The sequence below is a fragment of the Pecten maximus genome, unplaced genomic scaffold (genome assembly GCF_902652985.1).
Source record: "Pecten maximus unplaced genomic scaffold, xPecMax1.1, whole genome shotgun sequence".
Taxonomy (NCBI): Eukaryota; Metazoa; Mollusca; class Bivalvia; order Pectinida; family Pectinidae; genus Pecten; species Pecten maximus.
The window spans coordinates 13041-157219 of record NW_022979470.1 but is presented as its reverse complement, the minus strand read 5'-3'; the positions used below and the strand labels follow the sequence as shown (position 1 = coordinate 157219).

At 36.2% G+C, this 144179-nt stretch overlaps 3 protein-coding genes and 2 long non-coding RNA genes across 5 annotated transcripts; 4 read left to right on the top strand and 1 right to left on the bottom strand.

The window, feature by feature from the left end:
* The first annotated feature begins 15486 nt into the window (after positions 1–15486).
* LOC117318686 lies at positions 15487–21912 on the top strand. Its single transcript, XR_004530431.1, has 4 exons — positions 15487–15520; positions 17618–17638; positions 21528–21548; positions 21891–21912. It is a non-coding gene; the product is annotated as an uncharacterized LOC117318686 (long non-coding RNA).
* A 47226-nt stretch (positions 21913–69138) lies between these two features.
* Positions 69139–125225, top strand: LOC117318681 (paramyosin-like). Its single transcript, XM_033873640.1, has 16 exons — positions 69139–69144; positions 69671–69721; positions 73577–73597; positions 73908–73928; positions 74178–74198; positions 74720–74740; positions 75395–75415; positions 75665–75685; positions 76207–76227; positions 76749–76769; positions 77411–77431; positions 77681–77701; positions 79711–79731; positions 123734–123754; positions 124155–124173; positions 124713–125225. Exons 1-16 carry the CDS (start codon positions 69139–69141, stop codon positions 124742–124744), a joined length of 360 nt encoding a protein of 119 aa, XP_033729531.1. The 3' UTR covers positions 124745–125225.
* Positions 93442–95767, top strand: LOC117318683 (P2X purinoceptor 7-like). The gene is made up of 3 exons (XM_033873643.1): positions 93442–93877; positions 94653–94874; positions 95338–95767. The coding sequence occupies exons 1-3, from the start codon at positions 93708–93710 to the stop codon at positions 95495–95497; spliced, it is 552 nt and encodes a 183-aa protein (XP_033729534.1). The 5' UTR covers positions 93442–93707; the 3' UTR covers positions 95498–95767.
* On the bottom strand, positions 95443–101626 carry LOC117318682. The gene is made up of 9 exons (XM_033873642.1): positions 101164–101626; positions 100458–100631; positions 99624–99922; positions 98769–99306; positions 97974–98160; positions 97421–97666; positions 96789–96960; positions 96001–96149; positions 95443–95686 (listed from the first exon to the last, which is right to left on the bottom strand). Exons 1-9 carry the CDS (start codon positions 101539–101541, stop codon positions 95475–95477), a joined length of 2355 nt encoding a protein of 784 aa, XP_033729533.1. The 5' UTR covers positions 101542–101626; the 3' UTR covers positions 95443–95474.
* On the top strand, positions 105400–106577 carry LOC117318684. The gene is made up of 2 exons (XR_004530430.1): positions 105400–105555; positions 106071–106577. It is a non-coding gene; the product is annotated as an uncharacterized LOC117318684 (long non-coding RNA).
* Positions 125226–144179: the final 18954 nt, after the last annotated feature.

The following is a 144179-nucleotide window of genomic DNA, read 5'->3' as shown; positions in this document are numbered from 1 at the left end:
CCGTTCTATTAAAGATATAGAAAAACTAAAGATTCCATTTTCTTTAGAATCCTCTCTTCTTGTTATGTTTTGAGTTTCAGAATTTTTCATTAAAGCGCTGATTTTTAAGGACCGGTTAAACAGAAGCTACCGGTCAAAATGACGATTTTGGCATGTTTGACCCAAAATATATCATAAATACGATTTCCCACAGGGATACCAGATACATCCAGACCTAGATCGAGCCGAGTTTTACAATCGTTCAAAGTATCAACCGAATTGTATGAGCCAATTTTTCTGTCCTCAAATCGCTATTATATCCGGCAAAATAGGCGAATTAGCTCGTAATACATTACGTTCCGTAAGGAACGATAACTCCGTTATCGCCCCTTACTACACTTCATTCTTTACAAGTTTGAATAAATTCAAAAATAAATTTAAAATAAATTTTAAAATTTTAAAATAAATTCAAATAAATCTGTGTTTAACGCTGGCATTGACTGGTGTGCATTTAACACTGGCGTTGACTGGTGTGAATTTAAAATTTATAAAAACATTTAAAATAAATAAAAAAAAAAAAAAAAAAATCAATTCAAAGAAATCTGGATTTAACACTGGCGTTGACTGGTGTGCATTTAACACTGGTGTTGACCGGTGTCCATTTAATACTGGCGTTGACCGGTGTCCATTTAATACTGGCGTTGACCAGTGTCCATTATCATAATACTGGCGTTGACCAGTGTCCGTTTAACACTGGCGTTGACCAGTGTCCATTTAATACTGGCGTTGACCAATGTCCGTTTAACACTGGCGTTGACCAGTGTCCATTTAACATTGGCGTTGACCGGTGTCCATTAAATACTATAGTTATTACAGTGTGCATTTCCATGTTGTGTGACGTCACAGTGAAACAGGGTGTCCCCACCCGCAGTAGGGGTTCGACTCCCGTCGACGGATGTTTTTTAAATAGATTTTTATTGTCTATTTCATTGCTTTGTTTATTATACATTTCTTGAATATAGAATATAGTAAGAAACGAATAAAATATGTATTTAAATTCATTAATGAAACTCAATGACAGAATTAAACCATAAAATTGAATAAATTTGACTGACAATTAAATCAAATAGCCTTTAACATAGAAAACACTATAAAACCTTTCGTGCTTTGATTCCCACCAGGAGTCGAACCTGGGTCTCCTGCAACACAGTAGCAAGTGTGAAACCCCTTCACTATAGGAATGTGTATAGCACTACTTGATTTCAGACTGATTTTGTTGAATTTCTTAATACGGCATTTCGAAATATTTCCCCTCTGCTTTTACAAGGGCTTGGGACCTTCTAGCATTATGCTAGGCAGCATTACAAATATTTCTATAACTTTCCATTTAATACTGGCGTCGACCGGTGTCCATTTAACATTGGCGTTGACCAGTGTCCATTTAGTACTGGCGTTAACCAGTGTGCATTTTACACTGATGTAGACATACCAGTGTCAAATGGACACCGGTCAACGCCAGTATTAAATGGACACCGGTCAACGCCAGTATTAAATGGACACCGGTCAACGCCAGTATTAAATGAAACACTGGTCAACGCCAGTGTTAAATGGACACTGGTCAACGCCAGTGTTCAAGGGACACTGGTCAACGTCAGTGTTAAAGGGACACTGGTCAACACCAGTGTTAAATGGACACTGGTCAACGCCAGTGTTAAATACAATTTTCGTTATCGCCCCTAACTGCACTTAAGCTGGTTCCGGATTTTAAATTTTCAGACTTTGCGAAATGTGTTAGTGCGTTGGATTCTGAGTGTAAAAAGGCGGGAATTCCCCCTGGCGGGAGATCCCCAGTGCAGTGTAAATGTCTGGATTACTGTCTTTCGATCGTCCGTACCCGTGTGTCCTTAGCGGAAACTGTTGCATCACGGACAAGACAGAAAAATGAACTTAATGCACCATATATGATAAAACAAGATTAATCCTGTCTTTTGGATGGAGATATTTGTGAAAAATATGTAAAAAAAAAAAAAAAAAAAAAAATGTGCAGAGAATTGTGACGTTCGTATTTTCTCTGATATCGTAAAATTGTTAGAAATATTGGCAGTGACAGTAAAATACAACCAGCTCATCGAGCGCTATAAGTTCAATCAAACAAGCAGAACAGACTTAGTAACGTCACTCGTGACGTACGTCCGTACATGTAATAGACTCTCCGGAATGTGTGACGTCGCGGTACATAGTACCTATGTTTAAAACCCTATTGTGACCGTTCTGTGATAGATATAGAAAAACTAAAGATACTGTTTTCTTCGGAATTACATGTTCTAGTGATGTGTGGAGTTTCAATAAGATGGCTTTATGCGTGAGTTCTCTAGGCAGAGTTGTGCAGAAACCAGCAGTCAAAGTGTCGATTTTGGCGTGTTAGTACCCAAAATATCTCCATAACTAGATTATTCCCAGATATACGGGATATGCCTGGACATACATGTAGATCACACCGAGTTTTATAAGTGTGGAAAGTTTTATCAAAATGTATAGAGTCGCTTTTCAGTTAGCTCCGGCAAAGTGGTCTGAATTAGCCGCATGTACATTACGTTCCGTCCTTCAATACACTACATTCCACACATACTTGGTTACGTCACTGGTGACGTAACATCCGCCAACTCTCGATAAAATACGACCCTTTTTCAAAACCCTATTGTGGCCGTTCTATTAAAGATATAGAAAAACTAAAGATTCCATTTTCTTTAGAATCCTCTCTTCTTGTTATGTTTTGAGTTTCAGAATTTTTCATTAAAGCGCTGATTTTTAAGGACCGGTTAAACAGAAGCTACCGGTCAAAATGACGATTTTGGCATGTTTGACCCAAAATATATCATAAATACGATTTCCCACAGGGATACCAGATACATCCAGACCTAGATCGAGCCGAGTTTTACAATCGTTCAAAGTATCAACCGAATTGTATGAGCCAATTTTTCTGTCCTCAAATCGCTATTATATCCGGCAAAATAGGCGAATTAGCTCGTAATACATTACGTTCCGTAAGGAACGATAACTCCGTTATCGCCCCTTACTACACTTCATTCTTTATTAAAAATACAGATTTACTAATAGTATATCAAGTATACCAACTAAATTTATATAAACGGGACTTTTGTCCGGGGGTGGGGGGGGGGCTAAAGTCCGGGGTCGGGGGTCGGGGTCGAGTGTTTTGTCCTACACTGCAGCACGGCTTCGGGGTTGATAATAATATTTGAGCAAAGTGAGAATGTTAAGAACTGGCCAATCAGGAAAGGGGGAATATCACAGTCATATCATAGCCTAATACGCGTTAGTTTCGCGTAATAACGCGTAAGTTTCACGTAATTACGCGAAAGTTTTGCGATATAACGCGTTAGTTTCGCGATATAACGCGTTAGTTTCGCGTAATTACGCGAATGTTTCGCGATATAACGCGACAGTTTCGCGTAATAACGCGAAACTTTTTATATTTTCTTCTACGAAAATCGTCCCAACCGGCTTGCGTATCTTTTACTGTGTTTGGTGGACAAAAGAATTTTACAATATACACCATTCCTTGTTATAGGTCTCCCTCTTTATGTATACTCTCTCTATATACACACATCACTCATATTGATACACAAACGAATATATGATGATAAATACGAATGTATGAATAATTTTAGCTAGCTTCAGTTTTTAAGCCCTTTTTATTTTTGTAATGATCAATTAGATGGTAGGAATAATAAAATAAAAGTAGATTCATGTATAATACTGGTTAGTTTATCGGCATCAAAACTTTTCCCCATATATATATGATGTCCGATTGATAGTGATAAAAATACCTGAAACGTCTTTTCTGTGTTAGGTGAAATTCCTTCTTGGTGCCCCTTTTGTGTGCAAACTGTAAGTTAACGCTTTGATTGGTCTATTTCGATCATCAAAACAAGCATTCAGCATTGGATATGTTAATTGTGATTCATCTTACAGTGTTTGCCACGTATTTTGTTAAAACAAAATCAAAAGCTTATTTGTACGTGAAATCAGATTCACAGTGTCTTCACTGTGCTTCAATCCCATGGATTTGTTTACAAACTTTGTTCTTGCAAGAATGCGCAACATTGCACTATTTTGGGATTATCGCTATGTTTGGCGCGGGCTTAACCAACATTTTAACTGACCATACTGGTCATTGGCTACGTAGTAGATAAGTTTATCATCTACTATTAATTACCTACTATTTGTATACATATATTTTGTATAAGTTTACATATATTATCAATGCACGCACGGGCGTACGTAAATTTGTAAGCGTCTTACAAAAGTTGACAAAACAGGAACAACTATGTTGATTTCTACAGCAGCGAAATGTAATCTAGTAGGTCATTTAGAATCCAACATGAGTTTGTTACAATCGTTATGTGATATTTTGATACAATAATTAAAATACAACTAGAAAGTTAATTGTTTGCTGTTTGATATCAAACGCATTTCACGAGTGTAGCAGATTTTAAAAAAAAGTTTGATATTTAAAAATCTACCATACGAGTGGAATACATTTGTTATTAACCGGCAATTCATTGAATTTCCTTTTAATTACATCTTGAATTAGGCCTTACGATGCTTCTATTTTTTTTCCTTTACCTTCCCACTGGAAAGTACCTAGGCCCATCCGTCGAAATGACAACCGATCGGGCCAGCGGATCGGGATAACTGCGCATTTCAAAGTATTATTACGCTAGCATATATAGTCCGCCATTTAAAAACATATTAAAATAGTAAACGACACTTATAAACTCCAGCTTATATTTATTAGTTACTAAAACAAAATAGTTTATCCACTATTTATGTAAGCAGTGTAGATGGATATAGATATATATACATTAGTCCTGATGTAAAAAAAAAATGTACATTTTGCTCGACCATATGTAAGACGAGTTGTTGACTCAATATGTTATCAAGAATAAATAAAGCCTATCATAAGACATTTAATGAAAATTAAACGTAGACCGTCTGGTATTTCTGCGCCCATGCCGAAGCAACAATAGGAAGGTAGTTAACGAAAACCTTATATTTTCACTGCCCACCACAGATGATTCAGTTTGATATGGTTATATATTGCAGAGGCAAAAATGTAATACAACCTTTCCTTTTTTAGGCTACTAATCAGGAGAAAATGGACGATTTGCAGGTAAGTGAATAGTTGAATGTTATGTTTAAGCTACACATGTGTAAGAATATTTTATACTGTTATATGTCCATCTTAAGAAAATACATAAATGACCATAACATCCACACCAAGTCATGTAAAACTACATTGATAACGGAGATTGTTATTGTTCTATAATTCCAATATGAATGTAGACAAATTTAATCAAAGAACTGGACGTACTGGAATGCAAAGACACCTTGCAGAAAACAATGTTGAAGCTTAATGGCCTTTTAATGATAAACAACTATTTTTTATGAAAGATTATGTAAGTGTGAAGCAAATTGTCAAGTTTAAATGTGGTTTATGCTTCTTACGAACCCGAAACGAAAACAAACAAAACAAAACAAAACAAAAACAAAAAAACAAAAAAATAATGAAATCAAAAGGTGTTATTAAGTTTCCACTCCAGGCTAAACATTTCAGGGATTTTTCTCCCAAGTTTGGGATGAGGCCTTTTTTGCCTCATTTTGGGAAGAACATTGGTGAATTATGAAAGATTTCTTTTTTCATGAGTAAACTGCGAATTGTTGGAATTTGACCTAAATAGAAAATAATTTCAATTGGGAATGGGGCCCATTATCGGCCCCAAAAAGCCCTTAGGAAAAGCCTTGAAATCTTCAGATGTAAACAATTCTTGTTATCGCTATTTCTGAAAAAGTACTTAAGGGATCTTTCTCATATGCAGGTTCCCCTTGGTCTGTAGTTATTCATATTGCATTTTTGAACTGATTGGAAGATATCATGGCCGAAAGGCAGCCATCTTGGATTTTGACAATTGAAAATTGTTATCACTGTTTCTTAGAAAGTACCGCAGGAATCTTTATCAGATTTCATATGTAGGTTGCCATGGTCTGTAGTTATGCAAATTGCTTTTTGGGACAGATCGGAAAACAACACGGCCAACAGGCATCCATCTTGGATTTTGACAAATGAAGTTTGTTAACGTTATTTCTCAGAAAATACCAAAGGGATCTTTCTCAAATTTTATATATAGGTTACCCTTGGTCTGTAGTTATGCATATTGCTTTTTCGGACAGATGGAAAACAAAATGGCCGACAAGCAGCCATCTTGGATTTTGACAATTGATGTTTGTTACCGTTATTTTCCAGAAAGTACCCAAGGGATCGTTCTCAAATTTTATGTGTAGGTTACCCTTGGTCTGTAGTTATGCATATTGCATTTTGGGACAGATGGAAAACAATATGGCCGACAAGCAGCCATCTTGGATTTTGACAATTGATGTTTGTTATCGTTATTTTCCAGAAAGTACCCTAGGCATCTTTCTCAAATTTTATGTGTAGGTTACCCTTGGTCTGTAGTTATGCGTATTGCATTTTGGCACAGATGGAAAACAATATGGCCGACAACCAGCCATCTTGGATTTTGACAATTGAAGTTTGTTATCGCTATTTCTCAGAAAGTACTGAAGGGTACTTTCTCAAATTTCATATGTATGTTGCCCTTGTCCCTAGTTATGCAAATTTTATTTTGGGATTGATCATTGATCATTTGACCATTGAAGTTTGTTATCGATATTTCTCAGAAAGTGTTGAGGGGATCTTTTTCAAATTTCATGTGATGTGAGGTCCCCTTGGTCCCTTGTTGTGCATATTGTATTTTGAGATAAATCTGAACATGACATGGCCGATAGGCATCTATCTTGGATGTTGACAATTAGAGATTGTTATCGCTATTTCCCAGAAAGTACTGAAGGAATCCTTCTCAAATTTCATATGTAGGTTACCCTTGGTCCGTCGTATTACATTTTGGGACCAATCTGAAAACAACATGGTCGGCAAACAGCCATGATTGCTAAATCTCAAAAAAATTATATGTCAGTTCCACTTGTTTGAACAGTACTGGATGGATGTTTCTAAATTTACACAGATTAGTAAGAGGAAGGGAAAAATAGAGAGAAGATCAATCTGACATGGAACCTATAAGGATCATTCAATAGTGGGCGCCAAGATCCCTCTGGGATCTCTTGTCTACTATACATATGGCAGTGTATCATCTTCAAAATTGGCCTAGGTTAAATTCATTTTAACAAATTGGAGAACCCCGCGCATCTTAGTATGTTACTGTAAGCGTACAAACTGCATTATGGAAAAGTGGCAACTTGTTCGATCAAATGCTGCTTATATATCTAGATTTCATGGTCCTTTTAAAGCAAAGGCATATAGATATGTGTGTGAAATCAAACACTGAACTAAACAAAAACAAAATTCTTTAAACAAAAATTTGAAATGAAATGTTGCATAGGAAAACATTATCATGTTAAAGCCTACCAAGCTACAAAGAGACCTTAAAGAAGTTAGACAGTTGATGTTACCTATGTTGCGAACATTTTCCCTTAATTGTAAATAATACTAATTATTTAAGCATTGAACTGTCTTGATATGGCATCTCTGTTCGATATAAATGACAGAGCTTTGCAGACAAACTGCATAATGCGCGCTAGCGCATTATGACATGTCTGTCTGCAAAGCTCTGTCATTTATATCGAACAGAGATGCCAAATCAAGACAGTTTAATGCTTATATTTACGTTTGATGAATTGCTTTTATTTAAAAAATATGTTGGTTTCGACTTATAATTTAAATTTCCCGCCTTATCGTCAATCGCGAAATCACCGTTTCAAAACTGGAACAGCCTTTCTTCTCACGTGCAGATTGCCACACAAAATAGTGCATACAAAAACGACAAAAATAATGATATTGGATTTCACAATGTTTTATTTATTATCATATTTTCTTTATTTGATGTGTGTTTGTCGATATTATACCATAGTTTAGTTGTTTCAAATTTCTTGTGTTTGGTCACTCAGGAGTTCAGAGTTCGATTCACATTGGCCGCCATCTTTGTTTACATTGTACATGTATTCTTACGCACTGGATCATGGCATGCTTTGGGTGTCAGTAATACTCTCATAGACAACACTTTGTTTTGGTTAGTTTATTTAGTGGCATTGCCAGGCAAATGTAAATATATCACAATATAGTGCTGTATGGTCCAAATAAAGCATTTTGTTTCTTCAATCAGCGAAAGATAGTCATAATAGTGTTTGTTGTTTAATAAATGAAACTAAAAATTACACGTACATTAAATTTCCACTGTCCTGCTTTGCCGGTATAGTAAATTTTAAGCAAACTCCGAAATTCCCTTATTAAAAAAACAAAACAAAAACTCCATGGAAGCACTCTGTATACTACAGGCATACGTAAATATTCATGCATTGCAAAACAATACCGAATATAGCAAAATCATTAATTCTCGAAATCCCCTAAGTATGACATTTTTACCTCAATAATCACTTTTTCTGAAAATTTAGAGGAAGATACCTCCGACTTATTATAGAATTCACTCCAATATGGCTATAAACTAATTTGTAAACAAATTGGAGAAGCAATAAAAATTCCATATAAATGTCTCAAAATCTAAGGTTTTAACCCAAATATACAGCAAAAAATAAATAAATAAATAAATAAAATCAATGTTATCTGTTTGGCGTGTTAATATGTTCATAGCGCAATGCAACTATATTCCAGGCTTGGTTGAAATAACATGGATACTTTGTGAGAAACTGAATTAAACACAAAACTTCAAAAGTCCCGATTTGGTTGTGATGTCCAATATGTGATCTAACTATATACCAAGTTTGGTTAAAGTTGGGCTTACAAAATGCAACTTTAAAGTGAAATGTTGATGACGCCGTCGCCGGCAAAAAAGTAACAGCATTTGTAAGTTGTCTTGAGACGAGACAAAATATGACAACATCTAATATCCGCCAATTACAATTATAAAGCCATTTTTTACTATGGAACGCCGACAGGGTCAAAATTCGAACTGCTCATTTTCTTAATCTTATTCTTCATTCCTAATGCTTATATTTCAATCCATTTTCTAATTTCTTATTCTTACTTGCTATTCCTAATTCCTAATGCTTATATTTCATTATAATTTATAGTTATTCTAACGTGATGTTTGTTGTAAGAAATACTGCTTCATTGTATGTATCTACTTTGTATTTCCGTTTGTCCTAGTCCATACTTGCTTACGATATAACTCTTCTTTCTGTGTTGCAATCTGAATATTCTTACTTCCAAATGCCATTTGATTGTTGTTCTTTGTCTGTATAATTAGCGTTTAACACTATGTTAAATATTGCATTACTGTTTCCGTTTTAACTGCAGTCGACAAGAAATTGTTGTTGTCAAGACAACATGAATGAGACATAGCACATAACCGAACGAAAGTTACAATATAAAAAAGTTCCGTTTTATGACATCAGGCGTCGCTGTACAGCAAACAGGTGGCGGTGGAAATGTTTATCCCGAGCCGACCCCGAACACGGGTTCCGAGCCCGCGCTTTAGCTATTTTCGTTTTTTTCCTCAACGGCTGAAATGAAGTATTTTTTCAACAACAATACTAGTTCTTATTTGTCACCTATTCGTGCCAGAGAAACAAAAAAAAGTATTTTAACATCGATAGTTTTTAGTTTCCAGGGGGGGGGGGGGGGGGGGGGGGTTGTGTAGCCCGCACTAAAGCATGACTGTTTACGTTTTTGCTAATTATTCGAAATAATTATACACTTATACAAGTAAACTTGTTCCATGGTTGTGGCTATTTTTTCTTTGAAGTTGCATAAATTTCTGAGCCGACTATATAACAACTACCCTGATGCATTGTAACTTCATATTTTTTCAAAGTTAGACTGAGACAATAATATTTATGTTCACACTTATGCTCCGGAGAAAAATAAGTGATAATTGCAAAATAACATCATTCCTGTGATTTCATTTTCAATACTTTTTATGTCCAAAAAAAAAAAAAATAACATTGTATTGATTGGCAAAATTTCCTCTTAATCGCGCGCGTGCACAAGTAATTTCCATTCTATTTATCAGTTTATTAACCCCAACCAGTTGATTCCCAAACGTCGGAGGTATGCCAGGTATGGCTCGCCTATAGAATTTTCCATATATTAGGGCCTACAGGCACTTTTCGTAGAAATCGACTATGCAGCATTCACCTTCAACCAGTAAAGAACACTCCTATTTGTGTCCATTATCTAAACAGTAGAATACTTCATTTAAAGATATTATGTGATAATATTGATGCAACTATTGCAGTAAGCAAAAAAAGTGTTAAATAGCGAAATGGACTATTATCAGTCTGAGCAAATTATACAATTGAGTCAGTGGGAGGGTGAGTTTTAATTTTTATGAAAGCACATTGTCACCAACTCGCCACTAAAACAATAGAATCGAGATCAAAAGTGAGTTGGAGTTGCTTCCCTTGTTTTATGAATGTTGACTGCGGGTTTGATCTTTGTAGCGTGTACAGCCGAATATGACTGATCAGTGAAAAAGGAACTATAATCTGATTGACATAAAGCTGGAGGGGCCATGGTACAAGGCACTTATTGAATACGTTACTCGTGTACCAGAGATTCCTGCCCCTTCAACAATTAGCAGGATACATTTGTAATGCTTTTCAATAACTGCAACCTAGCTGGTTTCAATAATATAAATTTCAGTATAATTTTCAAGTGATTTCATGTCAACTCGTGACATTTTGTAACCACGGCGACGACCAATGGACGCTGGACGTTTATATCATACCAGTGTCTATTGTTATTAGCCACCAAAACATTAGAAAAACTTAAATTAAACCACAACACGAATTATTTATTCACTTTCAATACACAGGTCTAGGGATTGGTCATACACCATTAGCTTGGGATCGATGTACGGTTTGAGTTGTCTGGCCTGAGCACGGGCTCGGTTGAACAATGCGAGACCTAGCTCTGGTTCGTTGATCTGGTATCAGTGGTATCTAGAGCTCAATAACACAAAATCATCCCCTGAAAATTGAAACTCGTCGATTTCTAATGTTAAAATACTTTTCAGAAAATGTTTTTGGTAGGGATAGCTGAAAAATAACAACTAGAGTTGTTGAACAAGAAGGGGCAAGATGACCATAACAACGTCGTGTTGGGTGGATCAGCTTTAATCAAGTAATCAAGTAGTTGACTACTTTCGACACTTAGACATGTCGTCATCAGAACAAATTCGTTACAAACATTCAGGTATAAGGTATAAAATGCGGTGTTTTGCCTTGTAACAATAACAGTGACGAAATGCACAGTACACAATAAAATGACTTTCACCATTTCAGCCGTTGAGGAGAAAAACGAAATTAAGTAAAGCGCGTGCTTGGGATTCAAGCTCGGGCTCGGCTCGGGATACATATTTTCACCCCCACCTGTTTCCTATAAAGCGATGCCTGTTTTCATAATACGGAACTTAATATTGTAATTTCGTTCGGTTTTGTGCTATATCTCATTCATGTTGTCTTGACAACAACAATTTCTTGTCGACTGCAGTTGAAACGGAAACAGTAATCAAATATAGTTAACATTGTGTTAAACGCTAATTATACAGAAAAAGATCAACGATCAAATGGCATAAGTTAGATTTTTCAGAATGCAAACAAGAAAGAAGTGTTATATCATAAGCAAGTATGAACTAAGGCAATCGGGAATACAAAGTAGATACATACAATGAAGCAGTATCGCCAACAACAAACATCACGTTAGAATAACTATAAATTAGAATGAAATATAAGCATGAGGAATTAGGAACAGCAAGTAAGTATAAGAAATTTACTTTCTACGATGATGATCAATTGAAAAACAAAAAGTTCATGCATTTGTACAAAAATATATAGCTGATGTACAGGTTCAGCAGTTGATATTTCCATGTTCTAGTGAATTCTTTAAATATATACCACGTACATTTTAAGACTTGTCCAAAATTCCTGATGAGTATGTTCTGTTGTCCATGAATATAGCTGTTTAGCTACCATATGTTTAAAACATATCTCAGTAATATCAAAGTTGTATTTTCTTTTTTGAAATTAAATCATATATGAAATAGCCATCTGAAATGTACTGCAACTAGTACAATAATAAAGTACATTGAAACAAGTATAGCCCCATTAAAGTCAATACAGGGAATGGAGGGCATTGATAAAGTAATATAGCTCAGGTTCACGGGTTTAGTTGTATATTTTGCTGGCAGGAAAGAAAGAAAATTATTGCGACATGATACGTACGTGTGCTCTTTAATAATTCACAAGGTTCACACCTTCATGTTACATGAAGTACAGGACCTTGCTTCAACAAAATCATACACATTAAATACTAATTGGAGTCTTTTTTTTCTTTCTTTGTGTTTATTGTGATTTGTGGTGCATTTTAGACGAAGGATAAATGTTTAGACCGGCAGAGTCATGACAATCTACTTGAAATGTTTTATAAAATAAAAATAATCACTCCTTAATCTTGTCAATTCATTGTTGCCATAAAAGATGTGTATCTGTAATATCAGAAACATCATATTTATTCAATGTACCTTGTGTAACACTATTTTCATGTAAATTTAATATTTTTTCTAGCGCCTCAGAAACATGGAACGAGTCTAAAATGTGTTTTTCATTATGTTTACTTGTATTGAAAGGTGTAATTAAGTTCCACAATAATCACTTGTAAAATTTGCGAAAATTTGTTATAACCGCTCAATTATGGTGTATTGTTTTGATAACCATATTATATTACTTGATTGACTCAATTTTCCTGCAATATCGAACGTGTCTTGATTATTAAAATGGATATTTCGATATATGACGGGTAACCGGGTATAACTATTTTATGAAATGAAACGTGTTGTGTTTAGTAAGACTACGCTGTGCTATCAAATAATTAAAAAAAGGGTACCTTCCGTAGTCTGTTGTATCCACTACGGTACTCGCTTATTGGATAATACTGAGAACGAATATGCCTGCTCCAGCAAGAGCTCTGATTAGTCGTGATGACGACTAGGCTAGACTGATCTGTCAGAAATCGTCCGTCCATCCTCCAGAGCTACGCTATCGCAGCTCTATTACTCAATGCCCAATGAAAAGAAATATGTTAGCTAGGCCTATCGATCAAAAAACTTCAAGCATGGCTGCCATGCGTTAATGCACACTGTTTTCTCGACCAAAGGGAAGTAACTCCGATAGATCGAGTGGCACATTTGCCTACGATCGGAACCCCTCGTAATTTCCTACGGAATCCATGTAGACAGACGAAGGCAGAGTGTTCGCTTGACACACATAAAAAACAAAATATTGTTTCTGTAAAGCGTATTTTGAGAAAACATGGATTATAAATGTTGTATCTCTACTTCAATATTGTAAACAACGGTTCCCTGGATTAAAACTAGTGAACTTTTCATCATTGTGATAGCGTATTATAGCTATAGTTATATCACTAGCCCTCATATATTAATACAGCTACGTATATTTTTCACACACTGAAACTTCAAACAACGGGCGTCTTTTGAGAAACTATGTATTATGAATGTTGTATGCCAATTTCACTATTGTAAATAACGGGTCTCTGGATTAAAACTAGTTAACATTTCTCCATTATGGTAGCGTAGTTTAGCTTAAGTTATATTATTAGAATATATTAATACAGTTACGTATATTTTTCACACATCCGCCATTTTGACCGCCTCGAAGAATGAAACTTCAAACAACGGTTATCCGTACTTGTTTTGGATGAAGATTTAATTATTTCACGAACAGAAATACATTATCTGCCAATAATTGGTTAGGTTGTTATTTTATATTAATTGATTTGTTGTCGTTTTATACATGAATAAATTCCGACGCTAGATGGGGAAGGAGTAAACTTACATAGGGTCACAATTCCGTTTGACGCATATACTAACAAGTAAGAGGCAGAAATAGAAGAGTCTGGTTGAGAAAGATTGACAGAAAGGTGATGACATAGGGCTACAAACCTCTGAAGAGGTCTTTGCCTAATAATGACAGTGACATGCATGCAGAGAATTATAGAGCAATAACGTTTCAAAAGAAGGCAGTTTAGCAAAATCTTGCGCTGTCAAAGGGCCCAATTTCTTAACAAAAAATAGTTAGTGGAAATATCGGAATTATATACGAATTATGAAAACTTTCTGGTTTTGTTTGATCAGGTTATTTAGTGACAAAGCAGAGCAAATGGAAATATGGCGTATAACATTATATACCATCGTTATGTATTAAAAGTTGAGTGTATATCCGAAATGATATAGTAGTTGATATACATAGCTTAACTATTATCACGGAATATCCATTGTAGGAAAAACAATGCCATTGAATTCATGGTCTCTGTTCTGACTAGTAAATCTGAGGTTAAGATTGCATCCGTATTAAAATGTGCTTTGAAGCAGTTATATTAATAAATTCACAAATATGAAATTGTTTTCTTGCTTAACAGACTATACGTCCATGTATTTGTATATTTATTAGGGTATCTATTTCTATTGCAAAACATAATTCACTGCAAAATCGTTACGTTTTCACTGCTCATCGCTGCAATGAAAATATTAGTTCGTTCAGTTTGATCAGTTTCTACATTCACAGACAAAAATGTAAAACAACCTTTCTTTTTTAGGCTACTTATGAGAAGGCAATAGCCAATTTGCAGGTAAGTGAATGTTTGAATGTTAGGTTCAAGCTACACATGGCTCGTGGAAATAAACACCAAATCATCAATTTAATTTCAACATTATAATCTATTTAGTCCATCGTGAGGATAGTCATCTTTCATACAGCATAATTACATATTTTGTTGAAACTTTTGTTTTTGAACATTCGGGTTTTCTTAATCCGATTGCACGAATTTTACATGACGTGAAAAATACACATATGGCCTTTAACATTAGCAATGTTATGTATTGATAGTTGTGTACATTTCCGATATGATATATTGGTTGTTGATATGAATAGCTTAACATCACGGAATATCCATTGTATGAAAAGCAATGTCATTCCAGTCATGATCTCTGTTCAGAAAAGTAAATCTGACCGTTGTAAAATCTTTTTAAAAGCATTTAGATCTAATAAATTTACAAATATGAAATTTATTTCGTGCTCAACAGAATGTCAAATCATGTATTTGTATATTTATTAAGGGTATCAAAATGTTTGAGTGTTTCTTTCTTTCCTGATTTTTTATTGGCACCATGCTCTCTTTGTTAGATATGTACCTAATTGCAAAACAGAATTCTCCAACATTATTTCAAATTGGAATTCTCAAATTTTATTGTAAAACAGAGTTCACTGAAAAATCTTACATTTTCACTGCCCATCGCTGAAATGAAAACATAAGGTGGTTCAGTTCGATGAGTTTCTATATTTCACAAGCACAAAATGTAATACAACCTTTTCTTTTCAGGCTACTCATGACGAGGCAATGGCCGATTTGCGGGTAAGTGAATAGTTGAATATTATGCTCAAGCTACACATGTGTAGGAATATTCTATGCTTTATGTTTGTCAATATAAAGAAAATATATGAATTACCATTATATCCACAGTAGTTGAGTCCCGTGATACTACATTGCACATGAGGATTGTACCCATATGTTTTGTATAGATGAAGTTCCGTGATTGAACCAAACATCAGAACAACTCATTTATGATATTTATGCATTAAACTGCCTTTTTTGAAAAATTATTGTCTTTTAATTCTGACAAGAACGTAGACAAAATGAATAATGGCGTGAAATTATAACATGCGTACAATTCTGTGAGAATTACAGGACGATAACGTTTCAAAAGAAGGCAGTTTAAGACTTCCATTTCCATTTAAAATCACAATGATTAAGCCACCAACGTCAATAGGTCCTATTCTCCTGACGTCACGAGTGCACTCACATAGCTCGTGGAAATAAACACCAAATCATCAGTTTAATTTCAAAATTTTAATCCATTTATCCCATAGTTAGGATAATCATCTCTCATATAATTTTTTTTTTAATATTCAGGTTTTTGATCCAATTGCACGAATTTTCATGACGTGAAAAATACACTTACGTTAAACAAAGCAGCGCACTTGGAAATTTGGCGTATAACATTACAAATGTTATATAGAGAGAGTTGAGTGTATTTCCAATCTAATTCAAATTAGACTTGTAATTTTCATTCCTCTACGATACTCTACGATACACATCAATACAAGATCTAACAATACCCCGTTGGAGGTAAACTCATGGACATTGCAAGTCTAATTTTAATTAGGTTGAATGTATTTCCGAAATCTTATATTGGTTGTTGATATACATCTGCAAACGCGTAACATTGCATGGCGGACAAGTATCCCACGAACGGTATAGACATTTACCAATAAGCCGGCACATAGCAGAATGCGATGACGTTTGTTTTCTCAAATCTTCCCATTGTTTACTTTTTCATTTGAAACCAATCGGATACAAAAAGAGGCTTAATAATTTAAAATTGTAAACATTATAAACATTTTAAAACCTGATTTAAATATTGATATTTATTATCATTATTGATATTATGGCGTCATCATTAGATAACCTTTTGTGACGTCAAATCATTATGTTTTGTTATTATGCACCTGAAAATCTAATACAGTGAAGGCGCTAGTGAATAATATAACGTTTTGTTTTGTCAATTATAAGTGATATACATATGTCACCTGGTTGTTTATTACTAAAAACATTGTGCGCATAATGAATGTGCGTATAGGGTTCGTGTCGTGAATATATATATATGATCCAGGTATTCATATCATCTAATAGACGACTTCCACAATGATCATGTCAGGGTATCGGGCCGACCATCACTGCGCCATTGAAACGTTCTGTTTTTTAAGAACGCCGATGTGGCGAGGCGATTGGGTGCCGTAGATCGTGAGTTCGAGGCCCGGTCAGGCCAGGAGTCAAAAAGTTGTCTTCCTGCGTCATTTGTGTTTCTAAGCTATATATCTATAAACATTATGTATATATGTACTTGGTTACAGTTACATGTGATACATATGGACCCAGGTAGAATTGGAGCCTGATAGAACTCCAGGTAAACTTGGAGTGCACTCGGAGTGCCCTCCCAGTTTACCTGGAGTCCAAACGGAGTGCACTCCAAGGCCGAACGGAGTGCACTCGGAGTGCACTTTGTGTAACCTTTAGTCTACACTCAACTGTATATGCTTCGGTGAAGAAATTCAATCACATCAAAATTATTTTGTGTATAGGAGTTGCCTCCCATGGACTTCATTATCATATGTCATGTTATGTTATTTTTTTAATTCAAATTGCTTTTGATTTCAAATGTATTTGTGTAATATGGTTTTATATTTCATCAATACAATAAGAAAGGTCTTTGTTTCGCCATATAAGCATGAAAAAGTTTCGGAAAATTTCAAGATCTTGGAAAATTGCCATTAACAATTCATATAATTTAATGCATTCAGACATGAACAAATGAAGATTTTACACTGATTGAATTGAATATTCAGCGAATTAAAGAAGTATTGTAAATTCCACTTTTTTGTTTTTTTGCAGAATGCAAATGCCGTACTTGAGGTAAGATAATATTTGAATTGTAGTGTAGCAGGCAAGGTTTTAAGTGTAAATACTGTACATAATTGTATGGTCGCCTTCTAGCTTTCGGCTAGGGGGAATTTCCCATAGATCAGTCGGTAGAGCGGCGGACCAGTAAGCCGGCTGGCTACACACTACTACTCCTTGAACTGTTACAGTAGTATCAAAGCCAGCAGGAGGTAAGATAATACTGAACAAGTGTTGTCACATACGAGAATGAGGTGACATAATGTCTGAATAGTTGAATTACGCCGTGGTGGAGGTAAAGTTATATTTGAATAATTGTTTCATATAAGAGCATAATATTGTATTAGTTTTATCATTACATATACGAGCAGGAGGTACAATGTATGATGATATTGTAATAGCTTTCCAACATATTCGAGCAGGAAGTAAGATCATATTTGATTAACTGTAACACATTAAAGATTTTGGAAAGTAGTTTCCGTATACTCATGAAAAATATGCCAATTTTACAGTTCTCTATTAATTAATTATCATGCCACTATTAAAATCCAATTACCTTTTGTTTTCTCTGTTACCGCACGCATATGCTTTAGATACAGAAAGTTAACGTAATATAGAATTTTACTATATCACTTCATACTTAAGATTCCACTCACGTTTTAATAAAGCTGTAACAAATTAGGTTTGATAATTAGTTAATGGTAATAATAATAGATTTAAAATAGGTTCATAAAAGAGTAAGTATCGAAGAGAGCAGTATTTAGGTCAAAAGTTAACTTGGAGAAACAACACCAGTTGATAGACAGGTTGGTGTATAAGGTTTGATGATAGGGGATCATAGTCCATTGTCGTATGTGACGTCCGAACATTTTCAAAAAAATTGGAGTGCGTTCCCAAATATTCGGAGTGCGCTCCCAAAAATCTTTCAGAACGCGCGAAAATGTCATATTCAGAGACCGGTCAAAGCGTCTCACCGATGTAGACTTTGAAGTATTTATCTTTTTCCAACTTTTGTTATCGTTTAAAGTTTTTTTATGTTTATCCCGCCACCATCGAACAGTCAATTCAATTCGCCGTACACCATTTGCCCGTTGTTCCGTCCGGCCGTCCGTAAACAATCTTTATTATCATATTTGCTTTTGAACTATTGGACGGAGATTTGTTAAACATCGCATGTAAGTTTCACATCTATTCATGTCCATTTCATCAAGAGTTTGATCAGGAAAACAAAATGACCGACAAGCAGCCATCTGGATTCTGATAGTTGACGTTTGCAATGGCTAGTTCCCGAAGGATACTTCAAAGGTTTTCTTTGTCCCTTCAATCTAAAATCTGATTTAAAAACTAAACGGTCAAAAGGTGGTCATATTCGATTTTAACAGGTGAAGTTAGCCATTTTTTTCAGAATTACTGAGTGTATATTTCTAAAATTTTACACATAGGTTCCCCTTGGGACCTAGTTGTTTTCATCGAATTTCGTGTTTGAACCGGAAAACAAAAATTGATGATTTTGATAGTAACAGTTTGTTATCGATATTTCTTGAGAGGCATTGGAGGGATGTTTTTGAAACTTCACATAAAGGCTTTCCTTGGTCCATCAATTATGGGTTTGATCTGAAAAACAAACTGGACGACAGACCATCTTGGATTTTGCAATTTAATGTTTGACATCGCTATTACATGAAAATAAATGAAGGGATATTTCTTCTATTTAACATGTAGGATTATATTGGTTTCCTGGTGTGTGAAAATTTGTTATAATATATTTCAAAAAGTTCTTCTCCGATCTTCATAGACGTCATAAATTATGTAGGTTTGCAATGTTTTCAAAGGATTAACATAAAGAGAAAAAAGAAGGGGAAAGAAGAGAAAAGATCAGTTTTTCATGGGACTGATGAAGACCATTCAATAATAGGCGCCAAGATCCGTCTGACAATGTTTTATTTATTGTCTGCATTTTCATTTTCAATCGGATTGTTTTAAATGTAATTGAATATAACAGCTTTGATATTTTGTTGTTCGTGAGAGCTTCGAATGTTATACTTGGGAGCGCGCTTGGCTATTTTGGGTGCTCGCTTCAACGTTTTCAGACTGTTTGCGACCTATGATTGAAAGAGCCGGGCAAGATTAAGGAGTGAGTATAGCTGATATGTATTGAGAGTAATATCCTAATCAACCGTCAACCAAATACACATAGGTTGCGTTGTGATACAATACCCGGAATTATATTCGTGTGAATTTCTTCAACTAAGCTCACCTAACGTGTATACATCACATGAAAAGGAAATCGCTTCCGGAAAACTGACAATAATCTAACCACTCTTTTCAACAATCTACATCTAGATCAATGTTTTTTCATATTTTGTCCTTATTTATCGATTTTGAAACATGTTTGATGTTTTGGGTTTATAAGTACGCTTCCTGAAGAACGTTCGTGTTATGTTTGTTTCATTCAAATTTCGCATGGGGGTTAATGTTGCGCCCTCTTCTGCTGCCCATTAGTATATTCATGTAAATTATACATTGTTGTCCATTGTTGCAACTTAACAATTTCGATGACGTCACATTGTTTACTGGTCCCACGTTATGTCTGCACTGCCTGACACAAAGAATTAATTCCGTCTTTTTAATTTTAGTTTTTATATGTTAAAATCGATCAGACATGGTTAAACAACATCAATCAATACGAGTTATGAATGTAGTAAAGACTTCAACTTTCACGTTGTCAGTGCATTCGTGATCGCTTATTGGATTGGCTGCCATGACAACGACGTGGATGGTGGTTTTACCACAGTGTTGAATCTACAAACCTTTATGCATAACCGCAAACGTTTAACTATACTTTATGTCTTTCTAAATCATCTGTAAATAACGATCAATTGCATTCGTCTATCAACCTTTGTTCGTTTCTTATTGGAAATTTATATACTTCAGCCACTGAAGAGTTCCAATGCCGAAGCATGAGCATTACCGCTTGCTCTATAGATCGTCCTAGAGTAACCCATTGCCCAAAATCAATCCTTTCGAAACAGATAAGAGCGTAAAGTATTTGTACGTGAACAGCGAAAAGTACTGTACATTCTTACAAAATAACAAATACCTTCAAATTATTTAAAAAGTAGTCAATTAATTGGCACTTCTACAAGCAATGAAAAAAACATTCTACGGTTTCTGAGTACGATGAATAAGTGTATTACGTTTATTTGTACGAATAAATACGTTATCGGTTGCTCTAGCGACCTTTATCGACCAAGTGTAAATGTAGTCATTCGTGCCGATCACGTGATCATACGAGAACACAAGGACCGAACAAACATCCAGATAGGGAGGGTAGACACTTAACATAGAAATTCGATTGCAAAAACACACAGAATTGACAAGGAAATTATAAAATAATGTATTTATTTAAAAACATAATGATTTTTGTTCTGTTCAATTATAAATGCAACATTGGAACCCACATGCGTAATTGATCTAACGAGTATCATACAGAAGAAGCAGCACTGAATACTTGATAAAGCTGTATACACCACTGGTATGTTTAACGAATCAAAATGTACAACACAGGTCGTCAAGGGCGAGATAATGACGCGAACCTACATGGATGTAGTTAGTATCAATGCTTAACTATTCCGAACTTGACATTTTTGAACCAACCCATCTTGACAACAAAGGATTTATGCTTTGAGTGAGATTTTTTTTTTTCTTTTTTTTTACCTTAATTCATTCAGGGGTATAATATATTAAGACGCTTACTTTTTTGGAACACTTAGCTCTTATACTTGTACTTACTCAGTGGTCTAACTCTAAATCCATGTTTTGTGTTTTTCTTCACCCATTTTATCGATTTTGGTTTTTAGGTAGAACTATATTTCTTTTTCTTTTTTTGTTTGTTTCCTTGTAGAGACAGCTGCAAGAATTAATGGTAAGCATTTTTGAAATTAACTTTTCATCTCATCATTAATTTAAGAAATGGTCATTTATTTGTAGTTTCAAATGCATAAATAATGTCAAACATAGTAAAGATAGATAGATATTTCCGCTGATATGATTTAAAAATCAATTCGATAACTTATTCCTCTACATTGCTTCGCAATTTTAAGCAATCGTTAAAAACTTTACCTTGATAATACCCTGAACCTTTTGAAGCATATTTTTAATCAATCCTTCTTTTATTCATATCTTTTTGAAAATTCATTATTTGTTTAACTCATTGTGATTCTCTGGTTGTTAAGTAAAACTATCTTTTTTATTTGTTTCTTTGTAGAGAGAGATGCAAGACTTAAAGGTAAGCAATTTTGAAAACAACTTTTGATATCGCCAGTACATATGTAATATCAATAAGAAATATCAAGTGTCAAATATACACTTCCCAGTCTTCGAATTTCTCTTGAGTGGAAATTTGACTTGAATAAAAAATCAATAGAATATTATTTTTGTTTACACTTTTCAAACCATTGTTCCTCTACCACTTTATTTCATTTATTATAAAAAGAAAATGCCGAACTGAAGGTAAGGTTATATTTTAATAGCTGTATCACATACAACAATGCATTCAATTAAGTTCGTTCAAGACATCAAAATGACGATTGCGCAAGCTCCAGAAAAGACAATCTTCGAATATGATATTAACAATTCAGTGTTGTTTGGTTTTACCTGTAACCACCAATACTTGTCAAACCTGCACTGCCTGAGTTACGGTTGTTAACGTTAATACAGTTTTGAAATGTATTCATAACAGAATCAGTTTAAAATGAATTCGAAAAGTTGGTGAAATATGACAATGAAACATAAGCATGTAAAGCTAAGCAATTTTGAAATCAACTTCTAATATCACCATATCATATTATATAGAAATATCAACAAATGTCAAACATATACTTCCTAGTTCTCAAATGACGGCTGGCGTAATTTCCTATTACGATTCGAATTCGTCATGAGTGGATACTTGACTTAAATGAAACAATCAATGGAATATAAACATTCTTACAATCTTTTACACTTTTCAAACAATTATTTCTCAATCGCTTTACTTTATTTATTACAGGAAGAGAATGCCGAGCTGAAGGTAAGTTTAGATTTGAATAGCTGTATCGCATTCATTTTATGTTCGTGCAAGGCGTCAAAATGACGATAATCACAAGAAAAGAAATCCAACACAGTTTTAAATTGATGTACAAAAGAATTACTTTCAAATAAATTGAAATATGGTGAAATCTGTCATTGAAACATAAATAAAGAATGAAGTGTAGTAAGGGGTGATAGATCCGTTATCATTCCTTAAGGAACGTAATGAAAGCACGAGCTAATTTGCCGGATATTGTTGCGATTTGAGGTAGAAAAAATGGTACCTTCAGTTTGGCTGATATTTTGCACCATGATGTTAAGCTGAACTTAGGTGGGATTTTTTCTGTGTTTATCACATCATACAAATTAACAATGAAGAGCATTTTGTGTAGAATTAGGAGAAGTATTTCACTAACCCCAAAACCTTTAATTTCTTTGAGCCGGAATCAATCTTAAAATGTAAGTCAGGGTTATTAAGTGCATGTAGAAATTTAATGCTAAGGTACGAATATCAAATGTAACGTTAGAAAATTAAAGGTTTTGGGGTTAACAGTGTTATAAGATAACCAATACATGATTAAGTTCTTCACTAAGGAATTTGACACAATGTTCATCAAGGTCATTGGGTGTTCAACTGACCCTTTATTTTCCGATGGCTCAACCTGATGATCGCCACAGGCTAAATTTTCTCTGATTGGTGAATATTTAGACATTATTTGATAACGATTAAAGTTGGTATATCAACCATACGGAGGCTTCTGATTGGTTGAAGTTTATATATTTGATTTCGATGAAAAGTGGTAAATAGTGGTATTACGGGAATTCGAATTAAACCACATGGGTTTCAGTGTCATAGCAGTCACACGGAGGCATCAAATCTGTCAAATTCTATATGAGAGTTCAGCCGCATGGGTTTTATTGCCATATAACCACGCTGAGGCTTTTTATTGACCGAAATTGAGACATAGAGTGATTTTGATGAAAACCAGGACTCGAACATGGAGTATTTTGTTTTAGCAGTGTTTCATGATCAAACAGAATCCACCCCCCCCCCCCCCCCCCCCCCCCCCCCCCCCCCCCCCCCCCCTAGATACACTTCTTTCTTTATGAGACATCCCTTTAAGTGTCACCTCACTAGTAAAAATGTATCTGAAATGTTGTATTACACTTTCCATTTGTTTTAGCTCACCTGCCCGAAGCTTATGCCGTGGTGCGGCGTCCGTCGTTAGTCCGTCTGTACTAATTCAACATCCTTGTGGGGGTGCATCACAGATTCATTGCGTCAAAATTTCTAAGTCGCCTATAGGAGACGAATTTTAAAGTAATTTTCTTTTTTTCCCATAAATCAACATTAAATGTCATTGCGCATGTGCGCTTTTAACGACGGAATGGACAGAAATGAAAAAAAACAGATTTTGAAATTCTGATCGACTTGCGCCGTGCACTCAACAAGTTAACAGACAAAACACTGTCGACCTTGGCGTCAACGTTTTCCTTTAAACAACTTCTCAAAATCCGAGACCTGATACTGGTCATGTCTCGTGCAACGATGAAGGGCTACATAACTTGTTCAAATGAATGACCTTGACCTTGATCTTCATGCAAGGTCAAAGGGGTCAATATCTACTTTTTAAACTTCTTACTAACCAAGAGGCCCAGGGACTAGATATTGCACCTGTAGCATGTTGGGGTTGAAGGGCTACCTGGGTCACATGAGTCAAATAGGCTTCAACTCTCAAACGACTTCTTCTCAATAACCAAGACGCCCAGGGATTTGATGTTAGGCGTGTAATGGATAAAACGGCTGCCGCGTAGGATGCTTAGGTGAAGGGCTAACATATTTGATCAAATGAATGACCTTGACCTTTATTCAAAGTCACATTAGTCAAAATGGCTAAAATATTTCAAACAACTTCTTCTCAATAACCAAAACGCCCAGGGACTTGATATATGAGGCAAGTAGGATGATTGGGTGAAGGGCTACCATATTTGTTCAAATGAATGACATTGACCTTTATTCAAAGTCACATTAGTCAAAATGGCTAAAATACTTCAAACAACATCTACTCAATAATCAAGAGGCCCAGGGACTTGATATTGGCCTGTAGGCATGCTTGGGTAAAGGTCTACCAAGTGTGTTCAAATGAATGAAATTGACCTATATTCAAGGTCACATTGGTCAAATATGCTGAAATATTGATAACAAAGAGGCCTTTGGACTTCATATTGTGTATGTAGCATGCTAGGTTAAAAGGCTATCAATTTGTTCAAATGAATGACCTTGAGGTTCATTCACAGTCACATTGGTCAAATAGGCTAAATTCTTTAAACGACTTCTTCTTAACCAAAACGCCCAGGGACTTGGTATATGAGGAAGGTAGCATGCTGGGGTGGAAGGCCTACCATATTTGTTCAAATGAATTACATTGACCTTTATTCAAAGTCACATTGGTCAAAATGGCTCAAATATTTCAAACAAGATCTACTCAATAACCAAGAGACCAAGAAATTTGATATCGATCTGTAGCATGCTTGGATGAAGGTCTACCAAGTTTGTTCAAATGAATGATCTTGACCTATATTTAAGGTCACAGAACTCCGATAGGATAAAAGCTTCAAAACACTAACTTAATAACTTAGAGGCCCAGGGTCTTTATATTAGGCATGTTTCACTCTGGGGCGAAGGACTACCATATTTGTTCAAATGAATGACCTTGACCTTCATTCAAACTCACATTGGTCAAAATGGCTAAAACATTTCAAATAACTTCTCAATAACAAGGAGGCCAGGGGACTTGATATTGGCCTTTAGCATGCTTGGGTGAAGGGCTCCCAAGTTTGTTCAAATGAATAACCTTGAACTATATTCAAGGTCAAAGGGGTCAAATATACTGAAATCCTGATAACAAAGAGGCCCAGGGACTTCATATTGTGTATGTAGCATGCTAGGTTAAAGGGCTATTAATTTGTTCAAATGAATTACCTTGACGTTCATTCACGTTCACATTGGTCAAATAGGCTTAACTGTTCAAACGATTTCTTCTCAATAAACAAGAGGCCCAGGGACTTGATATTGGTCTGTAGCATGCTTGGTTGAAGGTTTACCGAATTTGTTCAAATGAATAATCTGTTTTTTTTTTATAATTTACTTTTTATTCAGTTTTGAAGCAATACAATGTACATACATTATATATACTCATCAGGTCAGTTACTGCAAAATCAATCACACACTGCATCACATATATGCACCCACCCACCCTCAAACACTTTGCTAGAAAAAACATTCATGTTTCCAATATCTGTAATACATGTCATTTTATCATCCATTATAACTATACACGTCACTCCATACATGCATACAAATATGCTAGGAAGCATATCACTGTTTTCCACATCATTCAATATACACATGCACAATATATGCTAGAAATCATGTCAATCTTATACACATCACTCCATACATACATACAAAGTTTGCTAGAAATCATAACAATCCTGTACACATCACTCCATATACACATAAAAAATATGCAGGAAAACATATCAATGTTTCGCACTCCATACAAACATACACTAAGCTGAAAAACCTAGCAATGTAACACTTCACTCCATACATACAAAATATGATGGAAGACATATCAATGTAACATCTCACTCCATACATCAATGTAACACCTCACTTCATACATACAAAATATGCTGGAAGACATATCAATGTAACACCTCACTCCATACATACAAAATATGTTAGAATAACTACATATACACACATACACTGTATATATATATATACACACACATATGCTAGGAAACATATCAAATGTTACACATAATTCCATACATACATATAAAATATGCTGGAAGACATATCAATGTTGTAGAGTAACTACATATATACATACACAATATATTAGGAAATATATTAATGTTTTATAATTAATGTATACAAACAATATATCCATCAAATCTAACATAAAATATACTAGAAACATCGGTATTTTAGTATCCACATAACTTATAAAAGGACATTATAGACATTATACAAGAGGAAAGGAGACAAAAAGAAAAAGAAAATAATAATAATAATAACAGGGAAAAAGGGTTCTTTTTTTAGAAATTTAATTTCAGCAACATTTTTGATTGATCTTTAACTGTTTAATTAATCATCAGTACATTGTATTGACTATGAAAGGGAGAGAAATAAAGACAGGGAAAGAAAGAATGAATAGAGAGGAGAAGAAAGTTTAGATACTTATATATGTTTAGATGAGTTGAGATGGTGGAACACAGGATGACTGTATGCATGTATAATATAAAAAAATTTCTTTTGTACAAATAAGGTAAATCGGCTATGAGAAGGGCGATCAGATTACTAATTCACTGAAGGAAGCTAGCAACTTAACCTGCAAGTAATGGAGATGCTAAAGTTCAACTAAAAGAATAATGACAATAATAATAGTGTAACGAAACAACATAACTTTAATATAATAAGTCTGTCCCATTTCTTCCATTCATTTTTAGATTTATGTTTAGCATTTTCACCCTTACCAATACAATGTATTTTTGAATCGTGTAGTTGTCCTTTATTATATTGATGAGGGAGTTTATATTTAGTGAGTTATGTAGACATCTCATTCTGTAAATGTGTTGCTCTATAATGATGATAATTTCATTATCTTCTCGATTACTCCGACGGAAATTATGATAAAGGAGGCCAAAAAGATTGTTTTTTTATTTAGAGAGCGGGATTATCAAAGCTTCCATTAATAAATCTAGAATATCCAGAATTTTTTGCACTTCTCGACAGTCCCATAAAAGATGGGTTATAGTTTCTTGTTCAGAATTACATAGTACACAAAGAGGGGAGGTAACTAATCCAATTTTAAATAAGAATGGGTTAGTGGTTAGAACATGATGAATTACTCTAAACTGGAACCACTGAAGTTTTGTGTTTGATGTTACATGAAATGGCTTTTTGTAGATTTTGCACCAAGTCAGTTTATCCATGTTCTCAAATACAGAGTTCCACTTTTTGGTGCCAGATGGTATCACATCAGATTTGATTATAATATTGTAAAAAACTTTGGTCCCTTTTCTATTTCTGAGAAAGTAGTGTAAATTAATAGGTACATATGGATAAAATATCCTATGATTATGTATATCATATGATGAGATAAAATCTTTAACTGCAGAAATTAGGCCCTGATATTGTAAGAAATTTGTGTTTACTTGGTACTTATTAATAAATTCAACAAATGTGTAAAATATACCTGTGTTAGCCTCTTTTATCAAATCATTTATTATACAAACGTTTTTCATGTAGTATGTCTTATAAAAGATAGCTTTCCCTGCTATTTTGATTTTACTGTTATACCAAATAGGAAATTTCAGCAAGTTTTCCTGGATAAATTTATTATGATATTTTGAATTTAAAATGTACCATGATTTTAAAACATCTTTCCAAAATTTATTTTTACACTTGTTAATACACACCTGAATATATTCTGAACCACAGTTTGAAAGGCAATCTATATTGATGTAAGTTTTTAATATGACCTGCCATTTCTCATTGCTCTGATAGAGTCTTCTAATCCAAGTAAGCTTAAGTGAGTTTATAAAAGCAATAATATTGATCATTTTCAATCCACCATTAACATAATTTTGAATAATTACCTCCCTCTTAATTTTGGCTGGTTTTCCATTCCATAAATAATCAAATAAAATCAGATTGAGCTTGTTAATAAACTTATCATCAGGATTAGGCAATGATATAAATAGGTGATTAAATTGTGAAATGAGCAAAGATTTGATAATGTTAATTTTTCCAATTGGTGTGAATGACCTCCTGTTCCATATCTTTATAAGTGATTTAAGTTTGGTAAGCTTTTTGTCGAAATTAAGTTTAGGTATTTCATGAAGATTCACACTGAATTCAATTCCTAACAAAGTAAATTTCTCTTATCCCCACTGCAAATTAAACTCAGGTAAAACACTATCAGCACTAAACTTATTGCTACCAATCCATATAACCTGATTTTTATAGACATTCATTTTTTAACTTTAAATTTTAAGATTTTAGCAAATTCCTTTAATTCTCCTACTGCTTCCTTCAGTGATTTCTCATATCCATCAAGTATAAGTGAAATATTATCTACATATTGTGATAATAAAATAGGGCAATTTTCTTTATCAATACCTTTTATATATATTTCTATTGTTTCTTAATGTTGTAGCCAAAACTTCTGCACATAGAATAAATAGATATGGTTCAATCGGAACCCCCTTTCGGGAGACCCTCCTGATATCAAAGAAAGAAGACAGATCCACTCTCCCTCTGATTTATCGCTAAATGAACATTGTTGTGTAAAGTTTTAAACCAGTTTATAATACTATTACCAAAGTCCAAAGAGACCTAGAACTTTTACAATAAATAACCAAGAAACGGAATCGAAAGCTTTTTCAAAATCAATCATCAATAACATACCAGGTATATCCTTTTCTTCCGTATATTGCATAATACCATATATCAGTCTTGTATTCGTTCCAATATAACGACCAGAAATAAAACCAGTTTGATCATCATTGATCAATTTATGGAAACAGTTTTAATCCTATTAGCTATAGTTCCAGATGCAATTTTGTACACAATATTCAAAAGTGAAATAGGTCTCCAATTTTTAATGAAATGTCTAGGTTTGTCTGCTTTAGGTATACAGGTTATTATTCCCTGTCTCTGTGTTATAGATAATTGTCCTGATTGATAACCAAAATTGATTGACCTAACTATAAATTCCCCCAATTTTCCCCAAAAGCATTTAAACAATTATGTTGTGAACCCATCTGACCCTGGACTTTTATTATTTTTCATTAGTTTTAAAGTGTTTCCTGCCTCTTTACAAGTTATTTCCCCTTCTAAATTTTCAGACTCTTCATGAGATAGTTTTAGTATGTCATCATAATACAGATAGTGTATCAAGTTAACATTCTGTATATCTGTTGTGTCTGAGACACTGTATAGATTTTTATAAAAGAAACAAACTTCTTTAAGTATTACTTCCTGTTTTGTTATAATATCATTATTATCAGCTTGTAATTTGGTATTATTTTAGAAGTATAATTTCTATTTTCTAAATTAAAAAAAGTAACTTGTAGGTTTTTCCCCCTCGTCCACCCATTTTGCCCGTGATCTAATAATACTTCCTTTAATTTTATGTGATCTTATCTTCTCCAAATCATTCTTTTTTTCATTTAATACCTCAATATTAGCATTTTCCTGTGCCTCAAGTTCTTGTATTGTTTTTCTAAGAGTATCTTCCTGAAAGTTCTGCTGTTTTTTCTTATGTGCTGAATATGATATGGTTTTACCTCGAATTTCCATAAGTAATGTTTCTAAAAATAATTGATCATTAATAGTAAATTGTATCTTAGAATCAGGGATGGTTTCAATATTATTCAAATTATAAACTGGTATACAATATTGTTTCTGTATCACATTGATGCAATTATCAACTATTTTCAAATATTCTAGATCATGAAGAAGTGAATTGTTAAGCTTCCATGTCCCTTTACCTCTTTTGAATTCATTCAATTTTATTAATATCTTGGGAAATGAATGGTCTGATCTATAACTGGGATCTATATCTGAGTGATCAATGCTAGACAGTAAACTCTCTGAGACAATAAAAAAATCTAGTCGTGCCCTGTTTAACTGGGTTCGTTTTCCTCCATGTGTATCTCCTAACTTTTTCATGTTGCTCTCTAAATACATCTATTAAACCAAAATTATTAATTATATCCAGAACTTTCTCTCTAGCTTTAGGATTATTGACATTTTCATATGTGTTGTCATAGTCAAGGTCAGGGTTTAAAACAAGATTAAAATCACCGCAAATAATAACATGACTACAATGGAAATCCTCAATCGTATCATAAATTTTAGTATAAAAGTCTGGATTATCCTGGTTAGGGCCATAAACATTTATAAGCGTAATATGCGAGCCTTCAATTTCTAACTCTAATGCTATAAAATTTCCTGATATGTCTTTCTTTTCCTTGTGTATTTTAAACTCAAAGTTATTGCTAAATAAAATGGCTACACCACGAGAATTTCCACGAAAAGATGAAAAATATGCACTATACCCCCATTCATTTCTGATGAACTCTTCCTTTTCTCCGGTAAAATGTGTATCTTGCAGACAGAAAATATTATAATTAGTATTTCTCAGATACGAAAAAACATCCTTACGTTTTTCTCTATTCGACAGCCCTTGTACATTAGCCGATATTAGCATTACACCCTCCACTTTATGACTATTAGTATTAAGTTTAACACAATTAATAACACCTTTAGTTCCACCATCTCGAACCCACGACGAAAGATAAGCGAGATAATTCGGAGACAAGAAAAGTCAAGAAAAAGGGAGAAAGAAATTGAAAAGAGAGTAAATAAGAACATTCAATAAGGTAAGGTCTCGGACTACTACCTAACTGCATACAAAATTACTAATACTTCTTCAACGCCAGGATCACACCCGCCATAGAACCGGAAAGAGTTTTCTAATAAAGGATACAGCATCATATTCGGACTTTCTCGGGCTTGCTCTACACCTTCGGTTAGGACACCTCCGAGTTATTCCGAACGAACGAATTCCGGATTTTGGTGGTTTATAAAACAATTAGACTAGATTACCTGCCTTAGTATTATTTCTCTCCGCCAGACTGCGCTCATGAATATGTATTTTCTAAGCGAAGTCTAGCGGAGAAAAGAAAAACCACGGCATGCAATCCAGTCTAATAAGCCATTATAATAAAATAAAAATGAACATAGAATAGATACCAGTATTTCCGCATTGAATGATCTTGACCTATATGTAAGGTCAAAGGAGTCCAATAGGATAAAATTTTCAAACCACTTCCTCGATAACGTAAAGGCCCAAGGACTTTATATTCGGCATGTAGCATGCTGTTGTGAAGGGATACCATATTTGTTACAATGAATAGCATTGACCTTCATTCAAAGTCACATTGGTCAAAATGGCTAAATTATTTCAAACAACTTCTCAATAACCAAGAGGCCCAGGGACTTGATATTGACCTGTAGCATGCTTGGGTGAAGGGCTACCAATTTTGTTCAAATGAATGACCTTGACATACATTCAAGGTCGCACGGGTCAAAATGACTAAAATATTTAAACAACTTCTTCTCAATTACCAAGAGGCCCATGGACTTAACATTGTGCATGTAGGATGCTGGAATAATCGGCTACCATATTTGTTACATATTAATGACCTTGACCTTCATTCAAAGTCACTTTAGTCAAAATGGCTAAAATCTTCAAACACCTTCTTCTCAATAACACGGATGCCCAGGAACTTGATATTGGGCCTGAAGCATGCTAGGTTGAAGGGCTATCAATTTGTTCAAATGAATGACATTGGCCTTTACTCAAGGTCACATTGGTCAAATAGGCTTAAATCTTTCAAACAACTTCTTCTCAATAACAAAGATGTCCTGGAACTTAATATTGTGTCTGTAGCATACTAGGTTGAAGGGCTATCAATTTGTTCAAATGAATTACCTTGACCTTCATTCAATGTCACATCCGTCACATATGCTAAAACATTCAAACCACTACTTCTTCTTAATAACCAAGAGGCCAGGGGACTAGATATATGAGGCAGGTAGCATGCTTGGGTAAAGGGCTACCAATTTTGTTCAAATGAATTATCTTGACATATACTTAAGGTCACAGTAGTCCAATAGGCTAAAATCTTCAAACCACTTCCTCAATAACTTAGAGGATCAGGGACTTAATATTTGGCATGCAGCATGCTGGGGTGAAGGGCTACCAAGTTTGTTCAAATGAATGACGTTGGCCTACATTCAAGGTCACAGTAGTCAAATTTGCTGAACTCTTTAAAAACTTTTTTCTCAATAAGTAAGGGACCTTTGTAGTTGATATTGTGTCTGTCGCATGCTAGGTTGAAGGGTTATCAAATGTGTTCTAGTCTATTACATTAACCTTCATTCAAGGTCGCATTGGTCAAAAAGGTTAAATTCTCCAATCGCCTTCTCAAAGACGCCCAGAGACTTGATATATGAAGCAGGTAGCATGCTAGGTTGAAGGGCTAACCTATTTATTCAAATGAACGACATTGACCTTCATTTAAAGTCACATTGGTCATTGGTCAAAATGGTTAAATATTTCAAACAACTTCTTCTCAATAACCAAGAGGCCCAAGGAATTCGTATTGGCCTGTAACATGCTTGCGTGAAAGGATATCCCGTTTGTTCAAATGAATGATCTTGAAATATATTTAAGGTCACAGTGGTCCAATATACTATAATCTTCAAACCACCTTCTCAATAGCTTAGAGGCCCAGTGACTTTATATTACGCATATAGCATGCTGGTTTGAAGGGCTACAAAGTTAGTTCAAATGAATGACCTTTACCTACATTCAAGATCACAGGGGTCAAATATGCTGGAATCTTAAAACACTTTATTCTTGATAACCAAGAGGCCTTTAGAGTTGATATTGTGTCTGTAGCATGCTATGTTGAAGAGCTATCACAGTAGTTCAAATGAATGACATTGATCTTCATTCAAAGTCACATCGGTCAAAATGGCTAGAACATTTCAAACAACTTCTTCTCAGTAACCGAGAGGCCCAGGGACTTCATATTGTGTCTGTAGCATGCTAGGTTGAGGAGCTATCAAATTTGTTCAAATGAATGACATTGACCTTCATTCAAAGTCACATTGGTCAAAATGGCTGAAATATTTCAATCAACCTTTTCTCAATAACCAAGAGGCACAGGGACGCGATATTAGCCTGTAGCATGCTTGGTTGACAGGCATCCAAGTCTTCCAAATCTTCAAACCACTTCCTCAATAACTTACAGGCCCAGGGATTTTATTGTAGGCATGTAGAATGCTGAGGTAAAGAACTTCCAAGTTTGCTCAAATGGATTACCTTGACCTTTATTTAAGGTCACAGGAGTCGAAATTGATAAAATCCTCAAAAACTATTACAAATTCTCTATAACCAAGAGGCCCAGGAACTTCATATTTGGCCTGTAGAATGCTGGGGCAAAGCGCTTCCAAGTTTGTTCAAATGAATTACTTTGACCTACATTCAAGGTCAACGCGGCAATGCTTTCTTGATAGCCAAGATTCCTGATTTAAGGCCATTGTTATGCTGGAATGAAGGGCTAGAAAATTTACTGTAATGAATAAACCTAGCAAACTTAACTTTAAAACTGCTCTAAAGCCAGTTGAGCGATACAGGCTCATATGACATCTTGCATATCTTGTCGTTTTCAAGTATGAGGTCTTTGCGCTTGATAAAAAGTATCGCCTTTGAAAAATCATGAAAAGTCATTTTGGCGACTCAATTGATGGTATTCCCTAATTTTGCACATAAGCGAAGTTCTTTCACTTTCTAATATATACATATAATGTCATAATCGATATCTTACTGAAGACACCGTTGCGCATATATAAAGTATATCTGTGTACACCATTAGTATGATTAATACTAACCAACTATAAATCAATGTTTTGTTCATATCGTCACCCATTTTACCGATTTTTAAAATGCATGGACTGTTTTACACATCGTTTTTATCTGGTTGTGAAAGTAGAATTATCTTATTTCATTTTTATCCATCCAGGAGGATATGAAGGAAATAAAGCTAAGCAATTTTGAAAACAACTTTTGATATCGCCAATATATATGGTATATGAATATTAATAAGTGTCAAACATACACTTTCTTGTTCTCAAATGACGGCTGGCGTAGGCCTAATTTTCTATTATGATTCGAATCTGTCCTGAGTGGATAATTGAGTAAAATGAAACATCAATGGAATATAAACAATTCTACAATATGTTACGCTTTTCAAACCATTATTTCTCAATCACTTTATACTATTTATTACAGAAAGAAAATGCTGAGCTGAAGGTGAGGTGTTATTTAAATAGCTGTATCACATACAATAATTCATTCATTTAACGTTCGTTCAAGATATCAAAATGACGTTTGCATCAGCTTCAGATAAAAAAAATCACTGAAGACACCGTTGCGCATATATAAAGTATATCTGTGTACACCACTAGTATGATAATACTAACCAACTATAAATCAATGTTTTGTTCATATCGTCACCCATTTTACCGATTTTTAAAATGCATGGACTGTTTTACACATCGTTTTTATCTGGTTGTGAAAGTAGAATCATCTTATTTCATTTTTATCCATCCAGGAGGATATGAAGGAAATAAAGCTAAGCAATTTTGAAAACAACTTTTGATAACGCCAATATATATGGTATATGAATATTAATAAGTGTCAAACATACACTTTCTTGTTCTCAAATGACGGCTGGCGTAGGCCTAATTTTCTATTATGATTCGAATCTGTCCTGAGTGGATAATTGAGTTAAATGAAACATCAATGGAATATAAACAATTCTACAATATGTTACGCTTTTCAAACCATTATTTCTCAATCACTTTATACTATTTATTACAGAAAGAAAATGCTGAGCTGAAGGTGAGGTGTTATTTAAATAGCTGTATCACATACAATAATTCATTCATTTAACGTTCGTTCAAGATATCAAAATGACGTTTGCATCAGCTTCAGATAAAAAAAAATCGAGTGTGATATTAACCACTCAATGTCCTTTGGTTCTACGTTTAACCACTAGTTCCTGTCAAACGTGCACTGCTTGAGATATAAAAGTTAACGTTAATGCAGTTTTAAGGTTCAACTATAACGGAATTAGTTTCAAATTCATTCAAAATGTTGGTAAGATCTGAAATTGAAACATAACCATATTTAGCACACTGATTATTTCGGAAAATTCTTCATCAATACTCTTGATGTCTCCACGATCACAACTCCTTACTTTCCGGATATATATTCCTGATTCTATCTAACATTTCAGTAAAAGGGTATCAGACATGTAATTTAACGATGTAAATGTTTATTTATAACAATGAATAGTCTCGTGATATCGTTGTGAGTACACATCAAGAGAAGTGTGTAAGAGATTTCACCAGTGTGTAAGGTCGGATAATTCCACTCAAGTTAACGCCATCATTTGTGAACCGCTTTGAAACGGCTGTATTGCTGTGATAAGGCGGTTTATAAAACACTGAATTCTTCTCGTTACTATTCAATAAACAATAACGCTAACAGTCTTCCCTGAAACACGCCGCCCGCGGCGATGACCTGATTTTTACTGCTGCACACGTAACCCTATACACACGTGTGTATCATTTCGGGAAGACTGGCCTACCCGACACTATACTCTTGGATCTGGTTGCTCATCATCACATCTCTCCATCACATTACTGTCCATTGTATAAGCAAATCTGCCGAGTCCAACCACTACCCCTTCCATCTCGTCTATGCCAAACTCAAATTCCCTCTGAAATCCTCTTGCATTATCGAAAACGAAACTACAAAGGGCGGTAACTGCGCCTGCACTTATGTGCAGGTCCCGCACCATAATCTAATAAAACTATATTCTAATGTATTTCAGTGGTGTAAAGTTCGACTGTTCGACACACTAAGTAACATATACTACATCTACCTTTTAACAATAATACACGAATATTTATTCTGAAAACCCCTATTTCTGAAAATACTTAACTGATGAAATTTTACAACATCAAGTATAAATTCAAACATAAATTCTGCAAACATGTTATACATCAATTAATCATTACAACTATGCGTTGTAGGGAAAAGATCAACCAATGTAATACTGCCTACTTAGATAATCTGCAGCTACATTTTCTAATCCCTTAATCATTTTGATGCGGAATTTGTTATTCTGCAAGAACGATGCGAACCGCATAATCCTAATACTCTCTATCTTCTATCTTGCTCTTTTGGATATACACCAATGGCCTATGATCTGTGTACATTTGGAATTTCTTGACAGCAACGACAGTAGGTAAACATTCTTTTTCGATAACAGAATAATTCCTTTCTCTGTCAGGTAACGTCTTACTTGCATAGGCGACTGGAAATATACCTTCAGCGTTTTCGTGTAGTACAACAAAACCTAAACCAGTATCTGAGGCGTCAGACTAAACAATAAACGTTTTTGAAAGGTATGGCAGCCCTAAACAGGGGCTTTGATAAAGAAGTCCTTTAGATATCTGAATGCGTTGCCCTCTTCTGGTCCCCAATCCACCTGATTTGGTATTCATCTCTTGTTGAGGTCCGAGAATGGTTTTGCGATATCTGCAAAGTTTGGGACGAATTTCCGGTAGTACCCCGCGAGTCCAAGGAATTCTCTGACCTGTTTTTTCGTCTTTGGTCGTGGTGCGTCTTGAATCTTCCCAAACTTATCATTCTCCAGGGTAATTATTCCTTCGCCCACATTATGTCCTACGATCCTAGTGTCCTGTAACCTATCATACACTTGGATGGCCTAACTGTTATGTCATCATCTCTAATTCTCGAAAATAGCTCTCTAATAGCTCTATAATGGTCCGTATTATTTGCTACCATCCAGCATCTTCCTCGTCATTCTGTTGATTGTGGTCCCTGAGTTAACGGGACAGAATGCAAGCTTCCGAAACTGGTAACAACCTGTTGGTGTTGAAAAAGCAGTCATCTGTCGCGATTTCTCCTCCACAGGTATTTGCCAGTAGCCCTTACTTAGGTCGAACTTTGAGAAATATTTATCCTCGAGGAGCATTTTCGTTATATCCTCAATATCTCCCATTGGCTCCGGATCAAAATGAGTCACTGCGTCTAGCGAAAGTCAACACACACCCTGCTGGTTTGGTCCTTTTTCTAACATGACAATCGGAACATTGTATGCAGACTTGAAGGGTTCCACTATTCCCATATCCACCATTTTCTTAACTTCCTCCTGCACTTCTTGTCTTTTGGCATACGGTATTGTGTATGGTTTAACTCAGATAGGACCATTACTGGTGTTGTCAATACGTTCATTCTGTAGATGTGTCGTTCGGGGACATCCGTGAAAATATCTTGAAATTCCTATAGAAGCACCTTAACCTCTGATTGTTGATCTTTCGACAATTCATCACTAATTTGAATATCTTTGAAGGTCTCCTTTCCATAGAGGTTACCTAACTCTAGCAGGTTTTCATCGTCCACAGCTCTACAGTCTTCCTCATTTTCAGCCTCGATAACAGTGATTCCAGCTACTGTCTCTTTTTCTCACAATTATGGTTGCTATGGCAACTGGTCACTATAAACAGGGTTTCTGATAAGAACCATAACTTTAAGTTTGTCCGGACAACTCCTCCTAAACCGAAGGGCCGATTTCAATGAAACTTTACACAAATATAGAGGACCATGTGTAGATGTGCATGCCACTTTCTTTTTCTCAAAATTATGGTTGCTATGGCAACTGATCACTATAAAAATGTTTTCCGATAAGAACCATAACTTTAAGTTTGTCCGGACAACTCCTAAACCGAAGGCCGATTTCAATGAAACTTTACACAAATATAGAGGACCATGTGTAGATGTGCATGCCACTTTCTTTGTCCCAAAATTATGGTTGCTATGGCAACTGGTCACTATAAACAGGTTTTCCGATAAGAACCATAACTTTATGTTTGTCCGGACAACTCCTCCTAAACTAAATGGCCAATTCAATGAAACTTCACACAAATATAGAGGACCATATGCAGATGTGCATCTCACTTTCTTTTCCTCAAAATTATGGTTGCTATGGCAACTGGTCACTATATTACTGGGTTATCTTAGTTAGCCTCTAATTAAGAGTTCCAATTAACCATTGACTCGTTCAGATAACGGGGGTATTAGTCAGCCATCCTGACGACAGTTCTAGTTCGTCCAACATCAACTTTGTAATCCATGCTTACGACCTCGACATCAAATGGTCCTTTCGGCTGTACAAAATTTTGTTGTTGTCTGTTGGTAATAACACCAGCACCTTTTATCCGACCTCGAACCGACGGTTCTTTGTTCTCTTATCATAGTGGTGTTTGTGGCTTAAGTAGACTTTCTCTGTCCTCCCGTACAGTAGTTCAAATGGCGAGAACCCAGTACTTGCTTGCGGGACTCCCCTGTATGGTAATTATAAACCGGGAATATATCGGTCTTAATATTATGGTCGTTCATGGCACATCTTCTTTAACATGCTCTTCAGAAACCCCCATCATCCTCTCACACCAACCATTATACTTCAGGTTTTACGTTGTTTGACCGACACAAGTCTGCACACCTCCTCCATGAGTCCTGAGGTGAACTGTGCCCCCCTGCCACTTAGTATTTCCTTCGGGAAACCAACTCTACAAAATATTTTCACGAGTGTCTTTGTTATTCTCTCTGTCTCAATCTTGGGTAATGCTATGGCCTTAGGGTATCTTTTCGCGTAATCCACAACTGTCAGTATGTAACGATATTTACTTCCAAACAAAGGGTATATTGGACCAATCAAGTCTACTGCTAACCTCTTGAAAGGCTCCTCAATAAACGGCATCTCTCACAAAGGCACCTTTGTTGCTCTTTCCTTTGGTGTTGTTCTTTGGCATGTATCACAAGACCTACAGTAGCGTGTCACATCACTAGTCATTCCAGGCCAGTAGAAACTTGTCGAAACCCTGCCGATAGTTTTCTGTATTCCTAAGTTCCCTCCAACTATTGATTCATGTGCAAGTGATATTACTTTCTCCCTATATGTCTCTTGAACAGCGATCCGCCGTATATCCTCATCCAACTTCCCCCTTTCCTGTCTGTAGATACGGTAAAAGATACTGTTCTTCATCTCCATTCGGTTCTTATCACCTTGGTTACCTCTCTTAGTTTTTGCAATCTCACGCCACCTGTTAAGTGAGTTGTCCTCCTGTTGGGTTTTCTGTAGTCCTTCCAGTCCAACAAATTCCGCCTCCTTCGCTTGAACATTCAATGGCTTTATAGGTGTTTGCTCTATCTTTGCTTCAGCTCTAGTCATCACTGCAGCTGACTTATTCTCTTCTGAAAGCGGCCTTCGATCAACATCAGCCGTAAGTCGTCATCAAATCATAAATTGGATCCTTCATGCGCATTGCTTATAGCTTCCCTTTGGTGTCCTCTCTTTGAGGAAAAGAGCCATATTTGATCAACAAGTCTGGATAAATTGCTCCCTGATAAGCAGGGCCAAGTTTTACTAAGCATCTTAAGTTATGCCAAAAAAATCAAACTTACGATTTTCTTAACTGCAATCTTAAGTTACGATTTCCCTGTGTTACTTAGGCGTTCGTAAGTTTTCGTCGGAAACTTAGCTAAGGAGGATTCGGAAGTTGCGATTTAGGAACTCTTGTGTGCTGGGGGTAAAATTCTTCTTAGTAACGACGCCACGCAAGCGCAATCGTTAGTTTCACTTTAGCCTACGTCGATTTTTGCCTGCCAGTCGAGCCATGGACGTGAAACGGTGAAAACCGTCAGAGCTCCTCGTCCTTGCAGAAGCCGTAGCTTCCCAAAACTTTATTTTGAGGGCCAAATTTTCGCCATCTGTTACGTCGGAACGAAAGTAAGCACTGTGGTTCGCCATTGCAATTTGTACTGTCCAGTACTGGCAGTAGAAATAAAATCATGTTCATCGTATGGTAGGCCTATGAACAGTTGCACTAGAACATGTGCAATTATAGATTTTCATCCAGCTATCAATAATAGGGTCAGTACCTTACAGTATTTATCTGTTTTCTTTTTCTTTTCAATTATTGAAATTATGTTGCTAGTTTATAAAACTGCTGGGTGGATCTGTATCATCAAATTAAAGTGGACACAGGAACCCCCTCGGGTATATGAAGCACCGTTTTATTATTTGTGAACAAATCATGGAAAAAAAGTGTTTGATATCTACTGTAACAATCATTTACTAATATAACAAAATTTCATATCACAAATTGATTTTTTTTATAAATACTGTTCGTTTGTTTGTTTTGTTTTGTTTTGATATCAAGAGTTTGAAAACTTGATATAAAAAGGAAGGTTTTTTGTTTTTAAATAAAAAAAAAATATTTTTTAGATAAAAATTAATCTCTTGATACCAAAAGTTTGAATTCTTGATGATTGTTTTAATACATAGAAAATAGTGAATAAATTTAATACCCAATAATGCTGAATTGAGACACGTTTTAAAGGAAAATTGTAATATTTCCTTTTAAATCATCTCAAATTGGGAGGGGGTCAAGTTATATGCTGAGATATGTTGCGATTTTATACATCTAACTTGTATTTCTATAACAACACAGATTAGTGAACTAAGGGTTCTTAGGTAGAAATCTTTAATTTTTGCACCGTCAATTTTTCCAAACAGAGTAAATTCATCATCTTGGTATACTGATGGGATAAACAAAACGGACAGCCATGCAATCACTGACAAAGAAGAAAAATGACCCGCCTTGGAATCCTAATACCGCTGTATCAATTCAGAGTCGTTCACAGTGTCGCTCGCGTCTTAAGTTTTCTCTCTCTTACTGTGTTAAAAATACATAAAAATGCACGTAACGTGAGTATTTTCATGTTTTGTGTAAGGTAAGATGCATTAATTAAGAAAAATTCGTAACTTAAGAGGGGCCCGAAGCTGTCGTAAGTTACGACGTCATTTTATGCGTAACTTGAGATACGAAGTTTAGTAGGACGGAGATTTAATGTAACTTAAGTTTACGATACAAATCATAACTTAAGATGCTTAGTAAAACTCAGCCCAGGTCTGTTAATCCCTCAAATGAATGTTCAATCTCTGACATCTGAACCCATCTCATCAAATATCGTGTTGACCTCGCCACAAACTGGACGGCAGTTTCACCCTTCTCTGGCTTACTCTCCCTAAACTTCGAACGAAATCCATCCTCGGTTAGCTCATATCTTCTGAGCAGTGCCTTCTTCAACTTAATCATAATAATAACTAATCTGTGTCGATGGCATGCTTGAATAGACTCGTAGTCCTTTACCAGTGAGCAGTTGACTGAGACTCATATCCCAGATATTTGTATTCCATTTCTTTGCTATGGCAAAGGAGTAGGTGCATTTAGGATCATTTTTGGCCCCATCTTTGATTTAATTGAATTACATACCAGACTAACAATGACATATGAAATTTATAAAATATGGAGTTTCAAACAATTCTGACATAAGGTTGCCTAGCAACAGGCCTGGTAACCCACCTATTACATTTGCTCATTTTAATGGTGAAATTCTACAGTTTTTCTTTAATTTTATATCTTAAAATTTGTCAATCAATGATTAAACTTGAAAATATGGTTATATTATATTCTCGTGTAAACTTTAATGTAATAATGTCTAGGTTACCTACATGTAGATCTAGTTTTTACCCTTGTAATACATAGCAACCAATTTTTCTCCATAGCAACAGCAAGACAATTTCAATGAAATGGGGAGATAAATGATTGAATGTTAGAAGAATCTTAATTTGACTAAGATCTCTTTGTTAATACCCTTGTTATCCTTATCCATAATTATATCTTAATTAAAAGTATCGCTCCTACCAGAGAAACCTGGGAGACTAGTTTTTCTGTCTGCCTATCTTGTACAGACATCATATATGTATTCAATTGTGTATGTCATAATGCCAAAGTCAGTCAGCACTCAAGTGACTTCACTCCTTTAGGGATTTTGATCAAACTCCACACAGTGATATGGGACCATGATATATCATCCAGTTTTCAATTTCAGAGCTTTTGTATCAAGGTCACAGTTTCTGTTTTTAGAAGAGCCTGTAGGGGACATGTGTTTCTTAAGCAATACGCAGTGTGCTTATTTTAGGATAACTGTGGATTTATCATTCTTTTAGAACTGACTGGCAGATATGTAACCGCCAAATACAGAAATCAGGTTCAATTTATGACCCATGTTTGGAATATCAATTGCTGTAATTAACTCTCTTTTCTTTAATTATGCTACTAGTTTATCTGTGACTGCAGAAATACATTTACTGTTTCAATACATAACCAGATCAGTTCCATGTTAATTAAAATGCAAAGTTTGTTCAACCTGCTGAACACCAACAATGTTGGATGAATAATATCTTTATGTATACATTTAATTTAATGTATTTTACCATTACCTGTTGCATGCACAACTGAGCTTGAATGAACTTTGCATTATGAAAGAGAAAAGAAATATTACAAACAAGTTATACAACATTCCACAAACATTTTAATTTGAGATCATAACTGTCCATTTCATTCTATCCAATACCACAGAAACATCACTTTAATAAACTGGGATCACATTCACTCATACTATAACAATAGAGTCATTCACATTCACTCATACTATAACAAGAGGCCCAGAGGGCCTGTATCGCTCACCTGGTTTCATGAGATATGAAACAAGAATGATACTTAAGTATATTTGTCGCTGGTATTGCTATGTCAATATATATCATAAGCATTTTATATGGGTACATGTACATTGGTTTTATTTTAATACTAAAAATGTCAAAAGGTGCATCAATCCATGAAATGAAATTGACTTTTGGCGCGACCCCATAGGGATGCTACCACACAAATATGAGTGATATCCATTGCTTAGTTTCAGAGAAGATCTTGTTCAGACCAATTGACCCCTTTTGACCCTGCCCTCTGCCCCCTGGGGGGTCAGCTCCTTCCTTTATACAATTTTGAATCCCTACCCCAATAGGATGCGTATAGTCAAATATGAGCTGTTTCAGAGAAGTTGTTCATATCAATTCAGCCAAATTGACCCCTTTTGGCCCAGCCCCTCAGCCTCCAAGGGGTCTGCCCCATCATTTGTACAATTTTGAATCCTTAACCCAAGGGAATGCTACCAGTCACATATTAAAGATATCCATTGCTTAGTTTCAGAGAAAAAGTTGATTATATCAATTCTGCCAAAATAATCCCTTTTGGCCCCGCCTCTTAGGTCCCCTGGGGTCAGCCCTGTCATTTGTACAATTTTGAATCCCTACCCTAGGGGGTTGCTACCAGGTAAATATGAGTGATATCCATTGCTTAGTTTCAGGGAAGAACTTGTTTATATCAATTTAGCCGAATTGACCCCTTTTGGTCCCGCCCCTCAGCCCCCAGGGAGGTAGACCCACCATTTGTACAATTTTTATTCCCTACCCCAAAGGGATTCTCACAGTCAAAATTGAGCAATATATATTGCTTAGTTTCAGAGAAGTTGTTCATATCAATTTAGCCAAATTGACCCCTCTTGGCCCCGCCCCTCAGCCCCTCCCCCAGGGGGCAGCCACACCATTTGCACAATTTTGAATCCCCGACCCATATTGTTGCTACCAGGCAAATATGAGCAATATCCTTTGCTCGGTTTCAGAGAAGAAGTTGTTTATACAGACCCATGTACGTTCGCTGTTCCGTCTTAAACGCTACGGAAATGCTACGGTAATGCTACGAAAGTGCTACGGAAATGGTACGGTAATGCTACGGAAATGGTACGGAAATGGTACGGTAATGCTACGGAAATGGTACGGAAATGGTACTGTAATGCTACGGAAGTGCTACGGTAATGCTACGGTAATGCTACGGAAATGCTACGGTTGTCGCTCTTGTTATACTTTATCAGAGACATATATATATATCACACATCACGGATCCGAAGATATAGATTTGAATTTCCTGCCGTAGTTGTACCGAGAGAAATATATATCACATTTTATACGTCTCTTATTTTATCAATTTGTTATCAATTCTGTGATTAGACCTTTGGGTTTTAAAACTGAAATAAATAATGAATAACTCCGTAGATCACGATGACATTCTCATTAATGTTGGACGTTTTATGAAGCAGTCTATAGCCTTACCTGTAGGTCATACTTATCTCTTATCGTTCTACCTTTCACACCTAGTAATACTTGGTCCACAAAATACCGTACCTTTAATTGACCAGTGTATAACATGCAGTGTTGTTTGTATCATTGCTGACAATTAAGTCTAACTACCCTAGTTTACCTGTGTGATACTGTCTGGACCATTTGTACCCTATACATGTAGCCTGACCAGTGCATATTACATGTAACTGTTTTAAAGGTTAGACTATAGCACAGTAAAGAAAATATTGTTTATTTGACACGATCTTCATCTTGGTTTCCATCGTAATGCGTCGACTACTACTAGGATCCGCCATTTTTTATCACACTAAGATCGATGGACCATGTGACCTGACTTGTTTTTTGTGAGAGTGTTATTTTTTCTAAACAAAGATACAGACAGATTTATAGCCATATTTATTTAATTCTCACCTCCTTATTAAATCATTTGCTGTCGCTACTATTCTTTAGTGACGTTCGGTAAGTATATTTAACTAAATTTCGTTTCGATAAAAAGTACACTCCGCAAAATTTTCTACCGAACGGTTATGAGAAGGTCAGCGAGTGAAAATAGGTAAACGCAAATGCTACGGTAATGCTACGGTAAGTGGACGCAAACGCTACGGAAATGCTACGGAAATGTTACAATAATGCTACGGAAGTGATACGGAAATGGTACGGTAATGCTACGGAAGTGATACGGAAATGGTACGGAGGTGATATGGTAATGCTACGGAAATGGTACGGAAGTGCTACGGAAACGCTACGCTTAAATCGGAACAGCGAATGTACACGGGTCTGTATCAATATAGCCCAATTGAACACATTTGGCCCCGCCCTTCAGGCCCCTGGGGGTCAGCCCCATCATTCGTACAATTTTGAATCCCCACCCCAAAGTGATGCTACCAGGCAAATATGAGTGATATCCATTGCTCGGTTCCAGAGAAGAAGTTGTTTATATCAATATAGCCCAATTGAACACATTTGGCCCCGCCCTTCAGGCCCCTGGGGGTCAGCCCCGTCATTCGTACAATTTTGAATCCCCACCCCAAAGTAATGCTACCAGGCAAATATGAGCGATATCCATTGCTCGGTTTCAAGGAAGAAGTCGGTATTATCAATATAGCTATATTGACCCATTTTGGCCCCGCCCCTCAGGCCCCTAGGGGGTCAGTCCCATCATTTGTACAATTTTGAATCCCCAACCCAAAGTGATGCTACCAGGCAAATATGAGTGATAGCCATTGCTCGGTTCCAGAGAAGAAGTCGTTAATATCAATATAGCTATATTGACCCATTTTGGCCCCGCCCCTCAGGCCCCTAGGGGGTCAGCACCACCATTTGTACAATTTTGAATCCCCACCCCATAGTGATGCTTACAGGCAAATAGGAGCAATATCCTTTGCTCGGTTTCAGAGAAGAAGTTGTTTATATCAATATAGCCCAATTGAACACATTTGGCCCCGCCCTTCAGGCCCCTGGGGGTCAGCCCCATCATTCGTACAATTTTGAATCCCCACCCCAAAGTAATGCTACCAGGCAAATATGAGCGATATCCATTGCTCGGTTTCAGAGAAGAAGTCGGTATTATCAATATAGCTATATTGACCATTTTGGCCCCGCCCCTCAGGCCCCTAGGGGGTCAGTCCCATCATTTGTACAATTTTGAATCCCCAACCCAAAGTGATGCTACCAGGCAAATATGAGTGATAGCCATTGCTCGGTTCCAGAGAAGAAGTCGTTAATATCAATATAGCTATATTGACCCATTTTGGCCCCGCCCCTCAGGCCCCTAGGGGGTCAGCACCACCATTTGTACAATTTTGAATCCCCACCCCATAGTGATGCTTACAGGCAAATAGGAGCAATATCCTTTGCTCGGTTTCAGAGAAGAAGTTGTTTATATCAATATAGCCCAATTGAACACATTTGGCCCCGCCCTTCAGGCCCCTGGGGGTCAGCCCCATCATTTGTACAATTTTGAATCCCCACCCCAAAGTGATGCTACCAGGCAAATATGAGTGATAGCCATTGCTCGGTTCCAGAGAAGAAGTCGTTAATATCAATATAGCTATATTGACCCATTTTGGCCCCGCCCTTCAGGCCCCTAGGGGGTCAGCACCACCATTTGTACAATTTTGAATCCCCACCCCATAGTGATGCTTCCAGGCAAATAGGAGCAATATCCTTTAGTCGGTTTCAGAGAATAAGTTGTTTATATCAATATAGCCCAATTGAACACATTTGGCCCCGCCCTTCAGGCCCCTGGGGGTCAGCCCCATCATTTTTACAATTTGGAATCCCCACCCCAAAGTAATGCTACCAGGCAAATATGAGTGATATCCATTGCTCGGTTTCAGAGAAGTCGGTATTATCAATATAGCTATATTGATCCATTTTGGCCCCGCCCCTCAGGCCCCTAGGGGGTCAGTCCCATCATTTGTACAGTTTTGAATCCCCACCCCATAGTGATGCTTCCAGGCAAATAGGAGCAATATCCTTGGCTCGGTTTCAGAGAAGAAATTGTTTATATCAATATAGCCAAATTGACCCCTTTTGGCCCCGCCCTTCAGGCCCCTGGGGGGTCAGCCCCGTCATTTGTACAATTTTGAGTCCCCTACCCATAGGGATGCTTCTGACCAAATTTGGTCAAATTCTGATCAGTGGTTATGAAGAAGAAGTCAATTGTTGACGGACGGACGGACGGACGACGACGGACGGACGACGGACGCCACGGTATGGCATAAGCTCACCTTGGTCCTTCGGACCAGGTGAGCTTATAATAGAGTCCTTCACATTCACCCATACTATAATAATAGAGTCCTTCACATTCACCCATACTATAATAACAGAGTCCTTCACATTCACCCATACTATAATAATAGAGTCCTTCACATTCACCCATACTATAATAATAGAGTCATTCACATTCACCCATACTATAATAATAGAGTCATTCACATTCACCCATACTATAACAATAGAGTCCTTCACATTCACTCATACTATAACAATAGAGTCCTTTACATTCACCCGTACTATAACAATAGAGTCCTTCACATTCACCCATACTATAATAATAGAGTCATTCACATTCACCCATACTATAATAGAGTCCTTCACATTCACTCATACTATAATAATAGAGTCCTTCACATTCACCCATACTATAACAATAGAGTCCTTCACATTCACCCATACTATAACAATAGTCCTTTACATTCACCCATACTATAACAATAGAGTCCTTCACATTCATCCATACTATAATAATAGAGTCCTTCTCATTCACCCATACTATAACAATAGAGTCCTTCACATTCATCCATACTATAACAATAGAGTCCTTCACATTCATCCATTATATAACAATAAATCCTTCACATTCACCCATACTATAACAATAGAGTCCTTCACATTCATCCATACTATAACAATAGAGTCATTCACATTCACTCATACTATAATAATAGAGTCCTTCACATTCACCCATACTATAATGATAGAGTCATTCACATTCACCCATACTATAATAATAGAGTCCTTCACATTCACTCATACTATCACAATAGAGTCCTTCACATTCACCCATACTATAATAATAGAGTCCTTCACATTCACCCATACTATAACAATAGAGTCCTTCACATTTACTCATACTAACAAAAGACTCCTTCACATTCACCCATACTATAACAATAGAGTCCTTCACATTTACTCATACTAACAATAGACTCCTTCACATTCACCCATACTATAACAATAGAGTCCTTCACATTAATCCATACTATAACAATAGAGTCATTTACATTCACCCATGCTATAATAATAGAGTCCTTCACATTCACCCATACTATAATAATAGAGTCTTTCACATTCACCCATACTATAACAATAGAGTCCTTCACATTCACTCATACTATAACAATAGAGTCCTTCACATTCACCCATACTATAATAATAGAGTCCTTCACATTCACTCATACTATCACAATAGAGTCCTTCAAATTCACCCATACTATAATAATAGAGTCCTTCACATTCACCCATACTATAACAATAGAGTCCTTCACATTTACTCATACTAACAAAAGACTCCTTCACATTCACCCATACTATAACAATAGAGTCCTTCACATTAAACCATACTATAACAATAGAGTCATTTACATTCACCCATGCTATAATAATAGAGTCCTTCACATTCACCCATACTATAATAATAGAGTCCTTCACATTCACCCATACTATAACAATAGAGTCCTTCACATTCACTCATACTATAACAATAGAGTCTTTCACATTCACTCATACTATTATAATAGAGTCCTTCACATTCACTCATACTATAATAATAGTCATTCACATTCACTCATACTATAACAATAGAGTCCTTCACATTCACCCATACTATAACAATAGAGTCCTTCACATTCACTCATACTATAACAATTGATTCCTTCACATTCACTCATACTATAAAAAATATTTTCCTTCATATTCACCCATACTATTATAATAGAGTCATTCACATTCACCCATACTATAACAATAGATTCCTTCACATTCAATCATACTATAACAATAGAGTCTTTCACATTCACTCGTACTATTATAATAGAGTCCTTCACATTCACTCATACTATAATAATAGAGTCCTTCACATTCATCCATACTATAACAATAGAGTCCTTTACATTCATCCATACTATAACAAAAGAGTCCTTCACATTCACCTATACTATAACAACAGAGTCCTTCACATTCATCCATACTATAACAATAGAGTCCTTCACATTCACCCATACTATAACAATAGAGTCCTTCACATTCATCCATACTATAACAATAGAGTCCTTCACATTCACCCATTCTATAACAATAAATCCTTCACATTCACCCATACTATAACAATAGAGTCCTTCACATTCATCCATACTATAACAATAGAGTCATTCACATTCACCCATACTATAATAATAGAGTCCTTCACATTCACCCATACTATAATAATAGAGTCATTCACATTCACCCATACTATAATAATAGAGTCCTTCACATTCACTCATACTATCACAATAGAGTCCTTCACATTCACCCATACTATAATAATAGAGTCCTTCACATTCACCCATACTATAACAATAGAGTCCTTCACATTTACTCATACTAACAAAAGACTCCTTCACATTCACCCATACTTTAACAATAGAGTCCTTCACATTTACTCATACTAACAATAGACTCCTTCACATTCACCCATACTATAACAATAGAGTCCTTCACATTAACCCATACTATAACAATAGAGTCATTTACATTCACCCATGCTATAATAATAGAGTCCTTCACATTCACCCATACTATAATAATAGAGTCCTTCACATTCACCCATACTATAACAATAGAGTCCTTCACATTCACTCATACTATAACAATAGAGTCCTTCACATTCACCCATACTATAACAATAGAGTCCTTCACATTCACCCATACTATAACAATAGATTCATTCACATTCACTCATACTATAATAATAGAGTCCTTTGTATTCACTCATACTATAATAATAGTCATTCACATTCACTCATACTATAACAATAGAGTCCTTCACATTCACCCATACTATAACAATAGAGTCCTTCACATTCACTCATCTATAACAATTGATTCCTTCACATTCACTCATACTATAACAAATATTTTCCTTCATATTCACCCATACTATAATAATAGAGTCATTCACATTCACTCATACTATAATAATAGAGTCCTTCACATTCACCCATACTATAACAATAGAGTCCTTCACATTCACCCATACTATAACAATAGATTCCTTCACATTCACTCATACTATAACAATAGAGTCCTTCACATTCACCCATACTATTATAATAGAGTCCTTCACATTCACTCATACTATAATAATAGAGTCCTTCACACTCACCCATACTATAACAATAGAGTCCTTTATATTCACCCATACTATAACAATAGAGTCCTTTACATTTACCCATACTATAACAATAGAGTACGTCACATTCACTCATACTATAACAATAGAGTCCTTCACATTCACCCATACTATAACAATGGAGTCCTTCACATTCACCCATACTATAACAATAGAGTCCTTCACATTCACCCATACTATAACAATAGAATCCTTCACATTCACTCATACTATAACAATAGAGTCCTTTACATTCACCCGTACTATAACAATAGAGTCCTTCACATTCACCCATACTATAATAATAGAGTCATTCACATTCACCCATACTATAATAGAGTCCTTCACATTCACTCATACTATAATAATAGAGTCCTTCACATTCACCCATACTATAACAATAGAGTCCTTCACATTCACCCATACTATAACAATAGAGTCCTTCACATTCACCCATACTATAACAATAGAGTCCTTCACATTCACCCATACTATAACAATAGTCCTTTACATTCACCCATACTATAACAATAGAGTCCTTCACATTCATCCATACTATAACAATAGAGTCCTTCTCATTCACCCATACTATAACAATAGAGTCCTTCACATTCATCCATACTATAACAATAGAGTCCTTCACATTCATCCATTATATAACAATAAATCCTTCACATTCACCCATACTATAACAATAGAGTCCTTCACATTCATCCATACTATAACAATAGAGTCATTCACATTCACTCATACTATAATAATAGAGTCCTTCACATTCACCCATACTATAATGATAGAGTCATTCACATTCACCCATACTATAATAATAGAGTCCTTCACATTCACTCATACTATCACAATAGAGTCCTTCACATTCACCCATACTATAATAATAGAGTCCTTCACATTCACCCATACTATAACAATAGAGTCCTTCACATTTACTCATACTAACAAAAGACTCCTTCACATTCACCCATACTATAACAATAGAGTCCTTCACATTTACTCATACTAACAATAGACTCCTTCACATTCACCCATACTATAACAATAGAGTCCTTCACATTAACCCATACTATAACAATAGAGTCATTTACATTCACCCATGCTATAATAATAGAGTCCTTCACATTCACCCATACTATAATAATAGAGTCTTTCACATTCACCCATACTATAACAATAGAGCCCTTCACATTCACTCATACTATAACAATAGAGTCCTTCACATTCACCCATACTATAATAATAGAGTCCTTCACATTCACTCATACTATCACAATAGAGTCCTTCAAATTCACCCATACTATAATAATAGAGTCCTTCACATTCACCCATACTATAACAATAGAGTCCTTCACATTTACTCATACTAACAAAAGACTCCTTCACATTCACCCATACTATAATAGAGTCCTTCACATTAAACCATACTATAACAATAGAGTCATTTACATTCACCCATGCTATAATAATAGAGTCCTTCACATTCACCCATACTATAATAATAGAGTCCTTCACATTCACCCATACTATAACAATAGAGTCCTTCACATTCACTCATACTATAACAATAGAGTCTTTCACATTCACTCATACTATTATAATAGAGTCCTTCACATTCACTCATACTATAATAATAGTCATTCACATTCACTCATACTATAACAATAGAGTCCTTCACATTCACCCATACTATAACAATAGAGTCCTTCACATTCACTCATACTATAACAATTGATTCCTTCACATTCACTCATACTATAAAAAATATTTTCCTTCATATTCACCCATACTATTATAATAGAGTCATTCACATTCACCCATACTATAACAATAGATTCCTTCACATTCACTCATACTATAACAATAGAGTCTTTCACATTCACTCATACTATTATAATAGAGTCCTTCACATTCACTCATACTATAATAATAGAGTCCTTCACATTCATCCATACTATAACAATAGAGTCCTTTACATTCATCCATACTATAACAAAAGAGTCCTTCACATTCACCCATACTATAACAACAGAGTCCTTCACATTCATCCATACTATAACAATAGAGTCCTTCACATTCACCCATACTATAACAATAGAGTCCTTCACATTCATCCATACTATAACAATAGAGTCCTTCACATTCACCCATTCTATAACAATAAATCCTTCACATTCACCCATACTATAACAATAGAGTCCTTCACATTCATCCATACTATAACAATAGAGTCATTCACATTCACCCATACTATAATAATAGAGTCCTTCACATTCACCCATACTATAATAATAGAGTCATTCACATTCACCCATACTATAATAATAGAGTCCTTCACATTCACTCATACTATCACAATAGAGTCCTTCACATTCACCCATACTATAATAATAGAGTCCTTCACATTCACCCATACTATAACAATAGAGTCCTTCACATTTACTCATACTAACAAAAGACTCCTTCACATTCACCCATACTTTAACAATAGAGTCCTTCACATTTACTCATACTAACAATAGACTCCTTCACATTCACCCATACTATAACAATAGAGTCCTTCACATTAACCCATACTATAACAATAGAGTCATTTACATTCACCCATGCTATAATAATAGAGTCCTTCACATTCACCCATACTATAATAATAGAGTCCTTCACATTCACCCATACTATAACAATAGAGTCCTTCACATTCACTCATACTATAACAATAGAGTCCTTCACATTCACCCATACTATAACAATAGAGTCCTTCACATTCACCCATACTATAACAATAGATTCATTCACATTCACTCATACTATAATAATAGAGTCCTTTGTATTCACTCATACTATAATAATAGTCATTCACATTCACTCATACTATAACAATAGAGTCCTTCACATTCACCCATACTATAACAATAGAGTCCTTCACATTCACTCATCTATAACAATTGATTCCTTCACATTCACTCATACTATAACAAATATTTTCCTTCATATTCACCCATACTATAATAATAGAGTCATTCACTTTCACTCATACTATAATAATAGAGTCCTTCACATTCACCCATACTATAACAATAGAGTCCTTCACATTCACCCATACTATAACAATAGATTCCTTCACATTCACTCATACTATAACAATAGAGTCCTTCACATTCACCCATACTATTATAATAGAGTCCTTCACATTCACTCATACTATAATAATAGAGTCTTTCACACTCACCCATACTATAACAATAGAGTCCTTTACATTCACCCATACTATAACAATAGAGTCCTTTACATTTACCCATACTATAACAATAGAGTACGTCACATTCACTCATACTATAACAATAGAGTCCTTCACATTCACCCATACTATAACAATGGAGTCCTTCACATTCACCCATACTATAACAATAGAGTCCTTCACATTCACCCATACTATAACAATAGAATCCTTCACATTCACTCATACTATAACAATAGATTCCTTCACATTCACCCATACTATAACAATAGAGTCTTTCACATTCACTCATACTATTATAATAGAGTCCTTCACATTCACTCATACTATAATAATAGAGTCCTTCACATTCATCCATACTATAACAATAGAGTCCTTCACATTCATCCATACTATAACAATAGAGTCCTTTACATTCACCCATACTATAACAATAGAGTCCTTCACCTTCATCCATACTATAACAATAGAGTCCTTCACATTCACCCATACTATAACAATAGAGTCCTTCAGATTCATCCATACTATAACTATAGAGTCCTTCACATTCACCCATTCTATAACAATAAATCCTTCACATTCACCCATACTATAACAATAGAGTCCTTCACATTCATCCATACTATAACAATAGAGTCATTCACATTCACCCATACTATAACAATAGAGTCCTTTACATTCACCCATACTATAACAATAGAGTCCTTCACATTCATCCATACTATAACAATAGAGTCCTTCACATTCACCCATACTATAACAATAGAGTCCTTCAGATTCATCCATACTATAACAATAGAGTCCTTCACATTCACCCATTCTATAACAATAAATCCTTCACATTCACCCATACTATAACAATAGAGTCCTTCACATTCATCCATACTATAACAATAGAGTCATTCACATTCACCCATACTATAATAATAGAGTCCTTCACATTCACCCATACTATAACAATAGAGTCCTTCACATTTACTCATACTAACAAAAGACTCCTTCACATTCACCCATACTATAACAATAGAGTCCTTCACATTTACTCATACTAACAATAGACTCCTTCACATTCACCCATACTATAACAATAGAGTCCTTCACATTAACCCATACTATAACAATAGAGTCATTTACATTCACCCATGCTATATTAATAGAGTCCTTCACATTCACCCATACTATAACAATAGAGTCCTTCACATTCACCCATACTATAACAATAGAGTCCTTCAGATTCATCCATACTATAACTATAGAGTCCTTCACATTCACCCATTCTATAACAATAAATCCTTCACATTCACCCATACTATAACAATGGAGTCCTTCACATTCATCCATACTATAACAATAGAGTCATTCACATTCACCCATACTATAACAATAGAGTCCTTTACATTCACCCATACTATAACAATAGAGTCCTTCACATTCATCCATACTATAACAATAGAGTCCTTCACATTCACCCATACTATAACAATAGAGTCCTTCAGATTCATCCATACTATAACAATAGAGTCCTTCACATTCACCCATTCTATAACAATAAATCCTTCACATTCACCCATACTATAACAATAGAGTCCTTCACATTCATCCATACTATAACAATAGAGTCATTCACATTCACCCATACTATAATAATAGAGTCCTTCACATTCACCCATACTATAACAATAGAGTCCTTCACATTTACTCATACTAACAAAAGACTCCTTCACATTCACCCATACTATAACAATAGAGTCCTTCACATTTACTCATACTAACAATAGACTCCTTCACATTCACCCATACTATAACAATAGAGTCCTTCACATTAACCCATACTATAACAATAGAGTCATTTACATTCACCCATGCTATATTAATAGAGTCCTTCACATTCACCCATACTATAATAATAGAGTCCTTCACATTCACCCATACTATAACAATAGAGTCCTTCACATTCACTCATACTATAACAATAGAGTCCTTCACATTCACCCATACTATAACAATAGAGTCCTTCACATTCACCCATACTATAACAATAGATTCATTCACATTCACTCATACTATAATAATAGAGTCCTTTGTATTCACTCATACTATAATAATAATCATTCACATTCACTCATACTATAACAATAGAGTCCTTCACATTCACCCATACTATAACAATAGAGTCCTTCACATTCACTCATACTATAACAATTGATTCCTTCACATTCACTCATACTATAACAAATATTTCCCTTCATATTCACCCATACTATAATAATAGAGTCATTCACATTCACTCATACTATAATAATAGAGTCCTTCACATTCACCCATACTATAACAATAGAGTCCTTCACATTCACCCATACTATAACAATAGATTCCTTCACATTCACTCATACTATAACAATAGAGTCCTTCACATTCACCCATACTATAATAATAGAGTCCTTCACACTCACCCATACTATAACAATAGAGTCCTTTACATTCACCCATACTATAACAATAGAGTCCTTCACATTCACCCATACTTTAACAATAGAGTCCTTTACATTCACTCATACTATAACAATAGAGTCCTTCACATTCACCCATACTATAACAATGGAGTCCTTCACATTCACCCATACTATAACAATAGAGTCCTTCACATTCACCCATACTATAACAATAGAATCCTTCACATTCACTCATACTATAACAATAGATTCCTTCACATTCACCCATACTATAACAATAGAGTCTTTCACATTCACTCATACTATTATAATTGAGTCCTTCACATTCACTCATACTATAATAATAGAGTCCTTCACATTCACTCATACTATGATAATATAGTCCTTCACATTCACCCATACTATAACAATAGAGTCCTTCACATTCACCCATACTATAACAATAGAGTCCTTCACATTCATCCATACTATAACAATAGAGTCCTTCACATTCATCCATACTATAACAATAGAGTCCTTTACATTCACCCATACTATAACAATAGTCCTTCACATTCACTCATACTATAACAATAGACTCATTCACAAATACTTTGATAGGTAGTGACAGTATCAAGCTTTAGTGTTATAATAAAAAGATATTAGAATCCCTGTCATCTTTACGGTACTCATTCTCAATTGTTAGACTCTCCAATAACTACTTACACATCTGGCTTGTATACGAAGTTAAAACCAGTTTTACATAGTGTTTGTTGTTTTAATTAAACAAATACACTGTATCAAATTGATTTACTCTTGTGCACCAAGCACTAATGTAACCCTGGTAAATACTAGCCGCAATATACCGCTCGGCTAGAGAGATCTTCTCTTTAGCTCGATCTGTTGAGCGTAAGACTAGTAAGCCAGAGGTCCCGGGTTCGATCCCTAGCGGAGGCAGTGTTTTAAATTTAATTGATCATGCGCTCTGTTACATTGGCGCCCATGTAGGGACTCGGGAATGATTCTCATCGCTGCTTGCGAAAGCATCGCTGTTACCCCTGGAAACTCGAGGACGAGTTCTTTCCTGGAGGGGGAGTATGTAACCCTGGTAAATACTAGCCACAATATACCGCTCGGCTAGAGAGATCTTCTCTTTAGCTCGATCGGTTGAGCGTAAGACTAGTAAGCTAGAGGTCCCGGGTTCGATCCCTAGCGGAGGCAGTGATTTAAATTTAATTGATCATGCGCTCTGTTACACTTACATATATGAACACACACACACTGCTCCATAATCTTGTGTTTAAACCATATTTAAACTATCTGGCACATGCATTTTAAGCTAACATTAGCAATATCATGACAAGGAAACCTGTGGAAATTACATTATTTAATACATAATGTCTAATTTAACTATTTATCATATCACTTGCACATAGTATACATCATTATTTGTATACAGCTGTACTTCCTATTTTAAGAAACAGGTTGCCGATCCCCAAGCTTGGTCCTTTTATTGCACAAAATGCAATTGTAACTCTTGGGACCAGCCCCAGGCATTTCTGAAATAAACAAGTTTGTAATTTAGTTTACTCAACTTCATCAAATATTTGTACAATTATATGTTAATGAAATAGATACAGTGAAACCTCACCTTACAACCACCTCAAAATTACCCTGCTATTACGGGCACCTTTTTCAGTCCCGATTTTTTTCTCTCTATATCTTTGTATTGGTCGCTTCACTATTACGACCAGCCCGCTATTCCGTATTACAACCACCTTGGGCAGTCCCAACGACCACTAATTAACGTTAATTACCCCCACAATTACGACCAGTTGGTTGTGTCTAAAAATGTACCTGGTGTGTAGCGAGCCGTGAAAAGCTTACGGTAATGCGCGTCAAACTGGCCATGGGCGTGTGTATACGTAATTATCGACCTTTTGTTTGATTACTGACCAGTGTATCGACAGGTAAGAAGAATGGCTACTGTTATACATATATACATAAGTCTGCCTTTTCTTTTCAGTACAACACCAGATGATAAGATATCTGTATCTTAATTAAAGATCTGTTTATTTGAAATAACATATCAATATGATTTGAAGAGGTATCAGTATTTAGAAGAAAACAGAGAAATCTTTATCTTCATTAGAATAGAGATTTCAGTAGTTTGATTAGTTATCAGCATTTAAATACAAAATGAATAACAGATATCTGTGTTTACAAACAAAGATATTTATAGTTATTAAGGAAATAAAGATATCTATATATGAAATGCAGAAACATCTACTTAAATAGATGATTTTGATACATTTATTTGGATAGAGATATCTCTGGTATTTTCCATTCACATATATATTTAATGCATATTTTATTATCATATTTAATATCTGAATACAAATCTACGCATCAATTAAGTAAAAATTACAACAAAATTCTTGTCATTAACATACTTGATGAGTGATTACTTGTTTGTTTTTTTACATCATGTCTGCTTGTCAAAATGCCTAATGTCTGGTGTTGGGGGTAATCAAACTATAAGAGACTAAAATTGAACATGTAATCTTGTTTCATGGATATTCTAATAAGGTCAAATGACAAATTGTAGGAAATGATCCCTCTAAATACATGTTGTATGAAACATTTACCTAAATAATGCAATAGAAACCTGTGCACAATAATTTGATGTTTGTTCAACAAAGGTGTTTTTTTTTTTTTAAACTAGATTCTCTACGTTTTTTTTTCAATTTTCCATGAGAGAATAATTGAAAATTTTAATAAAAAAATTGAAGATAAAAACAAATAATAATAAAAGAATGCATCCAACCGGCATCGAACTTCAGACCTTTGCTATAGCGAGCCGACTGTGCTACACACTAACTAACTTCCGGTTTGTACGAAACGTTTTATTTTGGACGGTTTCCTTTTTCACAAATGGTAGATTCTACCTAGTAAATAATTAGAAAATATTCAGTGTGTTTTCTTCATAGTAAAGGGTATGGGAATACATATATTTCAGTAACTTGGAGATGTTTTACAAAGTCGGGATCGAGGGAGAAGTTTTCCGTTTGGTAGTGATTGAAATGATCTGACCGCGGGCAGACGACATTTTCGTTAACTTATCAAACATGTCGACCTGAAAAAATAACGCAATTTACAGTCAAATGTATTTATAAGTATTATTTCTTTACGGCATATTGTTCGTTTGTATATGTGATGATAGGATATATAAGCTACTACAATCTGAACAGGCCGGCCCCTGACGTATTCCAACAATGTTAGAGGTTTTACACGGCGAGATACTTTTGACAGGCGCCGTGTAACATCTAACTGCCCATAGCTGATTTTCCCGATGCTGACGATGAACTTTTCAAAGTTCGTATATTGAAAAAATATAGCGTGTCAACTTACATTTAAATGATCAACAGGGTCCAATATATATTTCTTTCCATAATCCAATGATTAAATGAGAATAATTTCGTAAAAAACACAAATTATGAAGTTTTCTTCTTCCGGAGCGGAGCAGAGCTCAAGCAGACAATACTGCCGGTAGTGATAGTAGAAATACCACGTGATTTGCCGGTAAATACAAAAATGGATTACTACCTATGTCCTACAAGCGGAATACAACAAAGTCCGTATCATTTCGTTCCGTTTGAAATAACCAAAACTATTTTGTATCAACCTTTAGGCAGCCGTTTTTAAAAACGACTAGAAAAGTGCTACAACGACATGGGCATGTATTGTGTGTGTTCTACACCGTATTATACTATATATTTATGTCTGTGACATACATATGGGATAAATATTGCATACATGATACATAGACATCGTTGTAATGACCTGTCAACCATTTAAGTGTTTTTTTTTCAAGCATATTTCGTTGCGCCCGGATTTCAGGCGGAAACTGCATCAAAGAATTAGTGCTTCGGAAATAAGAGGTCGCAGTCGGCAAAATAATATCCGATAGAAAAAGAGCCGACCAGCGGCCTCTTATGTTATAGGAGTAGCCCCTGACGGTGAGCCTTCCCTGTTCAGTCGTACAGTACGAGACTACTACATACGTCCTTCGTACAAAAACTGGTTGCATAAAAACACAACATAAAAACATACCTGAACCCTGCTTCACATCTGCTAAATCAGCTCATTTTTCATTGTTGGTATATATACATAAAACGTGGAGAAGATCGTAGACAGACAAGCGAAAGCACACGTCAAAACGTCTTCGTAAACAAACGACAAGTTCTGTCTAATAATTTGAAGCTGGAATGATTTCAGAATATCCGGACTGGCCACGGAATTTATACAATTCATTTAATTAACTACATGCGTTATATAGTTTATTTGTGCGTGCAAATTGGTATGTATGATTGTGAAAACAATATTTTAAATAATTTTTATGTCTGACATGTAGCCAAATAATTAAAAATTATTTTCTGTTTAACAGTCCGGATTTCTAGTAAACCGATCATGGTATTATAATTACCCCGAGTACCGATCGCATCGTATTTTGGACACAAAAAGTGAAAAAAGATGTGGCCGCAGGCGTGCCCTTCTACCAAACTGATACCATGAATTAATTACAGCATGATAATTTTTTTCTCAAAGTTTGATAAAAGGGCACACCTGCGGCCAACAATAAAACAGCAGTTAAAGGTCTGCAAAACAGCAGATTTTCAGAAAAACGCTGGTTCCTATGGAAACTAAGGACGAGAAAATTCCTCTTTTGGCGAATAATAATCACAAAAGAATTAATTACGAAAAATATTGCGTACTTTTGAAGGTAAAACACATGGTTAAGATACTAGATTTTTTTTTTTTATCAAATCTGGGGCCGATTTCAACCCCGAACGGACTTTATCCTTTCTCAAATCTCTCTAAAAAGGCATCCATATCATCCTTTTGTTCATCAAAATTAGGTAGTTTGGGTCGCAGTGACCTTGACCTAGCCTCTTCAGAGTTTGACCTTGACATCTTACTTCTCGCTTGCTCCATCTTTAGTCTAGCCATTTCAATGTCAGCCTGCATTCTGAGCTTTTCCAACTCGAACTGTCAGCTTTTCTCGGCCTCTTCGATGTCACGCTTGCGTATCTCCTCCTCTCTGTCCTACTTTTTAGGTCCCGAAGGGTCAGGATGACCTACAGCCATCGTGCTCCGTCCGTCTTCGTCCGCCGTGCGCCGTCCGCCGTCCGTAAACATTTCACATTTCAATCTTCTTCTCAAGTTCCACCAGTGGGATTAAGATGAAATTTGCCAGAAATGATCATGAGATGGTCCTGACCAAGTGTTGTTATTTTTTGGGCTGGTCCGAAATCCAAGATGGCCGTCATAGCCGCCATTTTGAAAACACATTTTAAACTTCTTCTCAAGTTCCACCAGTGCTGTTGGGCTGAAACTTGCCAGAAATGATCCTGAGATGATCCCAACCAAGTGTTGTTATTTTTCGGGTCGGTCCGAAATCCAAGATGGCCGCCATAGCCGACATCTTGAAAAACACATTTAAAAACTTCTTCTCAAGTTTCACCAGTGCTATTGAGCTGAAACCTGCCAGAAATGTTCCTGAGATGATCCCGACCAAGTGTTGTTATTTTTTAGATTGGTCTGAACTCCAAGATGGCCGTCATAGCCGCCATTTTGAAAACACATTTTAAACTTCTTCTCAAGTTCCACCAGTGCTGTTGGGCTGAAACTTGCCAGAAATGATCCTGAGATGATCCCAACCAAGTGTTGTTATTTTTCGGGGCGGTCCGAAATCCAAGATGGCCGCCATAGCCGACATCTTGAAAAACACATTTAAAAACTTCTTCTCAAGTTTCACCAGTGCTATTGAGCTGAAACTTGCGTGAAATGATCCTGGTAAGATCCCGACCAAGTTTTTCGTTATTTTTCGTTATTTTTCGGGTCGGTCCGAAATACAAGATGGCCGCCATAACCGCCATCTTGAAAAACACATTCAAAACTTCTTCTCAAGTTCCACCAGTGCTGTTGGGCTGAAACCTGCCAGAAATGTTCCTGAGATGATCCCGACCAAGTGTTGTTATTTTTTAGATTGGTCTGAACTCCAAGATGGCCGCCATATCCACCATCTTGAAAAACACATTTTAAACTTCTTCTCCAGTTTCTTTGGTGCCATTGAGCTGGAAATGGGTGAGGATGTCGAGGAAGGGGAGCCAACATAGTGTTGTTGTTTTTTTGGCCTCGTAAAAACTTTGACATGGCAGCAATATGGCGGCCATTTTGTAACATGATTGCGCAATAATGGTTTTCCTGAACAACACCTATTTCAAACTTCTTCTCAAATTCCACCAGTGGAATTCAGCTCTAACTTGCCAGAAATGGTCCTGAGATGGTCCTTACCAAGTGTTGTTATTTATCGGGTCGGCCAGAAATCCAAGATGGCCGCCATGGCAGCCATCTTGAAAAACACATTTTAAACTTCTTCTCCAGTTCCACTGGTGCCATTGAGCTGGAAATTGGTGAGGATATTAAGGAAGGAGGACCAACAAAGTGTTGTTATTTTTTCGGCCTCGTAAAAACTTTGATATGGCAGCAATGGCGGCCATTTTGTAACATGATTGCGCGATCATGGTTTTCCTGAACAACACCTATTTCAAACTTCTTCTCAAATTCCACCAGTGGAATTCAGCTCTAACTTACCAAAATTATCCTTAGATGGTCCAGACCAAGTGTTGTTATTTATTGGGTCGGTCAGAAATCCAAGATGGCCACCATGGCCAACAGTGCCACTATATACTTGCTACAGAGAATTCATACTACAATAATATAAGGGTTTTAATTTAGAGTCAGATGACCGTTAAGGCCCCTGGGCCTCTTGTCTTGGTCACGCTTCCTTTCCCTCTCCTCTCTGTCCAAGTACTCCTGGTCCGTGGCGGTGACAGACTGTTGTAACTCAGCTTCTTTAAAACACAGTGTCTCCTAACCATTTTTCGTCCTTCATGGTATATTTCCAGTCGCTTATATACACGTATAAGTATGGAAATAAAAGCCAGGAGTAACTACGGTTATGAGGATTCTACTCTGAATTAACCAAATTTCCAAAGTTCTAGTTTTTAAATCTAGTGAAAGTGTTGTGCACCGAGTCTATTTACATAATATTCTACCAATTTCAACATGCACACAGAACTATGGTACTGATGTAACTTTACCTAATAGCGAATAGCCAACACCCTAGTATACCATCTATGTACCCGAACAATAATTGTCTATCAGATTTTACTTATTTCAAATCTCAAATAAGAATAACAATGCAATCTGTCTAAAAACACATGTGCATATTTCCCGACTTATTCTCATCTGTGTAGAATAACAGTAAGTCCTTTTCTCTTCGTTTTCTCTACGCTTCTCTTCTCTAACCGGTCATTGCCTTTGAACCTTGACCGTAACCTTGATCAACGAAGTCAAGGTCAACAATTTGCATGCCTTTGTTGCTAGCTATTCATGTTATAAATGTGCTAATTATAAAGTCTGTATGGGTTAGAGAATTGGAGGAAAAGATCTAAAGTGCAATTTGATGACAGTTTTGAATTTTGGCGGGAGACGGGTTTTTTAAAGTGCTGTTTCTGCAGTATTGCTTACGACTCAACCTTGAAACGTTGCAAATATCTTTAAAAGATTATATTCTTCTATATATGATCAAAATAAACATTTTTAGAAAGAGTTTGAAATTTTCGACTTTTGATCATTTGACCTCCGTGACCTTGAACGATGGTCAAGGTCAATGAAAAGCTTTTTCATAAAACTTGCATATTTCAGCTGAGTAAATCTTGCTCTTTGGCATGAAATATATTGAATTGACCTCGTTCTGGTACCTTGCGCTTGACATATTTTTCTTATGACATGGTTTGGGGGAACGTTAGCCCGACCATAACTACGCAATGTACTGAGTATCTAAGGAATAAAACGCAAGGAAAAAGAACCTGACTTGAAAGAGTAGTTTTGAATTTTTTTATCTATTTGATTATTAGACCTTGAATGAAGGTCAAGGTCAATGAAAAATAGTGTCTTTTGTAGCATCTTAGATGAGAAAATAAGTCTGTAGAATTTTAGGTCAGAAGGGGGGGGGGGGGGGGGGGTATGCTTAAATTTTTAACAACTTCTTTTTGATAAATAAAAGACCCAGAGACCAAGTATTAGGTCTGTAGTATGGTTCTCAAAGTTTGTTCAAATGGATGACCCTGACCTCCATTCAAGGTCACAGGGGTCAAATATGCTAAATTTTCAACCACTTCTTTTTGATAACCAAAAGAACCAGATAACTAATCTTATGTCTGTAGCATGCGGGGATTTAGGGTTACAAAGTTTGTTTAAATGGATGACCTTGGCCTCCATTCAAGGTCACCGGGTTTACATTTGCTGAAATCTTATTCTTGATAACCAAAAGGAAGGGCTACAAAGTTTGTTCAATTGTGGATAACCATGACCATCATTTAAGGTCAGAGGGGGGGGGGGGGGGGGGGGTAAATATGTTTAAATCTTTTAACAACTTCTTTTTGATAAATAAAAGACCCAGTATGCTTGGATGAATGGTTCTCAAAGTTTGTTCAAATGGATGACTCTGACCTTCATTCAAGGTCACAGGGTTCAAATATGCTAACATTTTTAAAAAGACTTCTTCTTGATAACCAAAAAGTCTAGAGATGAAATGTTTACAAAGATTGTTCAAAAGGATGACCTTGACCTTCATTCAAAGCCGCATAGGTCAATTAGGCTAAATAATGTAAATAGCTTATTTTTGATAACTAAAAGACCCAGAGACAGAATATTAAATATATAGCATGCTTGGATAAAGGGCTACCAAGTTTGTTCAAACGGATGACCTTGACCTCCATTCAAGGTCACAGGGGTCAAATATGCTAAATTTTTAACCAACTTCGTTTTGATAACCAAAAGAACTAGATACCTAATCTTATGTCTGTAGCATGCGGAGATTAAGGATTACAAAGTTTGTTCAAATATATGACTCTGACCTTCATTCAAGGTCACAGGGTTCAAATATGCTAACATTTTTTAAAAGACTTCTTCTTGATTACCAAAAAGTCTAGAGATGAAATGTTTACAAAGTTTGTTCAAAAGGATGCCCTTGACCTTCATTCAAAGCCACAGAGGTCAATTAGGCTAAACAATGTAAATAGCTTATTTTTGATAACTAAAAGACCCAGAGACAGAATATTAAATATATAGCATGCTGGGATAAAGGGCTACCAAGTTTGTTCAAACGGATGACCTTGACCTCCATTCAAGGTCACAGGGGTCAAATATGCTAAATTTTTAACCAACTTCGTTTTGATAACCAAAAGAACTAGATACCTAATCTTATGTCTGTAGCATGCGGATATTAAGGATTACAAAGTTTGTTCAAATGTATGACCTTGGCCTCCATTCAAGGTCACAGGGTTCACATTTGCTAAAATCTTTAAACAACTTATTCTTGATAACCAAAAGGCCCAGAGACCTAATAGGTCTTTAGAATACAGGGAGGAAGGGCTACAAAGTTTGTTCAATTGGATGACCATGACCATCATTCAAGGTCAGAGGGGGGGGGGGGGGGGGGGGGGGTAATTATGTTTAAATCTTTTAACAACTTCTTTTTGATAAATAAAAGACCCAGAGACCAAGTATTACGTCTGTAGTATGCTTGGATGAATGGTTCTCAAAAGTTTGTTCAAATGGATGACTCTGACCTTCATTCGAGGTCACAGGGTTCAAGGGTTCAAATATGCCAATATTTTTTAAATGACTTCTTCTTGATAACCAAAAAGCCTAGAGATGAAATGTTTACCAAGTTTGTTCAAAAGGATGACCTTGACCTTCATTCAAAGCCACAGAGGTCAATTATGCTAAAATCTTCAAACATTTCTTTTTTGATAACCAGAGACCCAGTATTAGGTCTGTAGCATGCTAGGATAAAGGGCTATCAAGATTGTTCAAATGGATGACCTTCACCTTCATTCGATGTCACAGGTGTCAAATATGCTAAAATCTGTAAATGACTTATTCTTGATAACCAAAAGGCACCAGAGGCCAATGTTAGGTCTGAAGCATGCTGGGATAACACGGTAGGACATCACGTGACATCAGTTGGTGAATCCACGATAATCCAAGACGGAGTCACCGGTCGACTCGATGAAAAAAAGCAGAGAAAACGCAGGTAAAATATAACATCTCAAATCCAGACATAGTCCATGTCTTCTGGACACTACTTCTGTATCTTCTTATGTTTAAATTACTGTACAATTTTCGGTCGTTTTCACAAACACTTCTACAAACCGTCGGCTACTGCCGATATTTCCATGCGATTTGTTGTGGTATTTCCCACGGCAAAAAAATGTTTTAGCGTCAAGACCCATTCTACCGCAACTACTACCTGAACAAGTTGGTATATGTTCATATTTGATTAATAGTCACCAAATACTAAAACAAAATTCCCCCACAAAATCATAGCAGATACTAACCAATACTATTTGATATCTTTTGAAATCAAATTTTAAGTCAAAGTTCAAAAAACATGTAGCAGTAATCTATTGTGCAGGAGAAACTCAGCTACCTCATGGTCTGTGGTCGAAGTCTTGACGTTTCCTTAGTGAACCCTGCGAACATACAATGGAAAAAACCACAGCAGACCCAGATTTCCATCTTAATTGGGAGGGTGGGAGGGCATTTGTATCTCACACGCTAGCAATGGCTACCAAATATCAGGAACTGCCAAGGGCGATAACTCTAATTGCAAATATGGAAATAAACTACCAAACCAAGGGAAGTAACCGTACAGGACAAATCAAACTATATTGCTACCTAACAACAACTTACCAATAAAGAAATTAACCAGCAGTCTTCATTATGATAAATTAAATTATATTCTAGGAATAATTTTTATTATCAAATAGAAGACAACTAAAACAAATAACAAAAAAAAAAATTACACATTTATGTTGGATTTATTTTTTGCTAACTGTTATGATTTATGTGGCAAATGATGGCCAATGACTTCAACCACGCTAGCTAATGAAGTTGGGGAGGAAACAGGGAGCAGAAAATTCCCCCACAAAATCATAGCAGATACTAACCAATACTATTTGATATCTTTTGAAATCAAATTTTAAGTCAAAGTTCAAAAAACATGTAGCAGCAATCTGTTGTGCAGGAGAAACTCAGCCAAATGGCAACACAAGCAGAATGTGAGTGCTTGCCACCGCCACAACAGAGTGCGAGAGAAAAGCCTGGTTTGTTAAATTTTGATGTTTTAAACAATCAAAAATTTGGTGTTAAAAGGCGACCAATTTTCAAAAACAAAATATTCAGCAGCAACTGAATAGCAAGTAAACAAAGGACACCACAAAATCGGTGCAACCGTGACGCAAAAATCAAATTCAAAAATATATTCAGCAAAAACTGAAAGCAATGGTGGGGGGCCCAAGTGCCCGGCTGAAAAAATGTACGCCAATGTACAAAAATAATGCATTCCAATTGCAGTATATCAAGATTAAGGAGCCGACCCAAACAAGATTATGGGCGATTTGGCATCCTCCAAGACTTCATCAAATACACCACACCAAAGTAAAAAGCAGTCACGTAAAAGCAAGACAATTAAATAAAGATCCAAAACAAATTTTAAGATACTATATCAAATGACCAGGCAATGCTCTCACACATCTTAAAAAGTTAAATGTTTGCTGAACAAAATAGCACGCAAAATTAGCACCATAACCATGGCCCCCTTTCCCCCAAAACAGGGGTCATACTAGTATTAGTGCCCAATAACGCCTGAAGATCCTGCTGTAACCTTTGTAGGAAAATATCGTTTCCCAAGTTACTTAGATGAACCCCCATCCAGGAATAGACCTGTGTTCTCATCTGTAATATCTGGGTATCTGATATACCCGCCCCCATTCCTAATTAGGTAAGAACTTATTTGACTGTTAATACGTACAGGTATCTTACGAACTGACTGATGTTGTAAACCCCCCACTGTAAACGCGGTAAAATTGCTGACCACACAATTCTCGTGTTTGGGAACATAGTTTGTAAGGTTTCCAGATCTGACAGCATTTTATACCTCAATGATCCTGAATTAACTTGACCCACCTCATTGCCTCCACAATGGATGACTAAAATGTCTGGAGGATTCCCAATTCGGAGTAGAAGTTTTAATGACGGATAACACTGTTCCACCTTAAACCTCCTTTGGCATGCCATAAGATGGAGGCACCATAACGACCCAGGTCAAGGCGTGATCCTTCCTTGGAGGCCCGTGCATGACAGAAAGCTCTTCTTATAATGGATGAACCAACTATCCAAATTCTTTTGTGGTGCTCTTCTGGCTGAGTGGCGGTAACTGGCTCTATTGCTGAATGAACTGCCTCAACCAGGCGAGGGGTAACTCTGGCAGATACTGCCTCCACGACCTCCTCCATCTGGGATGCTGAAAGAGGGCCTGCACTTGAATCGTGTCGCTCAGGCCCTGATGACGCAGCCTGTGACTGCGCGTGACCTGAACCCCCATACTGCCTCCCTGTCCTAGTGTAGGGGCTGCTTGACTGCCTGGCTGAGCGCCTCTGGCCTCTTCCTCTCATACTTGATGATAAATTAATCTACGACTCAAAACCTTACATGAGAAAACAATTTCTTTTCACTTAAATAATTTTTTTCACTAAAAATCATCAAAATTAAGGAACTCGCCCTACATTTAAATATGAAACAAACACGAAAATTGAGTCTATACATGTAATTTAAGAAAATTAATAATACATATAAACTTTAATAACGAACCACGTGCGTATATATGCGAGATATTTCCGTATAACATGCTACAATCCTTTGATCCAGATTGTAACCACAAAATTGATTATTTTTAATCCCTTTTAAAGGCTGTTACAATGAGGTAATTAATTTACAGAGGTAACTAGCATGTCCTGAGAAGGGACGATGCACTCACTGACTTAAAAACCTATATTGAACGTAATGGCGTGCCATGCCGGTGAGAGAAGGGGGGGGGGGGGGGTGTCCCACGCGTATAACCATTTAAAAATACTCTGAAACACGATACCGATTAAATTTTGAAAATAACAATACAAGATATGAAATGCTGAACAGGTACACTTATCGGTAAAACAATCTTTAAATATCTGAGTCCGATTATACCATCGAAGGGCAACAGGCCCATACAAACCCTCAATCAATGTCAATGATACAGCAGCGTTCCAGGTTGAATGATAATAATGGTTGGTAGCTGTCCCGAAGGAAATAAATCGGACATTTGTATCTCACACGCTAGCAATGGCTACCAAATATCAGGAACTGCCAAGGGCGATAACTCTAATTGCAAATATGGAAATAAACTACCAAACCAAGGGAAGTAACCGTACAGGACAAATCAAACTATATTGCTACCTAACAACAACTTACCAATAAAGAAATTAACCAGCAGTCTTCATTATGATAAATTAAATTATATTCTAGGAATAATTTTTAGTATATTGATTTAACTTTTAATTCAATTCCAGTGCCGAAGAGATGACGAAACTAAAAACAAGATCGTCAAGGAATTCTGCCAGGCAAAGGGGTCATAGGGAAATCAAAAAAGGAACTCGACTTTTATTCTTTCGATTCCCCATCAGAACTTTTTTCAAAATCTCTCACTCCACCTCACAGCCCCGCGCCGAAACGATACATACTTTCCAAAGCATACACCAATAAAATCGTCACAGTGGCAAAACAGAAAAAAATACACATACTCACCATCGCCTAATGTCAAACGCTTTAAGCCAGAGACATATATATGTCTCTGCTTTAAGCATACCACTCCAAAAATGAAAAGAAGTCCTACTTCCGTGCGTGTCCTATTTACATCACAAGATGAAAAGATGAAGAATTTGAAGACATTAAACTTTTACATGATGATATCAACGAAGATAAATCCACAGAAGACGCACCAGAAGATGGGAAAATGCCCCAACAAACGTATCAAAAGTAAATATATTACCTAAAGGCGTTGAAGGTTAGCCCTACTAAAATACAGCTTGCCGCAAAATTTGTAAGCTGTCGTATTTCTGTGGGCAGCTTCATAGCTGTACAGTCCAAGATACAACAAGATAAAGAGCTTTTATGTAACGTCGCACATTTAAAACAGTAAACATTAGCGCTGTAGTGCTATTCTTGCGACAAACATAAGATAAAATAAAAGCATAAACATAGTACTAAGAAATACAATATTATCTAGTTAAAATATACATGCAGCATACAGGAATCACAGAAGAAACGATATTGAATTACAAACAGCTAAATTAATAATATAGCAATACACAAATTACAGATTGGCTTTTGAAACCCTTCCCACATATCGCACACATTCGTAAATCTGAAATCAAAGGTAATCAGCAACTGTTTAATCAGCCAAACGCTAAAACATTGAAACAGAAACGTCACTTTAAAGTATCATGATTTATTGGGAAAATAGGCATTTCTCCGTTCATTTTCACGTCATGTAAACTAGATATGTACTCAGTGATTCTTTTGTGGTCACTCATCACTTTTGTGCTTCGCAAAAGTACGCGTGGGAACTGATCATAAAGAAAAAATCAACATAAATCGTTTTTCTATTCTACTTTTGTAATGTTTTTTTAATTCATCAAGTGATCAATGATTGAAATAAATACATACCTATCCGTTAAAGCAGTACGATGGCAGGAATATAGGTCTTAACGCTAAATCAATTTTTTGTCGTGGGAAATACCACAACAAATCACATGGAAATATCGACAATAACCGTCGGTTTGTAGAAGTGTTTGGGAAAACTACGGGGAGTTTTATAATCATTTATGCATCAGAATAACCAGAAATAGTGACCGGAAGACATGGGCTATGTCTAGTTTTGAGAGGTTATTTTCTTTTCTTGTTTTACCTGCATCTCCTGTGCTTTTCCGCCTTGAAGCGTTCGGCGACTCCATCTTGAAATATCGTGGATTCACCACTTATATCACGTGATGTCCTGCCGTGGATAAAGGGCTTCCAAGTTTTTTTCAAATGGATGACCTCAACCTTCATTCAAGGTCACTTGGGTCAAATGAGCTAAAATCTTTAAACAACTTCTTGATAACCAAAAGGCCCACATTTAATAGGTATGTAACATACTGGCATGAAGGGCCACCAAATTTGTTAAAAGGGATGACCTTGACCTTCATTTAAGGTCAGTGGGGTCAAATATGCTAAAATCTTTTAACAACTTCTTTTTGATAAATAAAAGACCCAGAAATACTAGGTCCCTAGCATGCCGGGATAAAGTTCAAATGGATGACATTGATCTTCATTCAAGGTCACATTGGTTAAAAATGCTTAAATCTTTAAACAACTTCTTGATAACCAAAAGGCCAAGAGACCCAATATTAGGTCTGTAGTGTCGGCGAAAACTGAATACGACGGAAATACCTACATGTACTTTTAGAACAAAAACTTGTACCATCCCTAGGTGTAGCTTCATTCCATATTTGGTAACTATGTTGTAACCCTACAAGAGCTCTCATTTCCCCGGTAATCTTGTATATATATATATGTCGTCTCAAGAATAGGAAACACTTTGTTATATCCATGCAGTACCGTAATACAAAGAGATATAAACATGCAAAAACCAATCTTACATCATAAGACATTATATGTATTGTAGTAAATTGTACGTACGAATTAGTAATTTGTACGTACGAATTAGTAGAGTGTACGTACGCATTAGTAAATCGTACATACGAATTAGTACTATGTACGTACGAATTAGTAAATCGTACGTACGAATTCAAGGGTAGAAATAAGCGGAGGCCCTTCGGCCCGGGGCTATTAAATTTAGGAAGGGCTTGGATGGTCTTACAACAGGCTGGCCCGTTGGGCTTGTTAAAATTTTAGAACTCATGATCGTAAGCTGCCCATAATAACAACGTTAACAAAAGAATAACATGTTTGATCTGTGTAGCTTTGACACAAATTTATTTGCACCCACCAGAGTAACATCAAACATCAATGATGATAATATATATACTTGTATATATAAATTTGAAAGGGCATATTTTCTTTTTAAAAGTCCATATATATAAATAAATATCAGCAAAGTCTAAAAGTCAAAACACACCAGAAGAAAACGCCCCTTTCTGCCCGCCATGCAAGCATGAGTTACAAGGGCCGGCTATAAATTTGAAGGGCTTGCCACTTATAGGACCTACCGACCCTTTGGGCTGGTTACCTAAAACTTCTTATTGTTTTAGTAAACCGTACGTACGAATTAGTAATCCGTACGTACGAATTAGTAAATCGTACGTACGAATTAGTAGTCTGTACGTAAGAATTAGTAATCCGTACGTACGAATTAGCTAACACATTTGTACATAAATTTAAGGTGATTTTTCAATTGTCAGGAACGGCGCGGCTTTAAGGGATATCAATTTGGTTTTATTCTTCTCTACCAGAAGATTCCTCCTTTTCAAAGTAGTTCTTGCCATAGTTTTGTCAGAGAAGGCGGTAGATCTGGTACCAAATCCCGATCCCGGTTTAAGAGTTTGGAAATGGCTCGTTTTAAGACGTAGTCCCTGTCCCTGAGGACTTCATTTCCCCCGGAACTCAGGAATAACATTACTTCTTCATTCTGTAATACGGTTTTATTATCGCCGACTCTGTCCTTGAAGGACTTTAATTCAACGTTCAATTGATTAATTTCAGTTTTAGTGTTGCTATTTCTCCAGACAGATATTTATATTCTTTTATCGAGCTGTTGGAAGCGCTCACTAAAGTCAGACATTTCACTACATTTACATATCAGAAGGAACGTGGCAAGTACATGTATATAGGTATACCTCTAAAAATTAAAAAAAAAAAAATAGTTCTTTCTCGATAAAAAAAGTCTTCAGTTCCACAGAAATCTTCTGTTCACAATGATACTCTTTCTCTCTTGACGACTTAAAGTTCGATAAAATATAATTATATACAACGTAGTTTTTTTTATTGAGACACCTGTAACAACGTCCACTCACTTACTACGTCATACTGGAAATTGTCGAGCGCAAACTAATGACGTGAACCTATACTTAACCATTATCTATATCGCTGTTAAATTATTCAGAACTCGATTTTTTATTTCAATATATCTAATGCTTTATTATATCTGAAATGTGCATTGTTTAATGTATCGGGACAACGAGGAAGATTTATGCTTTGATAAATATTATTTTGATTGTTTGACCTAAATTCATTGAAGAGTACCGTAAATGAAGTACAAAGGCGCTTACTGTTTCGGAATATCTGGCCCGTATACCCTTGTACTTACTCAGAGGTCTAACTCTAAAACCATGTTTTGTTTATATCTAAACTCATTTTATCGATTTGGAAAATAAGTGGATTTTTTTACTCATCTGTTTGTATTTGTTTCCTTATAGGTAGAGCTGCAAGACGTAAAGGTAAGCAATTCGAAGTCATCATTTCATATCGTCCTTACAAAATTAATATGGCTAAATTCTGTAGTATAAAATGCCTCAATAAGTGTCAAACATGTATTTCCTGGATTTACATTTTACGATCTTAATTTACCCTTGAATTTTCAATGTAATCCAGTATAGGCAAGTGAATATTTCCCTCTGACTTGATTAAAGCGCAAATTAAATTCTAAAATGACAACAAGGTGTAACAACAAAAATAGCTAGTCTTCCTAAAGGAAAATTTTCTGGTTGTTATGTAGAATTATCTTCCTTTTTATCTGTTTCCTTGCAGGGGGAGCCACAAAACTTAAAGGTAAGCAAATTTAGAAACAGCTTTTAATATTGCCTATACATATATATCAATAATATCAATAAGTGTCAAACATACACTTCCTAGTTCTCAAATGACGCCTGGCGTAGGCCCAAGTTTCCTATTACGATTCGAATCTGAACTGAGTGGATAATTGAGTTAAATGAAACATGAATGGAATATAAACATTCCTACTATTCGTTACACTTTTCGAACCTTTATTTATTCATCACTTTATTTTATTTGTTACAGAAAGAAAATGCCGAGCTGAAGGTAAGGTTATATTTGAAAAGCTGTATAACATACATCAATGCATTCAGTTAACGTTCGTTCAAGACGTCAAAATGACGATAACATTAACTTCAAATAAAAATCTTCGTGTATGACATTAACCACTCAACGTCCTTTGGTTGTACGTGTAACCACTCATGCTTGTCAAACTTGCACTGCTTGAGGTACAGTAGTTAACGTTAATACATATTTAAGGGTTAACTGTAATGGACTCGGTTTCAAATGAATTCAAAATGTTGGTGAAATCTTACATTGAAACATAAGCATATTCATCACACTGATTTTTCGGAAAATTCTTCATCAATGCACTTGATGTCTCCCCCATCGCACCTCCTACTATGCTCTCTGATTCTATGTCAGTAAAAGGGTATCTGAAATGTTATATAACACTATCAATTATATATATATTTCCGGTCCCGGGTCTCTGGAATATAAACATGTCTACAATCTGTTACACTTTTCAAAGCATTATTTCTCCATCACTTTATTTGATTTTATTACAGAGAGAAAATGCCGAGCTGAAGGTGAGCTTATATTTAGATACTTATATCACATACATCAATGCATTTATCTAATATTCGTTCAAGACGTCCAGAACACGACAACGTAAGCTCCAAAAACAATATATTCGAGTATAATATTAACTACTCAGTGTCCTTGGGTTTCTCGTGTAACCACTAATGTGTGTCCAACTAACACTTGAGATACAGTAGTTAACGTGTATACATATCTGAAATTGATGTATGTAACCCTGGTAAATACTAGCCGCAATATACCGCTCGGCTAGAGAGATCTATTTAGCTCGATCGGTTGAGCGTAAGACTAATAAGTCAGAGGTCCCGGGTTCGATCCCTAGCGTAAGCAGTGATTTAAATTTAATTTATCATGCGCTCTGTTACATTGGCGCCCATGTAGGGACTCGGTAATGATACTCATCGCTGCCTCAATAAGTGTCAAACATATATTTCCTGGATTTACATTTTACGATCTTAATTTACCCTTGAATTTTCAATGTTATCCAGTATAGGCAAGTGAATATTTCCCTCTGACTTGATTAAAGCGCAAATTAAATTCTAAAATGACAACAAGGTGTAACAACAAAAATAGCTAGTCTTCCTAAAGGAAAATTTTCTGGTTGTTATGTAGAATTATCTTCCTTTTTATCTGTTTCCTTGCAGGGGGAGCCGCAAGACTTAAAGGTAAGCAATTTTAGAAACAGCTTTTAATATTGCCTATACATATATATCAATAATATCAATAAGTGTCAAACATACACTTCCTAGTTCTCAAATGACGCCTGGCGTAGGCTAAAGTTTCCTATTACGATTCGAATCTGAACTGAGTGGATAATTGAGTTAAATGAAACATGAATGGAATATAAACATTCCTACTATCCGTTACACTTTTCGAACCTTTATTTATTCATCACTTTATTTTATTTGTTACAGAAAGAAAATGCCGAGCTGAAGGTAAGGTTATATTTGAAAAGCTGTATAACATACATCAATGCATTCAGTTAACGTTCGTTCAAGACGTCAAATGACGATAACATCAGCTTCAAATAAAAATCTTCGAGTATGACATTAACCACTCAACGTCCTTTGGTTGTACGTGTAACCACTCATGCTTGTCAAACTTGCACTGCTTGAGATACAGTAGTTAACGTTAATACATATTTAAGGGTTAACTGTAATGGACTCGGTTTCAAATGAATTCAAAATGTTGGTGAAATCTTACATTGAAACATAAGCATATTCATCACACTGATTATTTCGGAAAATTCTTCATCAATGCACTTGATGTCTCCCCCATCGCACCTCCTACTATGCTCTCTGATTCTATGTCAGTAAAAGGGTATCTGAAATGTTATATAACACTATAAATTATATATATATTTCCGGTCCCGGGTCTCTGGAATATAAACATTTCTACAATCTGTTTCACTTTTCAAAGCATTATTTCTCCATCACTTTATTTAATTTTATTACAGAGAGAAAATGCCAAGCTGAAGGTAAGGTTATATTTGAAAAGCTGTATAACATACATCAATGCATTCAGTTAACGTTCGTTCAAGACGTCAAAATGACGATAACATTAACTTCAAATAAAAATCTTCGTGTATGACATTAACCACTCAACGTCCTTTGGTTGTACGTGTAACCACTCATGCTTGTCAAACTTGCACTGCTTGAGGTACAGTAGTTAACGTTAATACATATTTAAGGGTTAACTGTAATGAACTCGGTTTCAAATGAATTCAAAATGTTGGTGAAATCTTACATTGAAACATAAGCATATTCATCACACTGATTTTTCGGAAAATTCTTCATCAATGCACTTGATGTCTCCCCCATCGCACCTCCTACTATGCTCTCTGATTCTATGTCAGTAAAAGGGTATCTGAAATGTTATATAACACTATCAATTATATATATATTTCCGGTCCCGGGTCTCTGGAATATAAACATGTCTACAATCTGTTACACTTTTCAAAGCATTATTTCTCCATCACTTTATTTGATTTTATTACAGAGAGAAAATGCCGAGCTGAAGGTGAGCTTATATTTAGATACTTATATCACATACATCAATGCATTTATCTAATATTCGTTCAAGACGTCCAGAACACGACAACGTAAGCTCCAAAAACAATATATTCGAGTATAATATTAACTACTCAGTATCCTTTGGTTTCTCGTGTAACCACTAATGTTTGTCCAACTAACACTTGAGATACAGTAGTTAACGTGTATACATATCTGAAATTGATGTATGTAACCCTGGTAAATACTAGCCGCAATATACCGCTCGGCTAGAGATATCTATTTAGCTCGATTGGTTGAGCGTAAGACTAATAAGTCAGAGGTCCCGGGTTCGATCCCTAGCGTAAGCAGTGATTTAAATTTAATTTATCATGCGCTCTGTTACATTGGCGCCCATGTAGGGACTCGGTAATGATACTCATCGCTGCCTCAATAAGTGTCAAACATGTATTTCCTGGATTTACATTTTACGATCTTAATTTACCCTTGAATTTTCAATGTTATCCAGTATAGGCAAGTGAATATTTCCCTCTGACTTGATTAAAGCGCAAATTAAATTCTAAAATGACAACAAAAATAGCTAGTCTTCCTAAAGGAAAATTTTGTGGTTGTTATGTAGAATTATCTTCCTTTTTATCTGTTTCCTTGCAGGGGGAGCCGCAAGACTTAAAGGTAAGCAATTTTAGAAACAGCTTTTAATATTGCCTATACATATATATCAATAATATCAAAAAGTGTCAAACATACACTTCCTAGTTCTCAAATGACGCCTGGCGTAGGCTCAAGTTTCCTATTACGATTCGAATCTGAACTGAGTGGATAATTGAGTTAAATGAAACATGAATGGAATATAAACATTCCTACTATCCGTTACACTTTTCGAACCTTTATTTATTCATCACTTTATTTTATTTGTTACAGAAAGAAAATTCCGAGCTGAAGGTAAGGTTATATTTGAAAAGCTGTATAACATACATCAATGCATTCAGTTAACGTTCGTTCAAGACGTCAAAATGACGATAACATCAGCTTCAAATAAAAATCTTCGAGTATGACATTAACCACTCAACGTCCTTTGGTTGTACGTGTAACCACTCATGCTTGTCAAACTTGCACTGCTTGAGATACAGTAGTTAACGTTAATACATATTTAAGGGTTAACTGTAATGGACTCGGTTTCAAATGAATTCAAAATGTTGGTGAAATCTTACATTGAAACATAAGCATATTCATCACACTGATTTTTCGGAAAATTCTTCATCAATGCACTTGATGTCTCCCCCATCGCACCTCCTACTATGCTCTCTGATTCTATGTCAGTAAAAGGGTATCTGAAATGTTATATAACACTATCAATTATATATATATTTCCGGTCCCGGGTCTCTGGAATATAAACATGTCTACAATCTGTTACACTTTTCAAAGCATTATTTCTCCATCACTTTATTTGATTTTATTACAGAGAGAAAATGCCGAGCTGAAGGTGAGCTTATATTTAGATACTTATATCACATACATCAATGCATTTATCTAATATTCGTTCAAGACGTCCAGAACACGACAACGTAAGCTCCAAAAACAATATATTCGAGTATAATATTAACTACTCAGTGTCCTTGGGTTTCTCGTGTAACCACTAATGTGTGTCCAACTAACACTTGAGATACAGTAGTTAACGTGTATACATATCTGAAATTGATGTATGTAACCCTGGTAAATACTAGCCGCAATATACCGCTCGGCTAGAGAGATCTATTTAGCTCGATCGGTTGAGCGTAAGACTAATAAGTCAGAGGTCCCGGGTTCGATCCCTAGCGTAAGCAGTGATTTAAATTTAATTTATCATGCGCTCTGTTACATTGGCGCCCATGTAGGGACTCGGTAATGATACTCATCGCTGCCTCAATAAGTGTCAAACATATATTTCCTGGATTTACATTTTACGATCTTAATTTACCCTTGAATTTTCAATGTTATCCAGTATAGGCAAGTGAATATTTCCCTCTGACTTGATTAAAGCGCAAATTAAATTCTAAAATGACAACAAGGTGTAACAACAAAAATAGCTAGTCTTCCTAAAGGAAAATTTTCTGGTTGTTATGTAGAATTATCTTCCTTTTTATCTGTTTCCTTGCAGGGGGAGCCGCAAGACTTAAAGGTAAGCAATTTTAGAAACAGCTTTTAATATTGCCTATACATATATATCAATAATATCAATAAGTGTCAAACATACACTTCCTAGTTCTCAAATGACGCCTGGCGTAGGCTAAAGTTTCCTATTACGATTCGAATCTGAACTGAGTGGATAATTGAGTTAAATGAAACATGAATGGAATATAAACATTCCTACTATCCGTTACACTTTTCGAACCTTTATTTATTCATCACTTTATTTTATTTGTTACAGAAAGAAAATGCCGAGCTGAAGGTAAGGTTATATTTGAAAAGCTGTATAACATACATCAATGCATTCAGTTAACGTTCGTTCAAGACGTCAAAATGACGATAACATCAGCTTCAAATAAAAATCTTCGAGTATGACATTAACCACTCAACGTCCTTTGGTTGTACGTGTAACCACTCATGCTTGTCAAACTTGCACTGCTTGAGATACAGTAGTTAACGTTAATACATATTTAAGGGTTAACTGTAATGGACTCGGTTTCAAATGAATTCAAAATGTTGGTGAAATCTTACATTGAAACATAAGCATATTCATCACACTGATTATTTCGGAAAATTCTTCATCAATGCACTTGATGTCTCCCCCATCGCACCTCCTACTATGCTCTCTGATTCTATGTCAGTAAAAGGGTATCTGAAATGTTATATAACACTATAAATTATATATATATTTCCGGTCCCGGGTCTCTGGAATATAAACATTTCTACAATCTGTTTCACTTTTCAAAGCATTATTTCTCCATCACTTTATTTAATTTTATTACAGAGAGAAAATGCCAAGCTGAAGGTAAGGTTATATTTGAAAAGCTGTATAACATACATCAATGCATTCAGTTAACGTTCGTTCAAGACGTCAAAATGACGATAACATTAACTTCAAATAAAAATCTTCGTGTATGACATTAACCACTCAACGTCCTTTGGTTGTACGTGTAACCACTCATGCTTGTCAAACTTGCACTGCTTGAGGTACAGTAGTTAACGTTAATACATATTTAAGGGTTAACTGTAATGAACTCGGTTTCAAATGAATTCAAAATGTTGGTGAAATCTTACATTGAAACATAAGCATATTCATCACACTGATTTTTCGGAAAATTCTTCATCAATGCACTTGATGTCTCCCCCATCGCACCTCCTACTATGCTCTCTGATTCTATGTCAGTAAAAGGGTATCTGAAATGTTATATAACACTATCAATTATATATATATTTCCGGTCCCGGGTCTCTGGAATATAAACATGTCTACAATCTGTTACACTTTCAAAGCATTATTTCTCCATCACTTTATTTGATTTATTACAGAGAGAAAATGCCGAGCTGAAGGTGAGCTTATATTTAGATACTTATATCACATACATCAATGCATTTATCTAATATTCGTTCAAGACGTCCAGAACACGACAACGTAAGCTCCAAAAACAATATATTCGAGTATAATATTAACTACTCAGTATCCTTTGGTTTCTCGTGTAACCACTAATGTTTGTCCAACTAACACTTGAGATACAGTAGTTAACGTGTATACATATCTGAAATTGATGTATGTAACCCTGGTAAATACTAGCCGCAATATACCGCTCGGCTAGAGATATCTATTTAGCTCGATTGGTTGAGCGTAAGACTAATAAGTCAGAGGTCCCGGGTTCGATCCCTAGCGTAAGCAGTGATTTAAATTTAATTTATCATGCGCTCTGTTACATTGGCGCCCATGTAGGGACTCGGTAATGATACTCATCGCTGCCTCAATAAGTGTCAAACATGTATTTCCTGGATTTACATTTTACGATCTTAATTTACCCTTGAATTTTCAATGTTATCCAGTATAGGCAAGTGAATATTTCCCTCTGACTTGATTAAAGCGCAAATTAAATTCTAAAATGACAACAAAAATAGCTAGTCTTCCTAAAGGAAAATTTTGTGGTTGTTATGTAGAATTATCTTCCTTTTTATCTGTTTCCTTGCAGGGGGAGCCGCAAGACTTAAAGGTAAGCAATTTTAGAAACAGCTTTTAATATTGCCTATACATATATATCAATAATATCAAAAAGTGTCAAACATACACTTCCTAGTTCTCAAATGACGCCTGGCGTAGGCTCAAGTTTCCTATTACGATTCGAATCTGAACTGAGTGGATAATTGAGTTAAATGAAACATGAATGGAATATAAACATTCCTACTATCCGTTACACTTTTCGAACCTTTATTTATTCATCACTTTATTTTATTTGTTACAGAAAGAAAATTCCGAGCTGAAGGTAAGGTTATATTTGAAAAGCTGTATAACATACATCAATGCATTCAGTTAACGTTCGTTCAAGACGTCAAAATGACGATAACATCAGCTTCAAATAAAAATCTTCGAGTATGACATTAACCACTCAACGTCCTTTGGTTGTACGTGTAACCACTCATGCTTGTCAAACTTGCACTGCTTGAGATACAGTAGTTAACGTTAATACATATTTAAGGGTTAACTGTAATGGACTCGGTTTCAAATGAATTCAAAATGTTGGTAAAATCTTACATTGAAACATAAGCATATTCATCACACTGATTATTTCGGAAAATTCTTCATCAATGCACTTGATGTCTCCCCCATCGCACCTCCTACTATGCTCTCTGATTCTATGTCAGTAAAAGGGTATCTGAGATGTTATATAACACTATCAATTATATATATATTTCCGGTCCCGGGTCTCTGGAATATAAACATTTTTACAATCTGTTACACTTTTCAAAGCATTATTTCTCCATCACTTTATTTAATTTTATTACAGAGAGAAAATGCCGAGCTGAAGGTGAGCTTATATTTAGATACTTATATCACATACATCAATGCATTTATCTAATATTCGTTCAAGACGTCCAGAACACGACAACGTAAGCTCCAAAAACAATATATTCGAGTATAATATTAACTACTCAGTATCCTTTGGTTTCTCGTGTAACCACTAATGTTTGTCCAACTAACACTGTTTGAGATACAGTAGTTAACGTTTATACATATCTGAAATTGATGTATGTAACCCTGGTAAATACTAGCCGCAATATACCGCTCGGCTAGAGAGATCTTCTATTTAGCTCGATCGGTTGAGCGTAAGACTAGTAAGTCAGAGGTCCCGGGTTCCGATCCCTAGCGGAAGCAGTGATTTAAATTTAATTTATCATGCGCTCTGTTACATTGGCGCCCATATAGGGACTCGGGAATGATACTCATCGCTGCCCGTCGCTCGTCGTCCGTCGTCCGTCGTCCGTCCGTCAACTTTTCCCTTTAAATCGCTTCTAGTCCTAAACTACTCCGTGGATTTTGACCAAATTTGATCTGAAGCATCCTTGAGTGAAGGGGAACCAATTTTGTATAAACGGTAGTTCTGGCCCGCCAGGGGCCTTAGGGGCGGGGCCCAGTAGGGGAAATATAGCAAATTATTTAAAATCCTTCTTCTTCTGTAGAAATAAAGGGATTTGATTCATATTAAGTCTGAATCATCCTTGTGTGAAGGGGAACCAATTTTGTATAAACGGTGGGTCTGGCCCCTCCAGGGGCCTTAGGAGCGGGGCCCAAAGGGGGAAATATAGCAAATTCTTTAAAACCCTTCTTCTTCTGTAGAATTGAAGGGATTTGATTTACATTTGGTCTGAAGCATCCTTGGGTGAAGGGGAACCAATTTTGTATAAACGGTGGGTCTGGCCCCCCAGGGGCCTTGGGGGTGTGCCCAATAGGGGAATATAGCATATTCTTTAAAATCCTTCTTCTTTTGCAGGAATAAAGGGATTTGATCCATGTTTGGTCTGAAGCATCCTTGAGTGAAGGGGAACCAATTTTGTAGAAACGGTGGGTCTGGTCTCCTAGGGGCCTGAGTTGCGGGGCCCAATAGGGGAAATATAGCAAATTCTTTGAAATCCTTCTTCTTCTGTAGGAATGAAGGGATTTGATCCATATTTGGTCTGAAACATCCTTCGGTGAAGGGGAACCAATTTTGTAGAAACGGTTGGTCTCGTCTCCTAGGGGCCTGAGTTGCGGGGCCCAATAGGGGAAATATAGCAAATTCTTTGAAATCCTTCTTCTTCTGTAGGAATGAAGGGATTTGATCCATATTTGGTCTGAATCTTACTTGGGTGAAGGGGAACCAATTTTGTATAAACGGTGAGTCTGGCCCTCCCAGGGGCCTTGGGGGTGGAGCCCAATAGGAGAATATAGCATATTCTTTAAAATCCTTCTTCTTTTACAGGAATAATGGGATTTGATTCATGTTTGGTCAGAAGCATCTTTTGGTGAAAGGGAACCAATTTTGTATAAACGGTGGGTCTGGCCTCCCAGGGGCCAGAGGGGCGGGGCCCAATAGGGGAAATATAGCAAATTCTTTGAAATCCTTCTTCTTCTTCTGTAGGATTAAAGGGATTTGATTCATATTTGGTCTGAAAAATCCTTTGGTGAAGGGAAACCAATTTTGTATAAACGGTTGGTCTGGCCCCCCAGGGGCCTGAGGGGCGGGGCCCAATAGGGGAAATAGGGTTAATCCTTTAAATAGCTACTAGTCATACAGTTATAAATGAATTTGAACCAAATTTGGTCAGGAACATTCTTGGGAGAAGGGGAACAGAGTTTGTATACATTTTTACTCTGAACCTCCAGGGGCCTGAGGGACGGGGCCAAATAGGGCAAATAGATATTAGTCTTTAGATCGCTACTAGTCATACTGTTTTTAATGAATTTTAACTAGATTTGGTCAGGAACGTCCTTCGGGGAAGGGGAACCAATTTTGTAGAAACGGTTGGTCTCGTCTCCTAGGGGCCTGAGTTGCGGGGCCCAATAGGGGAAATATAGCAAATTCTTTGAAATCCTTCTTCTTCTGTAGGAATGAAGGGATTTGATCCATATTTGGTCTGAATCTTACTTGGGTGAAGGGGAACCAATTTTGTATAAACGGTGAGTCTGGCCCTCCCAGGGGCCTTGGGGTGGAGCCCATTAGGAGAATATAGCATATTCTTTAAAATCTTTCTTCTTTTACAGGAATAATGGGATTTGATTCATATTTGGTCTGAAGCATCCTTTGGTGAAAGGGAACCAATTTTATATAAACGGTGGGTCTGGCCTCCCAGGGGCCAGAGGGGCGGGCCAAATAGGGGAAATATAGCAAATTCTTTGAAATCCTTCTTCTTCTTCTGTAGGAATAAAGGGATTTGATTCATATTTGGTCTGAAAAATCCTTGGGTGAAGGGAAATAATTCTTTTATAATTTGTACTCTGAACCCCCAGGGGCCTGAGGGGCGGGGACCAAATAGGGGAAATAGGGTTAATTCTTTAAATCGCTACAAGTCATCAAATTATGAATGAATTTAAACCAAATTTGGTCAGTAACATCCTTGGGAGAAGGGGGAACAGAGTTTGTATAATTTGTTACTCTGAACCCCCAGGGGCCTGAGGGGCGGGGCCAAATAGGGGAAATAGGGTTAATCCTTTAAATCGCTAGTAGTCGTAAAGTTATGAATGAATTTGAACCAAATTTGGTCAGGAACATTCTTGGGAGAAGGGGAACCGTGTTTGTATATTTTTTTACTCTGAACCCCCAGGGGCATTAGGGGCGGGGCCAAATAGCGAAAATAGGGGTTTATCCTATGAATCGCTATTTATCATAAAGTTATGTATAGATTTGAACCAAATTTGGTCTGGAATATCCTTGGGGAAAAGGGGAAAGAAAGTTTATGTAAATATTGACTCTGACCCCCAAGGGGCCTGACGGGTGGGACCAAATATGGGAAATAGCTATCTGTCTTTATATCGCTCCTAGTCATAAAGTTTTAAATGGATTTGAACCCAATTTGGTCAGAAACATCCTTAGTGAAAGGGGAACTGATTTTGCATAAATGGTTACTGTGACCCTTCATCCCATAACTATGTATAACATCGCTGGACATTAAGGGATAAACACAATTCTGATGTAAAAATAGGCCCAAGGGTCTTTCCCCACCCTAGGGGACTTGGTTTCTTCAAACACAATTAGTTTGTAAAAATAATCCATAGGGTCCTTCAGTCCCTTAGAGAGTATGTGTATTAACAAATTGAACATGAACATTATTTTGACATTTGGTGAAATCCAACCAGGTGAGCGATACAGGCCCCGTGGGCCTCTTGTTATGAGTTTAGATGAGTGCTTCGTATGCTATGTTTAATTATATATACAATGCAAACTTCCCCTTCATATTTTCATATTTAAAAACAATTGGAGGAGGTGTGGAAGTGATGTTAGTTGTACTGATTGTAAAAGTATAGAATTCCATCAATCATTGATTATTTCATTGATTTAATTGGTGAGCTGTAAAATTCAATTTGATATCGAAGAACTGAACAACTTGATCATGCCGCCAAGTAGATGACCATAGGTAAATTTGTTTTCTAATTGATTTGCATACATGCACCCACAATTATTGTATAGTTTCAGAAATTTAATCATTTAATCATTGATTATTTCATTGATTTAATTGGTGAGCTGTAAAATTCAATTTGATATCGAAGAACTGAACAACTGGATCATGCCGCCAAGTAGTTGACCATAGGCAAATTTGTTTTCTAATTGATTTGCATACATGCACCCACACTTATTTATTAAATGCTGTCTTTAACTGAGGGGCTTGATAACTATATTGTGTAATACATCAAGTATTTCACCTACTTTCAGAGCAATTACACGTTCTTTGTGCGAAATTAAGGGTTTTATTTATGATATCACTGTGTAACATAGTAACAATGATAATGTAAATCACATCATCATCATTTATGGATGCATACAAATGTATAGAAAAAAGAATATATGAGTATATTACAAAAACTATATGTACTTCATGGATATATCCTTAGTAAGCCAAGACATAGGGCGGTTGTACACATTGTGGGAGTTTAAAGGTGTGTTTGAAAGGATATTATTGAATATGTATTTTGTGGGGGTAGGTTAGTATTTTATGGGAGGTCAGTAATTTATGGTAGTAGATATTACTTAATTGGTGATGATATGTATATTATAGGGGTTAGGTCAGTATTTTCCGGCAGTAGATATTGCTTAATTGGCGATGATATGTATATTATAGGGGAAGGTCAGTATTTTATAGGGGTAAGTCAGTATTTTATGGGGGTACGTCAGTATTTTATGGATGTAGGTCAGTATTTGATATAGGTAGGTCAGTTATTTTTGAGAGGTCAGTATTTTAAGGGAGTAGATATTACTTAAACAGTGATGATACTTATACTATCGGGGTAGTTCAGTATTTTATGGGGATATATCAGTATTTTATAGCAGTATATATTACTAAAGTGTTGATGATATGTTTATTATTATGATTGTGGTATAATTGTTACGGTAGGAGACTGTATGATAAAGGTTGTTTCTGTAGCAGGAAGCAGGCTGTAGGATATTATACCATCGTATTTTGCACGTTGGAAAATACATTAATCCCACAACTACTCTGCTATGTTTTTTGGCAATAAAACAAACACTTTGGTTGTCGAAAAATGAGCATTTATTAAAATGCCAGTTATTTGTTTACAAACCAAAAAAGATGGGGGTTTCTTACTAATAAAACGCCACAAAGGGGTTTCTTACTAATAAAACGCCACAAACTTGAAATGAAACTTAATTTCAAGTGCCCCAGCCAGAGTAAGTTGTGTGGACTAAATTTCTACTACTTAATAAGTACATGTACAACAAATAGCAAGACAATACAAAGTCTTATGCAATGCCTCAGACAGTCTTTCAAATAAAGTTGGATTATTAATATACTTATCTGTTGTAGTAGACAATCTATGTCTGGGCCTCAGAATTAACTAATGCTAAACATGTATTGAAAACCGCCTCAGACAGTCTTTCAAATATATTGGATACCTTGTATGGTAATCTTTTTTAGCATTGTACATGTATGCCTGTGCACCAGACTAGATATAAGACTAAGGTAACCTCTACTACTGTGCCACCTAATATGGTTGCATTAAAAGTTCATAGTAATGTAAATCCAGTCTGTATGATGACTAGATAAATTGTGAAACACAGCTGCGCTCAGTAAATCTGACATATACACTTTTATACATTTATACCAGATATCTTTGACTGACTAGATCCATATTGCTATTACAATCACAAACTAATATGTAAACTATTTACAAAACAACATTGCTGCCTCAGACAGTCAACTTCTTATAAAAATATAAATTCAGCAAAAATGTAACAAATATGTTGAGTAACTGAGTAATGGTATGGTGTACAACATATCCATACCAGTAAAGCTGCCAATAACAGTCTTGATTAACTGAAATATGGTCCCAATATCACATAGAAAACATACCTGAGCTGAGTCCCCCAAAAAATATCAATATCAGACAGTCTGACATAACAGAGATGAAAACCAAAAATGAATCTTCAACTGTGGAGTTGCATGCCATCAAACACTGAAATTATAAAATAGCGTTTGACTGCATCTGATTTCCATCGCCCCATAAGCCGAATGTGATCTTCAGGTATATTACATTGAAAAGCTGTAGTAGCTGCCCCTATGCGAAAGCTGTGTGACTTATAATGTGCAGTGTTTAAGCCAACAAAAGAAAGAGCCGGGTTTAATTTGGTTATGTAGAAAGCCTGAGATACCGGAAAGCAACCATCTATTGTAAATAGTGGGCCAATAACGCTACCGCCTCTGAGCTTTAGGTACTTTGCCATAGCCCGTACAGGACAAATGTGTTTACATGTTTGCGCTGTGATTTGCAATTCCACAGGCCTGTGCGAATTATAGTGTTTAAAATACATTAGCGTTAAAGACATGTGTGTCGGTTTCTTGTGAGTCATGTCCATGCACACATTAGAAACGTGTACCACATTCCTATTGTCACCTTGTGGAGACCGGGATGTTATTTCTCCAACCCTTAAGAATGCAAAGAAACTTAAGGTAAACATAGCCCTAAGCATGGTCTGGTCAAACTTGCTTGGCGCTGTATGGCTGAGAGCGAGTATTAGCCTTTTAAGGATAGCTGGGGTAATAGGAAGCCGTACATCATGACCACCTGACAAATTGTGAACACCTTTCAACACCTTTTTAACAAGGAAACACTGCAAGGGATCCATAAACCCTTGTAGTTTTTTAGCATACGCTAATCCCGCTATGTAAGTGGAAATGGTATTAGGTGATTTCTTTTGATCATACAACCAAGCGATGTAGTTTATCACATTTGAAACCAGTAATGGGAAAGTGTGATCTCTCCCAAACATTTGGAAATGAAATTTGGTGTATGAGTTCATAGCAGTGGTATATGCTGTACGTGTATTAGTTGACACAGATGCATCAATGAGCTGTCTGGCTGTTGCCGTCAAAGACGTAGCAACTGCTGTGGCACCCTGGTTGGAAATGGATCCATTGCTGTCGCTAACTTCTTGAATCGTTTTATCTGCAAACGTGAGAGTAAATCAGGTAAAACGTTCAGCCTTCCTGGAATGTGTTCGGCTTGGAACATAACATTGTGATGCATACACACTACGACTAATCTTCTAACCAGGGTCATCACGTAAGCATGTTTTGAGGACATTTTGTTGATAATACTAACAACAGGTTGGTTATCAGAATGGAACAAAATGCACTTATTAGCAAATTTGTGTCCCAACACTTCCATTGCTAATGTAATTGGAAAAAATTCTTTGAGTGTTATATCATGACTTTCCATACCACTCTCATCCCATTGACCGTAAAACCACTCTGTCCCACATACTGCTCCAAAACCCAATGCACCTGATGCATCGGTGTACAAATGAAGTTTAGCAGAATTCTGCCACACATCGTCTAAAAAAATGGATTTTCCATTGAATGAATCAATGAATAAACTCCATGCCTGAAGGTCTAAACGAGCTTCCTTGTTAAGCCGAATATGATGATGAGGTTTGGACTTTCCCTTAGTAAGATCTATAAGCCTGCGTAAATATGCACGACCAGGCACTACTACACAGCATGCATGGTTAAGAAGACCTATCAATGACTGAAGGTCCCTCAACGTCACTTTCTTTCTTTTCTTTGTTTTTCCAAGGGCTACTCTAATTTTTTCAATTTTCTCTCTTGGTAATCTAGCTTGCATTTTGATAGTGTCTAGCTCAATCCCCAGAAAACTCAAAACTGATGCAGGACCCTCAGTTTTCTCCGATTTTATAGGGATACCCAAGACATTGCACATCTTTATAAACTGTGCCAAGCTTAGTGCACATATACCTGAATTTGGAGGACCCAAGAACAAAAAATCATCCAGTACATGTAACATGTTTCGAATACCAAACTTTGTGCAAGCGATCCACTGCAATGCTGTACTGACTTTCTCAAAAATTGAACAGGAAATTGAGCATCCCATGGGTAAACACCTATCATAATAGTAATGACCTTGAAAAAATATACCCAGTAACTTATGGTCAGATGGGTGTATTGGGACAATGCGAAATGCTGAAGCTACATCTGTTTTTGCAAGCAGACATCCTTGACCAAGTCTTTTAATGATACCTATTGCATCATCCACTGTATTGTATGATACAGAGCAAAATTTATCTGGAATACAATCATTGATTGATTTTCCCTCGGGATATGACAAATGGTGAATCATTCTGAATACACCTGCCTCTTTTTTGGGAACCAAACCAATAGGAGAACATTGTAAAAATTGGAAAGGAGGTTTGTCAAATGGACCTGCAATTCTCCTAGCTAAAATTCCTTGTTTAGCTTCTCCTGTAATATTTCCTTATTTTGAAAGGCTGATAATAGATTGCGGCTCACTCTAAACTGATGAGTACCTTCAGAATGTATTCGGAAACCTTTTGAAAATCCATTTACCAAAAAATCTTTCAAGAAATTATCGTAGTTTCGCAAAAACTCGGTCAAGATGTCTGCTTTGACTGGTGTAACAATATCACTAAGGACTGTGTCATTTGGCAAGAAATTGGTTTCTGTTGGGAGCCTTTTGGGTGTTTGGTCTCTTGTTGGAACAACTGAGCACCGAATGGAACATGTAGCAGTGGCCATTTGGTATTCGAGATTTGTGTCTGGCACGAAACCCCTTTGAGTTATCCCGAAAGGGCTGGTCACTGTTGGAAAATGACACTTGTCTAGGTGTATTTGCCATTACCCAGTACTCTATATGGAACTCTCCCCAGTGAATGGACCTCACCTCAATATCCCTTCTTACTTGTTGGTCATATTCCAACCAAGCCATACCCGTTCGCCTGCTCGCCAAATCTCTAACCAACTCACCGTGCTTGATGACCTGTGGGATTTCCTTAGGAAATCTTTCTGAATAAATGGCAACAAAACTCAAAAATACTGTTGTCCACTGCTCAATATTATTGAGCACCATTTTTTGTTTAGATTTTGTCACTTTGAATTGTGACCGACCCGTACTCTGAAAACTAATCGAGTCAGAGGTGAACGGCTTAGTTTGTGGAAGCAGTTTGGCCAAATCAATATGCTTGTTTTGCCATATTTTGTTTTTCAGTTTACCATCAATTTGACTAGCGATGGGGCAAGATAGACGAGCAGAAGAAGGGGTATCTAACTCATTATCTGAACTAGTATCAGAGTCACTATCACTACTGCTGCTGCTGCTACTACTGTCATCAGAGTCAGTACCTGATACAACTGGTGTTGGTGATATGCGTCGCCTTTTTTTACTTTTTTTCCGGCCTTTAGGCTTGTCTCTAGCCTCCAAAGTGGACAGAACTTGTGCCGTGATGGCCTGCACCATTGCAGCCTGACGTTGGTCATCAGCCCCAGCTAGGTCAGGCTGTTCCACCTCATCGCTTCCATCAGACAAATTGACATTTTGTTGGGCTGATCCAGCTGCTGCTGAAGGTCGTTTCCGTTTAGCCACAGCATTAAGGTTTCTCCTTGATTCTCGAGTTGTCTCAACTGCTGCTGGGTTTCTTTTTTCTGTTTCATTGTTGTTAAGGGTTAGGCTCATCTCCTGACCCCCTTTGTCACTGCATGTCTTCTTCCTGACCATGCTATTACTGTAATGACAATAACAAACATTTAAGAGAAGTTTAATACCAACTATATCTAGTGGTCACAACATATCGTTTAACTGACCACACTCATGTCCAAAGTGACACATTGCTCTACTGGTCATATTCTTTTCAATGACATTAAATTATGTTCAATGACTATTTGGACTAGCAGGTTATCATTGAAATACTGTAACAGTGTGATATTGTTACTGTTAACAAACTTGGCCAGGCTATCCTGGTTCACCATACATGTATGTAATAGTGTGTTGTAATGTTTGTTCTTATGGAGTTAACAAGCCACCACTAATAATCTTAGTGGCTCTGTACTCATTATAAAAATTATGGCCTGAAATACTTCACCAAGTATATAATCATACTGCAAAACTGTTACAAGCACATGACCATACACTGGCCTTGACTGAGGTTATCAATAAACTCTCATAAATACAAAAGTGTTTTTAAATTGTGCATATACTACCTGCACTTCTAATATGGTATGGCCTGAAAATGCATATCTGGTGAACTATTAGGTGTATCATCATAACCCATAATTAACCTGTAAAGGTTAACATGTACACCTGTTTTATATCCAACCAGAGCATTTTACAGAATGTAACATTGTTACTATTACTCGACCATACAACTGACCATTCGGTCATCATATAAACAAAACAAACCTAAGTATGTATGTGCCATGTAATAACAACATGTACAATATGGCCTGACAAAAACTGTGGTAAATACTGTAACACTGTTAACATTGAGCAACCTTGAACCGGCTGACACATTGATGATTTATCTCCCACAGGATTTTACAGAATGTAACACAGTTACAATTACTCGACCATACAACTGACCATCGCAATCGGTCATCAAGTGAACAAAACATAATTAATTATGTGTGGGTAATACGTTTACCCAATTCAAAATAAATATGGCCTGAAAATACTGGGGGATATCTCCCACAGCATTTAACAGAATGTAACACAGTACCATTACTCGACCATATAACTGACCTTAAGGTCACCAAGTACATGTATCCTATATATAGACATAGGCATGTACACATAAGCTGAAGAAAGGATATACCCAAAGTGGGCATACATTGATATCATGCTTGAACTTATGCAATGATATATAGAATCAAAAATACAGCTTAACATAAAATATTGTACAATAAATTCACTCTGCCCCCTGTCCCCGGGAGGTCATATATCAATTCACACAGAGTAATCATATTTGAACTGTTATTTGCACAATATTTATATACTTTGTACATGTAGGAGGTGGAATCCCTAAGGGAAATGATAAAAACCAACCTTACAAATCCAACTGCTTCAATGCTGATATCAAGGCACCTCTCAAATTATTATAATATTTTTTATTGCCTTCTGTGTTGAGGTGGACACCATCAGAGTCATAAACCTTCTGCTGGCTTGCTGCTGACCAAAATCCAGTCAGTCTAAAAAAATTTACCCCATCCATGCCTTTGATGTATCTGTCTAGCCGACGATTAAGATCATCTGCCTTTACATTAAACAACACCGTATCCACTGCATAGCGAATGGGCCTGGAAGGGGGGAGTCGGTGCAACACTTGCATCACTATCACCTGTTTGACTGCATACTTGTAACGTAATGTCACAATCAGGTCTACCAGTTGACGAAACACATCCTCTACTGATTTTGTCTGATCACACAAATCATTTGATGCTGTCTGTAATAATACAATATCCGGTTGATAAGCCTCCTAGTGGTAAGGCCCCCCCCCCCCCCCCCCCCCCCCCCCCCCCCCCCCCCTTAACCATTAACCCGAACATCTGTTGAGGCGTGTACAAAATCACGTATCCGTCGTACAAACGAATGTCCTAACAACATTGCTGTAAGAATCATGATAGCGCCCTATTGATTCAAGTCTGTTTATAAACAAAGGCTACAAATATTGGCGGGCTACTCGTGACCCACTTCGCACGAAGATGTAAACATTCTGTACTTACTCAAATTAATTCAGGGGAAATATTCCCTTACTCACACTCTTCGTACACAAATGCTGCCTACGGTTCCGTTTCAATTCTTTTGGAACGTCAGTTGGCTGTATATATTAGCAAAATACTAGGATGAACCAATTTTCCTGGCAGTGAAAATTTTCTGTAGTAGTCACGTGATCATCCAAATCAAAACATCACGTGACTATCCATTCTGGGAGATACTAAAAGCCGGAATGGAAAATCTTAACAATCCGGAAACTATACACTTAACTAATAACAAAACCGGACTACTATATCAGTCCGGAAACTCACTAATTACATATCAAATAGATGATATAAATTACTTTATGTTTTACATAAATCCAATTGTTATTTTGGGAGACTGTATGATAGAGGTTGTTAATGTGGGGAATGTATGATAAAGGTTGTTATTGTGGAGGGCGGTATGATACAGGTTGTTAAAGGTCACCGGAAAATAATTTTCAATGTTGATTTGTCGTTCTCAATTGGTTTATGGGTGTAAAAAAATGATATTTACGCAATACCGACCGTTCAATTATCAACACGTGATTTGTTATTTACCTGTAATCTAACAGTCAAAAGAGTTACTTCCCTTACTCTAGTGCCGTTGCGTGATTGGTCAATTGTGGATGACGTCACGTTAGGTCATACAACCCGGCGGAAGACAAGCCGAAACTATACGCATAGTGCATCAGACAGTAATATCTGTTACTTTGTAAAAGGATCGCTTTGAAAGAGCAATGGAGACTGACCCTAGTGAAAACGATATCGAATTCACGGTTGCTCCATATCAGTTTGAGCCGATTTCAGTGTCTACCGGCGCAGAAAGCGAGGACATAACCAGCGAAGAAGAAAACGAGAGCGACAGTGCCGACAGTAACGAGGTCCAGGATCTGCATGTTGATCAATGGTAGGGATATTTTCACATTTCTGTGATTTTACCACAAAAATATGAGGATCAGAACAACTCTGTGGCGGGCGATTATAGATCTACCAATATATGTCATAACACGATCTGCCAAACGATATATCTAATATCTGCTAGATCTATAAGCTATTTTCCAATTGCAGCTAACATGAACTAGAATTCATTTTTGTCATTCTATTTTCTACTTATTTAATTGTGACTGAATGAACAATTTTTGCCAAGGAGTGTCGACTTTATGGGCTGTACAACCATGTGATATGGCGATAACAATAAGACATTTTTTTATTTATATTTTTCTTTTTATTCAGCTTTCATTTATACAACGTACAAAAAATAATTTAAACGTACATATTATTCACACATACATACCACATATATCGTACACGTACACATTCTCAGAATTGAAAAACACTTGTTCACACTAACATAATGGGTATATCTTATTATTGGAATGCATATACCCACTAATTACACCACACACACTAAAACTTTCATTTCAACAAAACACATATATATATATGACCATTATATAAGCACAGCACTTTACCACTTACATACCCATTTGTATTGTTCGTATACATGCTCAATACAGAATATAACAAGTCAGATGTCTGGACTCTCTAATTTTTGTTTTAATTTTCTCAAACCCTGAAATACAGCAAAAACATTTCTTTTTTTTATGTACACGTAACTGTTACATCTTCATATGATTCATTTCAAGTGAAAATATATGAATATACGATCTGAAATTTTACAGGTGTGACTGCGGTCATTGTGGTCAAATGCCAACCAACTTGGAATGCAGATGTTGCTGCAGTTTCAACCTGTGTCAGGAAAAGATGGAGCAGGGTAACCTTACATGCATCACCGAGCATGAAGCATTCCAGGTGAATTGCCTGAATAGGCATGTTCTGGAACTGGCATTCTATGAACACCTAGACAACAATGGACCTATTGGAGATGAGGAGCCAGTTCATGAGTAAGAATTTATTTCACATAGTGTTACTTTACATTACAAGCAGAGGTTAATCTAGTGCAATTTTACAACCATAATAAGGTTGTATTCTGGTGTTTTACCCTCTGAACAAAAACAAATTCCCTGTCAAGAAAAAAATCACATCAAACAGGGGAAAAGTCTCCAAAACAGCGGAAACCCCCAAATTTTCATGAAATATGTGAAGAATAACAGCAAAGAATAGTCGTAAAATGTAAAAATTTAAAGAATAATTCAAGACTCTGCGGCCATTCATTTCCTGTATATTTCATAATGGGGAGTATTTCCCAAACCCTGGACTAACCCCCGACAAGCTTATATACTGTATAATAAAAGTTAATCAGCATTTTACAAGCAACATCAATGCTTTTAAATTATATATCAGCATAGCAATTTTCCCTCTAACATGGCATTTAATGTCGCTAAATCTTTCATTTATTTATTTCAGGCTGTATCGCTACATTGCGTATCGCCGTTTTGTTCGATGGGTGTGGCACAGACTTGGTAGGAAGCAAAGAAAAGTTCTCCCATCATGTGTGGTACTAAAGATCCGGAAGACCTTTCCATCAGAGGATTACACAGGTTTCAAGTATCCAAGGGACTACTAGTATGTGAAGGTGTTAATCTTTTGTTGAACCGTGACTTGTGTGATCTCACTGCTTCTGTGACATCAACGCGATTGGCAAGAGTCGCTGGTAAAGGAGGACAGTTTTCTCTCTTCATTTTTCTTGCCTGCTCATATGTTGGAAAAGCTTCCCTCAGACTGAATGCTTCATCAACGAGTTCTGTGACGTAGTCTGAAAAACACAGATGTAATAAAACTGTAAAGCAATTCCTTAACATGTAGTGAAATTAAAATGTTTTGATTTTTGAGCAAACATGACTTCTTTCTTTTATAATTGTTGACTAACTGGAATAATTCATAATTTAAAAAAATAATTTGTTGGTTTTCCTCTGTATATCTGACCTGTTTGTGCCTACCATTAATTCTCAAAAGCAGTTTTTAAATAAGCCTTTAGAACAATCATTTCTACACACAAATTAGAATATATATATCTTTTTTTTTTAACCTTTTGTACTTCATTATTTCAAAAACCTTGCATGTACTTACCATAAGTACACTGTTCTTTAACTGCTTTAACACAGTGGCCTCCTTTCTTTGCTTTCGGGTATGACACTTTCCACTTCAGAGTACCGTCACTTCTCTGTGCCTGACCACGATTTACATTGTTGTTGTTGTGAAGAGCAGCAATCAAGAGTCTGTAAGAGGAAATAATTTGAAAATGTATTTCTTATAAAAAAAATATTACAATTACCCATAGAGCAGCTGCATTGTTATGTCCTTGGTAGCTGCAACTTAACTTATTTTTATAACCCATTTTTTTTCTTCTACTTTAAATTACATGCATCCCTGTATCATACTGTATGTGATGCATCTGACCATTTAATTAAACACTTGTACAAAATGTAAAATAACAAAGGCAAATTCATGAAATTCTGCCATCATTCAGGGATTTGGGATTTAGTTCAGTGACAAAATTTAATAAATTCAATGTTGAAATATTAAACATCATCACAGTCCCCATACTCTAATCCAACCCAAAGTAGCCTAAATGAAACTAATTTAAATGAATGTGCATTGTCCAAAAGTTGTATGCACATCTACACATGGTCCTTTTGTATCTGTGTGAAGATTTGTTGACATTGTTCAAGCGGTTTAAGAGGAGTGGTCTTGACAAAATTTTTCTACAAATAGACGGACTGACAAACAGGGCGATTCCAGTATATACCACCCCACCCCCCCACCCCCCCCCCCCTTCTAAACTTCCTTGCAGGGGGTAAAACAAGTGTCAACAATTATTTTGATGGATGCTGAAAAATATGGATAATGTATATTACCTTGCTTTCATGGCATCATAAAAGTAGTGCAGTGACTTAGGGGCGAACTGGCACACAAGGCTGTGGAATGACTCGAGCTGAGATGTTTGCTCTCTTGGAGACAGAAGTTTGATGTCTTTTGTGATGTATTTGTTGGATACAATCATCTTCAGCTCCTTGTGCACTTTAGAGCCTATAAAAGAATATAATAATGCAATTTCTAAAATATTCTATAAAATTCGTTCAGTTGACAACTTTACAAACATTAATCAAATGATATAAAATCAAAGTAAATGAAATTGACACATACTTATTTGGTAAATTATGTGGAAACATTTCTCCATTATGAACCTTTGATGTACCAATGGTCGTGTAATGTTCAAGATTGTACAAAGTTGTTTAACACAATCTTGAACAAATCAAATGTTTTCAAAGTAGATTTGCAAAATATTTATTCTGGTATCAGGATTTAGATTTTGATATTGCAAAAAACAGAAATATCAGGTCATTAACTCAAAACCTTTACTTGGACTATGTTTTAGCGAGTAAAAATTGAGGAAATCTGATCGTATTTGATATTATATTATATGTACAAATAGATCCTCGATTGATGATTTACTGAAAACAAAACAAAAATTAAAACTAATCCTCACCCGATAGAATCCAATTTCTAGATTTGTCCAATGCAGCGTGCTGACATGTTGGAAAACGGTCTCCATGCCCTTCATGTTTATCACAAACATGGTTTGTGATTGACTCCCATTTCTGAACCACCAGGTCACCATCCCCATCACTTGTTGAAGCTGCCCAGTACAAATGATTCGAAATAGAATGGGCCCAGTCTCCAATCTGTTCACACCCTTTCTTCTTTGCCAAAGAAACAAGTTTCTTGTAGACACCTGAAATAAATCCACAACATATCAATAATGCTCATATATACAGAGCTGTCTTAGCATCTATTAATTAACTGGTTAAAGAAATCACACCAACTTTATGCAAATCGGATATGGGACATGTTCTGAAATAAGATATTGGTAAGGAAGACAATAGCTTTACTATTAAAGTATAGCTTGAACAAGAGTATCATTATTGTTTGTGATGATAATTGAAACACATTTCACACACCTATGCAAACTGGAGTAACGTTTCCGAATATTAAAGGTTCACATATTTATGTTCTTGATCTAAATCATGTAACTAATGTACCTTTAGCAACATGCCACACATCAAACCAGTGGTTTATGTCAGGTTCTTCCTTCTTCATGTGGCTCTTTACCATGATATGACGATCTGTTGTCAAGTCTGTAATATCTACATTGGAATCCCGTAACGAGTGCAGACACCTCTTTAAGCCTTCAAGCTCCATATGGCAAGAATTCTTCACTTCTGTTACCTAAAAAAAAATGTTAAAAAATCAATAAGAATTTCAATAATAATGTACTCGTCTAAACTTACCTGTCCACTCAAGATTCATAAGTATGTGAAAGTATTGCTAGGTAAGATTATTTTAGAAAACTTAAAAAAATAATTTGTGTCAAGAATGATTATTGTTGAAAAAGATCTATTTAAAAACAGAGCCCTGTCCACAGATAACCCAATGATTATCAAAATGAAATGTATTTCAAAATGAAGGTATGTAATACACATGTATCAAGATACTTATCTACAATTTGTCTTAGCTTTCAAGCAAAAGAACAGATTTGAAAATATGTTCATCATGTAATGTATATATTATATGCACATGTTTTCTTTAGATGTTTAAATTCATTAGTCTTAGTAAGAAGAACAAAAGCAATATAATATTTTTTACGTATATATATAGAGTTAACTCAAAGTATCACACACAATATGTTATTGATTTATATTTGAATTTCGAATACCTTAGTACTGTAATTGTACTAAACTACTATGTTAAGTATGTTATATATGTGCTATTTTTTTTGTATTGACGATCTACTGATCATTTGAAATGATAACAGTCACAATATATTGACATTATACCTGTACAAGTTCAGTCGCCAAAATCTTGCCAGTATCCAAGTCCATCAGTGAGTAGCTGGAATATTTTGCGGTGTGTCCTGGAGAGCAGTAGCGAGCATCACCACCGACTTTCACATTTTTCCCTTGCAAAGACTGTAGCTCTTGTTCTAAAGAGTCCTCCCAGACGTTGTGCACAGCAGGGATAAGGTAACTGGACTGCAAATTTCTATATGTCCTGTCTGTCATACATGCAATGTTACACCTATCCAAAACGTTCAAAACAGTCTGGGCACTTCCACCACTGAATAGTATTCCTGCAGCCAGCACAAAGTTCCCTAGTGGTAGCTTTCTATGAGAAGGCTGACTGTCCCACTTAAATACATGTCCGGAATCACATTCACAATGAAAAGAAGCTAAAGAACCAAGATGGTGCTTCAGAAACACTCGACAAAAATGTCCACATGTCCTACACACAGAAAGCAAGTCCTTCAAATTAGTTTCAAATACTATGTATTTTCTTTCTAACATTGGATTTCCAGCTTCAGTGTCTGTGATGTCTCTGGAAAAGATAATGAAAATACTGATATCAAAAATGCACATTCAATTTTGAAATATTTCAATTAGGGTTTATATGAAAAAGCATAGTAATTATAATATAAATAGCATTCAATTTCAACTCTGCAGTGCTAAGAAGAGTAAATGTCTAAGTTATTTTTCCTCAATATCCTATTTTTTTTAAACAAGGGAAATTACTGTATCAGTATATCCGAATACATTGTACTATATAATCTATGGAAGTGTAATTTAATCACTCGGTACTGTAAACAACATTGTATCAGCCTCACAGAAACAATATAAATGGTGAATAATACTCACAGGTCATCGAGTGTAACATTGAGGTCATCATCTGAGTCATCAAAATCAGCATCAGCACGGTCTGGTGTCCACTCATCATCTGTATCATCATCACTTCCATCAGCACTAATGTCATCAATACATCCTTCTATATCGCATTTTGTCATTGGAGAACAGGGTGAAGTCCATTGTTTGGAGTGATAGGATAAAGATGAGGTACCAACATCATCAGTCATGGTGCCCACTGAAACCATAGACGGCATTGTCTGGGTTCCCTGTGTTACTGTAGTCCTCGTTGTCTGACAACCTTTAACATATTGCTGAAATTTAAAAACCAATATTTAGTACAAGACAATTAAAAAGTTTTGGTAACAAGCTATAGAATAATAAAGTAATGCATCTAAACTGTCTGAAGATTCTTTATTAATAGCACTATAATTGCCAAAAGCAAATGCCAGTTATATACAGCTTCCACAATCCTGAGTATTTGAGCATAACAGTCTTTTCGCTGTAGCCTATATGAAAATTCCAAAGCAGATTTTGAATTTCACATCTTTTCACCTTTGAATTTGACATTCACTTTTCTATATTGTGCAAAATACAAATTGTATGCTGATGGGAATATCATACACAGATATTATATTTCAATTATATAAAATGACAAATCATTTGATCAAGTTTTTTAGTAATTTCCTTTAAAATCTATTATTTTACTCAATAATTTGACTCAAATTATTTTACATTCAATAATCATAAGATATATGACCACGATGTAATTAGTAATGATGTCCATAAAAATACAAAGTTATTCAGTGACTACGGCTTATTCGAACAATAATTGGACCTGAAAATTACCTTTGTTTTCACTGTCTGTGTTGTTGAATCACAAAACTGGTGAACATGTTCCTCCTCTGATGCATATGGTTCATCACCTGCTGCAATGTTTTCCTGATCCTCGGTGTTGCTGCCTTCGACTGTCTGGTTGCTGGCAGTTTTATTGTCATGTTCAGCAAATGCTTCAGCTAATACCTGCAATGATATATTTATAAGATGTTATTTTTTCTTTCAAAATGTAAGAAGAAAGACCGTCATATTACATTTATATATACATGTACACTCATGATACTGACAGGTCCAAAGTATTTCACAGATCCTAATTTCTAATGTAATAATCTTGTACACTTTCAGGTTAAAAGATGCAAAATTACACTTTACTTTTTTTTTTTTATACTCAACTTGACTTAATTCATGGTTGTATATTACTGATGTTTGGTGTGTTGATAAGTATATATATATATAGAAACTCCACATGGAAAATACTGATGAACAATATACCATATCTCGGAAGATATTACAATTAGCATCAAAATTAATTACCCCTGTCACCATCATGATTCATAGTCATACACAAGTTATTGATATCAAAATGATGTTGCAAAAATTCATGTAGTATGCCTAAATATACATGATTTTTTTCGAGGGGTGTTCGGTTACGGAGATGATTTTCCTCTTGTGTAAGTCCGATTTTTAAGGATTTTAATGAAAAATTACTAAAACCTACCCTCCTCCTTTCCCGTTTCATGAACGCAGGTCTTGGCTCTGGTGTGGTGAACGGCGATGTATTTCCGTCTTTTTCCTTCGTTGGAAATAGCGTAGGTATTGCCGTCTTCTCTAACCTCAGTTTCTTGAAGTCCGTGAAACCACAAGATAACTGTGCCCTAGGATCTCTTGTAAAACATGCATAAGTGAAATGGTCAGAACATATAACAGACGTAGGGTAGGGAACCCACATGTTGTCGGAAGCTGGTCCAGATCGTTCGTCGACCCTGTTGATTTTTTTTATCCATACCTTCAAGAATTCTGCTTTCTTCGGGAAACGAAAAAAACTACAATTATCACCAGTTCTGTTGGTACACCCTGCAACCACACAGTTCACCATTGTCTCTAAATAAAAGCTTCATGCAGAAATATCTGTGCAGGTATCGTCAATGTTTTACAGTAGTATGGCTTCGTAATGGCGTCTCATGACCTAACGTGACGTCACGCAAAAAATTCTCCGGAAATTACCGATCATTACCGAAGAAGCCGTAGGACACAGGTAAGTTAAAACACCTGTGTCTCGTTCACCTGACCGACTTTGCAAAATGCGTTTTCGGATATTAGTTGTATTTACCTCACGTTATATACACAATACATTATTTTTAATTAAAGAAATACATCTTTCCGGTGACCTTTAATGTAGGAGGCTGTATAATAGAGGTTGTTACTGTAGGAGGCTGTATGATAGAGGTTGTTATTGTGGTAGAAAGTATGATAAAGGTTGTTATTGTAGGAGGCGGTTTGATAGAGGTTGTACATGTAGGAGGATGTATGATAGAAGTTGTTACTGTAGGAGGCTGTATGATAGCGGGTGTTACTGTAGGAGGCTGTATGATACAGGTTGCCACTGTTAGAGGCTGTATGATAGAGGTTGTCACTGTAGGAGGCTGTATAAGAGAGGTTGCCACTGTTAGAGGCTGTATGATAGAGGTTGTTACTGAAGGAGGATGTATGCTAGAGGTTGTCACTGTAGGAGACTATGAGAGAAGATTTTTATTGTGGGAGGCTGTATGATAAAGACTGTTGCTGTGGAAAGCTGAATGACAGAAATTGTCACTGTAGGAGGCTGTATGATAGAGGATGTCACTGTAGGAGGCTATATGATAGAGGTTGTTACTGAAGGAGGATGTATGCTAGAGGTTGTCACTGTAGGAGACTGTATGAGAGAAGATTTTTATTGTGAGGGACTGTATGATACAGGTTGCTTCTGTAAGAGGATTATGATAGTGGTATAATTGTTACTTACTGTAGGAGGCTGTATGATAGAGGTTGTCACTGTAGAAAGATGTATGATAGAGGTTGCCACTGTAGGAGGCTGTATGATAGAGGTTATTACTGTTGGAGGCTGAAGGATAGAGGTTGTTATTGTGGGAGTCTGTATGATAGAGGTTGTTACTTTAGAAAATGTATGATATAGGTTGTTAGTGTAGCAGGCTGTAGGATAGCGGTTGCTACTGTAGGAGGCTGTAGGGAACAACCAACCAATTGAAAAAATATATTTTTGAAACAGCCCCTGTGTATAGAACGTTGAGCCAAGGATAAAATGTCTGGCAGCCACTGATTGGCCAGTATGTTATGAAGTGAGAAAATAAATATGTAGCCTGATAGGTAACTATCAATAAGAAATGTTGATATAAATTTCTTAAGTTCACGTAATAATAGTAAACAGGTAAACATTTAAGATGTTTGAGAATTTTTACTGCGAAATTCACCTATTTTCAAAATGGCTACCCTGGAGACAATTTGAGCTGAAGGACCCAACTTTTTTTTTTGATTAGGTGTTATATCAGACCCTAAACTTTTGTTATAAACCATAATCGTCATATTCAATTCAAGAATTTGAATGAAATAATCCAAAACGTTAACACTAAGGTCTATGGGAAAACAATTGGTTGGTTGGTCTCTGTAGGATAGAAGTTGATATTGTGGGAGGATGTATAATATATGTTGTTACTATGACAGGATGCAAGATATGGGTTGTTACTGTGGTAGGATGTATGATAGAGGTTGTTACTGTGGTAGGATGTATAATAGAGGTTGTTATTGTAGGAGGCTGTATGATAGAGGTTGTAACTGAAAGAGGCTGTATGATAGAGGTTGTCACTGTTTGACTTTATGATAGAGGTTGTTACTGTAGGAGGCTGTAGAATAGAGATTGTTATTGTGCGAGGATGTATAATAGAGGCTGATTCTGTAAGAGGATGTATGATAGAGGTTGTTACTGTGGTAGGATGTATGATAGAGGTTGTTATTGTAGGAGACGGTTTGATTGATTTTGTACATGTAGGAGGATGTATGATAGATGCTGTTACTGCAGGAGGCTGTATGATAGAGGTTGTCACTGTAGGAAGCTGTATGATAGAGGTTGTCACTGTAGGAAACTATATGATAGAGGTTGTCGCTGAAGGAGGCTGTATGAAAGAGGTTGTTATTGTAGGAGGCTGTATGATAGTGGTTGTCACTGTAAGAGGATGTATGATAGAAGTTGTTATTGTGTGAGGCTGTATGATAAAGACTTACTGTGGAAAGCTGAATGACAGAAGCTGTTACTGTAGGAGGCTGTATGATAGAGGCTGCTTTTCTAAGAGGCTGTATGATAGAAATTGTTACTGTATGGGGCTGTATAATAGAGGTTATCACTGTAGGAGGCTGTATGATAGAGGAAGTCACTGCATAAGGCTGTATGATAGAGGCTGCTTCTCTAAGAGGCTGTATGATAGAGGTTGTTACTGTTTTAGGATATATGATAGAGGTTATTACAGGAAACGGTTTGATAGAGGTTGTAATGTAGGAGAATGTATAATAAAGGTTGTTTCTGTAGGAGGGTGTATGATAGAGGTTGTTACTGTAGGAGGCTGTATGATATAGGTTGTTACTATGAGAGGATGCATGATAGGGGTTGTTATTGTAGGAGGCTGGATGATAGGGGTTGTTACTGAAAGACGCTGTATGATAGAGGTTGTTACTGTAGGAGGATGTATGATAGAGGTTGTTACTGAAGGAGGCTGTATGATAGAGGTTGTTACTGTAGGAGGATGTATGATAGAGGTTGTTACTGTAGGAAGCTGTATGATTGAGGTTGTCACTGTAGGAAGCTGTCAGATGGAGGTTGTTACTTTATGAGGCTGTATGATAGAGGTTGTTACTGTAGGAGGCTGTATGATAGAGGTTGTTATTGTGGGAGACTGTATGATACAGGTTGCTTCTGTAAGAGGATTATGATGGTGGTATAATTGTTACTGTAGGAGGTTGTATGATAGAGGTCTTATTGTGGGAGGCTTTATGAAAGAGGTTGCTACTTTGGAAAAATGTATGATATAGGTAGTTAGTGTAGCAGGCTGTAGGAAAGCGGTTGTTACTGTAGGAGGATGTATGATACAGATAACTTCTGTAAGAGTATTATGATAGTGGAATAATTGTTACCGTAGGCGGCTGTATGATAGAGGTTATTACTGTTGGAGGCTGAAGGATAGAGGTTGTTATTGTGGGAGGCTGTATGATAGAGATTGCTACTTTATAAAAATGTATGATATAGGTTGTTAGTGTAGCAGGCTGTAGGATAGCAGTTGTTACTGTATGGAGGATGTATGATACAGATTACTTCTGTAAGAGGATTATGATAGTGGTATAATTGTTACTGTAGGAGGCTGTATGACAGAGGTTGTTACTGTAGGAGGCTTGTGATAAACGTTGTTACTGTAGGAGGCTGTATGATAGAGGTTGTCACAGTAGGAGGATGTATGATAGAGGTTGTTACTGTATGAGAATGTATGACAGAGATTGTTACTGTATGACGATATATGATAGAGGCCGTTACTGTAGCAGCCTGTATGATAGAGGTTGTTACTGTAGGAGGCTGTATGATAGAGGTTGTTACTGTAGGAGGCTGTATGATAGAGGTTTCTGCTGTAAGAGGATGTATCATAGAGGTTGGTAATTCTTTATTGAGGACTATCCGGAGCATATACTAGTAAAGATGATGATGGTATAAATTCATTCATATTACAGACATAAGCTCTTATGTAATATATCACTTGGAAAAAAAAAAAAGTTAATTAAATATATCGTCCTATTATTCATCCTATTTATCAAACCATTTTGAAGTATTTTTTCTTCGCAAATCATTATGTACATGTATGTATAACTGTTACGTCGTATGTATATTCATGTTATATGTGTTCGTGCGATGTTGTCTTTGTTCTATACGGGCCACCGTACTACGAGGGGTGACCAGGTAGGTGCGTGAAAATGTCGGCCGTGTGTTTTCCCGGACCGGTACGCACGAGGTGTGTTCCCGAGTTTTACTGTGTTAGTAGTGGGACACTAATTATTCAGGCACAGATAACAGGCTGTGGTAAGTGTGTCTTTGTATTTTGTTTCTATTTTACTATTCTCTAGCCCTTTTTAGGTTAAATATCTATGGTTAACGTTGGTTACATTGCTATTGTAATGTGTTAGGAGTATTTAAAGTACATATGTTGGAATACGTTGTTGTAATTTGCTATGTATATCGATACTTAAGTAAGGTATATGTATATTTTAGGATATTGGATGTTTAATATGCATATTATATATTTGAATATCACTCAGGTGAGAATGTACGCGTGGTTGAAAAAGTATGGAAGCCGTGAGCGACCGTATATTAGAGTTTATTATTTGCAGGATAGTACTTAGGTTTCTGAGCTTGCACATGCTAGTATAGTATCGTATTACTTTTGATATGGTAGTTTGTTGTATCTAATATTAATTAATCTAGTTTCTGTTAATTATGTGATTTATGGTGATAAATATTATTATGAAATATATTGATCTAATTAAGAAAGTCTATTTGAGTGAAAGTGTTAGATATATTGTATTCTTATATTTAAGCTCCCAATACCGGTCACAACAACGACATGTGAGAGACCTCTGCCAGGGCCTATCATAGAGCAAGGGAATACCAGCGCCTGGACCTTCAGACAGGAAGGTCAGCTAGATTACCCAAAGCTTCGGGATAGGTCATGAGGCGACCTTGGTGGTAACGTTGATTGAGCCGTGTGACACCATCTTGTGAATTGGTTGTGAGGGTCTGTTGTACCCATCTCTACGGTGTCAGGAGTTGTGCTGAGGCACACTTTTATTTGTGTAACCTGAAGTTCTTGTGTGGTGATCCTGTGTGGACACTATTTCCGGTGGTCCGACTGCTGTCGGGAACCTTTAGTATGAAGAGGATGCAGCTGACGTGGTACCCAGCTAGGCGGGTGACCGTTTTGGAGGTTGTGAACCAATATTATGATTGGTAGAGCAGACATTAGTGACTTAATTACAATTTTGGTGTGAAACTTGGTTGAGAGTGCGTGTGATTGTTTACATGTTGTAAATAAATTGTTAACTGTTGCTAACACGACTTGTTGTGTCATTTCCCTTATAACTGCTCGACGCTCGTCCTACGTAACAAATTGGTGGCAGCGGTGGGATGACTGACGTGTTGTTATTTGGGATTTGAATTCATGTTTGATCGTGTATATAGGTTAGGTTAGGTAGCTTACCAGATATTTATTCTAATCGTGGGCATTTCTGTTTACTACTGTGCTATCATTTCCTTTCCAAATGGTTCCTGTTGTCTTCCTGATGAGAACATTTCAGATGGACCACATGGGTAAGTAACAGGGAGCGACCAGATGAATAGAATCACGTGGATTGCTTAAGTCTTCAATGTTGGTGAGTATATATCCATGTTTGTTTCCTGTTTCGTTTCGTGTATTGTCTTTTGTGGTGTTTTGTTAGGTGGACCTTGTTTTCTTGGTACTTCTGGTGTTCTTTTATATTCCAATATGTCTACGACACAGGAACTGATTGCTATTGGTAAGGAGATGAAATATGAAGGGACAGCACTGCAGGACTTTGTGACCGAACAGCAGGCATTGGCTAGAGAGGAGCGTGAGAAGGAACGTTCTTTCCGGCTTGAGATGGAAGAGAAGAACCTTGTTCTGGAACAGGCAAAGATTGAGGCTGAACGGGAGGCAAGAGCACATGCACGGTTGGAACAGGAGCACAAGTGGAAATTGGAGCTTCTACAAGCTGGAGGAGGTGAGCAGAGGGCTGATGTCCAAAGACCGAGAGAAGCCATGATTCAGCGTGGACCTAAGCTGCCAGCATTTGATGAGGCTCGCGATAATATGGATGCTTACCTCCAGAGATTTGAGCGCTACGCTGAAGCACAGAACTGGGATCATAGCAATTGGGGAGCTCATCTAAGTGCATTGTTAAAAGGTAAGGCCTTAGATGTTTTTTCTCGTCTGCCTGTGGATAAGGCTTTGGATTTTGGCGAGCTGAGGAAGGCACTGTTGCTTAGATTTGAGATGACTGAAGAAGGCTTTAGGAAGACGTTCCGAACAGCCAGGCCTGAAGGTGGTGAAACGTTTTTACAGTTTGCTTCACGTTTGGAGAATTATATAGAGAGATGGGTGGAGCTGAGTAAGACTACTAAGTCATATGAGAAGCTGAAAGACCTAATGTTGAGGGACCAGTTCATTCATAGTTGCGGACAGGATTTATCCCTTTTTCTGAAGGAACGTTCTCCGACATCGTTCGTGGACATGGCGAACTTAGCAGACAAGTATGTGGAAGCAAGAGGAACGAAGGCCTGTCAGGTTGTATCCAAGGGACAGAAGTCAAATGTCAGTAAACCACAGGGTCCTTCAACACATGATGGACAAGTATCAAAGTCGTCAGCAAAGGACAAGAAGTGTTACAACTGTGGTAAGTTAGGTCATTTGTCTTATGACTGTCGTTTAAAGAAGAACGCGTCTGGAAACAAGGTAGCCAGCGTAAGGAATGGAGAGCATTGTAACGAGAAGGCTAGGGGCTCTAGGAAGGGAACTCGTAAGAAGAGTGATACTCCAGTGACGGACAAGTCTCACTTGAGGGATACTACGACACTGAGCGTATCTTGTGATGTTGGGAATTCAGAGTCTACAGGTATGCCAGTAATGAGAGGTTGTGTTGGAAACCATTATGTTTCAGTACTTAGAGATACCGGTTGCAGTGGAGTTGTTGTTAGACGATGCCTAGTTAGCGAGGAATGCTTCACAGACAGAGTTCAGATATGTACATTTGCCGATGGTTCAAAGTTGGAGGCGCCTATAGCAGTGGTAGATATTGATTCGCCGTATTTCGTCGGGACTACCGAGGCTTGGGTTTTGGAGACTCCGTTGTACGATCTGATCATAGGCAATATTTCTGGAGCATTGCCGCCTCATCAACTGGACAAAGAATGGAAGAAGAAGGATCGCAGTGTCCAAGCGGTAGAAACGCGTGCACAAGCGAAGGAAAAAGGGTACAAGTCGCTGAAAGTTCCAGATTTTATGACAGACTTATGCAGTGTTGACGATTTGAAAGCTGAACAGGAGAATGACCCAACGCTTATAATAAATCTATCTCTTTCAGATATTCAAAGATACGATCTACGCTTACAATATCAAAGAGTGTTTCATGTCGGCGGGAACATCGAAATGTTTATCCCGGACATGTTTAAAGTCTGCGCAATTAATTAAAAAATGCTCCACTGTGAAAGGGGAGTCGCATGCGTGGCATATAGGCGGATCTCCCCTTTTCAGTAGATGCACTTGTGTGATGAAGGTATGTCCAGTTCGGAGGCGAGAGAGGACAACTCTCTGCGATCTCTCCGACTGGGCAGACTTGGCTTAAGTTTCGGTTGCAGTTTAAATAGTTTAAATAGTTTATTTGTTGTCTCTGTGCACCATCGTTATTGCCATTGGTGTCGAACGGCTGACTGAATGATTGGCTTTATATCTGAATACGGCAGCTTGATGTTTGTTTGATCTAGGTTTAATGCCATTTTGGCAGCTTTATCAACTTTTTCATTTCCCTTGATGCCAACATGGCTCGGGATCCACAGAAAAACAAGTTTACATTTATCGGAAGTTCGAGATACCCGGGAGGAAAGGTTTTGCATTAAGGTGTTCTTGGGTTCACGTGATCGTAAACTTTGAAGGACTGATACGATAGAGATGACGGAGGTTCATCTACGATATTTTATCAGAAGGGTTTGATGTACAGGAAGTTCCACAGTCCAAAGGTGAGAAACGGGATGACTTTTCGGCAGTTGATTGTCCCTGAGAAGTATCGTGATATGGTGATGAAGTTGGCGCATGAATCGGTCATGTCGGGACATTTAGCCGCTAAACGGACCAACAACCGGGTTTTATCGGAATTCTTCTGGCCAGGTGTCCAAGCCGACGTCACCAGGTTCTGCAGGTCATGCGACATCTGTCAGAGGACATTTCCGAAGGGAAGAGTTCCGAAGGCTCCACTAGGGGACATGCCCTTGATCGACACACCATTCAAGAGGGTTGCAGTTGATTTGATTGGACCATTCGATCCCAGGACAGATCGAGGGAATCGTTTCATCTTGACTCTCGTAGATTATGCCACTCGATACCCGGAGGCGGTTGCTTTGAAGAGCATAGAGACAGAAAGAGTTGCGGAGGCGCTCGTCGATATCTTCAGTAGAGTGGGAATACCTTCTGAAATGCTCAGCGACCAGGGTTCTCAGTTCACATCAGAGATGATGAAAGAGGTTAGCCGGCTATTGTCCATCAGACAACTGACTACTACGCCATATCATCCGATGTGCAACGGTCTTGTGGAAAGGTTCAATGGTACTTTGAAGCAGATGCTGCGCAAGATGAGTGCGGAAAGGCCTAAAGATTGGGACAGATTTATAAACCCCCTGTTGTTTGCTTATCGTGAGGTTCCTCAAGAGTCACTGGGATTCTCTCCATTCGAGTTGCTCTACGGGAGAGCAGTCAGAGGACCTATGATGATTCTCAGGGAGCTGATGACGAAAGAGATACCAGACGAGGATGTGAAATCAACGTATCAGTATGTGATGGACTTGCGTGAGCGGATGGAGGAGACATGTCTACTTGCATCAGAACGTCTCAAGGATGCGAAAGTCAAACAGAAAAGACACTTCAACAGAAGAGCGAAACAACGTAATCTCAAGGCGGGAGATAAAGTTCTAGTACTCTTACCTACGAAGGCCAACAAACTGTTGATGCAATGGAAAGGACCGTACAGTGTTGTTGAGAAAGTTGGACCATTAGATTACCGTGTGGATCGAGATGGAAAGGTCAAGGTACTGCATATAAATCTGCTGAAAAAGTACGAAGAACAGAAGAAAACCGAAGAGGACGTAGGGACTACTCTAGGAGTGATGGCTTGCGTCATGTCAATGGTAATTGATGAAGAAGATGACGATACGGGAGAAGATTTTAGTCAAGTGTTGGAAACTCTTCCAGGTGACAAAGGTAAAGAAGGAGTTCAAGATGTGGAAGTTTCACATGACTTATCCAGTGAGCAGAGAAGTGATGTTAGGACATTACTTGAGGGATATGCGGATGTGCTTACGGATCAGCCTGGGAAGACAGTTTTAATTGAGCACGACATTGTGACTACAACTGCAGAACCAGTAAGAGTGAAACCATACCCGTTGCCATTTAATACCAAGGCAGTTATTAAAGAGGAGGTGGACAAAATGCTGGAAATGGAAGTGATTGAGCCCTCATTGTCGCCGTATTCAGCGCCAGTAGTGATGGTCAAAAAGAAAGACGGCTCCAACAGGTTTTGTATTGACTTCAGGAGGTTAAACCGAGTTACTGTCTTTGACGCTGAGCCGATGCCGAACACGGACGAGATATTTTCCAGGCTGGCTGGTGCTCGTTATTTCTCTAAACTCGATCTCAGCAAGGGATACTGGCAGGTGCCATTAACGGAAAGAGCGAAACCGATGACAGCGTTTACAACACCTCAGGGATTGTTTCAGTTCCGAGTGATGCCATTTGGACTGGTAAACGCTCCAGCAACTTTCAGTCGGATGATGCGGAAGTTGTTAGCGGGGATGGATCATCTGGAGAATTTCATAGATGATATTCTCATCTACACATCGACATGGGAGGAACACTTAGAAGTGTTGGTGGAGTTATTTTCACGGCTGCGTAAGGCAGGTTTGACGGCTAGACCAAGCAAGTGTGCTTTAGGGTTTTCAAGCTTACCTTGTCTTGGACATGTGGTTGGATCAGGACGATTGGAACTAGAGGAGGCAAAAGTGAAGGCAATTGCAGAGGCTCCGCGACCGATCACCAAGAAGCAAGTTCGTTCGTTTCTGGGATTGGCGGGTTTTTACCGGAAGTTTATACCGAATTTCGCCGCCGTCAGTGTACCACTCACAGATTTGACGAAGAAGGGTAGCCCGAACAAAGTCGTCTGGGAGGATATTCATGACATTGCCTTCAATACTCTGAAGAAGATGTTGACCGCAGGGCCAGTATTAAAACTTTCAAATCTGGATCAAGATTTTATCCTTCGCACGGATGCATCCGATACGGGATTAGGTGCGGTGATATTGCAAGAGGACGAGGGACGAAAGTTGCCAGTTGCTTACGCAAGTAGGAAACTTTTACCTAGGGAACAGCACTATGCAATAGTGGAAAAGGAGTGTCTTGCGATTGTCTGGGGAATCCAAAAGTTTGAGCCATACTTGTATGGAAGAGAGTTCATCCTGGAAACTGACCATCAACCACTAACTTATCTACACCGATCGAGGACTGCAAATGCTAGGCTGATGCGGTGGGCGTTGATATTACAGCCGTATAGATTCCGGATCAGAGCAATCAAGGGTGTGGACAATGTTGGTGCTGATTACCTGAGCAGGATCTGAGCTATACATACTCCGTGCAGTTGAGAAAAGTGTAACACTTTTTTCGGAAAGGGGGGATATTTGTTACGTCGTATGTATATTCATGTTATATGTGTTCGTGCGGTGTTGTCTTTGTTCTATACGGGCCACCGTACTACGAGGTGTGACCAGGTAGGTGCGTGAAAATGTCGGCCGTGTGTTTTCTCGGACCGGTACGCACGAGGTGTGTTCCCCGAGTTTTACTGTGGTAGTAGTGGGACACTAATTATTCAGGCACAGATAACAGACTGTGGTAAGTGTGTCTTTGTAATTTGTTTCTATTTTACTATTCTCTAGCCCTTTTTAGGTTAAATATCTATGGTGAACGTCCGTTAGAACGTGCAGCTCATTGTTATGTAACATTGTTATTGTAATGTGTTAGAAGTATTTAAAGTACATATGTTGGAATACGTTGTTGTAATTTGCTATGTATATCGATACTTCAGTTAGGTATATGTATATTTTAGGATATTGGATGTTTAATATGCATATTATATATTTGAATGTTACTCAGGTGAGAATGTACGCGTGGTTGAAAAAGTATGGAAGCCGTGAGCGACCGTATCTTAGAGTTTATTATTTGCAGGATAGTACTTAGGTTTCTGAGCTTGCACATGCTAGTATATTATCGTATTACTTTTGATATGGTAGTTTGTTGTATCTAATATTAATTAATCTAGTTTCTGTTAATTATGTGATTTATGGTGATAAATATTATTATGAAATATATTGATCTAATTAAGAAAGTCTATTTGAGTGAAAGTGTTAGATATATTGTATTCTTATATTTAAGCTCCCAATACCGGTCACAACAACGACATGTGAGAGACCTCTGCCAGGGCCTATCATAGAGCAAGGGAATACCAGCGCCTGGACCTTCAGACAGGAAGGTCAGCTAGATTACCCAAAGCTTCGGGATAGGTCATGAGGCGACCTTGGTGGTAACGTTGATTGAGCCGTGTGACACAATCTTGTGAATTGGTTGTGAGGGTCTGTTGTACCCATCTCTACGGTGTCAGGAGTTGTGCTGAGGCACACTTTTATTTGTGTAACTTAAAGTTATTGTGTGGTGATCCTGTGTGGACACTATTTCCGGTGGTCCGACTGCTGTCGGGAACCTTTAGTATGAAGAGGATGCAGCTGACGTTATACCCAGCTAGGCGGGTGACCGTTTTGGAGGTTGTGAACCAATATTATGATTGGTAGAGCAGACTTTAGTGACTTAATTACAATTTTGGTGTGAAACTTGGTTGAGAGTGCGTGTGATTGTTTACATGTTGTAAATAAATTGTTAACTGTTGCTAACACGACTTGTTGTGTCATTTCCCTTATAACTGCTCGACGCTCGTCCTACGTAACAATAACAGTTAGTCATATGTATCTTAAATAACAGTAAAATAAATACAAATTAATTTTAAATATGAATTAAGGAAGATATAACTTGATGATGTAAGGTATAAATAGAGTTTATCAGTAATATATCAGAGATTTATATAAATATTTGTTTTATATAGATCTTTGTTGATGTAATTTTCTGTACAATTAACATGAACCTTAATTTACCTGTTCTGGTACAGGTTACAGATAATTACTCAATTGTTAAAACAAACATTGTACCTAGAATGTTTACAGAAGTTTTTGTGCAAATAGGATGACACCTTTATTATAACTGAATTTTATTTGAGGCATTTATCTCATTTGTTAAGGCATATATCAAAGTAATATTATGTATACATCGTCATATAAGCAATGAAAGTATACTTGTATATACAGTCAAACTTCGTTAACTCGAAAACCCCGTTCGACTTCAAGTATTACTCCGGTCCCGGCAAAAATCCTTCTTTTTCTTAGTAATAAAAACTCGGATAATTCGAAAAACTCGGTTATTCCTTAGTAAAATATTGGTCGCGATATTATAAAACCTATGTAAAATATACCGGTTATCCCGAAGTTGAAAACATCATTTTCATTTTTAAACAAAATGTGTCAACAAAATACTCTTGGTCTACGTCTTGGTTAAATTGTTTACAATTTCGTGCACGGGAAATATCCAGTTTTTGTTTCGTTTTGTTATTAAATTACCTTAAACATATCTGACTATTTTTACTGTAAAATCCGTCTTTATTAACATCCAACAGTATTATGTTGACAAACAGAACGTACATAATCCCTTTGATGATTAAAGCAGTGCGATAATTATACCCAAGTTACATCCAAGCTGGCGCCTCTGTACAGCTGTCTAGGTCACCATGTGCGTTCAGGCGGAACTATCCGACACACCTGAAATCACAACTATTGCCGGGTAACGTGTGAATTAATTCCAGGGCTTCGTTTCTGATCGAACTATGATAAACTGTGCATTTCCTGCTGCTACTGCACTTGAAAACACGTGATCTGTGCCGATACATTTGTGTATGTATTATTTGCCGCAGACTTCTTATATTGGTTTTTTATGATTTTTAACGATAATATAATTTTTGTACCACGATAGAAATTATTTAAATAGATTTTAAAGTGATGAAATTTTGTGTTAATCTTCTCGTCTTTCACTCCCTTAGAAATGGCATGTCGGACACGACTCCCAATCACAAATATACTGGCTTACTTGATTTCAAAACGATATGATAGTATTGTATCATATATAATTTACTTTTTAGAAATGTCGTGTCTAGCATAAATAATAATTACGATTTTGTTATAATTAGTATTTGAAATCAAATAGGCGTGTTTCTGTTAAGGATGCGTGTTTATGCAGAGACCTATAGGTCTCTGTTTATGTAAATGATTTTTATAGATATAATATACCAACACGTCTACCTTGAATCTCGGTTAACTGGAAGACTCGGATAACTCGAAGTTTTTTCACGATCCCGACGACTTCGAGTTAACGAGGTTTGACTGTATATAATTACAAAACAAAAGGTTATAAGAAGGATTTAAAACATCTTCACTTAAAGCACCATATAACTTATATATTTTTAAGCTCTTTAAGCTTTTAAACTCTCATAAAATCTTCTGCCATATTGATTTTAGATACATGTGTGTTTGACATTATATTTCTTGTATTGAGATACAAGTTTAAGAATCAATTAATATATATACATGTACATGTAATCAGAAATATATGTCAAGTGGTAATAACGACAGTACAGACTAGTAAATTTTCGAGGCAATCTGCCCCTTTATCAAGACACAGGTAGATTACATACGATCACATATAGACATAGAACATGGAACAGTTACTCAAATATAGTAGGTGTAAACAACAAAAAATATCGTAATGTTGTAAAAACGATCCCCCTCCGCCGATACTTAATTCGCCGAGGGCCTATTATGATTAATTTGGAAACATTTTAGGTGGTGTACAGATGCTAAAAGTAAATGAATAAATAAATAGATAAATAAATAATATAAATTAAAGGTTTAACAAAATAACATCGAGGGTTGATTCGATGTGATGGCAGCGCGTGCTATGTCGTGAATGTTTTTGTTATTGTATTTTACGCGGTATGTACATTTCGTCCCGCAAGTCTCGGCCCAAACAACGGGTAGCAGTGACAATATCAGGTGGCAAATCCCACATTAAAATTAGTTCGTTTTAACGAAATTGAACAAATATTAAAATCATATCCATGTAATTGTGTAGAAAGGTATAAGTTAGGCATTAAAAACCAAACAGAAAGGTGGTCGAAAGGTCCTATCAGCGTAACGAAAACCGGGTGGCAGGTATCAGGACGACACGTCACAAACTCGCAACATGTACTCACACAACTTATTCAGCAAATCAGCTGCTGTTTCAAGTGAACCAAGTCCCTAAGGAAAGTGTGTTTGTGGGGCCTGTAGGTGTTGGTAATAAACATATGGAGTGGGTATTTACTATAAGCGAGAATAGAGATTAGTGGTATAAGGTTTGAAGAACAAAAATATACATCCCGACTAAAAATAGAATGGCGTAGGACTACAGGTGGGAAAAAGGCGGGAATTCCCCAGATGGGGGTTTCCCCCGTCCATTGTAAACTCATGTGCTCCTATATGCTATGAACCTGTGCACAATATCTGCTGTGTGTGGCGAGAACATTAAACTATAATGTGGAATAGATATCTATTCCATCATTTGAACTCCAAATGAATGATAGAGGCGACTAAATCTCCAGTTTTGACATATACAGTTGAGTGTAGACTAAAGGTTACACAAAGTGCACTCCGAGTTTACCTGGAGTTCTATCAGGCTCCAATTCTACCTGGGTCCACATGTATCACATCAGAGACATATATACAGAGAGATTAGTAACATCGCTATTTCCCCGTACACATAGTGGCTCCCTTTATTCGTGACCACTCAAGCATATCCCTTATCGAGAGCGTCCTGTCTCCTATCAAACACACGCGAGCGCAGGTAAATCGGGCTATGCGCATGTGTGTATCGTAGTATTGGAACTTATTCGACATGTTCTGGTTAATCCGCCATTACGTCAGACCAAAACATCGTCATTTTAAATACACACAGAAAGCACATCGTTTTATTTTGGCCACTACAAAAGTTACCACATCAACCAAAAACTATCAAACTTATGGGATATAGTCTTATTGATCATGCATATTGTTGTCATTTATCCGTATTTTCGAAAATCCATTGGGTCCTATTCGACATGTCCAAGTTTGCAATTAAGCCGCCATTACGTAAGACCAAAACATCGTCAATTTTAAACGCACACAAAAAGCACATCGTTTTATTTAGGCCACTACAAAAGTTACCACATTAACCAAAAACTATCATACTTATGGGATATAGTCTTATTGATCATGCACATTGTTGCCATTTATCCGTATTTTCTAAAATCCATTGGGTCCTATTCGACATGTCCAAGTTTGTAAATAGCCGCCATTACGTAAGACCAAAACATCGTCAATTTTAAACGCACACAAAAAGCACATCGTTTTATTTTGGCCACTACAAAAGTTTCCACATTAACCAAAAACTATCAAACTTATGGGATATAGTCTTATTGATCATGCATATTGTTGTCATTTATCCGTATTTTCGAAAATCCATTGGGTCCTATTCGACATGTCCAAGTTTTGTAATTAAGCAGCCATTACGTCCGACCAAAACATCGTCAATTTTAAACGCACACAAAAAAACACATCGTTTTATTTAGGCCACTACAAAAGTTACCACATTAACCAAAAACTATCATACTTATGGGATATAGTCTTATTGATCATGCACATTGTTGCCATTTATCCGTATTTTCTAAAATCCATTGGGTCCTATTCGACATGTCCAAGTTTGTAAATAGCCGCCATTACGTAAGACCAAAACATCGTCAATTTTAAACGCACACAAAAAGCACATCGTTTTATTTTGGCCACTACAAAAGTTACCACATTAACCAAAAACTATCAAACTTATGGGATATAGTCTTATTGATCATGCATATTGTTGTCATTTATCCGTATTTTCGAAAATCCATTGGGTCCTATTCGACATGTCCAAGTTTTGTAATTAAGCAGCCATTACGTCCGACCAAAACATCGTCAATTTTAAACGCACACAAAAAAACACATCGTTTTATTTAGGCCACTACAAAAGTTACCACATTAACCAAAAACTATCATACTTATGGGATATAGTCTTATTGATCATGCACATTGTTGCCATTTATCCGTATTTTCTAAAATCCATTGGGTCCTATTCGACATGTCCAAGTTTGTAATTAAGCCGCCATTACGTCAGACTAAAACACCGTCAATTTTAAACGCACACAAAACGCACATCGTTTTATTTAGGCCACTACAAAAGTTACCACATTAACCAAAAGCTATCAAACTTATGGGATATAGTCTTATTGATCATGCATATTGTTGTCATTTATCCGTATTTTCGAAAATCCATTGGGTCCTATTCGACATGTCCAAGTTTTGTAATTAAGCAGCCATTACGTCCGACCAAAACATCGTCAATTTTAAACGCACACAAAAAGCACATTGTTTTATCTAGGCCACTACAAAAGTTACCACATTAACCAAAAACTATCATACTTATGGAATGTGGTCTTGATTATCATGCACATTGTTGTCATTTATCCGTATTCTCGAAAACCCCATAGGGACTTTTCGAAAATTGGAGATTCCCGCCGATCTTTCCTGCGTTGTGCTTGACTTTCATACTCAAAATACAAACACTTGGACAGCAAATTGTGATATATTTCATATTGATGACACTTCTGCACTTTGATATTAATAAAATTAAAGCACATAATTGGATCTTGGTGATGATTTCAAATAGAAATTATCGATAATTATGTGTCTGGTTTTCAAGTTTTCTCCAATATGGCGTCTAGTGAAGACTGAACCGAGCGACCGCAAAGGATTGTGGGAAGGTCAGGGGCCACTATGTAAACACAAGGGCAAATAGAGAGCTGCCAATCTCTCTGTATATATGTCTCTGATCACATGTACCTGTAATCAAGTACATATATACTCATATACATTTAGACTCATAAAACATGTAACAATAAGATATGTGTTACTGTTTTATCTTTGTATATATCATTTTGTTGGTTCATTTTTAGTTGGTTAACTAACAGCATGTAATATAATTGATTTTTTTTATTAGTAAACCCTATATAAAATGACTGAATAGATCTGGCACATCGTTGAAAAATGTATGAAAGCATTCCTTTGATTTGAAGAGTTTTAACAAGCCACGTAAATGAATAGAAATTTGGAATAAACAAAAATGTATTTGACAAGTTGTTTGTGGTCTCTCAAAATGTAGGGTCTGAGTGTGTACTGGAACTATCTTGTACTCGAAGTTCTACTGTTTTTAGTATTTCAAACACTTTACTTCCAACAGTTTATATTTTTCTTAACATACAATACAAAAGAAAGTGGGTTTTTTAACACCCTGAGAGCATATACCGGATCCAATGTCTAGTTTTGATTTACATTTAACATGCATTTCCATTTTTTTTGTTATACCTGCCTCATTCAATCCAGGTCATATACGATACATTCCCCCCCCCCCCCCCCCACCCCCCCCCCCCCACCCCCACCCCACCCCCCACCCCCCCCCACCCCCCAGGTGTCAGGGCCAGAGGAAACTCTGGCTAACCTTGCCAGGGTAATATAGAATATAGGTGCAGACTTTGTCACTGTCTATATCTGACACTTTTGAAATGATATGATTGTTCATTCCTATCACAGTACTATTACAACAACAGTTATTTAAAAAGTCATTTAAAACAAATTGACAAAAGACAAAAGATTTTTTTTTCAACCTGGTACTATTACTTTATGTCTTTGATATTATAATGTAAGTATGTATAGAGTATTCGAAGTCAATAAGTTAATCACCATAGATTAATATAATTTTCATGTTTGAGTTAAGTAAATACTTATCAAACATTCCATACGCTAACTGCAGCTTGTCATTTTTTTTGTATGTTTGAACATTTAACTTTTATGATTTTATAATTGGCTTGAAAAAACATCGTACATTCATGACCTGTATATGTTATATAAAATGTATGAGTGACACCTACTATGACAGATATTGACTGAATGGGAATAGAAAACGATGCAGTTCCAACAGGTCAGTTTCACAGGTAAATGGTACATAGGTTGCCGGTGTCCAACTGCCCAGAGGCAAATTGTACCTCAGGCTATTTCCTGGATGAGAACAATGTGTACTCATTACGGGATAAGGCTATAGGTTTGTTTTTGGGAAATGGTGAATTTACACTGAAATTATTTTTTTTCTTTAATCTCTTTCTTTACAATTATTTTTTTAAAGCAATGTCTTTGTATTTTTTTAATATAACAAGATAAGAACTGCATCATTTCTTAATTTGATTTGCATTATTTTTTTCTGAACTTATATCATTCAACATTGTACCTCTACATACCGGACACCTGCATAAACCGGTCAGTACGTTTAGTCTAAATGACTTACGGTTTAGACAGGTTACAATGTAATAAGCAACAGTTTATTTTTACTTTCTAATTCCAGTATAGAATGACTTCATTTCAAAAGAGTTGGTCTTCTTAAACATGTTAACCAATTTGTTAATGGTTTTACAGCTTATTTTCACATTTCCACCTTAATTACATCGGTATTTCGTTGATCATTTTGGTCTGATTAAGGCCTCTCAGATGGAGTGCTACAATCCTTTCCTTCAAGTCAGGAGATAATCTTATTGTTCTGTTGGCCTGAGGTTATAACACCCTGCTTTGCACAGCTTCATCATTTGAAGCCATACAACGACAAATATTGACATGGATATTTCTATGAACCAAGGACAGTACCTGTAGCTGGCTCCTAAAGCTCACCTGGCACAGTTCTCAGGTGTGTCAGGCCAGAGTCAGTCATGCATAGCCAATGATAATAGCAATTATATCAGATACTGTCATTCATTATGGGTAGTCCAGAACTACATACTTGTGTGTATATTATGTCAGAACATTAATTTAACCAGGTAATGCTCGTAAATATGTGAAGTTGTAAATATATATTTTTTTCTAATGATACATTTAAATATATAACCTATATAAACTAAATTGATTATTTTTATTTTATAATTACTTACCTGAACTGAGTACACATATGTAGCTATATTTTCCTTTCATCTAGAGAATGTCTTGTTAAAAACACACATAATTCATCAAAACCTGTAAATTTATGAATATTTTGAATAATCAATAACATAATGTAGATACATTATCTAAACTTCCTGTACAGTCATGATATATGTACAGTAATACATATTCTAATTGAAATAATTTTCAATTCCTTAATAAAATGAAATACAATTTAATTACATTTTAATAAAATATGAAATAATAAGCAATAAACTTTCATAGAAACCTGATTATAGCATAAATAGTATAACTGTCTTTTATAGATCTTAATAAATATAAATTTAACCTGTAGGTATTATTACCATGTATTAACAATGAAACAAATATTCCCAGTAGACTAAACAAATGTTAATAGTAATATTAGCAGAACAAAAGTCATTTGTAAAAATCTATTCATTTATATATAGATTATATTAAAGGCATCAAAGTATTAATATATATATATGATATAGTCTGATTATAGACCCAGGACAAGTTTACCTGGAGTCCAAACGGAGTGCACTCCAAGTCCAAATGGAGTGCACTCGGAGTGCACTTGGGTGTAACCTTTAGTCTACACTCAACTGTAGTGAGGAGTTTCTATTGTGAGAGTCCCTCAACTACGTAACATGTGGAGGATTATCTCTCATTCAGTTGGTTGATCCAATGTCTTCCCTATTCAGGCGTTGTTGGTCACTCCAACCCCTGCAGTGGTCAATGGGGGTAACCTGCATGTCATGGCATGTGTGGTTGGTATGTTGAAATGTCTCGCTACTGGCAAGTCCTGGCGTTTCTGTTTGATGTAACAACGGTGGTTGTTTATCCTCAGATTCAGAGGTGTTTTGGTCTCCCCTACATACTGTAACCAGATATATGTATATATATATATATATGTATATAGTAATAATAATAAAAAAACACAAACCAGAAATTCACACTAACGCTTTCAACATGCTTTGAGAGCAAGCTCTTCAGGTGTAGTGAAAGGATTTATTTGTGACGTCATCACTGTGTGTCATGGTTACGTCAAAACAACATAGATTGATGACGTCATAAAAGACAATGATCAAAAGTACACATAAATACAAAATTGATGACGTCAAAATAAAAAGATACACAATTAGAAATTATTAATCTATTAAAACCAAGTCTTAATTCATGTAGTTCTGTGTGATTCCAAATCAATGTTACTGTAAAAACAGTTGTTTTCCATTACATAATTTCTAATTGTGTATCTTTTTATTTTGACGTCATCAATTTTGTATTTATGTGTACTTTTGATCATTGTCTTTTATGACGTCATCAATCTATGTTGTTTTGACGTAACCATGACACACAGTGATGACGTCACAAATAAATCCTTTCACTACACCTGAAGAGCTTGCTCTCAAAGCATGTTGAAAGCGCTAGTGTGAATTTCTGGTTTGTGTTTTTTATTATTATTACTATGTATACCCATCACAAGGACATTATATATTTTTAATTATATATATATATATATACATAAGGGTCAAAGAAGTAATATGAACAGTATAATCCAGATAACACTGGATCCTCACATAAATGTATGGAGGATACGAATTACTTGTAATGATTATATGGGGCAAAGAAGTAATTCAAACAGTGTAAACAATAAGGTTTGTTAAATTTTCGAGGCAATCCGCCCCTTTATCAAAACACAAAAAATCACAAATACAATCACATAATATATATAAGAAGTACTGGAAATACAATATAATACAATGAGAATAATGTTTTAGTAACTGGAGAAACCACAATGAACCCTTCGGCAAACGTGGGCCGAAGGCGGATACTACATTTGTGTGTATATATATATATGATTATATGGAATTCTCTGATATAATATACTTGTTTATTTAAATCAGAACAATTAATGGTATATACATGTGTATCATCTTTAAATGTACTAATTAATTGATACCAAATTATTAACATTATAAGCTTTCATTAACCATATATATTATATATTGTATGGGCCTGAAGGTCACACCTGTGTGCTGGTCACCTATAGCAACAGGCCATGATCTCACCTTTGTAGCTGATTATAATTAGCCTCCTGGCCCCATCATTAGCTGTGAGAATGACTCCCTATGTACTGACATGTAGGAATTATGTATAAGAGCTCAGATGATTTAATAATGCTGTTAAGTTTGCTTTTATATAAACTGTTTCATCACAAGTTAGGGGGGTCGATATTTCATGGGGAAGGTCATTATGTTATGCATGAAATACTGACCCGGGTCGGTATTTTATGGTGGGGGGGGGGGGGGGGGCAATATTTTATATGACACCGGTATATACAACTCTTGATTCTTCTCGTGATTATGTCATCATTATCATTTGATTTTAAAATAGCACCCAGGTATAATAACATCAAAACTGTCTAGTCCGACGAAAGGAAAATTGCCAATATATGATGTCTCTGACCTTCATGTTAAATAACTAGACAACTGGAATATTATGGTTTTGATATTTTACATCCTGGTGTTGTTTTTTGTATGCGAGATCTTAACGCTTGATAAAAGCTGTCGCCGTTGAAAAATCTTGTAGGTGAAATTTGGGCGACACATTGATCAATGGTATTACCTTATTCTGCACATTACTGAAGTTTCTTAACTCACTACTACATAGAATGTCTTAATCGATCTTAGACTAAAGACACCTTTGTGCGTGTGATATAGCTATGTAACCACTGATATGATTGATGTGTTAACCAAACCAAATGTACCTGAAAGTTGCCCCAATTACAAATATTGTCGAAGGCGAACTAATGAAGTGAACCTACTTGAATAAAATATCGCGGTAAGTATTCAGAACTCGATATTTTGAAATAATAAGATTAATGTTTTATTGTATCTTTAACTTAAATATACTTTGTTGAATGTATCAGGACAACCAGAAGGATTTATGTTTTAAGACTATTTTGTGTTTTACCTATTAAAATTAATTGACGGGAATTATGGTGAGGAGTTTATTTTTCAGAACACCTGGCCCGTATATCATTGTACTAACTCAGAGGTCTATCTCTACATCCAACTTTTGTTCATATCTTCACCTACTTTATCGAATTTGAAAATGCATAGATTTTTTAAAAATTGTTCTTTTCTGGTTGTAAAGTAAAAACATCTTTTTATTTGTTTCCTTGTAGAATGTGCTGCAAATCATAAAGGTAAGCAATTTTAAAATCATCTTTTCATCTCGTCATTACAAAACAAAAGTATAAAAAAAAAACATCAATATGTGTCAAGCATTTACTTCCCTGGTCTACATTTCTCAATCGAAATTTACTCTAAGATTTTCAATGCATGCACGTGTAGATTAATAAATAGTTTCTACTGAGATAATTAAAAGATCAATTCCCAAATTCTAAAATGACAACAAGGTATAAGATCAAAAATGATTAAAGGAAATTCTTCAACTTGAGAAGTCTCATACTTACTTGTAAAATAACTACTTATGTAGTTTGGATAAGTTGAACGCCACTAAAGTCTTCTGTCTCGATCTTTTTTGTACCTAAATTCATTGACGAATATCATTGATAAAGCGCAAAAAACGCTTACATTATTCAGGCACAGATACCAGACAGTGGTAAGTGTGTCTTTGTATTTTGTTTCTATTTTACTATTATCTAGCCCTTTTTAGGTTAAATATCTATGGTGAACGTCCGTTAGAACGTGCAGCTCATTGTTATGTAACATTGCTATTGTAATGTGTTAGGAGTATTTAAAGTACATATGTTGGAATACGTTGTTGTAATTTGCCATGTATATCGATACTTAAGTTAGGTATATGTATATTTTAGGATATTGGATGTTTAATTTGCATATTATATATTTGAATATTACTCGGGTGAGAATGTACGCGTGGTTGAAAAAGTATGGAAGCCGTGAGCGACCGTATATTAGAGTTTATTATTTGCAGGATAGTACTTAGGTTTCTGAGCTTGCACACGCTAGTATATTATCGTATTACTTTTGATATGGTAGGTTGTTGTATCTAATATTAATTAATCTAGTTTCTGTTGGTAATTATATGATTTATGGTGATAAATATTATTATGAAAAATATTGATCTAATCAAGTCTATTTGAGTGAAAGTGTTAGATCAATTGTATTCTTATATTTAAGCTTCCAATACCGGTCACAACAACGACATGTGAGAGACCTCTGCCAGGGCCTATCATAGAGCAAGGGAATACCAGCTCCTGGACCTTTAGACAGGAAGGTCAGCTAGATTACCCAAGCTTCGAAATAGGTCATAAGGCGACCTTGGTGGTAACTTTGATTGAGCCGTGACACACAATCTTGTGAATTGGTTGTGAGGGTCTGTTGCACCCATTTCTACGTGTTAGGAATTGTGCTGAGGCACACTTTTATTTTTGTAACTCTTTGAAGTTGTTGTGTGGTGATCCTGTGTGGACACTATTGCCGGTGGTCTGACTGCTGTCGGGAACCTTTGGTATGACGAGGATGCAGCTGACGTTGTACCCAGCTACGCGGTTGACCGTTGTGGAGGTTGTGAACCAATATTGTGATTGGTAGAGCAGACTTTAGTGACTTTAATACTATTTTGGTGTGAAACTTGGTTGAGAGTGCGTGTGATTGTTTACATGTTGTAAATAAATTGTTAACTGTTGCAAACACGACTTGTTGTGTCATTTCCCTTATAACTGCTCGACGCTCGTCCTACGTAACAATAACAGTTAGTCTTATGTATCTTAAATAACAGTAAAATAAATACAAATTAATTTTAAATATGAATTAAGGAAGATATGACTTCATGATGTAAGGTATAAATAGAGTTTATCAGTAATATATCAGAGATTTATATAAATATTTGTTTTATATAGATCTTTGTTGATGTAATTTTCTGTACAATTAACATGAACCTTAATTTACCTGTTCTGGTACAGGTTACAGGTAATTACTCAATTGTTAAAACAAACATTGTACCTAGAATGTTTACAGAAGTTTTTGTGCAAATAGGATGACACCTTTATTATAACTGAATTTTATTTGAGGCATTTATCTCATTTGTTAAGGCATATATCAAAGTAATATTATGTATACATCGTCATATAAGCAATGAAAGTATACTTGTATATACAGTCAAACTTCGTTAACTCGAAAACCCCGTTCGACTTCAAGTATTACTCCGGTCCCGGCAAAAATCCTTCTTTTTCTTAGTAATAAAAACTCGGATAATTCGAAAAACTCGGTTATTCCTTAGTAAAATATTGGTCGCGATATTATAAAACCTATGTAAAATATACCGGTTATCCCGAAGTTGAAAACATCATTTTCATTTTTAAACAAAATGTGTCAACAAAATACTCTTGGTCTACGTCTTGGTTAAATTGTTAACAATTTCGTGCACGGGAAATATCCAGTTTTTGTTTCGTTTTGTTATTAAATTACCTTAAACATATCTGACTATTTTTACTGTAAGATCCGTCTTTATTAAGATCCAACAGTATTATGTTGACAAACAGAACGTACATAATCCCTTTGATGATTAAAGCAGTGCGATAATTATACCTAAGTTAATCCAAGCTGGCCCCTCTGTACAGCTGTCTAGGTCACCATGTGCGTTCAGGCGGAACTATCCGACACACCTGAAATCACAACTATGGCCGGTAACGTGTGAATTAATTCCAGGACTTCGTTTCTGATCGAACTATGATAAACTGTGCATTTCCTGCTGCTACTGCACTTGTCAACACGTGATCTGTGCCGATACATTTGTGTATGTATTATTTGCCGCAGACTTCGTATATTGGTTTTTTTTATGATTTTTAACGATAATATAATTTCTGTACCACGATAGAAATTATTTAAATAGATTTTAAAGTGATGAAATTTTGTGTTAATCTTCTCGTCTTTCACTCCCTTAGAAATGGCATGTCGGACACGACTCCCAATCACAAATATACTGGCTTACTTGATTTCAAAACGATATGATAGTATTGTATCATATATAATTTACTTTTTAGAAATGTCGTGTCTAGCATAAATAATAATTACGATTTTGTTATAATTAGTATTTGAAATCAAATAGGCGTGTTTCTGTTAAGGATGCGTGTTTATGCAGAGACCTATAGGTCTCTGTTTATGTAAATGATTTTTATAGATATAATATACCAACACGTCTACCTTGAATCTCGGTTAACTGGAAGACTCGGATAACTCGAAGTTTTTTCACGATCCCGACGACTTCGAGTTAACGAGGTTTGACTGTATATAATTACAAAACAAAAGGTTATAAGTAGGATTTAAAACATCTTCACTTAAAGCATCATATAACTTATATATTTTTAAGCTCTTTAAGCTTTTAAACTCTCATAAAATCTTCTGCCATATTGATTTTAGATACATGTGTGTTTGACATTATATTTCTTGTATTGAGATACAAGTTTAAGAATCAATTAATATATATACATGTACATGTAATCAGAAATATATGTCAAGTGGTAATAACGACAGTACAGACTAGTAAATTTTCGAGGCAATCTGCCCCTTTATCAAGACACAGGTAAATTACATACGATCACATATAGACATAGAACATGGAACAGTTACACAAATATAGTAGGTATAAACAACAAAAAATATCGTAATGTTGTAAAAACGATCCCCCCTCCGCCGATACTTAATTCGCCGAGGGCCTATAATGATTAATTTGGAAACATTTTAGGTGGTGTACAGATGCTAAAAGTAAATGAATAAATGAATAGATAAATAAATAATATAAATTAAAGGTTTAACAAAATTACATCGCGGGTTGATTCGATGTGATGGCAGCGCGTGCTTTGTCGTGAATGTTTTTGTTATTGTTTTTTACGCGGTATGTACATTTCGTCCCGCAAGTCTCGGCCCAAACAACGGGTAGCAGTGACAATATCAGGTGGCAAATCCCACATTAAAATTAGTTCGTTTTAACGATATTGAACAAATATTAAAATCATATCCTTGTAATTGTGTAGAAAGGTATAAGTTAGGTATTAAAAACCAAACAGAAAGGTGGTCGAAAGGTCCTATCAGCGTAACGAAAACCGGGTGGCAGGTATCAGGACGACTCGTCACAAACTCGCAACATGTACTCACACAACTTATTCAGCAAATCAGCTGCTGTTTCAAGTGAACCAAGTCCCTAAGGAAAGTGTGTTTGTGGGGCCTGTAGGTGTTGGTAATAAACATATGGAGTGGGTATTTCCTATAAGCGAGAATAGAGATTAGTGGTATAAGGTTTGAAGAACAAAAATATACATCCCTGCTAAAAATAGAATGGCGTAGGACTACAGGTGGGAAAAAGGCGGGAATTCCCCAGATGGGGGTTTCCCCCGTCCATTGTAAACTCATGTGCTCCTATATGCTATGAACCTGTGCACAATATCTGCTGTGTGTGGCGAGAACATTAAACTATAATGTGGAATAGATATCTATTCCATCATTTGAACTCCAAATGAATGATAGAGGCGACTAAATCTCCAGTTTTGACATATACAGTTGAGTGTAGACTAAAGGTTACACAAAGTGCACTCCGTTTGGACTTGGAGTGCACTCCATTTGGACTCCAGGTAAACTTGTAAACAAGTTTACCTGGAGTTCTATCAGGCTCCAATTCTACCTGGGTCCACATGTATCACATGTACCTGTAACCAAGTATCATTTTGTTGGTTCATTTTTAGTTGGTTAACTAACAGCATCTAATATAATTGATTTTGTTTTTATTAGTAAACCCTATATAAAATGACTGAATAGATCTGGCACATCGTTGAAAAATGTATGAAAGCATTCCTTTGATTTGAAGAGTTTTAACAAGCCACGTAAATGAATAGAAATTTGGAATAAACAAAAATGTATTTGACAAGTTGTTTGTGGTCTCTCAAAATGTAGGGTCTGAGTGTGTACTGGAACTATCTTGTACTCGAAGTTCTACTGTTTTTAGTATTTGAAACACTTTACTTCCAACAGTTTAACATACAATACAAAAGAAAGTGGGTTTTTTAACACCCTGAGAGCATATTCCGGATCCAATGTCTAGTTTTGATTTACATTTGACATACATTTCCATTTTTTTTTGTTAAACCTGCCTCATTCAATCCAGGTCATATACGATACAATCCCCCCCCCCCCCCCCCCCCCCCCCCCCCCCCACACACACACACACACACACACACACACACACACACACACACTTCCAGGTCAACATTTACTTAACCTGTATATCAAGTGATTACAGGGGTGTGGAGAAAAGGCAGACTTACACTGACCCCCTGGACAGGTGTACACGGTCATCTAACATGGCTAACCTAACCAGGATAATATAGAATATAGGTGCAGACTTGTCACTGTCTATATCTGACACTTTTGGAATGATATGAGTGTCCATTCCTATCACAGTACTATTACAACAACAGTTATTTAAAAAGTCATTTAAAACAAATTGACAAAAGATTTTTTTTTCAACCTGGTACTATTACTTTATGTCTTTGATATTATAATGTAAGTATGTATAGAGTATTCGAAGTCAATAAGTTAATCACCATAGATTAATATAATTTTCATGTTTGAGTTAAGTAAATACTTATCAAACATTCCATACGCTAACTGCAGCTTGTCATTTTTTGTATGTTTGAACATTTAACTTTTATGATTTTATAATTGGCTTGAACAACCATCGTACATTCATGACCTGTATATGTTATATAAAATGTATGAGTGACACCTACTATGACAGATATTGACTGAATGGGAATAGAAAACGGTGCAGTTCCAACAGGTCAGTTTTACAGGTAAATGGTACATAGGTTGCCGGTGTCCAACTGCCCAGAGGCAAATTGTACCTCAGGCTATTTCCTGGATGAGAACAATGTGTACTCATTACGGGATAAGGCTATAGGTTTGTTTTTGGGAAATGGTGAATTTACACTGAAATTATTTTTTTTCTTTAATCTCTTTCTTTACAATTAATTTTTTAAAGCAATGTCTTTGTATTTTTGAATATAACAAGATAAGAACTGCATCATTTCTTAATTTGATTTGCATTATTTTTTTCTGAACTTATATCATTCAACATTGTACCTCTACATACCGGACACCTGCATAAACCGGTCAGTACGTTTAGTCTAAATGACTTACGGTTTAGACAGGTTACAATGTAATAAGCAACAGCTTATTTTTACTTTCTAATTCCAGTATAGAATGACTTCATTTCAATAGAGTTGGTCTTCTTAAACATGTTAACCAATTTGTTAATGATTTTACAGCTTATATTCACATTTCCATCTTAATTACATCGGTATTTCGTTGATCATTTTGGTCTGATTAAGGCCTCTCAGATGGAGTGCTACAATCCTTTCCTTCAAGTCAGGAGATAATCGTATTGTTCTGTTGGCCTGAGGTTATAACACCCTGCTTTGCACAGCTTCATCATTTGAAGCCATACAACGACAAATATTGACATGGATATTTCTATGAACCAAGGACAGTAGCTGTAGCTGGCTCCTAAAGCTCACCTGGCACACTTCTCAGGTGTGTCAGGCCAGAGTCAGTCATGCATAGCCAATGATAATAGCAATTATAACAGATACTGTCATTCATTATGGGTAGTCCAGAACTACATACTTGTGTGTATATTATGTCAGAACATTAATTTAACCAGGTAATGCTCGTAAATATGTGAAGTTGTAAATATATATTTTTTTCTAATGATACATTTAAATATATAACCTATATAAACTAAATTGATTATTTTTATTTTATAATTACTTACCTGAACTGAGTACATATATGTAGCTATATTTTCCTTTCATCTAGAGAATGTCTTGTTAAAAACACACATAATTCATCAAAACCTGTAAATTTATGAATATTTTGAATAATCAATAACATAATGTAGATACATTATCTAAACTTCCTGTACAGTCATGATATATGTACAGTTATACATATTCTAATTGAAATAATTTTCAATTCCTTAATAAAATGAAATACAATTTAATTACATTTTAATAAAATATGAAATAATAAGCAATAAACTTTCATAGAAACCTGATTATAGCATAAATAGTATAACTGTCTTTTATGGATCTTAATAAATATAAATTTAACCTGTAGGTATTATTACCATGTATTTAACAATGAAACAAATATTCCTAGTAGACTAAACAAATGTTAATAGTAATATTAGCAGAACAAAAGTCATTTGTAAAAATCTATTCATTTATATATAAATTATATTAAAGGCATCAAAGTATTAATATATATATATATATGATATAGTCTGATTATAGACCCAGGACAAGTTTACCTGGAGTCCAAACGGAGTGCACTCCAAGTCCAAATGGAGTGCACTCGGAGTGCACTTGGGTGTAACCTTTAGTCTACACTCAACTGTAGTGAGGAGTTTCTATTGTGAGAGTCCCTCAACTACGAAACATGTGGAGGATTATCTCTCATTCAGTTGGTTGATCCAATGTCTTCCCTATTCAGGCGTTGTTGGTCACTCCAACCCCTGCAGTGGTCAATGGGGGCAACCTGCATGCCATGGCATGTGTGGTTGGTATGTTGAAATGTCTCGCTACTGGCAAGTCCTGGCGTTTCTGTTTGATGGAACAACGGTGGTTGTTTATCCTCAGATTCAGAGGTGTTTTGGTCTCCCCTACATACTGTAACCAGATATATGTATATATATAGGGTCAAAGAAGTAATATGAACAGTATAATCCAGATAACACTGGATCCTCACATAAATGTATGGAGGATACGAATTACTTGTAATGATTATATGGGGCAAAGAAGTAATTCAAACACTAGAACGCTATGCGACCAATGGCAGAGATATTTTGAATTCCCCCGCACGTGAAAGTATTCCGAAGAGTTCAAAGACGATTCGTCCCTAAACACTGCTAGTGGACGACATTGCATTTATATAAAAAAATGTTGCATTATCGTCTCTACAGTGATTGATTACACTGTTTGAATTACTTCTTTGCCCCATATATATATATATATATATATAACCAGAGACAGACCAGACCAGACCAGATTGCGGGGGAATTCAAAATATCTCTGCCGTTAGTCGCATAGCGTTCTAGTGTTGAACATGATACAGTCACGCTAGTATCAGCCTTCGGCCCACGTTTGCCGAAGGGTTCATTGTGGTTTCTCCAGTTACTAAAACATTATTCTTATTGTATTTTATTGTATTTCCAGTACTTCTTATATATAATATGTGATTGTATTTGTATTTTTTGTGTTTTGATAAAGGGGCGGATTGCCTCGAAAATTTAACAAGCCTCATTGTTCACACTGTTTGAATTACTTCTTTGCCCCATATAACCAGAGACATATATACAGAATGTATGTCTCTGATATAACTAACTACATTTGTGTATATATATATATAAATATGATTATATGGAATTCTCTGATATAATATACATTTGTACTTGTTTATTTAAATCAGAACAATTAATGGTATATACATGTGTATCATCTTTAAATGTACAAAGATTAATTAATTGATACCAAATTATTAACATTATAAGCTTTCATTAACCATATATATTATACATTGTATAGGCCTGAAGGTCACACCTGTGTGCTGGTCACCTATAGCAACAGGCCATGATCTCACCTTTGCAGCTGATTATAATTAGTCTCCTGGCCCCATCATTAGCTGTGAGAATGACTCCCTATGTACTACCAGCAGGACTGACATGTAGGAATTATGTATAAGAGCTCAGATGATTTAATAATGCTGTTAAGTTTCCTTTTATATAAACTGTTTCATCACAAGTTAGGGGGGTCGATATTTCATGGGGAAGGTCATTATGTTATGCATGAAATACTGAGCCGGGTCGGTATTTTATGAGGGGGGGGGGGGGGGGGGGCAATATTTTATATGACACCGGTATATACAACTCTTGATTCTTCTCGTGATTATGTCATCATTATCATTTGATTTTAAAATAGCACCCAGGTATAATAACATCAAAACTGTCTAGTCCGACGAAAGGGAAATTGCCAATATATGATGTCTCTGACCTTCATGTTAAATAACTAGACAACTAGAATATTATGGTTTTGATATTTTACATCCTGGTGTTGTTTTTTGTATGCGAGATCTTAACGCTTGATAAAAGCTATCGCCGTTGAAAAATCTTGTAGGTGAAATTTGGGCGACACATTGATCAATGGTATTACCTAATTCTGCACATTACTGAAGTTTCTTAACTCACTACTACATAGAATGTCTTAATCGATCTTTGACTTAAGACACCTTTGTGCGTGTAATATAGCTGTGTAACCACTGATATGATTGATGTGTTAACCAAACCAAATGTACCTGAAAGTTGCCCCAATTACAAATATTGTCGAAGGCGAACTAATGAAGTGAACCTACTTGAATAAAATATCGCGGTAAGTGTTCAGAACTCGATATTTTGAACTAATAAGATTAACGTTTTATTGTATCTTAAACTTAAATATACTTTGTTGAATGTATCAGGACAACCAGAAGGATTTATGTTTTAAGACTATTTTGTTTTTTACCTATTAAAATTAATTGACGGGAATTATGGTGAGGAGCTTATTTTTTAGAACACCTGGCCCGTATACCCTTGTACTAACTCAGAGGTCTATCTCTAAATCCAAGTTTTGTTCATATCTTCACCTACTTTATCGATTTTGAAAATGCATAGATTTTTTACAAATTGTTCTTTTCTGGTTGTTAAGTAAAAATATCTTTTTTATTTGTTTCCTTGTAGAAAGTGCTGCAAGACATAAAGGTAAGCAATTTTAAAATCATCTTTTCATCTCGTCATTACAAAACTAATACGGTTATTTTCTATAAGTATAAAAAAAAACATCAATATGTGTCAAACATTTACTTCCCTGATCTACATTTCTCAATCGAAATTTACTCTTAGATGTTCAATGCATGCAAGTGTAGATTGATAAAAAGTTTCCACTGAGATAATTAAAAGATCAATTCCCAAATTCTAAAATGACAACAAGGTATAAGATCAAATCTGTCTCGATCTTTTTTGTACCTAAATTCATTGACGGGTATCATTGATGAAGCGCAAAAAAAACGCTTACATTTTTCGGAAAACCTGGTCCTTATATCCTTGTACTTATTCAGAGGTGTAACTCTAAATCTAAGTTTTGTTCATATCTTCACCCATTTTTTGAAACATTGTTATTCTCTGGTTGTTATGTAGAACTATCTCTTTTTTATTTGTTTACTTGTAGGGAGAGCTACAAGACGTAAAGGTACGCAATCTTGAAATCATCATTTCATATCGTCTTTACAAGATAATCCGGTTATCATTATTAGTATAAAATACATCAATATGGTTCAAATATGTACTTCTTGAATCTACATTTTACAATTCAAATTTACCCCGAGATTTTCTTTGCTTTTGAGTATAAACAAATATATATTTTCGATGACGTAATTAAAAAACGAATTCGTCAGTTTTAAAATGACACCAAGGCACAGGGGCTTGGCACGATTTTCCAAATGATAGTCTATATATATATGTATATAGTATCAAGGGTAGTAACTACAAAGAGGGGGGAAGACGAACGTATTTAAAAAAAAAAAAATTGTCGTATTCTGCGGGTCAAAAATCTTAGTGACACATACATTACCTTAAAGAGAAATGTTTTATCTTTCCAATGAGTGTTCGATGAACAAAATTGGCCAAGTATTATCCAAGTTATGACCTGACGAATTCGGAAATAGATGCTGAAATGGCTAGGTCGGAATCTCCCTGTCCAGTTGAATAGTCGCCTCGCCTCTAATGGGTACCTCAATAACCATTCAGAAATCGAAAAATCGACGCTTGCAGCGGTATACAGTAACCATAACTATGTCAATATAGGATGTCGGTTGGTTATGTTATCCGTCATGTGCCGTAGCCAATTCCATATTACATCACCGAGCTTACCGTCTTCAAACAGAACCGCCATCTTTCCCTTCATTCGGAACGCTTCTTGGCTGTACGACCACTGTCACGACATAAACAAAGTCACGAAAGGTTAAAGTCTCTAATATATTATAGTATCTTAAATTGAAATGTGCTTTGTTTAATGAATCCGGACAGCAAGAAAGGTTTATGCTTTCAGATTATTTCTACTTTATACCCTCTTCAACGAAGTTTGGGATAGAGGGTATATTCTACAATCAGGTTGTCCGTCTGTAGACACAACGATTTTCCAGCTACTCCTCCTAAACTACTGAGGGGATTTCAACAAAACATGCTGGCAATCATCCATTTACATTGTAGTTTCCAATCTGTCAGTCAAGATGGCGGCCACGGCCTCTAATCGGCTTAAAATCTAATTCGCTATAACTATTTAATTATTTAATGGAATTCAATAAAACCTTTGTTTGAGAAGTGCTTACAATGTGTTCTTTACTTTTTCATCAAAATATTTTGAATTAAAAAACAAAGTGGCCGCCATAGAGATTACTTCTGATTGGTCAAAATTTAGGTATTGTCCAATTTGGAAGAAAGTTAGAATATATTTTAAACACGGAACACTGTTTACTTTTTGTCAAACTCAAACATTTTAAGAAAATGTCTGCCATTTACTGGCTCCTGAATGGTCAAAATTTATGTATTTTTCGATTTTAATAAAATGTGTTCATAAGGGACTGCAAATTCAACGGAATGAGTTTTGTTGTCATAGGTACCACACAGAGGTTTCTCATTGGTCAAAATTTAAATATTTTCCAATTTTGATGAAAATTTGTATATAGGGTATTAGGGGACTGCAAATTCAACTGTATGGCTTTTGACTGCTTAGTAACAACATTTCATCATTCTACAAATAATTGACCCTTATATCATTGTACTTACTCAGAGGTCTAACTCTGAATCCATGTTTTGTTCATATATTCACCCGTTTTATTGATTTCGAAAACAAAGTAGATTTTTTGACACATTGTTAATGTTTGGTTGTTATGTAGAACTTTTTTTTTTTTTTTTTTTTGTAGGGAGAGCTGCAAAACGTAACGGTAAGCAATTTTTAAATCATCAATTCATCATGTCATCAAGAAAATGATAAAGTGACATGTTTAATATAAAATACATCAATAAGAGTCAAATATGTACTTTCTAGATCTGCATTTCACAATCCAAATTTGCCCTGTGATTTTCAATGCTTTTAAGTACGATCCATTAAATTCTTTCCATTAACGTGATTAAAAAAAGTCTTAAATTCTAAAATAACACCAAGGTATATCATCATAAAAGACTTGTCCGACTAAAGGAAAATTCTTCAACCTGAGAAGTCTCCGAAATGCTTGTGTAATAGCTAGACAACTATAGCTAGATTATTCGGGTTTTGATATAATATATATCTTGATGTCGATTAAACATGGGAGGTCTTTATGAATGATCAAAACTATCGCCGTTAAAAAGTCCTGGGAGTGGAATTTTGGCGAACAGTGAATGGTATTCCCTAATTCTGCACACATTAGCGAAGTTTATAAAGTCTCTAATACATTATTGTATCTTAAATTGAAATGTGCTTTGTTTAATGAATCCGGACAGCAAGAAAGGTTTATGCTTTCAGATTATTTCTACTTTATACCCTCTTCAACGAAGTTTGGGATAGAGGGTATATTCTACAATCAGGTTGTCCGTCTGTAGACACAACGAATTTCCAGCTACTCCTCCTAAACTACTGAGGGGATTTCAACAAAACATGCTGGCATTAATCCTTATACATTGTACATTGTATATGTGCGTAATCGATATCGGGTTTTCAATCTGTCAGTCAAGATGGCGGCCACGGCCTCTGATCGGCTTAAAATCTAATTCGCTATAACTATTTAACTATTTCAATGAAATTCAATAAAAACTTTGTGGGAGAAGTGCTTACAAGGTGTTCTTTATTTTTGCATCAAAATATTTCAAATTGAAAAAAACAAAGTGGCCGCCATAGAGATTACTTCTGATTGGTCGAAATTAAGATATTGTCCAATTTGGAAGAAAGGTAGAATATATTTTAAACACGGAACACTGTTTACTTTTTGCAAACTCAAACATTTTAAGAAAATGTCTGTCATTTACTGCCGAATGGTGAAAATTTACATCTTTTTTTTCCAATTTCAATGAAAATTGGTTCACATGGTTATTAGGAGACTGCGAATTCAACCGTATGGTTTAGGCTGCCATAGCAACCACATGGAAACTTCTGATTGATCGAAATTAGGATATTGCTTGATTTCTCTGAAATTTGTTTTATAGGGGTTTTAGAGACTGCAAATTCTACCGCCTGAGTTTTGTTGCCATAGAGACCACATTTTCATCTTCGGGAATAAGGGAGGTGTTTTTGATGTACTGGTTTCCCTTTACTATAGGACCTCCTTGTCATATGATTGCAATGAGATTTAAACTAAATTTACCACCAATATCCTTATACATTGCAGATGTGCGTAATCTGTAAGAGGTAAAATTTACGGAAAGCCAAATTGATCCAAACCCTGTGTATAACAAAACAATAATTTATTTCATTATTCTACAAACAACCTTATTGGCAGGGGAGGGGAGAGGTATGAGTTGGCCCCTGGACGAAAGTTCTAATATTTCCTAAATTCATTGACGGTTATCATAGATGAAGCAAATTACGCTTACTTTTTGGAACACCTGGACCTGATAGGGAGTATCCATCCAATTGCTACTCCATTGACTTCAGTGTAAAATGTGGAATGTATCATTTAAATTCTTGAATTTAACATTGAAATTATGATTTATAACAAAGGTTTGGGGTCTCATATAGGACTAAAAAAAGGTGGTTCCTTCAGCTTAAACTTTTTCCAGAGTATCCATTTTGAAATGGGTTGAATTCCGCAGTTAACATTCAAAGAAATCTTTTCTTTTTTTTATCTGTTAATTGTTATGATCCGAACTTTTGAAAACAAATTTAATCTGACTTACCAAATTTATATCAACATTACCTATGAATAGTTACTTATAAGGCTACATATCTTTTTTGAAGCTTCATAATATACTGGCAAATCAGCGGCTACCAAACATTTTATCCCTGGCTTAACTTTGTATACACAGAGGAAAATTTCAAAAGTCTATTTTTAATCATTCACAGATCTAACTCTAAATCCATGTTTTGTTAATATCTTCACCCATTTTATCGATTTTGAAAGGCATAGATTTTTACACATTGTTATTCTCTGGTTGTTAAGTAGAACTATCGTTTTTTTCCCCTTGAAGGGACAACTGGAAGACTTAAAGGTAAGCAATTTTAAAATTTTCATCTCGTCATTACAAAAAAATACGGTTATTTGTTTTAGTATGAAATACATCAATACGTGTCAAACATGTATTTCCTGGATCTACATTTCACAATCGCAATTTACCCTGGGATTTTCAATGTATTCAAGTATATACAACTAGACATTTTCCGGTAATATGATTAAAATATTTTTAAACAAATAAAAATGCCGAGCTTCAGCTGAAAAAAATATTCGAAATCAATTAACATTCATGAAGTCATCGGAAATAAGAGTTAATTCAAGAATTAACAATCGAATTAAAAAGGTTTAATGGAGCACCAATCATGCATTGTACAAATACTAACTACACCTAAGCCTGTTTTATAGTTGTTACACAGATTATCTCATGAGATTGTTTACTAAAATCGCCTTGTCAATGGAAATATATCTATGTATCAAATTTCCTTACACAACTATCACGACGCAATTGAAATATATTTACTCAAATGAATAGCCTTGGTATATCGCTGTAAGATTGTACGTATATGTATAGCTGTGTTTATCACTCGCATAATGTATGACTTTAACTTCTGTACAATTGTAAAACAGTATTATGATTAGCCAGGATCACCAATCAACATGTTCCTGAAAGTTGTCTCGAACAGCACATTTGGTGCCAAGGACGTGAAATGAAGTACTCAGAACTCGAACTTGTATCATGAATCTTTTTTTCTTACTGTTTCTATCAGGACTACAAGAAAATTCAGGGGGGTGACTGCAGCAGATCACTTTTATTTTAATTGCTATTATGAGGAACTTTATCTCGTGATAAATTCGTTGCTATATAATATGTTCAAGTAAAAGTTTGTTTCATCAAAATTGTGTACATTCAGTTGTCAATTGAAAGTGAACAGTCACTTTCCGATAATTTGTTAATGTGTTGATATACCTAAATGGACAAAACTTTGTCCTGCCAGTAGATTACACGATTCAAAAATATGTCAGATAGTAATTGCAGCTCACAATCCATGATTTCGCATTAATATCAAGCTGTGCAATTGTTTGTGTTCAAAATGGACAGTTCCTGGATTATATATACCTTTATAATTATTCTACCGGGATACAACCTTTGTCTATATAAAGCATCATAAAGGTTCAAGAATGAAAGCGCTTGTGCTTAATTCTACTAGTTGAAATTCGTGTTTTGTGCATCTGATCACATTATGCAGACACTAGTTTGCAAATTTTTTGCTGATCATCAAGTAGACAAAAGTATGTACTAAATTCAAAGATTTCGATTCCCCGATCGGACTTGAAAAGGTAAGGGATTACCTGCCTGACCACGTGTGTTTTCGCCAGGTACTCCAGTTTCCTCAAACATTAACATTCCTCGCGCGATCCAATCCGGGCCAACAAGAATGATTTAGATAAGTTGGTATAATTTGTTTCGTAATTGTTATAAAATAAAGTTAACAAATTTAAAGTTTGATTAGATCAAGTGAAAGGTCGTCTTTCGGGATGGTGCACATTTACACTATTTAAACGAATAACTTCGTCATTTACGTAATATCACTTATTAGTCAAATTAAAACCGATTCAAAAGTTGACTTAAGTGATATGACTTAAACATTTATTCATTAAGTTTTTTTTAGCTCACCTGGACCGAAGGTCCGGTGAGCTTATGTCATGGCGCAGCGTCCGTCGGTCGTCCGTCCGTCAACATTTTCTTCAAATCGCTACTAGTCAAAAAGTTCTTATTGGAACTTGACCAAATTTGGTCAGAAACATCCTTGGCGGAAGAGGATCAGAGTTTGCATAAATGGTGACTCTGACCCCCAAGTAGCCGGAGGGGCGTGGCCCAATAAGGGAAATTGAGGCAATTCCTTTAAATCGCTACTAGTCATAAAGTTATGAATGGATTTGAACTCAATTTCGTCAAAAACATCCTTGGGGAAAGGGGAACAGATTTTGCATAAATGGTGACTCTGACCACCAAGGGGCCAAAGCCGTGGGGCCCGATAGGCGAAATAGATACAATTTCTTTAAATCACTACTTGTCATAAAGTTTTGAATGGATTTCAACTTAATTTAGTCAGAAACTTCCTTGGGGAAAGGGGAACAGATTTTGCATAAACAGTGACTCTGACCCCGAAGGGGCGAGGCCCAATAGGGGAAATTGAGACAATTCCTTAAAATAGCTACTAGTCATAAAGTTATGAATAGATTTTAACCCAATTTAGTCAGAAACATCCTGGGGGATGGGAAACATAGTTTGCATAAACGGAGACTCTGACCTCCAAGGGGCCAAAGGGGCGGGCCCATAGGGGAAATAGAGGTAATTCCTTTAAATCTCTACTAGTCATAACGTTATGAATGGATTTGAACTCAATTTGGTTAGAAACATCCTTGGGGAAGGGGAAACAGATTTTGCATAAATGGTGACTCTGACCCCAAAGGGGTGGGGCCCAATATGGGAAAAACAGATAATTCCTTTAAATCGCTACAAGTATTAAACGTATGAATGGATTTAAACCCAATTTGGTCAGAAACATCCTTGGGGAAAGGGGAACAGATTTTGCATGAATGGTGACTCTGACCCCAAAAGGGCCAAAGGGGTGGGGCCCAATAGGGGAAATACAGATAATTCCTTTAAATCTCTACCAGTCATAAAGCTATGAATGGATTTGAACCCAATTTAGTCAGAAACATCCTTCGGGGAAGGGGAACAGATTTTGCCTAAATGTTGACTCTGACCCCTAAGGGGCCAAGGGGATGGGGCCCAATAGGGGAAATACAGATAATTCCTTTATATCGCTACTAGTAATAAAGGTATGAATGGATTTGAACCCAATTTTGTCAGAAACATCCTTGGGGAAAAAAGGAACAGATTTTGCATAAATGGGGACTCTGACCCCCAAGGGGCCAAAGGGGTGGGGCCCAATATGGGAAAAACAGATAATTCCTTTAAATCGCTACTAGTATTAAACGTATGAATGGATTTAAACCCGATTTGGTCAGAAACATCCTTGGGGAAAAAGGAACAGATTTTGCATGAATGGTGACTCTAACCCCAAAAGGGCCAAAGGTGTGGGGCCCAATAGGGGAAATACAGATAATTCCTTTAAATCTCTACCAGTCATAAAGCTATGAATGGATTTGAACCCAATTTAGTCAGAAACATCCTTGGGGGAAGGGGAACAGATTTTGCCTAAATGTTGACTCTGACCCCTAAGGGGCCAAAGGGATGGGGCCCAATAGGGGAAAAACAGATAATTCCTTTAAATCGCTACTAGTATTAAACGTATGAATGGATTTAAACCCGATTTGGTCAGAAACATCCTTGGGGAAAAAGGAACAGATTTTGCATGAATTGTGACTCTGACCCCAAAAGGGCCAAAGGTGTGGGGCCCAATAGGGGAAATACAGATAATTCCTTTATATCGCTACTAGTAATAAAGGTATGAATGGATTTGAACCCAATTTTGTCAGAAACATCCTTGGGGAAAAAAGGAACAGATTTTGCATAAATGGGGACTCTGACCCCCAAGGGGCCAAAGGGGTGGGGCCCAATAGGGGAAAAACAGATAATTCCTTTAAATCGCTACTAGTATTAAACGTATGAATGGATTTAAACCCAATTTAGTCAGAAACATCCTTGGGGAAAGGGGAAAAGATTTTGCATGATTGGTGACTCTGACCCCAAAAGGGCCAAAGGGGTGGGGCCCAATAGGGGAAATACAGATAATTCCTTTAAATCTCTACCAGTCATAAAGCTATGAATGGATTTGAACCCAATTTAGTCAGAAACATCCTTCGGGGAAGGGGAACAGATTTTGCCTAAATGTTGACTCTGACCCCTAAGGGGCCAAAGGGATGGGGCCCAATAGGGGAAATACAGATAATTCCTTTATATCGCTACTAGTAATAAAGGTATGAATGGATTTGAACCCAATTTTGTCAGAAACATCCTTGGGGAAAAAAGGAACAGATTTTGCATAAATGGGGACTCTGACCCCCAAGGGGCCAAAGGGGTGGGGCCCAAAATGGGAAATACAGATAATTCCTTTAAATAACTACTAGTAATAAGGTGTGAATGGATTTGAACCCAATTTGGCCAGAAACATCATTGGGGGAAAAGGGAACCGATTTTGCATAAATGGTGAATCTGCCCAACTAGGGGCCAAAGGGGTGTGGCCGAATAGGGGAAATACAGATAATTCCTTTAAATCGCTACTAGTCATAAAGTTATTAATGGATTTGAACCCAATTTGCTCAGAAACATCCTTGGGGGAAGAGGAACATATTTTGCATAAATGGTGACTCTGATCCCCGAGGGGCCAAAGGGGCGGGACTCATAGGGTAAATAGAGGTAATTCCTTTTAAATTGCTACTAGTAATAAAGGTATAAATAGATTTGAACTTGAATTGGTCAGAAACATCCTTGGGGAAAGGGAAACAGACTTGCATAAAATGTTACTCTGACCCCCAAAGGGCCAAAGGGGTCGGGCCCAATAGGGGAAATAGAGGTAATTCCTTTAAATCACTACTTGTCATAAATATATTAATGGATTTGAACCCAATTTGGTCAGAAACATCCATGGGGAGAGGGAAACAGATTTTGCATAAATGGTGACTCTGACCCCCAAGGTGCCGAAGGGGCGGGGCCCAATGGGGGAAATAGAGGTAATTCCTTTAAATTGCTACTAGTAATAAAGGTATGAATGGATTTGAACTTGATTTGGTCAGAAACATCCTTGAGGAAGCGGAACAGATTTTGCATAAAATGTGACTCTGACCCCCAAGGGGCCAAAGGAATAATGGTAATTCCTTTAAATCGCTACTAGTCATAAGTTATGAATACATGTTGTAAACTTAGAGCAGCTATGATCCCCACACTATAATCATATAAAGCATTGTTTGATGTTGGCAAACAAAATAAATTGAACATTATTTTGACATTTGGTTAAATCCAACCAGGTGAGCGATACAGGCCCTATGAGCCTCTTGTTTAATTCTAATTCAAAATAAACCAAGCTAAAACTTTAAAGATGTTGTAATATCGTTAAGTTTCTAACTTTGGGCATTGTATAGAAAATATATCAGAACCTATCATAACACCATCATGATAGCTAAAGAAGTAGAATTTCTTTTTCTTCCATGAATTAGTTCAGTATTATTAGTAAGGCTGGTGGATTTATTATGACATCGTTATACTTTGTGTTTCATTACAATTAAAAGAAACGTTCCGATTTGCTATGGATTAGAGGCCATGAAATCTAGTTATTTTTTTTTCGCACGAAAGCTTCGATTTCCAATTGGATTAGGACATATTATAATATATTATTGTTTTATTCCAGGTGATCACTTGGTTTGGAGCTTAGTTTGTCCTTCTTCCCCGAGCCAGCTTTTACAAGATTGCAGTGACTGTTGCTTTATCGTAGTATACATAGTAGACTCATCATAAGTATATCCTTCATCAAACTGACCTATTTACACAATGCTATATATTATCAGCGGAGAAGTTGCTTCAGATAGAAGAAGACAGATCAAATAACATGTCACCATTCAAGTGTCGTCAGCAGCAAAGGGTTTGGTAACATCACGGATTTGATTTATAATTGATTTTTCACCAGCACTCTTAAGCTTAATATCCTTTTGTCAATTTAATCGCATCTCTTCACTAGTTTGCAGTGGAATTACTAGTAATCTAATGGTCTAAGATATGTTTATGCTTATTTTTAAACTGGATTTAACCTAAACTATGCTATGAATAACTGATTATAAACTATTCTACTTATTTTACTATCTATCACTCATTAAAAGGCTATGTCCAACTATATCAACTTAAGATTAAAACAGCTATGCAAATAGGCTATCAGCAGCAAGTTTTGATATACAGTGTTAAAAGGACGTTTATGTTGTGAACTTCCGATTATCTGAAGACTTTCAAGTATTAGAATAATACATTTATAGATATCATTCTGCGTTTGTGTAAATTCTAAAGTAACAATGTTACGATGCAACACTATGAGACAGAGGGGGCCTGTATCGCAAACGTGAATATCAACATATGAAAAACTAAAAAACAAAATCCATTCAAAATTCTGTTTGTCGCCCTGTACTTATTTTAACTTAGCTCTTTATTTTAAACTACAAGTCAAATATATCAAGATGTCTTATATAATCATTTATATTGACCAAGTAACCATGCAAGACAAGCCAACGATCAAAGCTGACATTTAACCTTAAAACAAGTAAGTATTTAAACTGCTTCTGAACAGTGGTATGATGCCCGCTTGGAGAGTTACACTCCAATTACAATAGTTAATGAAAATTTGATAT

Coding starts and splice junctions, on each gene's coding strand:
- LOC117318681 (XM_033873640.1), top strand. Junction 75,686..76,206: donor AAGAAAATGCCGAGCTGAAG/GTAAGGTTATAT, acceptor ATTTTATTACAG/AGAGAAAATGCCAAGCTGAA. Junction 79,732..123,733: donor GAGAAAATGCCAAGCTGAAG/GTAAGGTTATAT, acceptor GTTTCCTTGTAG/AATGTGCTGCAAATCATAAA.
- LOC117318683 (XM_033873643.1), top strand. CDS start 93,708: ATGGAGACTGACCCTAGTGAAAACGATATCGAATTCACGGTTGCTCCA. Junction 93,878..94,652: donor GATCTGCATGTTGATCAATG/GTAGGGATATTT, acceptor GAAATTTTACAG/GTGTGACTGCGGTCATTGTG. Junction 94,875..95,337: donor GATGAGGAGCCAGTTCATGA/GTAAGAATTTAT, acceptor TATTTATTTCAG/GCTGTATCGCTACATTGCGT.
- LOC117318682 (XM_033873642.1), bottom strand. CDS start 101,541: ATGGTGAACTGTGTGGTTGCAGGGTGTACCAACAGAACTGGTGATAAT. Junction 100,632..101,163: donor TGAAACGGGAAAGGAGGAGG/GTAGGTTTTAGT, acceptor ATATCATTGCAG/GTATTAGCTGAAGCATTTGC. Junction 96,150..96,788: donor TATGATGCCATGAAAGCAAG/GTAATATACATT, acceptor TTCCTCTTACAG/ACTCTTGATTGCTGCTCTTC.